Source organism: Neofelis nebulosa, chromosome 4, assembly GCF_028018385.1.
Source record: "Neofelis nebulosa isolate mNeoNeb1 chromosome 4, mNeoNeb1.pri, whole genome shotgun sequence".
Classification (NCBI taxonomy): Eukaryota; Metazoa; Chordata; class Mammalia; order Carnivora; family Felidae; genus Neofelis; species Neofelis nebulosa.
In genome coordinates this window covers 37,917,312-38,046,372 of record NC_080785.1, presented here as the reverse complement: position 1 = coordinate 38,046,372, position 129,061 = coordinate 37,917,312, and the positions used below count along the sequence as shown (strand labels likewise).

Below are 129,061 nucleotides of genomic sequence, written 5' to 3'. Positions count from 1 at the left end.
GTTACAGGCAGCGCTTTACAACAGCTGTGGACCCGACGGTTTGGGGATTTGGATCCTGGTTCCCCTTCTCTATGCGCAACCTCAGTTTCTCTGATTAAATAAATAGTAACTAAACCTTCGTTGCAAAGGTGTTGTGAATGTACAGGGAAACAATGTATTTTTTCTGGCAGAAGGTAGGCCCTTAAGTATGAATTACTCTTCCCTAAGAATAGCCCTTCCTGCCGGCCTTCTCTCCCTCCCATCATTTTCTACTCCTTGTAGCTCTTACTTAGGTCAGTTAATCTCTCTGAACCCCAGTTTTCTCATGTGTTAATGGGATACTAATAATATCCACCTTACAGGGTTGTCATAGGGATTAAATGAGAAGATACATGTAGAAAAATCCCTTACAATCTTTAGATGTTTTATATCCTTTAGGATAAAGCTCAGAATCCTTCAACAAGTTCTGTAGTCTGGCTCTTTTTTACCTCCGGCTTGACATCACAGAACACTCCCTCAGTTGTCTGCACCCCAGCATGCTTTCATTTCCTCTGGGACATGTCCAGTTTTACTCACCATTAAACCCACCCAATGTAGTAGTGCCTGATACATAGTTGGTACATAACTATTTGTAAAGTAATAGTACACAGTAGGACTTCAACAATCACTAGCTCTCTCCCACTTATTTTCTGTTAGTGTCGTCTGTTCCTATATCTGCTAATAGAATGTGAATTTCTTCATTTTTATTTAATAGATGTTGGGGGTCAAGGTGGGCAGCACATCTATAGTGATGAAGCACTCTCAGGCTCAGATTCCTCATATGCACATGAAAAGTGTGAGATTGTTTCCAGACTCCTGTGTAACTCTAAATGCAATCGCTAGCCATCTCTCAAATCTGTAACTCTGGCTCTCTGGAGAACAAGTGTTCTAATAGGGAAAGATACGATACAATAGGCAGTGAAGGAAAGGTTAGTACCCGAGGTCCCCGGGTGGCGAAAAACACGTATTTTGGAACAATACTGGGAGGGTCTGATTACAACAAACCGCCTCAGATGTTAAGGTCCCTCTTAAGAATGTAACAGACACCACCTGCTCCCACTCAGGTTTCCCTCAGGAACCTGACAAAAGACCTGACTAAAAATATCTAGGCAATAAAATGTGTGACCCACAAGGAAGCGTATGGCCATCGACCACACCTCATACAATGGAAACAAGCCAATTAGGTATGGACAACCCAGCACCTAGAGTTGTCTAGCTGTAAGAGTATGACCTGAGAAGGAATGAGGGGGAAGGGAAGGCGGCGATGACCAAAACCCTTGCCTATAGTCGCAGGTATTTACTTTCTAAGTCCCCCTCACTGCATAGAGCGTTTCCATACTATTCTTCCTTTCTGATCTTATACTCCAGTAAACTTTTGCCTGCTGGTCATTTTGTGTCCACCTCTACATTCTTCAAAGTAGCAAGACAAGGAACCCCCGCTCCATCTTGAGGTAAAAAAAAACTCCTGCCACAGTGTCCATATTGCCAACTACCTGCTAGATGTTTCTTCTTGAATACATTGCCATCACTTCTAACTCAGTTTACCTTTAGTGGACATTTATTTATACATAAGTATATTGTTTTTTTGTTTTGCATTCCCACCATCTGAACTCCCCACTTGAGGAGTCTAGTAGTAGCTGAAACTGAAATGCCACATACTTGTTCTACCAATCATGTGTACCAACTGGGAGCTATGGACTCAAAAAGGCAACCATGGCACACCTGGGTGGCTCAGTAGCTTGAGCATCAGACTCTTGATCTCCGCTCAGGTCATGATCTCACGGTTCATGAGTTTGAGCCCCACGTTGGGCTCTTGGCTGACAGCATGGAGCCTGCTTTGGGATTCTCTCTCTTGCTCTCTTTTTCTGCCTCTCCCCTGCTTGCATGTTCTCTCAAAACAAATAAATAATTAAAAAAAAAAAAAAAAAGCAAACAGAAAGCCTTGCTTCCGGGGTAACTGGAGGAGTGTGGCAAGGGAGGCTCCCGAGGCAGTAGGGAGAATGTTTCTGGTGGTTGACATCCAGTGTTCAGGATGAGTGGCATCAGTAATTCAAGATGCCTGTGTGCCTACAGCAACTCTAGAGCCCTCTCCCATCAGTTCAGTGCTCTGTTATTATTGGTTGTAGACTCTGACCATGCGGGTCCGAGGCTTCGTTTCTAGAAACCCTCTGAGCTACCCAGTATCCTCTAATAAATTTCTTTTCTGCTTAAATCAGCCACAGCTGTTTCCTGTTCCTTAGCACTAAGACTCCTCATTAAAACACTGCTTTTTCATTTTCCTCAAAGATGATCCACAGCCTTGTGACCTTGAAACTATCTTTGATGCTTGTTATCTTGTCGGTATACTTTAGAATACTTCAGTGAGATATGTATGTGTTTGAGAGTTAACTTTAATCTGCACACTCCAGGGTGGGTAATTAGCATTTGAAAGACTAATCAGGCATCTTCACTCTAACGCTGGCTGCACAAGTGCTTCCACCATCACTGTTAATCTGCACTAGAGGTATGTTAATGAACATAAAAGATTATAAATAATTTTTCATTGTGGAAAGAACAGGTGTTCAGGATATGTGGCTGGCTAGCATACTGAGCAGGTACTTCTGTTCCTACCTCAATGTAGCACGTGGAAGAGTCTTCTGAATATAGCACCCTAACAGCCTTCAGAATGGCTCCCTGGGTCTAGAACGCTGTTTAGTACTTTGGCACAAAATATTTTTTGTGTAGTGTTGTGTGTGTGTGTGTGTGTGTGTGCTTGCTTGTTGATGCATATTTATCTGTGTAGTTGCATGAAGTCTGAGACTTGCTTTCACTATAGGACACGACCTATTAGTAAACGAGAGGGTAGTAACTCTCATCAGTCTTCTGTTGTTGAAGGCTGCCAGTACTGACTAAAAAAGAACCTCACAATTGTGAAGGGCAAGTGTTTTTTGTTTTCATTCACTACATTTCTTGCATTTATCATTTCTTTTCAAAGTCCACTGCCACTACCATAGTTGAGGTCCTAACCCTGAATTACTTCAGTAACCTCTGTGGTTTGTCATCCTGACGTCAGCCTCATCCAGCCTCTAATCCATCACACTGACTGATATTCTCAGAGCACCGTTCTGTGTCACTTTTTAGATTAAAACCAATGATTTCTACAGGCTACAGAATAAAGTCCAAACTCCTTAGCCTGGCACCTGAGGCCCTCCAGAGCATGAACTAAACACCCCTTTGCCGGGTACTATTTGTCCCCAAATTATAAATATTAGGGTCAGTTCCTGACATCTAGCACATCCACAGCCAAACACCTGGATATAAAGCAGCCACCTGGGTACCATTTCAGTGACAGGAGATCTCAAGCTGCGGTTACTGATGGCAGTGTAATTATCCTAATAGCAGGAACATCCATTCTCCAACACTTGTTTCTATGCAGGCAAGGTCTGTGTGCTCCAGGACAAAGATTTCGCCCAGAGGAATTATTTCAGACTAGGAACAGCTGTTGAAAATATCTTTTAAAAATCAAGGGAAGGAGGGAAGGTGGCACCTGTGGCAGAGAAATGGATGGTTGTATCTTTCTCAGTCCTCTGTGGCAGAGAGTCACAGATAAGTCCTACATTATTTCTTCCTATGTTCTCTCTTGTTTTCCTCCTATTTCTTCCAATTCTTCAATTCTGTTCCAGAGTCGAATGAACTCAACATCTCCCTAGATGATCTGCTGGGTCTACTCCCTTGATATATCTCTGTAACACTTTGAGATTACAAAGTGCTTTCACCTCTATCATATAATTTGATTTCTATAAATCTAAATGAAGTAACCATCTTCATCATCATGTTATACGTAAAATAAACAAGGTCCAGAGAAACTACACCGACCCAGGGCAGGCACTTAAACTTCAGTCTTTTGGCTTCAAGTTCTAGGATATCAAATGCAGCTTTCTAAATATCATTTCCTTTTGTGGGTGAAGGCAGGTATTTCAGTCTCATTATTTCTGTAAAGAGCAGGAAAGGGTTACAGTGTTCAGCCTGGCATACACCTTAGAATCATCTTGAAGATATTTATTCATTTATTTATGTATTTATGTATTCATTTACTTACGTACTTTTTAATGTTTTATTTATTAATTTTTAAAAACATTTATTTTATTTTATTTTATTTTGTTTTTATTATTTTTTTAACATGAAATTTATTGTCAAATTGGATTCCATACAACACCCCGTGCTCATCCCCAACAGGTGCCCTCCTCAATACCCATCACCCACCCTCCCCTCCCTTCCCCCCCCCCCCCCCCCCGCATCAACCCTCAGTTCTCAGTTTTTAAGAGTCTCTTATGTTTTGGTTCCCTCCCTCTCTAACCTTTTTTCTTCCTTCCCCTCCCCTATGGTCTTCTGTTAAGTTTCTCAGGATCCACATAAGAGTGAAAACATATGGTATCTGTCTTTCTCTATATGGCTTATTTCAATTAGCATAACATTCTCCAGTTCCATCCACGTTGCGACAAAAGGACAGATTTCATTCTTTCTCATTGCCATGTAGTATTCTATTGTGTACATAACCACAACTTCTTTATCCATTTATCAGTTGATGGACATTTAGGCTCTTTCCATAATTTGGCTGTTGGTTGAAAGTGCTGCTATAAACATTGGGTACAAGTGCCCCTATGCATCAGCACTCCTGTATCCCTTGGGTAAATTCCTAGCAGTGCTATTGCTGGGTCATAGTGTAGATCTATTTTTAATTGTTTAAGGAACCTCCACACTGTTTTCCAGAGCGGCTGCACCAGTTTGCAATCCCACCAACAGTGCAAGAGGGTTCCCATTTCTCCACATCCTCTCCAGCATCTATAGTCTCCTGGTTTGTTCATTTTGGCCACTCTGACTGGCACGAGGTGGTATCTGAGTGTGGTTTTGATTTGTATTTCCCTGATGAGGAGTGACGTTGAGCATCTTCTCATGTGCCTGTTGGCCATCTGGATGTCTTCTTTAGGGAAGTGTCTATTCATGTCTTCTGCCCACTTCTTCACTTCATTATTTCTTTTATAGGTGTGGAGTTTGGTAAGTTCTTTATAGATTTTGGATACTAGCCCTTTGTCCGATATGTCATTTGCAAATACCTTTTCCCATTCCGTTGGTTGCCTTTTAGTTTTGTTGATTGCTTCCTTTGCAGTGCAGAAGTTTTTATCTTCATGAGGTCCCAATAGTTCATTTTTGCTTTTAATTCCCTTGCCTTTGGAGATGTGTCAAGTAAGAAATTGCTACGGCTGAGGTCAGAGAGGTTTTTTTTCCTGCTTTCTCCTCTAGGGTTTTGATGGTTTCCTGTCTCACATTCAGGTCCTTTATCCATTTTGAGTTTATTTTTGTGAATGGTGTAAGAAAGTGGTCTAGTTTTATTCTTCTTCATGTTGCTGTCCAGTTCTCCCAGCACCATTTGTTAGAGACTGTCTTTTTTCCATTGGATATTCTTTCCTGCTTTGTCAAAGATGAGTTGGCCATACTTTTGTGGGTCCAATTCTGGAGTCTCTGTTCTCTTCCATTGGTCTAAATGTCTGTTTTTGTGCCACTACCATGCTGTCTTTATGATTACAGCTTTGTAGTAGAGGCTAAAGTCTGGGATTGTGATGTCTCCCGCTTTGGTCTTCTTCAAAATTACCTTGGCTATTCGGGGTCTTTTGTGGTTCCATACAAATTTTAGGATTGCTTGTTCTAGCTTTGAGAAGAATGCTGGTGCAATTTTGATTGGGACTGAATTGAATGTGTAGATAGCTTTGGGTCATATTGCCATTTTAATAATATTTATTCTTCCAATCCATGAGCATGGAATGTTTTTCCATTTCTTTATATCTTCTTCAATTTCCTTCATAAGCTTTCTATAGTTTTCAGCATATAGATCTTTTACAGGTTTATTCCTAGGTATTTTATGCTTCTTGGTGCAATTGTGAATGGGATCAGTTTCTTTATTTGTCTTTATTTTACTTCATTATTAGAGTATAAGAATGCAACTGATTTCTGTACATTGATTTTGTATCCTGCGACTTTGCTGAATTCATGTAACAGTTCTAGCAGACTTTTGGTGGAGTCTATTGGGTTTTCCATGTATAATATCATGTCATCTGCAAAAATTGAAAGCTTGACTTCTTTGCCAATTTTGATGCCTTTTATTTCCTTTTGGTGTCTGATTATTGATGCTAGAACTTCCAACACTATGTTAAACAACAGCGGTGATAGTGGACATCTGTCGTGTTCCTGATCTCAGGGGGAAAGAGCTCAGTTTTTCCCCATTGAGGATGATACTAGCTGTAGGCTTTTCATAAATGGCTTTTATGATCTTTAAGTATGTTCCTTCTATCCTGACTTTCTCAAGGGTTTTTATTAAGAAAGGATGCTGAATTTTGTCAAATGCTTTTTCTGCATCGATTGACAGAATCATATGGTTCTTATCTTTTCTTTTAGTAATGTGATGTATCATGTTGATTGATTTGCGAATGTTGAACCTGCCCTGCAGCCCAGGAATGAATCCCACTTGATCATGGTGAATACTTCTTTTTATATGCTGTTGAATTGGATTTGCTAGTATCTTATTGAGAATTTTTGCATCCATATTTATCAGGGATATTGGCCTGTAGTTCTCTTTTTTTGCTGGGTCTCTGTCTGGTTTGGGAATCAATGTAATGTTGGCTTCATAGAATGAATCTGGAAGTTTTCTTTCCCTTTCTATTTTCTGGAACAGCTTGAGAAGGATAGGTATTATCTCTGCTTTAAACGTCTGGTAGAATTCCCCAGGGAAGCCATTTGGTCCTGGGCTCTTATTTGTTGGGAGATTTTTGATAACTGATTCAATTTCTTTGCTGGTTATGGGTCTGTTCAAGTTTTCTATTTCTTCCTATTTTTTTTTTAAAATTTTTTTTTTCAACGTTTTTTATTTTATTTTTGGGACAGAGAGAGACAGAGCATGAACGGGGGAGGGGCAGAGAGAGAGGGAGACACAGAATCGGAAGCAGGCTCCAGGCTCTGAGCCATCAGCCCAGAGCCCGACGCGGGGCTCGAACTCACGGACCGCGAGATCGTGACCTGGCTGAAGTCGGACGCTTAACCGACTGCGCCACCCAGGCGCCCCATCTATTTCTTCCTATTTGAGTTTGGGAAGTGTGTGGGTGCTTAGGAATTTGTCCATTTCTTCCAGGTTGTCCAGTTTGTAGGCATATAATTTTTCATCGTATTCCCTGATAATTGCTTGTATTTCTGAGGGATTGGTTGCAATAATTCCATTTTCATTCATGATTTGGATCTGAATATCTGTTTGGATCCTTTCCCTTTTCTTTTTGAGAAGCCTGGCTAGAGGTTTATCAATTTTGTTAACTTTTTTCAAAAAACCAACTCTTGCTTTCATTGATCTGTTCTATAGTTTTTTTAGATTCTATATTGTTTATTTCTGCTCTGATCTTTATTATTTATCTTCTTCTTCTAGGATTGGGGTGTCTTTGCTGTTCTGCTTCTAGTTCCTTTAGGTATGCTATTAGATTTTGTATTGGGGATTTTTCTTGTTTCTTGAGATAGGCCTGGATTACAATGTATTTTCCTCTCAGGACTGCCTTCGCTGCATCCCATAGAATTTGGATTGTTGTATTTTCATTTTCATTTGTTTCCATATATTTTTAATTTCTTCTCTAATTGCCTGGTTGACCCACTCATTCTTTAGTAGGGTATTCTTTAACCTCCATGCTTTTGGAGGTTTTCCAGACTTTTTCCTGTGGTTGATTTCAAGTTTCATAACATTGTGGTCTGAAAGTGTGCATGGTATGATCTGAATTCTTTTATACTTATGAAGGGCTGTTTTGTGACCCAGTATGTGATCTATCTTGGAGAATGTTCCATGTGCACTTGAGAAGAAAGTATATTCTGTTGCTTTGGGATGCAGAATTCTAAATATATCTGTCAAGTCCATCTGATCCAATGTATCATTCAGGGCCCTTGTGTCTTTATTGATCCCGTGTCTACATGATCTATCCATTGCTGTGAGTGGAGTATTAAGGTCCCCTGCAAGTACCACATTCTTATCAATAAGTTTGCTTATGTTTGTGATTAATTGTTTTATATATTTGGGGGCTTCCGTATTCAGTGCATAGACATTTATAATTGTTAGCTCTTCCTGATGGATAGACCCTGTAATTATTATACATTGCCTTTCTTCATCTCTTGTTACAGCCTTTAAAAAAAGTCTAGTTTGTCTGATGTAAGTATGGCTACTCCAGCTTTGTTTTGACATCCAGTAGCATGATAGATAGTTCTCCATCCCCTCACTTTCAATCTGAAGGTGTCCTCGGGTCTAAAATGAGTCTCTTGTAGACAGCAAATAGATGGGTCTTGCTTTTTTATCCATTCTGATACCCTATGTCTTTTGGTTGGAGCATTTAGTCCATTTACATTCGGTGTTATTGTTGAAAGATATGGGTTTAGCGTCATTGTGATGTATGTAGGTTTCATGCTTGTAGTGATGTCTCTGGTACTTTGTGGTCCTTGCAACATTTCACTCAGCGTCCCCTTTAGGATCTCTTGTAGGGCTGCTTTAGTTGTGATGAATTCCTTCAGTTTTTGTTTGGGAAAACCTTTGTCTCTCCTTCTATTCTGAATGAGAGACTTGCTTGATAAAGGATTCTCGGCTGCATGGTTTTTCTGTTCATCTCATTGAAGATTTCTTGCCATTCCTTTCTAGCTGCCAAGTTTCAGTAGATAGGTCTGCCACTAGTCTTATGGGTCTCCCTTTGTAAGTTACAGCCTGTCTATCCCTAGTTTCTTTCAGAATTTTCTCTTTATCCTTGTATTTTGCCAGTTTAACTATGATAGGTCATGCAGAAGATCGATTCAAGTTATGTCTGAAGGGAGTTCTCTGTGCCTCTTGGATTTCAATGCCTTTTTCCTTTCCCAGATCAGGGAAGTTCTCAGCTATGATTTGTTCAAGTACACCTTCAGCCCCTTTCTCTCTCTCTTCCCCGTCTGGAATTCCTATTATATGGATATTTTTCCATTTGATTGCATCACTTACTTCTCTAATTCTCCCCTCATACACCTGGATTTTTTTATCTCTCTTTTTCTCAGCTTCCTCTCCTTCCATAATTTTATCTTCTAATTCACCTATTCTCTCCTCTGTCTCTTCAATCCTTGCTGTGGTCAACCTCCATTTTATTTTGCACCTCATTTATAGCATTTGTTAGCTCCTCATGACTATTTTTCAGTCCCTTAGTCTCTGTAGCAATAGATTCTCTGCTGTCCTCTATGCTTTTTTCAAGGCCAGCGATTAATTTTATGACTATTATTCTAAATTCTTGTTCCGTTATGTTGCTTAAATCATTTTTGATCAATTTCTTAGCTGTCGCTACTTCCTGGAGTTTCTTTTGAGGAGAGTTCTTCTGCTTTGTCATTTTGGGTTGTCCCTGGGGTGGCGCCAAACTGCAGGGCACTTCAGGAAACCCTGTGCTATCTGGAGTAACTTGTGTCGGTGGGCGGGGCCGCAGTCAGACACGATGTCTGTCCCCAGCCCACCACTGGGGCCACAGTCAGACTGGTGTGTACCTTATCTTCCTCTCTCCCAGGGGTAGGACTCTGGGATACTTGCACACTTCCAGGCTTGTGGTGCTGCTTTGATGGAATCTGGCGTAATAGCCAGGGTGCATCTGCAAGGTGCACAGGGGCGGGAGGTGCAGGCCTAGCTAGCTTTGCTATTGGTGGTCCCCTGCAGCGGGGGTGGGGGGTGGGGGGAGTGGGGGGGTGGGGGCGTGGGGAGGAGGCCCTGCAACACTGGGAGGGAGGCAGGCCTGTCGGAATGATGGATCCACAGAAGCACAGTGTTGGGTGTTTGGGCGGTGCAAGCAAGTTTGGTGAGGGGAACTGGTTCCCTTTGGGATTATGGCTGGGGGATTGGAGAGGGAGAGGGTGCTTGCCAGGGCCTTTGTTCCCCGCCAAGCTGATCTCTGTCTTCCAGGGCTCAACACCTCTCCCACCCGGTGTCCTCTTGCCCTCCCACTCTGAGCAGAGCTGTTGACTTATAACATTCCAGATGTTAAGTCCCGCTAGCTGTCAGAACTCACGGAGTCTGGCCCCTCCACTTTTGCAAACCAGACTTCGGGGGGCTCTGCCTTGCCGGGCGGGCTGCTCCTCCACCACCCCGGCACCCTCCCGCCAGTCTGTGTATCGCACACCACCTCTCTGCCCTTCCTACCCTCTTCTGTGAGCTTCTTGTCTATACTTGGCTCCGGAGAGTCTGTTCTGCTAGTCTTCCAGCAGTTTTCTGGGTTATTTAGGCAGATGTGGGTGGAATCTAAGTGATCAGCAGGACAAGGTGAGCCCAACGTCCTCCTACACTGCCATCTTCCCTGGGCAGTCATGTCTTATTTATTTTTGAGAGACATAGAGACAGAGCGCCAGCAGAGGAGGAGTAGAGAGGGAGAGGGAGACACAGAAACCGAAGCAGGCACCAGATTTTGAGCTATCAGCACAGAGCCCGATGCAGGGCTCAAACTCAAGAACCGTGAGATCATGATCCCAGCCAACGTCAGACGCCCAACCGACTGAGCCACCCAGGTGCCCCAAACAGAGTTTTTTTTTTTAATTTAATTTTAAAATATTTGAGAGACAGAGAGAACCAGTGGGGGAGGGGCAGATAGAGGAGGACAGAGGATTCCAAGCAGGCTCTGTGCTGACAGCAGACAGCCTGATGCAGGGTTCAAGATCGTGACCCGAGCTGAAGTCTAACACTTAAGCAACTGAGCTACCCAGTTGAGCTACCCCGCATCATCTTGAAGATTTTTAATCTATACCAATACCCAGGCCCAACCCAGATCAATTAAGTCAGTCTCCTCTGGAGTGAGGGCCAGGTAGATGGTGTGTTTTATTAAAGACTTTCCCTGCCCTCCTCCTTGCCTCTCTCCCCAGTGATTCTAATGTAAAGCAAGGGTTGAGAACCACTGGGTTATTATCTCCATCTGTGTAGTGGTTCTACATGTGTGGTCCCTAGACCAGATGCATCAGCATCACCTGGGAACTAGTTAGAAATCCAAATTATCAGGCCCCACCCCAGATCTACAGAATCAGAAACTCTAAGGGTAGAGCCCAGATTTTAGGATGTATGTATTACAAAGCCGAATAACCATGGCTTAATACCAGTTTATTTCTCTCACATAAAAAGTCTAGAAGTAGGTGTTCTAGAGCAGATATGGTGCTTCTTGGTGTCAAAGATCCTAATTCCTTCTCTCTTGTTCCCCTTCCACTCAGAACATGGTTTTCTTTCTCACAGTGCAAGATGTCTGCTTAATTTCTGGCTGTCGCTTTGAATTCCAGTAACAGAAAGGAGGAAGTACAAGAGGCAAATGTACTCCCCTCACCCCTACACTAATGACACTTCTCGGAAGTTACATGAAACACTTCAGCTTATATCACACTGTCCAGTATTGAGTATTTATAGAATCTGGGAAAAGTAGTAAGTTTTGGGGTGGCCATATGCCTGTGTAAAAATCAGAGTTCTCTTTTTGAGAAGAAGAAAGAATGATGGATGACAACAAGCCATGTTTGCCAGAGCTTAACTACACTTTTTTCTTACATCCCAAATTCTTAAATCAGATAATAAATGTCATTATTATTGTCTGAACCCTTTTGCACTTATTGCATTAGCATTTACACTGTGTTAAGAATGGCAAATATTGCATCATATGGCTGAGCCATGATTTAGTTAACCTTTTCCTTAATCTGGAAAATTTATAATGTTTTTGATTTTTGTTATCAAATTCTATAACTTTGGCTCATTGCACTTGTGGTATATTACATTTCTGACCATCCTTTTGGAATAGATTCCTAGATAGGTTAACTAATATGAACATTTTTAAGACTCTTAAGTCATACCACTGATTTTCTTACCAGAAAGAAACATTTTGTGGTCCCACTGTCAGTTAGTTAACTACATTTTTGTCAGCAGAGAGCTTTGTCTTTAAATTTTTTTCTTGCTAGTATTTCTTCAAAGTTTTGAAAATAATGCATTTTCATTACATAGATTCTTGTAATCTAAAGATGATGATAAAAAGTCTAGCGCCAATTTGATTCCCATTCTTTTGTAGGTAAATTGTTTTCTCTCTTAGCTTTAGGAAACTATCTTTATCCTAAATCTGAAATTTTGTGTGCTGATGTTTAGGAAAACCCTACATGTTTATTTAGCAATCCTTTTTTTATTGAAGGATTCTAATCATTCTTAAATTCTGGAAAAAGTTCATTATTTTTTTCAGTGTTTCCTTTCTTTCATTTTTTTGTCTATTCTCTTATATGGAAACTCCTATTTCTAAGATACATTTGAGCTATATCTAATATTCATGTTTCTTTCATATTTTTTTACATCTTTATTTGTGCTCTTTTCTGGAAGAATTCTTCAGTTTAATTTTACAGCTACTAATTTACTTCTTAAGCGATTTTTAAAAAGTTTTCCTAGGCCTCTGTTTTTTCTTTTTCTTTCTTTCTTTTAAAAAAATCTTTCAAATAATCTGTTATCCTTTAATGATCTCTTTCTTATTTTATGGCATTTTTCTCCTTTGAGGATATTAAACAGACATGTTTTAACTTGTGTTCTGAATGCTCATTTTTCTTAAAAGCTTATTTATTTTGAGAGAGAGAGAGAGTGGAGAAGGGACAGAGAGAGAGGGAGAAAGAATCCCAAGCAGACTCCACACTGTCAGCACGGAGCCTGACACAGGGCTTGAACCCATGAACTGTGATCACGACCTGCACTGAAATCAAGAGTTGGACATTTAGCCGACTAAGCCGCCCAGGTGCCCCGAATGCTGTTTTTTTTTTTAAAGGTTGGCTCCACGCCCAATGTGAGGCTCTAACTCATGATCTGAGATCAAGAGTCAGATGCTCACACAGATTGAGCCAGTCGGGTGCCCCACAAATGCTTACTTTATTCCCTATCACCAGTTTCCAAGTTCTTCCATTTGTTAGGTTCATCATCCTTCATGGTGTTGACTTTCTCCAAGTCTTGCTTGGCCCCAGCAGCTTCTTGCTGTGGTTTCAGAGTCTTCCTGGCTTAGACTTTGAGGCTGAAAAAGTTTTCCTTATTTCCTGTACTTAAAGAGGGCTTATAGTTCTCGGGAGACCTTCTAATGTTCAGGGCAACTCTACTTATATTAATGATTTAAAACATATTTCCTACTATTTCTCTGGACTCAGTGTAGGAAGAGGCTATTATTACATATGCTGAATAGGCCTTCTTGAATTTTGTTTTATATTTTCTGAGTATTACTTTATAGGAGATATATTCCATTAAAAAATTGGCCATCTCACTACATTTTTTAATATTAACCACTTTTTTCTAAAAATAATGATCATTTATTTGCTTTCCATTTGTGATACTTTTTACTTTTGAATCCAGCTTTAAAGTATTGTGTAATAATTTTTGTTTAAGTAAGTGGTGAAAGTAGGTCTTGTTAGCATGTTCCTAACATTAATGGAAACAATTGTAGTATTTTCACTATTAAGCATAATCTTGATGGTTATTTTAAAGGGAATATTTAAAGAATATATTCTCTCATTCTTATTTAACATTGTGTGTTTTATTTCACATATTGGTTTTGAATTCAAATTCTTTTTAAGGGTCTTTTGAGATGTTCATATGGTTTTCCTTCATTGATGCACTATGCTATGTTAACCTCTGATGCACTCATATGTTAACCTCATATTGACTACTAGTATTTATCTATCTTTATAATTCTGGAATAAATCCTGATTGACCTTTTCGTGAACTATTAAATTCAATATTCAAGATTTTATTTTGGTTATTGATATATTTTTTAGTGAGAAGTGTACATGGTTTTGTTTTGTAGTATTATCTTTTTAGGTTTTGGTATAAGTGGTATATTTGTTCTATTTAACAAACTGGATAGCTTTCTCTCTCTCTCTCTTCTATTTTGTGTAGCAGGTTATTTGGTGTGGAAATCATCTTTTCTTTAAGTTTGAAGGAACTAAATCCTGAAGCATGTGGATCTGGAGGTGGTTTGTTTTTTGAAGGATAATTCTTTGATATCATAACATATTCTATGCTCATTGGTCTTTCAAATTTTTATTCTTTCTTGAGTTTCTTTTAGTAACTGATATGTTTTCAAAATAGGGACCCGTGAATCAAAATTTTCTGGTAGTTTAAAAAGTAGCCCCTATCAGTTCATATTTTTAACTTATGGATTTAATTTTTAAGAAGCTATTTGATATCTTTTATTTTTCTGTTCCCCATATACTTTTCCAAAATATCTCATCCGAAATGTTCCACTGGTTTATTCTCCTCTCTGCCTCACTCCTTGGCTTAGCTGTTTGATATTTTTTATGAGAAGCAGTAGAGGGTAGCGGGTAGGACTGAGAGTTCTGGGGCTAGACTGTCTGAGTTGGATTCTATCTGTAATTCTGTCCCATGTGTAAAATGGGAGTAGTATTCACAGGGCTGCTATGAGGATTAAATGAGTTAATATATGTCAAGTATTTGGAACAATGCCGGACACTTAGTAAGTTCTTGGTTGTTAGCCATTTTCATTTTTATACAGATCAGTATAGCCTCTCAGGGCTTCATTCAGTTTTCCCCTTCTCTAATTTTTCAGATCAGCTGCTTAATTAATACCCAGAGCTCAGCACAGTGCCAGAAACCTTGTTAGGAAACAGAGGGAAGGAAGGCTACAAATACTCAAAATATAATATCCTTTCTTTTACTTTGTCGCATCTAATTATAAAAACAAAGACAAAACAATAATTTTTGACTCTTATAAGTGAAAAATGTAGTTCAGCTTTGCCTTTCTCCTACTTATCCAATGGTTACTTTCCCACATATCCTAAGAATGTAATAGTTTTCTTTGAATTTTGTAGTACTTTTTATGAAAATTATTTATTCTGTACTTATGTGGATTTATTCCCTTTCAGTGTTCGCTACCTTTCCTTTCATTCCAGAACCCAAATTATATCTGGCTAAGAACTATATATATATACATGGATTTTGAGATGCCACATACAACCTACTGAATGTTAAGTTGCACGGTTACTGCTTACATACTAATATTCTTTAACGTCCTCGTTCCCAGATGATCCTGATTAACTGCTATGTTTGGGAACCACTTCTCTAGCCAATATAAAAATGAACTAAACATTTAAGACCAGTGTGGGTAGAGGTGGAGAGGTGGTGGTGTGGTTGACCCAGATCTCTTCTCCCTTGGTTTGAAAGACCAGTGTTCTATTTCTCATCCTATATCTCTTTGCTTTATTTGAATTGTTTTAACAACTAGTCTAGTTCCTCCTGAATAGATTTTTTTCTAAAGTTCACTTTGGTCCTCTTTTCCTCTGCACCCTTAGTTAGATCTTGATGTTAATTTTGACTTCTCTGCAGCTGATTCCCAAGCCTATCCTTAAAGCTCTCCTGAAATCTGGCCACGTTTTAAACTTGCCTGAATGCATTCCTCTCAGACCCAACTCCTCTCCTCACCCGTCCCTCATGTATTCTCTCCTCAATAGCCCTAGCTCCATTTTCCTCTGTTTCCATGTCTCTACCACAATTCATGCTGATTTCTTTTGGATAGGATAATAGCCTCCAGCTTCCAGTTTCTGCCCTTCAGTGCATCTGGGTATCCACTTAACCTTCATAGGCCGTCATTCTACCATTATACAATGCTTAGGCTTAAAACCTTTCACTGATTTTCACTATTTGCAGAGTCAAAATCTTTAGCCTGATAACCAAAATCGTCCAAAAACACTGCCTTAACTATGAAACTCTTAATTCCTAATAATTTCTCTTCAGTGCCCTAAACTCTATGAAAACGGAAATATTCCCTAATTGAAAGCCCTTATTTCCCCCTTGTGTGTTCCTGTATCATTCCTCTACCTAGAATACTTCTTCCTCAGTTTTACTTGTTCGAATTTTAACTTTTCCTTCCAAGCCCCTTTCAAATGCCACTCCCTCTGGGAACCTTCCTTGACTGCCCGAGTGACGATATTTTTTCCTTTAGATTTCTCTTACATTTTATGTTAGGTGACTAAAGATACCTCTCTTTTTTGTATTTTCCTGTCTTTGTTGTTGTTTTGCTTTAAAATGCACAAACTATACTAATTTGCACAATGCAAACAACTTACGCTTATACAGAGTAGTATAGTTCAGTAGTTCACTTTCAGTGAGGGCATTGCCAAAGCCACTACTGAGACTGCAAAAAAGCAGTATTACCCTTTGATACACTGTATCCTTCTGAGTCCTGATTTCTCAAGATTCTGGCCATAGATTCTCAAACTGAAATCGCTTAGGAGCTTGTTAAAGATGGCAGGTGCCTGGGCATCAGCCGGGACCTACTGAATCACAATCTCATGGAAGTATCTCCTAGGACGATGCCCTTTGGTCATTCTTTTTTTTTTTTTTTTCTTAGTACTTATTCATTTTTGAGAGAGAAAGAGAGAGAGCGAGAGCGAGCTCATGAGCAGGGCAGGGGCAAAGAGAGAAGGGCACACAGGATCCAAAGCAGGCTCTGAGCTGATAGCAGTGAGCCTGATCCCCAGCTCGAACGCACTCATGACCTGAGCAAAAGTTGCTCGCTCAACCGACTGAGCCATCCAGGCGCCTCTGGTCATTCTCCATCATACTAAATTTTGTGAATCATTGATCTTACCCTTTTTCCATGAGTATCAGTAGGAGTTCTTATACAAATGTATAATTTTGTCTTTTGGTTGTTATGTTACTTCTGCTGTTATTTGAATTGCTTTTGTGTTTTTAGCAATTATCTTGGCGCTCAAAGATGTGCTCAAGACAGGACACAGAGATTCCTGTGGAGTTTTTGGTTTGTTAAAAAAATTTTAAACAATTGTATGGGATGAATGTACTATGTTTCATGTTGGCTATTTTTCTATTGAAGGACTTTTAGACTTTCTGGTTTTTTGCTTTAGATTTATGCTTCAGTGCAAATGTAAAAATTGCAAACATGATGATATGCTTATGGATTAGAAAGTGCTGGATAAAGTGCATATTCAGAATGTTTATATTGGTAAATTGTTCACCAAAAGGGCTTTTTGAATTTGTAACAAATTTCTACCAGTAGTGGAAGAGAATATTCTTATCCCCATACCCATATCAATAGTTTATATTATCATTCTTCACTTGTCTTAAGCTGATGGATGAAAAATAGTACTTATTATTTTAATTTGTTCTTTTTACTCATTACTAGTAAGTTGAGCCCCTTGTCATTTTATTTTTTCCCTTATGTTAACTGTTCCTCTGTTTTGTTCATGTTATCATTTATTGAATTGTCTACTACCAGCACAATCGACTTGTCCATTGTTTCTCTGCTGATTTGAAATGTCACTTTTGTTCTGTACTGAATACCTATATGTACACTGGAGAGCTTCTGGACTTTATATTCTGCTCTATTAATCTTTTTTGCATCTATGCCATATTATTTATATTATTATATCTTGTATGTTTTTATATCAATATCTTCTCTATTCTTTTTCTAAAATTTTCTTGCCCGTTTTTCTTATGAAATTTTAATCAGCTTATCAAATCAATACAAAAATCTTACTTGGATTTTGGTTGAGATTGCATTGGATTATTGAGTAATTTGGGGGAGATTTGACATTTTCCAAATCTTGATGTCTCCCCAAATCACAGACTTATCTCTGATATTTAGTCTTCCCATCAGGAATCTGACAGTGTCTGTAGCTAGTTAGTCTTATGTTCTTTGGTAAAGTTTTAGTCTTTTCTTTGTATAGGTCTCAATATATATATTTTAAATATTTAGTTTATTGCTAGGTATTTTTCCTAGTTTTTTGTGTTGTTGCTTATTTTTGCAACCATGAATGGGATATTTTTTCCATGGTAATAGCTAATTGTTTTTTTGATCATGTATAGGAAAGCTAACACGCCAAACTTTCTAGTAGTTTTGTCATTTCTCTTACACATTTTAGTCAATGATATGTATAGACAATGGGTTTTATCTCTTCCTCCCCAGTATTAGACCTCACTTATTTATCTCATTTTACTACATTACGTCTGTACATCAAATAGTCATATTGCAACTATGCATCATTGTTATTCTTTTGCCTTTAATGAAAGGCTTCTAGTGTTTTTTCATTATGAAGTTTTCTATAGGTTTCCGGTAGATTGTTTTGTCATGTTAAGAAGGCTTTCTTTCAACTATTAATCTAAGAGTTTATTTATGAATAGGTGTTGGATTTAATAGACGCTTTTCTTGAGGCACCTGGGTGGCTCAGTCGGTTGAGCACCTGACTTCGGCTCAGGTCATGATCTCATGGTTCATGGGTTCAAGCCCCGTGTCTGGCTCTGTGCTGACAGCTCAGGGCCTGGAGCCTGTTTTGGATTCTGTGTCTTGTGTTCTCTCTCTCTCTCTACCCCTTCCCTGCTCATGCTCTGTCTCTCTCTCAAAAATAAATAAACACTAAAAAGATAATAATAGAAAAATAAAAGAAATGCTTTTCTTAGCATCCAGATAATCATTGGTTTTTCTCTTTAATTGGTGAATAGAGTGACTTACATTATTACTTGCCTGAATTCATCCTTGGAAGAAAAATAACTCTTTTTGGTATTACTGTATTGTGTCAATATATGATTTTTAGTTGTTTTTTCCCTCAGTATTTTATTTACTAGTTTTGCATTAATAGTTACAGCTGAAATTGCCTGTGAGGTTGGCAGAATACTGGCCTTCCAAAGATTTCCTGATTTATGAATCCTGTGAATAGACAACCTCACTTGGTAAAAGGAGTTTTGCACATGTGCTTTAAGTTAAAGACCTTCTGCTAGGGTGATAATCCTGGATTATTCTCATTGGCCCATTCTGATCACGAGTCCTTAAAAAGGGGAAAACCTTTTCCAGCTGCAGTTGGAGAGACAGAGGAGAGAGGCTCACTATCGAAGGAGATTCAGAGCTATGCTATGAGCAAGATTTGAGTTGGTTCTAAAGATGGAAGAAGGGAGCTATGAGTCAAGGAATTCAGGTAGTCTTTTGCTGGAAAAGGCAAGGAAATGGAATTTTCCTTCAAGCCTCCAGAGGGAATACAACACCTTGAGTTGAGCCCGGTGAGATCCATGTTAGACTTCTGGCCTACAAAACTGTAAGATAATGTTTTATTTTTTAAAACCAGTAAATTTGTGACAATTTGTTATAGCACCAGTAGAAAATTAGTATAACTTGTGATTTTGTGTGCTTTCCAAGTTTGAATCAGTTCTAGCTCGAAGTTCCCTTTTTCTTTTTCATTTTTTTTTTTCAATGCTTTGGAATAAATTGTAGGAAAAAACCTTCTCCCAGAAGTTGATAAAACTCACCTGTAATACTCTGGTTCTCGTGCCTTCTTGAAGGAGAAATTATTTGACTCCCTTTTCAATTTCTTTGTGACATCCCTTTTTTTACCATTACAATTTTCGTGTATCTGTTTTGTTTTTCTTACTAGATGGAAGCCTCCTGAAGGCATGATCTGATTTAGCTGGGGATCAGAACTCAATACATAAAAGAATACCTACAACAGTGTAATGCAAACACTTAACATAAGCATATTTTATTCAATTTTGTGCCCAGTTTTTGTGGAACTAGCTTCAAAAACATATACTGCTTCAGACATCCACATTGATTAGGCAACTCAGGTTATACATAATAGTTGCTTAATAAATGATGCTTGTTATCATGACTATTGAAAGGACTTTATTTAGAATAATGGTATTTTTTAAAAAATGTGTCTTTTCTGTTGCTATTGATAGTTTTCTAGACTATTATTGTCAAGTCTCCAATCTGTTCTTTTGTTCAAGGCCTCTGTAATGTCAAACTTTAGTGGATGGATTCAGAAAAGTATTCCCATGGAAGAGCTTCTATTCATAACTTGGAATGTGATAGAAGCAATAGGAGGTGTGCTTTTGTGGAGCTAGAGAAATCAGAATTTGAGAAACTGTACTATGTTTCAAGGGTTTTCTTCCCACTTGATGAAACAATCCTAATCTCTTCCTACGCTTAAGTAAAATGGGTTATATTCCTGTTGGAGAAGGTCATCAAAAAAATATGACTGCCAGTTGACCCATGAACAGGGTCTGGGTGATCAGAGACTCTTCCCACATTCCCCTGTCCTTGGAATGTGGGTTCTGCTTGACTTTCCCGCTCCCAGAGGCTGCTGCAAGGACGTAGCCTTGACATAAGGATGTGGTATTGAGAACACCTGAATGATACACATGACTGAACCCAGTTAAGGCCTTTTATAAGCTTTGAAGATGTAATGAGCCAGTGCAGGGATCCGTTTGTCTTTCTGCTGCCCACGACAAACCTTATATAGAAGCTCTCTTTGCTTATTAAAACTGCCACCTACCAGGCTGGAGTGGCCTCTTTCTCTGGTCTCTCCCTGCCCTTCCCATCCAGGGCCTGTTTCAGATTACATCCAGAAAGCTCTCAAGAGGGTTGTGAACCAATAACTACTTCATATTAACTGTTGTCCTTCATGGAAACTCTTTCATGATTAATAAGATAGCTGAATCAAACATACTGAAGCAGTGGTTACCCATCTGTATTCATCTTTTAGAGAGACAAGACAATCTTGTGTTGAGATTTCTTTTGTAGTTTCCAATGAAATCTTGCAGGGTAGGTTGTAATGGTTTGGGTACCTTTTATGTCCTTTCCTGGGAATTCGTTCGGGAGAAAATCAAAGCTGAGAAAATTGAACACTATTTAACTTAGTATGAGCTGAAGGAGTAGATAGCACGGATTTTCAATTGGTGGTGATGGTGGAGATGAAATGGTCAGTGTGCATGGAAAGCACAGTATAGTCAGGACGAAGAAAATAGAAACAGGGTTATTGATGGCTGTTTGCTAAAAAAAAAAAAATAATAATAATAGAAACTACGTGTTGTATTATCCTATGTGACAAGATTGTGTTGTTTTACAGATACTTTAGAAATCTATGAGTAACCCTGCAAATGAATTTTGTAGATTAAGAAACAGGTCCTGGGGCGCCTGGGTGGCGCAGTCGGCTAAGCGTCCGACTTCAGCCAGGTCACGATCTCGCGGTCCATGAGTTCGAGCCCCGCGTCAGGCTCTGGGCTGATGGCTCAGAGCCTGGAGCCTGTTTCCGATTCTGTCTCCCTCTCTCTCTGCCCCTCCCCCGTTCATGCTATGTCTCTCTCTGTCCCAAAAATAAATAAAAAACGTTGAAAAAAAAAATTAAAAAAAAAAAAAAAAAAAAAAAAAAAAAAAGAAACAGGTCCTGGGAAGAATTTGCCCAAAATCTCATAGTAGTTACTGGTAGGAACCTATCTGGAAAGCAGTTGGAATAATGTTTCCCTTACATGAATTAAGAAACAGCTGGAGTGCTACATTTCTTGGGGAACCAAAGAGATCAATAAATTCAATCTTCCTTAGATGTAGTAGCTAATGATTGTCTACAAACTTAAATTCTTTCATTGGCAATGAGAGGGAGGTAGGGATTGGATAGCACTGACAGGGGCATGGTAAGAAAGTATCTGAGGTTAAGATAGAACAAATTTAAATGGATAGAAGTAGAGGGGAGAAAAATTATATGGCTCCAAATCACTACGTATCGATGTAAGCAATATTTTATATAAGCCAATTCAGACTTCTCTAAAGTATAAATTGACCTACATCCTGATTTTGAGAATACATTAATAAAATAACCGAAACAAATCACCCCAGAAGCTTCATGAACTAACCATCAGCCATGGTCCCCTGTCCTCTCCGTTGCATTTTATAAGGTAAGATGAATTCGTTTACAAGTATTTATTGATCATCTGCTTTGTTGAAGGCACTTTGCTAGGCTGCAGATATAGGATAGATGAGGGACTTGCCCATATATACAGACAAGGAAAAAGATAACCTTCAGATAATTAGTTAGGCAGAGGCTTTACAGTGATGTGAAGAGACCACTTGATTATGTGGACTGGGAAGGACACCTTGAGGAGGTGATGTGTAAGCCAAGATCTTAATAACAAAAATGAACTAGTCCTACAAATCCAATATAAGAGGAAGAAATTCCAGGTAGAGGGACTAGCTGGTGCAAGGATGGGTACAGGATTGTTCTCCAAACCCCAACCCCTCTTCCCCTGGGGCTTTATCATAGAAGGTTAAGGAGAGCAATGTTGGAAGCTGACTTGGAGTGGCGGGAAGGGGCAACATTATTGCCATTTGGCACTTGCATGATGAGGGATATCCATATTTGAGTAAATTCCATCTAGATTGGTTATGAACATTGTGCCAAAAGGTCATGTGAACAGGTTTCATTGATAGGTACCACCAGATGCTGCCATGCAGTATGCTGTTGTGCAATTTTTTGTTGCCTCCTATTAAAGCTAATGCATTTACCTTTTTTTTTTTTTTTTTTTTTTTTTTTTTTTTTAAGTTACACTGTCAGCCCTGAAGAGCACAACAGGCATCTATTCCTTACAGTACCTAGTCCAGTGTAATAGTGCAGTAATTAGGCCTCAACTAATGAATCTGTATTTGAGTGAATGGTACAAAAAAAAAAAAAAAACTTGGCTTTTAATCACTGCTACAAACTATATTGCTAACTTGAACTAGCTATTTCACAAATAATCCTCATAGTTACTAAAAGGGACCATAAGGTCCAGTTGATCAGTGAAAATTCATTACTCAAAAACAACTCTATTTCCTAAGTAATACTGTATACAATCTAAAATGACCTTTTAGGGGCGCCTGGGTGGCTCAGTCGGTTAAGCGTCCGACTTCGGCTCAGGTCACGATCTCCCGGTCCGCGAGTTCGAGCCCCGCGTCAGGCTCTGGGCTGATGGCTCAGAGCCTGGAGCCTGCTTCTGATTCTGTGTTCCCCTCTCTCTCTGCCCCTCCTCCGTTCATGCTGTGTCTCTCTCTGTCTCAAAAATAAACGTTAAAAAAAAAAAAAGCCTTGCTATCTTTTAAAAATAAAAAAATAAAATGACCTTTTACAAGATCTGAGCTCGCTCTCTTCTAAATTTCACGTTCTTTGGGAAGTGAAATTATAGAAGTTATTATCATCCACCTATGTTTGTTCATAATACTATCTCTACACGAGTGATGTTAAAATGTTCCTTTTTTACACTTGAGAACTTTTAGGGAGAAAAACATTTGTTCATTAAAAAATATCTTTTGACTTTTTAAAGTATAAAATTGATGTTAGCAGTTTTTGTGTGTCCAGTCACTACCAAAGAGATGATTTATCACCTCCTAACTCCCATTCCATAGCTCCTCATTCCAGCCGGAACCATTCTCCAGGCCACTAGGGTCCCCCGTGTTGGTAATACTTGTGGTTAGACAAGCTCCAAAAGATCACCTTTCCTGTCGAAATGTTTTCTTCTAACTCTGAAATTCCCAGGTCCTTATTGTTTCCACAGTAATCTCTCTGGAATGTTAATCTGTGCTAATGCTTCAGTGAGTTTAGAAAACATAAGGGTCCGTTTTTATAGCCAAGCCATACAGAGCCCCGCTTTTGTCTCAGGTCTGTTTCCTTAAGCATCTTTTTTCTTGCAGGAAGGCTCCAGGAATTTGGTCTGCCTACCTCTCCTCTTCCCAGAAATCATCCATCTACCTTATTTCCAGGGAATGGTTCATCCATCCTTGCCTTTGACAAACACATTAATTCTTGGATTCCTAATGAAAAGGCCTATGGCAATTGGGAGACTGGTCCTTTTTGTTGACTCTAATTTTTACACTTAACCTGTCTCTGTAGACTCTGTCATCCAGTCATGTGTTACAGGAGTTCGAAGAACTAAATTAATACTGGCCTTGGCCACGTTTGTATCCTTCTTCCTGGGTACAACAGGCATAGCTAAAGCATAGCATTAGCTGTAGAAAAGATTCGTAGATATAGGTGTAGGGAACAAATATAAAGGACTTAAATGTGGATTCTACAATAGCTTTATAAAAAATGTGTCCACAAATCATTTTAGTCTTCTAGATACCTGATTTCTCCACACCAGCTGAGAGAACTATAGAATATTAGGCACTACTAAAGGATTTACTTGTTTGTGACTGCCTTCAGTAATTAAGACCTATACACAATTAAAGTATGCAAGTATATTCGCCTGGCTTTTCTCCCTAAAGAGCTGCATATAGGCCTGGGTTTAGGAAATACTATTGGCATTGTCTTTTGAGCAAGGCTCAGTACCATTTTTTATGGTTTACATGGGCATTCTAATCTAGTAATAGTAACAAATTTGTTTTATAGCCCTCTAATTATTTATAACAAATTCAAGAAACAAATCTGCAGCCAGTATCTATGACCGAATTCTTTGGATTTTACTTTAATTTAGGAAACACACAAATATGTATGATCTTGGTACTACCAAAGGATCCAATCTTAGATATAGTTAAAATCTATGACAAAATAGTTGTCAATGTTTCTGATTACTATAAACATCAGTGACATTAATAACCAGTGTTTTATATTGCAAAAAGCAGAATAGCTTTCTATTCATTGAACAAGTGTTACGGAAATACAAAGTAAGTCGAACACTGCTGATGTTGACCAAAAGTTACCACTCAACAGTGCCAGATGTAACTAGATTTCTAGTTGAAAAAATGCATACAAAACTACTGAACTCATTGTTAAATTTAGGATGATAAAACATTCGAGTCAAAGTTTAGGATAAAGTCTTCTCAATTATGTAGTTATGAATTCCTCCAATAAGAAAAATAGGACTTAGAAAACCCAATATTTCCTTCCTTCTATAATATTTAGAGTTCCTTAATGAAATTGTTAGCTATTGTAGCTTTTTTATGGAGTATTGTGTAACATAGGCCACCACTAATAATCTTGGGGAAATTTTCATTGGTAGTGGATTGTGGATATGAAATTTTTATTGTGAACCATCATGGAGGTTACTGAAGTTAAATATCAAATTTTCATAATATGAACATTCTTTGTAAAAACATTGTTTTGGACTAGTAATTAGGAAAATTTTGTCTCCACCTTTGCTATCATTTAACAATTTGTAACACCTAAAAGGAACCAAATGTTAGTGTGTGGGCCCTTGAAGAGGAATACCATTGCAGCACTGTGCTCAGAAAAATGTGGGGAAATGAAGTAAAAGCTTGATTCCCCCCCCCCCCTTTTTTTTACCTGCCTTTTACCATCAGAGAATTGGTTTGTAGCTTGCACTTTTCTAGAGAGATGAACAATATAGCCCTCTTATCTGCATTGTGTTTGTAATTTGTTATACAGTTGTGTTTAAAACTTTCTTGTATTTTGTTCCATTTTTGGTAAACAAATTAAGGGACTTGAGCAGGGTCAAAGATCTATCAAGTAGGCTATCATTCCTAGATGGAGGTATTAACCCCATGTAGAATGCTTTTCTTCTCCATTAGATCATAAATTCCACAGAAACAGGGGACTGTGACCACCCCAATCCTGATGTTTCCTCAGCATACTGTGTAGTAGATTTCAAACATTTGTTCCATAAAGAACTGTTTGATCTCATGAGAAAGCCATTTGCTGCACTAAAATACCTAATACACTTCTCTCTCATATAATCATTAATTTTCAAGGAAAGTAGACATAAAATGAACTAGAATTTATGCTTGTTAATACTTGTTTGTCACGTATTGTCATGCTGCTTATCAATCTGGTAGTCAATTAACTTTCTGGATCTTGGTAAATGAATTTATGGAATTAAGAAATTTGGGTAGATGAATGCAGCTGGAAAATTCCAGATGTGATTCAGATTCTAAACTGCATCCCAATTCCAAAATCATTTAGTAAGATGGGTCAAAGACCACAAAATTTTCCGGTTACAAGCAGTACACAATGAATATTAGAAAATTTAAAATTTTTAATAAATGTGCTTTGTTCACAAAAAGTGAAAAAATACAACAAACACAAACATACATTTTTCAGGTATGCCACCTCCCACTGTTTGGCAACTATGATATAAACCACTTTTGATCTAGTCATGATCCTGAAGAATCTAACCAAATGATCATTTATTTTTGAAACTCCAAATTCTTTTGGAGACTCCTGTTGTGAGACAGGAGACCCCTTAAAACTTGGATCCAAATGAAATCATTCTTGGGAGTACCAATACAGTATTAGAAGGCTCTGTTAACGTCTCCTCTCATTACATATACAATCTGGCAGCAAGCCGCAGGACTGCTTATATTTTAACACTTAAACGTTAATTGGCTTTGGTGGAAAATGTATTAGTTTAAATTCTGTACTAACCTAATTTGAAGCTGAATTTACAGTAACAAATGATATTTATAAATCCAAACAAATTTATACTAAGTGGGAGTAGGTTTTATAAACAGACTTTTCTTTAAAGTACTACTTAAAATACATCATGCACACTTTGGAGCATAAGCAGAATCAACATCTGTAAACAATCAGAGGAATTTATAGCACCAACATTTTAGCTGTAACACAAAGGCTGACTCCAAGGTCATACTTACACCAGCCTCTCAAAACCAATGTTGTCATTTACTTTCAAAGCACTTTAATGAGATGCATTGTTTTCTTTGCCCTTAAGATAGTATTTAGCCAAACCAAAGGAAATGGGCAGTAAGGTAAAAGAGGTACTACCAAAACACAGTTTTGTGTTACCTTAACGCTTTTTTTTTTTTTCCTTCTTTTGTGGGAGCTACAAGATGTGACTCATAGTGCTTAATTGGAAAGAAAAGTCAATCCTAATTATTGACTCTTAAGCTATTGAAAGTAAATGAAACATTTCATGTTATTTCTCGCATATTTGAGTAATCGATATTACATTTAGTCAACTGACCTTTGTAGGTTAATTACAATCCTGTAACTTTCATTAATTTAGAATGTGAAATTTAATTTGAAATATTGGGCATATATACGCAATCATTTATATCTTAAAGGGTAAATTTTGTATTTCTAAATAAAGCTTGACATTCAAAGTTAACTACGGCAACTCACAATAAGCACAAAACGTCAGTTTTACCAAAGAAGTGCAGTTTATGAAATTTAGGATCAACTATTGAAAATGCAAGTTTCCTTTAAAAATACATACACACACACACACACACACACACACACACACATACACACACACAACATTAACCATGAATTCTGAAACTGTGATATTTCAGTGCAAAAACCTCAGTATGAGGTAATTTTAATGTATCAACCACTTGAAAAAAAATCCACACAGTGGCACTCTTAAAAATGATAGTTTACATGACAATTGCTGGCTGACAAGACAATGTGGACTAAATGTTCTCAGCTATTTAAACTAATCTTGTCTTGTTTGGACATAATTTTCTCCTTAATCACTTGCTTCTGATTCAGAAACACAGAAAGTCACTTATTGTGGAAAGGGAAAATTCCCACAGCCAACTAATGGTTTATGTATTCAAAGAAAATTTTCTGCTAGAATTCTGATAGAAATTAGAATACCGAAAGGTCAAAACCATGTTATGAGCTCACTAGCAGAGGGTTAATTTAAAATTTTTCTATGTAATTCCAGACTAGTAGTGCAGCCACCTCCTTAATGGAAAGGTGAGGACCCTAACATGGTTGGTCTAGACAGAACATAAACTCTGACAAGTGCAAACCCTTTCACCAAGGTGTTTCAGGTCAGGATTGAGTATTGCCCCTTGCTTAAATAGAAAATTCTGGAAATGAAATCTAAATTTAAAAAAGAGTGAATTCTCACAGTTAGATACACTTAACACCAAGGCCTAAATCAATATGAAAGATATGAACATATCATTCTACTTTGGCAATGGTGTTTATTGTCTTGTACTGATGGAATTAGAATACTTGGGGGATTAGAAATACTTGGGGGACTAGAAAGATTAGAAATCTTTCCCCAAGTGTCTGCTGCCAAATGAGCAAAAGAGAGGGAGAAAAAAAAAAAGATGAATTCTAAAAAGTTGAAGAAATGCTGGTCATCAGACAAAACTGAACAGAAAATGGCTTTCTGTAACAGATAACAATTTAGCTAGAAAAGAGAGTAAGTGCATCACAAAACAACTAAACCAATCTATCTGTGTCACATTTAACTTGTGAGTCATCAAAGTGCAAGCTACAGCTTTCTACATATCTTTTCTCATTGCAATGGTTTAAAGTCAACACTGAGAAGATTAAAAAAGGGAAAATACATAGCAAGTTATGCTTCATTTTTCACAATAGCACTAAAGAAAAAAAGGTACCTTTCTATGATATCTTAGTGCTAAATGCTAAAGTAACAGTGGTTTCTGCTATGACAGGAGTCACTCTGCATGAAACTTTAAGCTTTCTATATAAGAATAAATTTTAAAATCCAGAAGTAGAAAAAAATAGCAAACTCTGTAAACCTTTGCATTTTTTCTATGCAAACCAGGTTTTAAGTACTGAGTTCATGTTAGTATTTCTGATTAGTGTAAGCAATTAGTTTAGGAGTCTGGACTGAAAGGGCCTTTTACTTTGATATTAACTTAAAAGTAATATGGGATCTTCTAGCTCATAGAAAGGAATAGAGCTGGCTTGACTTTCTCCAGAATCTGAGTCATATGGAGCATCAGGGAGCTCTGTGAAACCATATGCTAGTTGTTCATCTTCTATATCTGATCGAACGTAGCAGGAAGGGTTAGAATATTCCTCCTCTTCTATACTGTTGAAATCTTGAGGAATATATAACATCCCTGGGTAGTTCCTACTAACCAAGTCACTTGTGGTCTTTAGGGAGATTTTTCTAAATGCCATCAAATGCATATGTGAAAACTTTGAATACTTGAAACGTTTAAAGCCCAGGGACTCTATAGCAATCTTCCAGCTTTTCATCATCATAGCATGACGGTTCTGATGGGAGGAATCAGGTGTGATGATAAGCAATAAACCATTTAACACTAACAGTTCATGGGCTTTCTTGCAGCAAATCCATCGTTGGTAAGGTGATGGAAAATAAGAAAGAAGGAGAGAGAAAACAACCACATGGAAAAGTTCTCCAGGAAGAGAATCAATAGGGTTTTTCAGCTGCTTTAAAAAGGCATCTATAGCATCCTGTGCAAGCTGGAGTGGCTGCTGAAGCTGCAAGTTCAGGAAGTCACATTTATATACACTCTGCAGAAAGGGAAAAAAGGACTCATTAAGAATTTGAAAATTACTTCCATCCTATTACACAGATTTTACACCGAACTATTTCACAGCATTTCTACATAATCCAACCTTTACTTTTGAACCTTTCCCTTCTAAATTATTCCACTTGTACAGACACTGAACCTAAACTTTTACTCACAATAATCTTGAAGAGTAATCAAGCCTGGAGAACTTGTATTCATCATTAAAAAACTAAATATTTCTGTTGAACAATTTGAAATTTAATTTGCCTAAGAGTTTACAGGAATGATTTATCTAAACTTAATCATATTTACATTCACTTCAACATTTACAGTTATCAAAAACAGGTCAATGTAAAAACTTTAAACAAGAAATACCATGAAATAAAGATGAATCAAGGACATCAAAGAGGATAATAAAAGAAAGGGGCATTATAAATTGGTAAAAGAAGAACACCAAAACTTTTGAAATAATGAAAAATGTCTTTGAAACCATTAACTATCTTAAAAGCAATTTTAATTATTACACTTATTCTATCAAAAAGTTAATACCTGGTTTAAAACAACACATTAAAACTAACTTCAATGACCATGGGAAACACCACAACTAAGGGAATAAACAGCACTGCATAATTTGCTGAATACTACAACTCCATGAAAATGACCCAGAATAAAAATTTAAAATTAGATAAAAATTAGTTGCCCTTTTCATAGAATAGTTTAGTGCCTTATTCTTGCTAGTAGCTGGACAAGCCGGTCATGTATGTGCACTACAGATTAGGCAAAGTGAGATGTAAAGTTCTATTACATAGAAAAAGATGTATGTTTTTCTTCGATTTGCTATTTACTGAAGTATAACTGATGTACAAACAAGTATTAACTGATGCACAAGCATATTTAAAAGGTACTCGTTGATAAGTTTTTGACATTTAAACATTCATGAAACCATTCCACAATTAAGTTAATGAATAGACCTAACACCTCCTGAAAGCTTCCTCATAAGCCTTTATAATCCCTGCCTTGTACCCTTCCTGTTCTTCTTCACCACTAGGCAATCATTCATGTGATTTCTATCACTATAGTTTGTATTTCATAGAATTTTATATAAATGGAATAAGACACAATAATGTATTGTTGATTTGTCTCGCTTCTTTCACCTAGTACGATTTTCTTGAGATTCATCCACTGTTTTACATGTATTGACAGTTCCTTTTTAATTGCTGTAAGGTATGCTACTGCATCAAGAATATATCACAGTTTCTTCACATACTGTTTATGTACATCTGGGCTATTTCTAACTTTTGGCTATTCTAACTTAAGCTGCTATGAATATTCCTGTTTGACTTTCAATGGACATGCTTTCATTTCTCTGGAGTAAATATCCAGGAAAGGCGTGGCTGGATCATATACTAGTAGGTGTATGTTTAACTTTTAAAGAAACTCCAAAACTGTTTTCAAAAGTAGTTAAACAGTTTTTCATTCCCCCCAGGAGTGTATGGGAATTCCAGTTCCTCCAAATACTCATCAACACCTGGGATAGCTAGCCTTTTACACTTTAAAATCATTGTAACAGAGGTGTGTAGTGGTATACTGTGGTTTTAACTTGCATTTTCTTAATAGGTAGTGATATTTATCTTCTTTACACGTACTTATTTGCCATCTGGATATCTTCTTTGGTCAAGTGTTTATTTAAATCTTTTGCTCACTTAATAATTGGGTTGCTTTACATTTAAAAAAAACAAACAAACCTGTTTTATTAGCTCTGAGAGTTCGTTATTCTGGACACGAGTTCTTAATCAGATGTAGGACTTGAAAATACTCTCAGGTAAATTCCTAGCAGTGCTATTGCTGGTTCACAGGGTAGATCTATTTTTAATTTTTTGATGAACCTCCACACTGTTTTCCACAGTGACTGCACCAGTCTGCATTCCCACTAACAGTGCAAGAGGGTTCCCGTTTCTCCACATCCTCTCCAGCATCTACAGTCTCCTCACTTGTTCATTTTAGCCACTCTGACTGGCATGAGGTGATATCTGAGTGTGGTTTTGATTTGTATTTCCCTGATGAGGAGCGATGTTGAGCATCTTCTCATGTGCCTGTTGGCCATCTGGATGTCTTCTTTAGAGAAGTGTCTCTTCGTGTCTTCTGCCCATTTCTTCACTGGATTATTTGTTTTTCAGGTGTGGAGTTTGGTAAGTTCTTTATAGATTTTGGATACTAGCCCTTTGTCCGATATGTCATTTGCAAATATCTTTTCCCATTCCGTTGTTTGCCTTTTAGTTTTGTTGATTGTCGTATGGAAACCAATTTGACAATAAATTTCATATTTAAAAAAAAATACTCTCAGATTGTGGCTGTCTTTTATTCTTTTAACAATGTCTTTGAAGAGGAAACATTTTACATTGTGATGAAGACCAATTTATAATTTATTCCTTAATAATGGACTATTTTTGGTGTCATATCTAAGAAATTTTTCCTGACCCAATGTTAGGAAGTTTTGTTTTTCAATGTTTTCTTCTGAAAGTTCTATAGCTGTATGTTTCACATTGAAGTACATAATCTGAGTTTATTTTTGTATATGGTGTGAGGTATGGACTAAAGTTTTTTTTCTTTTGTATATGGATATTCAGTTGTTCCAACCATTTGTTGAAGAGGCTATCTTTTCCATCTAGGTTGAAAATTAGTAGTCCATAAATTTGGTCTTATTTGTGGGCCCTCTCTTATACTTCATTGATACTCTCGACACCAATACTGCAGTGTTTTGATTACTGTACCTTTAAAATTCTGAAGTCAGGTAGTGTTACTCTCAAACACTGTCCTTTTAAAAAGTTGTTTTAGCTATTCTAGGTTCTTTGAATTTCCTCACAAATTTTAGAGTTTTTCAACTTTTACAAAAAAGCCTGCTAGGATTTTGATCAAGATTGCCCTGAATCTATGAATAGGTATTGAGAAAACTGACATATTTATAATATTGAGTTCTTCCATGAATAAACATGGTATATTTCTCTACTTACTTAGGTCTTCTTTAATTTCTCTCAATAATGAACAGTTTTTGGGGTGCTTGGGTGCCTCAGTCAGTTAAGCATCCCACTTTGGCTCAGGTCATGATCTCATAGTTCATGAGTTCGAGCCCCAGGGCTGGCTCTGTGCTGACAGCTTGGAGCCTGCTTCATATTCTGTGTGTCTCTCTCTCTGCCCCTCCCCCAATCGTTTTCTCTCTCTCTCCCAAAATTAAACATTAAAAACATTAAAATAACTTACAGTTTGCAATATATGTTTTCTCCCATCTTTTATCAGCTTTATGTGAAATATTTTATATAAATATGTTAAGTATTTCATATTTTTGATGCTATTGTAGATGGTATTATGTTTAATTTCTAATTGATTGTGGCTAGTGTGTGTAGGTGAGTTTGCGTGTGTATACACACAGTTGACTCTTGTATATTGATCTTTTATCTTGCAACTCTGCTAAACTCATTTATTCTATTGGCTTCTCTCTAGATTCCACAGAATAATATATGTTCAATGTCATGCATGAATAAATAGTTTTAGTTCTTTCCAATCTTGATGCCTATTACTGCTTTTTTTTTTTTTTCTGTCTCTATTGCACTGGATAGAATTTACAGAGAATGCTATATAGAAGTGGCGAAGGTACATATTCTTTCCTTGTTCTAGTGGGGAAAGCATTTTTATTAAGTATGATGTTAGCTGTAGGTTTTTCAGACAGCCTTTACCAGGGTGACGGAATTCAGCTGAATTCCTTCTGAGAGTTTTCATAAGGAAAGAATGTTTGGATTTTTATCAAATGTTTTTCCTATGTCTATTGAGATCTATATTAGTGTGCTAAGGTGAAAAAATAGTTTTTTGAAGTTAAACCAATCTTGCAAACAAAACTTGGTCATGATACATTACCTGCTTTGAAATACAGTTGCATTCAACATGCTATAACTTTGTATAGAACACTTTGCATGTATGTTCATAAAGTCTCTGGCCTTTTAGAAGACGTTGGGTAATATACCATCCATTTCAATTTTATGAAAGAGTTTGTGTAGAATTGGTATTTCTTCCTTACTGTTAGTTGATTTTACCAGTGAAGCCATGTAGGCCTGAAATTTTCTTTTTTGGACAAGTTTTTAACTGTCTATTTAAATTTCTTTAATGCATTCAGGGCCATTCAGGTTATTTATTTCTTCATGAATAAACTTTGGTAGTATGTCTTGCAGGGAATTTTTCCATTTCATTTAAGTTGTGGAATTTATTGGCATAAAATTGTTAACAATATCTCCTTTTTATCCTCTTATTATTGGTAAAATCAGTAATGATATAACTTCTTTTTCTTATTAAGGCTAGTGGTTTATCAATTTTGTTTAACTTCTCAAAGAACTAGCTTTTCCTTTTATCAATTTTCCAAGGTGTTTATCTCCAAGTTTTCTATCTCCTTGATTTCTGGTCTGATAACTTGTTTTCTTTCTTATACTTGGAATTTAGTGTGCCTTTTTTGTCTGTTTCTGGTTGGAAATTTGTTGTCATTGCTTTGAAACCTTTGCTATTTTCTAATAAAGGTGTACAGGGCTATAATTTTCCCCTAGGTAGTGCTTCAGTGATTTAGTGACATCATATGCATTCTGATCTCTTAAGTTTTTATTTCTCTTCATTCCAAAATATACTCTAATTTCCCTGATGGGTTCTTCTTTGATGCTGTAATTTTTATATCCATTATTGAGACAGGGGTATTAATATCTCACTATAATTTTATAAATGTCTATTTCTCCTTGCTATTTTATCAGTTTTTGGTTTATGTATTTAAGCTGTTTTTAGGTACATGAATGTTTAGGATTATTCTGTACTCTTGATGAGTTGACCTTTTTATTATTCTGAAATAACCTCTTTATTGCTGGTAATATTCTTTGCTCTGTCATTTGCTTTGTCGGATTATAATGTAGCCACATGAACTTTCTTTTTGTTTAGCCTCTCAATCTATTTGTATGTTTATAAGTACATTTTTTTAAAGTTTTATTTATTTTGAGATAGAGCTCAGGGGGAAAGGCAGAGAGAGAGAGAGAGAGAGAGAGAGAGAGAGAGAGAAAGGGAGAGAATCCCAAAAAGACTCTGTACTGCCAGAGCAGAGCCCAATGCAGGGCTTGAACTCACAAACCATGAGATCATGACCTAAGTGGAAATCAAAAGCTGGAGGCTTAAGCAAATGAGCCACCCACGCACCCCTGAAGTGCATTTCTTACAGACAGAATATATTTGGCCATTGTTTTTGTTTGTTGTTTCATTTTCTTACTCAATTTGACAGTCTCTGCCTTTTATTGGAGTGTTTTTTTTTTTTTAATCCATTCAGCCAATCTGTCTTTTTACTAGAGAAGTTGGTACATTTACATTTGAAGTAATTATTGATAGGTGTGTGCTTATTTCCATTTTGATAATTATTTTATGGTTTTCTGTAGTTCTACTCTGTTGGTTTCTTCTCTTGCTCTCTTCCTTTGTGGTTTGATGACTTTCTTAGTGGTATGCTTACTTTCCTTTCTCTTTCTCTTTAGTATATTTAGTATAAATTTTTGCTTTGTGGTTACTATGAGATTACATACAGCAACTCAGATCTCTAAGAGTCTATTTTAAGTTGACAACTTAAGGTTGATCCCATTGTGAAGCTTAACATGATTACTCATCCCCATGTTTTACATTTTCATACCACATTTTGTATCTTTAAATCTTGTGTGCCCTTTAACTATTATAATCACACTTTTTTTTTTTTTTTTTTTTACCATTTTTGTCTTTTAATCTTCATACTTTATAAGTGACTAAACTATTATGTTTACTATATGTTAAACTTTCCAGTGAGCCTTATTCTTTCATATTTTTAAAATACTAATTAGTGCTCTTTATTTTCAGTTTAAAGAAGTTTTATTTATTTATTTTATTTATTTATTTATTTATTTATTTATTTTTGAGACAGGGAGAGACAGCATGAACGGGGAGGGTCAGAGAGAGAGAGAGGGAGACACAGAATCAGAAACAGGCTCCAGGCTCTGAGCTGTCAGCACAGAGCCTGATGCGGGGCTCGAACTCACAAACCGCGAGATCATGACCTGAGCCGAAGTCGGATGCTTAACCAACTGAGCCACCCAGGCGCCCGCCCCTAAAGAAGTTCTTTTAACATAACTTCAAGGGCCAGGTAAGTGGTGATGAACTCCTCTAGCTTTGTTGGTCTGGAAAACTCCCTTTCTCTTTTTTTTTTTTCTATTCACACCTAGACATTTACTGTTGATTTTAAATATGCAGTACATACCCAAATGTCCTCAATTATCCCCAAAATGATTTATTTTTTTCATAAGTGGCTCTTTAATCCCCATCACCTATTTTGCCTATCTATCCACCTCCTCTCTGACAACTGTCAGTTCTCTATGGTTAAGAGTCTGTTTCTAGGTTTGTTGCTTTCTCTCTCTTTTTTTCCTCCTTTGCTCATTTGTTTCTTATTCCACATAAGAGTGAGATCATATGGTACTTGTCTTTCTCTGACTGGTTTATTTTGCATTAGCACTTTCTCTGACTAGTTCCATGCACACTGTTGCAAGTGGCAAGATTTCATTTTTTATGGCTAATATTCTATTGTATGTATGTATGTATGTGTGTGTGTGTATGTATACACACAAACATACACCACTTTGACCATTCACCTATTGATGGACACTTGGGCTGCTTCCACAATTTATTCTGACAGGTGTGAGGTGATAGCTCATTGTAGTTTTGATTTGCATTTGCCTTGTAAGTGATGTTGAGCATCTTTTGATGTGTCTGTTGGTCATCTGTGTGTCTTCTTGGAGAAGTGTTTGTTCATACCTTTTGCACATTTTTTGATTGGATTATTTTTTGGGTGTTGAGTTGTATAAGTTTTATATTTTGAGTACTAACCATTAATGGAATTTGTCTGTTGCAAAATATCTTCTCCCATTCAGTAGGTTGTCTTTTAGTTTTGTTGATTGTTTCCTTCACTGTGCAGAAGCTTTATATTTTGATGTAGTCCTAATGGTTTACCTTTGCTTTTGTTTCTCTTGCCTTAGGAGACCAATCTAGAAAAATGTTATTATGGCTGATGTCATAAGAGAAATTACTGCTTATAGTCTTTTCTAGAACTTAATTATGGTTTCAGGTATCACATTTTGGTTTTTAATCCATTTCGAGTTTATTTTTGTGTATAATGAGAAAGTTGTCTAGTTTTATTCTTTTGCATGTAATTTTCCAATTTTCCAAATGTTATTTGCTGAAGAGACTTTTTTTCCCATTGGATGTTCATTCCTTCTTTGTCAAAGATTAATTGACATAATTGTGGGTTTATTTCTAGTTTTTCTATTGTATTCTGTTGATCTGAGTATCTATGTTTATATGCCAGTACATCACTGTTTGGATTACTACAGCTTTCAACTATAACCTGAAGTTGGAATTGTGATACTTGCAGTTTTATTTTTATTTTTCAAGACTGCTTTAGCTATTCAGGTCTTTTGTGGTTCTGTACAATTTTAGGGGTCTTTGTTCTAGTTCCATGAAAAAATGCTGTTGGTATTTTGACAGGGATTACGTTAAATGTGTAGATTGCTCTCGGTAGTGTAGATGTTTAAACAATATTTGCTCTCCCAACATATGTGTCGTCTCCAATTTTTTTCATCAGTGTTGTAATGGCTTCTCCACTTCTGAGTGGTAACTTTGCCAGGTAAAGTCCTTGGGTGGCAATATTTTTTCTTTCAGTCCTGTGAATATAAAATGCTACACTCATCTGGCCTGCAAAGTTCCTGCTGGAAAATCTGCTTATAGACTTGACTTAAGGGAGTTCATTTGTATGTAGTAAGTTGTTTTTCTCTTGCTGCTTTTAATATTATCTCCTTTTTTTCATTCTTTTTCTTTATGCTGCTCTGAATGTGTGAGTTCCACTGCCTTGTCTTCAAGTTGATTGATGCTTCTGCTACTTCTAGTCTCATGTTGAATGCCTCTGGTGTATTTTTTAATTCAGTATTTATATTCTAAAGCTCTGTGACTTCTACTTGGTATCTTCTAATATTTTCCGTCTCTTTGTTGAAGTTCTCACTGTGTTAATTCATTCTTCTCCCCAGTTTGGTGAGCATCTTCATGACCATTACTTTACCTGACAATGAATCTAAATTACTTATCTCCATTTCATTAATATTTTCCTCCTGTACTTGTAACTTGTTTTTTTCCATTTGGAATGTATTCCTCTCTTTCTTCATTTTACTTGACTCTGTTGGTTTCTATATAGCAGATGACACCATAGCCTCTTGAAGCCAGTCTTGAAGGGGTGGTCTTGTTAGGAGATGAAACTTGTTATTCAACCCTGCCTCAGATCTTGGTTGTCTTTCAAACCTTTATGCTTGTCCAAGCAGCCTATTACATTTTTAATAGCTCCCAGTAGTTGAGGATGTGTTAAGACCTGTCAGTGTCTTGGTGGGGGATGATCTCAGCACCTAGATTCAGGCTGACTAGAAGCCAGACCTTCAGGCATCAGGTTTTAAAAATATGCAAATATATACAGTCCTGTGGGACCACAAATGTAAGCCCCCTCCGGCCTTGAGAACCAGGCAATCTGGAGGCATCCCCTGGGTGGCAAAGAGATCAGGGCTCCAGATGAGTGTGTAAGGTCTTTTCTGGGTGACAGTAGTGAGGTGGAGCAAGGCAGAGGGGGGAATGCAAGATGGCATCCTCAGTCTATGTTTCTTGAGAGCACGTCTGTTTGACATTAAATGTGTGCCAAACCTGAAACAGGTCTCCAGGCTAAAGCCCCAGAAGAAGCAAAGAGGTCTCCTTCACAGAAATATTGGGGAATGTGCTTCAGTCTGCTGTCTGTGCAGTGCTCTCGGGGTGGGAGCCTGCTAACCTGCCAAGAACAATCTCTCCAACTGCCAGGGTCTCATGGGACCCAAGAATGCAAGTCCTCTACCCCCATCCCAGAGCCAGGTGACCAAGGGGTGTTCCCCAGGAGGCAGCTGCAAAAACTGGCACAATAGATGTGTGTATAGCTCCCCTCCAGGAGACCATGGCACTTAGCACAGCAGAGACTGAGCTCAAAGACAGTGCCCACCCTCAGAAATCTCTGGAAAGGATTATAGTCAGCCACATGACTTGTGTTTAATTAGAAGTCTGCCACTCAGGCTGCAGTCATGGTGATTAGCTAATAATCTTCCTTCACAGTAAAACTGAGCTCCTGGGTCTGATGCCTCTTGCTGTGTCCTAGGGGTGACAGCTGTTTAGGAACTTTCCTCATTGATAACAGTTCTGTGGGACCCATGAGTGTTAAGTTTCACTGGCCACCAGAGCCAGGTGATACAGAGATTTACTCTGACAGTGGTCACAAAAACTGAGGTGCCAGAGAGGGAGTATGAGCTCCTTTCTGGGTGATATGGACTATACTATTACATTGCCATGGTACAAGGAACACATGATCCTTTAGCCTACAGAGCCAGGAGATCAAGAGGGCAGAGTATGATAGTATCTATCTCTAGAAGTTACATTTGGTATTTAAAGTATGTTCTGTGTCTCTAAACTTTTTGTACATATAGGATACAGGCATACTGAGCCTATTTTAATGTCCTTGTTTCCTAATTTTAACATCTCTGTCAGTTTAGGGTTGGTTTCTGTTGATTTATCTCCTCGCCATGGGTCCTATGGCTGCCTATTTCTTTTTTGGATGTCCAACATGGTGGATTTTTACCTTTCTGGGTGCTGGATGGCATTGTACTGCTATAAATATTCTTGAGCTTTGTTCTGGGATGCAGTTAAATTACCTGGAAACACTTTGATCCTTTGGGGTCTTCTATGATTTGTTAGGTGGGACTAGACCATTATTCAGTCTGAAGCTAATTATTTTCCGGTACTCAGGCAAGATTCTTTGTACTTGACCCAATGCACTGTGATTTTTTAGGTTTCCAGTGTGGCTGATGGAAACAGGTACTATTTCCACCCTATGTGAGTACCAGGCACTAAAACCTCTACCCTTTCCGAGTGGTACTTAAAGTCTCTTGTAGTTTTCTCATTCATGTCATAAACTGATGAGTACTCTGCTGAGAACTCAAGGAGGACTCTTGGCCCTCCAGGTCTCTGTGCAGCTCTCATATAATTGGTACTCTTTCCTAGGAACCCTAGCTGCCTTATTCTCCCCAGGACTCTCAGCTCTGTCCCCACAACTCAGGGAAACATTTGGGCCCTGCTTGGGATTCCTTCTCTGGGTCATGTCCTAGACACTCTAAAGGCCGAATGATGGTACAATAGTAGGGCTCAAATCATTTATTTTTGTCTCTCACTGATCATTGTCCTTTATTACCTGATATCAAATGACTTGTAAATTATTGCATGTATTTTGCCCACTTTGTGTTGTTTGAGGTAGGTTACTCCATCTTGACTGGAAGTAAAAGGCCCTTCATCTTAAAATTAGTTACAGCATCCTGGAACTGTGGAAGCCTGATGCTACTACTGAACTTCTGTATAGTTAGTTCTTTTGCCTACCCCAGTGACTTTACAGTTGAAAGTTTATAGCTCTATCTACAAACAAATTTAATATTTAAGCCCAAGGTTTAGAGCAAATGGGTCCCTAAAGGACATCTCTAATGTGTGTCTTAAGGAAAGAAGAAAATCCATGTACAAAGCCCAATATATTTTAACAGTATAGCTCCTGAAGGCACAGGAATTCTCTGCAGTCATAAGCTAAGGACAGCTGTTTTACCATAAAGCAAACATTTGTCCACCTTTCAGAAGTAGAGATAATGGTAAGTTTTATTAGCATTTCTTCATTAAAAATTCAAGAAAAAATTCAAATGAAAGTTGAATCTCCATGCAGGAACTTTTCAATAATAATGGCAACCATCTAGCACTCACTTAAGTAACAGGCACTGTGCTAGGTGTTTTAAATACTTCTTCTCAAGTACATATTACAATGGTGCTATGAAATGTGCTCCATCACTAACTCCACCATACAGATGAGGAAAGAGGCTCAGAGATGGAATCCCAGGTTGAACATAAGATTCCATTATTTTGTTCAAGAAGTGTTTAATGAGTACTTCATGTACTAGGCATTCCTAGGTGCGAGGCATATAGCAGACTGAAAACCAATCCCTAACCCAGTTTACACTGTAACACATACTCTCTTTAAAACATTAAAAATGCAATTTGTGGGGCACGTGGGTGGCTCAGTTGGTTAAGCTTCCGAGTTTGGCTCAGGGCATGATCTTATAGTCTGTGAGTTTGAGCCCCAGGTCGGGTGCTATGTTGACAGCTCAGAGCTGGGAGCCTATTTCAGATTCTGTATCTCTCTCTGTCAAAAATAAACATTAAGACATTTTTTTTTTAAATTCAATTTGTCAATTTTTGGTGTGTAATGCTTTATCAAAAGTAAAATGGCAAACAAATTATGTCATGACGAAAAAAAACTATTTTAAAAGTAGAGAAAACAATTTAACTAGTTTCATCTATGTACAAATAGCTGCGATTTAATAAAGTTTTGATGGTCTCCAAAGTCCTTGCTCTGGACATTATTCCATAATGGCTCCATTTCACAGTACACTTCAAAAAAGGATAAATACAACAAACAAAAAGCCCAAACCTTATAGCTACCTGGAAATCTTTGCAATTTATTAGTCTCTTGATTACAAAAATAGACCACCAGGAACAAAATAAAAGCCAGTATTATTTTAACCAGTACCATATTTGTCAACTAAATGCTCAACAATTTTCATGGAATACGAATTTGCTTTTGACTAAAAATTTATCAACTTGTGCATAGGAAACATACTTGCTATTTCAGTAATGTAAAGACAATGCTTTTTTCTTGGTAAGTATATGCGTAAGATCTTCAAGTCTCAAAACAAAATAGAACTATGCATACCTCTACAGCAGGTACAATATCTATGCCAACAGTTAGAAATTCTTCAAACTTCAGAAATGGGTTAAAGCAGCTGCCAACATCAAGTAATCTGATCTTTCCTGAGGTCTGTAGCAACCTAAAAATAGATTATTTTCAGTTTGCCTTTTATAGGATAAAACCAAATATAAGAAAAAAATTCAAACATTTGAGAAAAAAAAAAGGTAAATCATTGATTAAGTTTTTGGTCTCAAGATCCTTTTACACATTTAAACATAACTGAGGACCTACAGACCTTTCATACATGTGGGATGTAGGTACCAATAATACCATATGAAAACTGAATAGTGAAAAAACAATTTAACATAAGCAATGGGATTTTAAAAATGTATATCATACTCCTTAAATGAAAAATCTAGATTAGAAAGATAATAAAAAATGAACAGATGTTTCACATTTTTTCAAGTCTCTTTAATGCCTGGCATAATAGAAGACAGATGAATTCTCATATGGGCTTTTGTGTTCAGGCTGTTGTAACATCACACACCCTATAGTCTGGAAAACTCTACTTTATACTCATGAGAGAAAGAATAAATAAAGTTAGTATTATTGTAAAAATAATTTTTCACCCACAGAAATCCTCAAGTGTCTAAAATCCCGAGACCACTCTTTGAAAATTTTCCTTACAGATAAAGAATGCCTTCACCAATCAAATCTCATTAGTCAATAATATCATCTTTGGACTTCAGTTTAATTTGTCTCTGTAAATTACAAGAGATCAAAGAGGAAATCACAAATCATATTTTTGAAGGAAAAATTTTAATTGTGTGCTCATGCCCAAAAAATGGTAGAAAAAGAAGGTAAACGAAATCAGAAATAACTATGATACTCAATGCAGGCAACCAACTTTATAACAATCTATGTAGCAGCAATTAAGAATAAAGAAAACAGTGGATTTTTTATTGGACCCAAGCCCACACTCCCAGTGTTCAGACAGTAAAGCAATAATAAAATTAAGCGGGAGACAATATGCCATTTCCAGTGATAATACAATTTCCTTTACAAGATTTATGAGAACATACTGGAAAAATAAAATATAGGAGAATAATTGGGTAAAAATAGAATCTTGGTTTGAAATGTAAGGGTAGAGAAAACCTGTACAGGTTCTCTTCCTGACATCTTGGCTACCATTTTCCTTTAGATCCACTGGGAGACATTAAACTATTGACAGAAGGTTAAGCTGAAAAAGGTACCAGAAGTTAAAGTAACAAGGTTGATTTTTTTTTTTTCCCAGAAAAGGAATGCAAGAACTAGGGATTACATTTTTTACCAAGAGCTTCATGTCCTAACATTTTATAGAAATGGCCATACTCACCATTTCACAGAGTACATGGCAGTGTATTGCAACATAAAAACAATATGAACTAATTAAAATATTTTTGTCAATAAATTTTAAAAACTCATGTGAAGAAGAGCTTTAAGGGTCTACGGTTATAATAGGAAGTTAACTAAGAGGCCCTTCATTTTCTGTATCTGTAGAAAAACTCAATACTTCTGACAATGACCTCCAGATGAATGTTAGTTCTTGAAAGGAATAGCTAGCAACTCCACCAGTGAAAAGAGCTGCTCATAGGGCTCAAGACATAATTTCATGTACTACAGCCACTCAGAAACAAATTAGTATGTAGTTTGGGTGATGCATAGAACACAAAAAATGTGTAAAGTTGAGAATTCAGTTTGGTAATACTTGAAATAGTGCAATACATTAGGTTCAAGGAAGTAAGGCCAGTAAACTCCTGTGGCACAGGTTCCAAGCTGCTAAACAGAGCAAAAGATCCAGTAGATAGTGGCCACAGAAATACCTGGTATTTAGCTGACGTTTGTTGCTAAATTGATAAAAACTTGAATACCCAAATCATAACAAGTTAGAATAAATGAAAATCTAGAACAATAGTAACATTATATATACAGTATTAGATAACCCTAGCCTCAAGATTATAGGGACTAAGAACAAGAGTTCTGGAATCAGAGATTAAGATCAAAACCAGATTCTGCCCTTGACACGTGTAATATGGGGACACACTAATGGGGTACCCACACTAATGAGTTATTTCCAAGATTAAATGAGATCACACATTTGTAATACTTGACCATTATCTGCCACATGGCAAGTGCTCAAAAAGTGGTAAATATTGTTAGCTGTTAATGCCACAGATGGAATTTTTTGTGGCTTATCCACTAGTGATCTTCCTGAACATAGTAAAAGTAGAATTTTTCTCATATTAAATTATATAATAGTTGGTTTTGGTAAACTGGATAGCAAAACATTTCTGATAGTCTCTTAAAAAGTGCTTCTTGTAAATTAAATTTTCTATCTGGATGGAGTATTCTAAATCATTCAAGTTAATTCAACATTATGATAACAACCACCAATAGCAGTACCATGGACTTATTAATAATCAGTATGCTCTAAGTTCATTTCAAATTCTTTGGTTTAGCTCCTTAATTTTTTATTTGCATCAAGCATATTTACAGTTTAAATAATTACAGAGTCAACATCCAAGTAATTACCATCCAGGTCAAGAAATAAAACATTGCCTACACCCTGGAAGCATGACACTCCCTGATGACATCCCTCAGCCCTTCATGTAATGGTAGCCACTATGTTGATTTTCATGGTAATCATACTCTTCATTTCCTTTTACAGTCTTAACCTATGGCCACATGCCTAAATAATATAGTTTTGTACTACACATTTGCTTATGTGACATTCTTCTTTCTTGCATAAATGTTTTTAAAAGTTTCATGCTTCATTGCTGGTTACATAAAGGAGGTCCATACTGTGACATGTGGTAATTAAAATGTTAGAGGTTAAAGACTGAGAAAAGAAGCAAGAGAGAAACAAAAAGTTATATATAATGGAAACCCCATAAGGCAATCCTTATATTCAAAGAACTGAAAGGAAAAAACCTGCAATGAAGAATACTCTTTCCAGCATGATTATCATTCAGAATTGAAGGAGAAAGAAAGTCTCCCAAACAAAAGTTAAAGGAGTTTATCACCACTGAACTAGCCTTATAGGAAATGTTAAAGGGAATACTTTAAGTGGAAAAGAAGAGGCCATAAGAAGAAAATTATCAATAAAAATATGTAAAATATGGCAACATATATATAAAATGTGGTGGGGGGTAGTAAAAAGTTCTTTTAAAATGTGTTCTAACTTAAGTGACCATTAACTTAAGACTGTTAAACACTTAGGATGCTTTATATGAACCTTACGGTAACCACAAACCTAAAATCTATGATAGTTACACAAAAAATGGAAAAAAATCAAGAATACTACAGAAAGTCTTCAGTCACAAACAGACCAAGAGAAGAAGAAGGGAAGAGAGAGAACTAGAAATACCAGGAAAAAATTAACTAAATGACATTAAGGAGACACCTATCAATAATAATTACTTTAAATGTAAATGGTCTAAATGCATCAACTGAAAGATAAAGGATGGTGGAATGGATAAAAAACAAGATGTATCTATACGCTGCCCTCAGGAGACTCACTTTAGATTTACACACAGACTGAAAGTGAAAGGATGAGAAGAGAAATTCCATGCAAATGGAAGCAAGGGGGGGGAGGGGGAGGGGAAGGCCATGGTACCAATACTTGTATTAGACAAAGTAGACCTTAAAACAGAGACTAACAAAACACAAAGGTACTATCTAATGATAAAGGGGTCAATCCAACAACTGGATTTAGCAATTGTAATTATCTATGCTCTCAACATTGGAGGACCTAAAGACATAAAGCAAATATGAATATATAAATGGAAAAACTGAGAATAACATAGTAACAATAGGACTTTAACACCCTACCTACACCAATGGATACATCAACCAGGCAGAAAATCAACAAAAAAAACCTTAGAGTAACACATGAGACCAGATGAACTTAACAGATAAACACAGAACACTTCATCTAAAAACAACAGAATAATCATTCTTTTCAAGTATACAGGAAACATTCTCCAGGACAGATCATGTGTTGGGCCACAATGCAAGTCTCAATAAATTTAACATTGAAATCATATCATGCATCTTTTCTGACCACAAAGGTATGAAACTAGAAATCAATCACAAGAAAAAAACTGGAAAAAACCCAAGTGGAGATTAAACAACATGCTACTAAACAGCCAATGAGTTGATAAAGAAATCAAAGGTATATGGAGCAAAATGAAAACAAGAATACAATGGTTCATAATCTGGATACAGGGAAAGCAGTTCTAAAAGGACATTTAGAGTGACACAGGTATACCACAAGAAACAATCTAACCTTATACCTAAAGAAACTAGAAAAAGAACAAAGGCCAACGTTAGTAAAAGGAAGGAAATAATAAAGATTGGAGCAGAAATAAATTAAAGAGACCCAACAAAAGAAAACATCAATAAAACCAAGAGGTGATTCTTTGAAAAGATAAATGAAGTTGATAAACCTTCAGACAGACTTACCAGGAAAAAGAGGATTCAAATAAATCAGAAATGAAAGAGAAACAAAAGACAATATTAGGAAAATTATATGTCAAAAATTGGACAACTTACAAAAAAATGGATAAATTCCTAGAAATACACAATCTTCCAAAACTGAATCAGCAAGACATAGAAAATCTGAATACATTGATTGTTAGTAACAAAATTCAGTCAGCAATAAAAAAAAAAAACTCCCAATAAACATAAGTCAAGGACTATGTGGATTCACAAGTGAAGTCTACCATTATTTGAAGAAAAATTAATATCTATTCCTCTTCAAGTAGTCCAAAAACCTGATGAGGAAGAAAGATTCCCAAATTCATTCTACAAGGCCAGAATTACTAAAGACACTACAAAAACAGAAAACTATGGGCCAACATTCTTGATAAACAGCTGCAAATATCCTTAACAGAATATTAGCAAATCTTTGCATTCAACAATCCAAAAGGATCATTCACCATGATCAAGTGGGAAGTACTCCAGGGTTGCAAGGATGCTCCAATATCAGCAAATCAACATGATACAGAGCATCAACAAAAAGGATAAAAATCTTATCTCAATAGATGCAGAAAAAGCATCTGACAAAATTCAACATCTGTTAGTGATAAAAACTCTCAAAAAAGTCAGTTTAGAGGGAAAAACCTCAACATAATAAAGGTCACATATGAAAAACCCAGAGCTAACATCATATTCAATGGTAGAAAAAATGAAAGCCTTTCCTCTAAGATCAAGAAGGAGACAAGGATGTCCACTCTCACCACTTTTATTCAACATAGTACTGGAAGTCCCAGCCATGGCAATCACACAGGGAAAAGAAATAAAAAGCATCCAAACTGGTAAGGAAGAAGCAAAACTCTCATTATTTGCAGATGACATGACAGTATAAATAAAAAAAAACCCTGAATACTATACCAAAGAACTACTAGAATAAATGAATTCAGTAAAGTTTTAGGATACAAAATTAATACACAGAAAATGGTTATGTTTCTTACACACTATTAATAAAATAGCAGAAAAACTATCCCATTTACCATCACAACAAAAACTATAAAATACCTAGAAATAAACTTAACCAAGGAGGGGAAAGACCTGTCCTCTGAAAACTATAAAACAATGATGAAAGAAACTGAAGATAAAACAGACCAATGGAAAGATACTCCATAACCATGGAAGAATACTGCTAAAACATCCATACTACCCAAAGCAATCCCAAATTCAGTGCAACCCCTATCAAAATACTAAAAGCATTTTTCAAACTAGAACAAAAAATACTAAATTTGTATGGAACCGCAGAAGACCCTGAATCACCAAAACAATCTTGAGAAGGAAGAAAAAGCTGAAGGTATCATAATCCCAGATTTCAAGATATACTACAAAGCTGTAGTAATCAAACAGTATGTTACTGGCACAAAATCAGACAATAGATCACTGTAAGAAAAAAGAGTTCAGAAATCAACCCAAGCTTAAATGGTCAATTAATCTATAACAAAGAAGCAAAAAATATACAATGGAAAAAGACCATCTCATTAAGAATTATTTGGAAAACTAGACAGCTACATGCAGAAGAATAGAACTGGACAACTTTCTTACACCATACACAAAAATAAACTCAAAATTAATTAAAGACTAAAATGTGAGACATGAAACCATAAAACTCTCCAAAGGAAACCTGGGCAGTAAACCCTTTAACATTGGTCCAAGCAATATTTTTGTAGATACATCTCCTCAAGCATACAACTCAACACCAAAAAACAAATAATCCAATTAAAAAATGGGCAGAGGATCTGAAGAGACATTTTTCCAAAGAAGACATACAGATGACCAAAAGACATCTGGAAGATGCTCAACATCACTAATTAGAGAAATGCAAATCAAAACCACAGTGAGCTATTATTAACACCTGTCAAAATGGCTAGAATAAAAAAAACAAGAAATAACAAGTGTTGGCAAGGATGTGGAGAAAAAAGGAACCCTTGTGCACTGCTGGTGGGAATGCAGACTGGTGTAGCCTTGTGGAAAACAGTAAGGAAATTCCTCAAAAAATTAAAAATAGAGCTACCATATGATCCAGTAGTTCCACTGCTGAGTATTTACCCAAATATGAAAATAATTTTTTGAAAAGAAAAATGCACCCCTATGTTTACTGCAGCATTATGTACAGTAGCCAAAATATGGAAGCAACCTGTTTCCCGTTTCCATTGGTAGATAAATGGATAAAGATGTGGCGTGCGCACACACACACACACACACACACACACACAGGAATATTACTCAGCCATAAAAAAGATTGAAACCTTGCCATTTGTGACACTATGGAAGGACCTAGAGGGTATTAAGCTAAGTGAAGTAAGTCAGACAGAGAAGGATGAATTCCACATGATTTCACTTATATGTGGAATCTAAAAAGCAAATGAATAAACAAAAACAGAAATGGACCCATAAATACAGAGAGCAAACTGATGGTTGCCAGAGAAGGCAGGGGGAATGGGTAAAATGAGTGAAATGGCAGTGGGGATACAGAGGCTTCCAGTTATGGAATGAATAAGTCACAGGGATAAAAGGTATAGCATGGGGAATACAGTCAATGGTATTGTGATAGCATTGCATGGTGACAGATGGTAGGCATATTTGTGATCACAGCATAAGGTATAAAGTTGTCAAATCACTATGCTATACACCTGAAACTAAAGTAACACTGTGTGTCAGGTATATTTAAAAAAAAATGAATATACTCTGAAATTTCCAACATTTTGAAAAATTTATTTTATTTTTTTTATTTCACACAGAGAGAGAGCCCAAGAGTGGGGGACAGGGCAGAGGGGAGAGGGAGAGAGGGAGAGAGAGAGACAGAGAGAGGGAGAGAGAGAATTTTTTTTTTTTTTTTTAAGTTTATTCTCAAGTTAGTTAACATACAGTGTAGTCTTGGCTTCAGGAGTAGAATCCAGTGATTCATCACTTACATATAACACCCAGGGCTCATCCCAAAAAGTGTCCTCCTTAATGCCTATCACCCATTTTCCCCACCCCCCCATTCCCATCAACCCTCAGTTTATTCTTTGTATTTAACAGTCTCTTATTGCCTCCAGAGAGAGAGAGAGAGAGAGAGAGAGAGCGGGAGAGAGAGGGAGAGAGACAGAGGGAGAGAGAGGGAGAGAAAGGGAGAATATCTTAAAGCAGGCTCCACACTCAGTGCAGAGTCTGAGGCAGGGCTCAATCCCATGACCCTGGGATCATGATCCAAGCAGAAATCGAGTCAGACACTCAACCCACTGAGCCACCGAGGCACCCCTCAACATTTGTTTTTAAAGTTTATTTTGAGAGTGTGCAGGTATGTATGAGCAGGGGAGGGGCAGAGAGAGAGAGGGAGAGAGAGAATCCCAAGCAGGCTTGGAACTGACACTTGGCTCAATCCCATAAACTGTGAGACCATGACCTGAGCTGAAGTCAGACGCATAACCGACTGAGCCACCTAGGCGCCCCTCAGAGATCTGAATCTTACTGACATCTGTTTTATAAATTTTTATAAAATATTTTTACAAAAGTTACATGTACAGTTGAAATATTGCTTTGCAGTTCTGGGGTATACTTTCTATATTTGGCCATTAGGGCAAGTTTGTTAATCATGTTGTTCAAATATTCTGTAGTCTTACTGCTTCTGAGTGCTTGCTCTCTCAGTTCTTGAGAAGGTGTGTCAAAAGTCATCCATTTGTGGGACACCTGGGTGGCTCAGTCGGTTAAGCTTCTGACCTCGGCCCAGGTCATGATCTTGCAGTTTGTGAATTCCAGCCCCGCTAACAGCTCAGAGCCTGGAGCCTGCTTCAGATTATGTGTCTTTTCCTCTCTCTGCCCCGCACCCCCCCCCCCCCCCATGCTCATGCTTTTGTCTCTGTCAATAATATATAAACATTAAAACAACAAAAAGTCATCCATTTGTTTTTAGAGAAGCAGAAAAGAAAGATCTCTGTAAACTGATTTGAAAGGATATTATTCCTTTCGTTTTTGCAAGAAGAAACTCAGAATGGAAAACCAGAATTAACAAAACCTCAGAGGATCTGGAAACTAGGTGGATGTTTTAAGCAAAGTATGGGACATCTAAGTATACCTTCCTTTGTGTACCTACTTTGTAGTTCAGACTTTTAAAGTCAATGTTTTACATATTCAAAAAGTAAAATTAAATCACAGGGGTAGTTAAAAACACAGAAAGAGGAAAAACTAAGGAACTTAGCTATATATTAAGTAACAGGGAGGGGAAAAAAAATCAGTAGCTTCTTAACATAACATTCTGACTATAATAATTTCAATAGGTAATGTTTTAAGGACAGAAAGAAATGCAAAGAAATCCTGAATTTATTTAGGATGTTGCTGTCGTACTGACACAGCCAAAAGGAAAGTTGTTCTTTACAGAAGAATGTGAACCAATAAATGTTTAAGCTAGTTAGATACTGAAAATTACCATTTTCTAAAAACTACAGTAAAACAAAAACAAACTTGACGCAGGCAAAATCATTAACAGATGCTAAAGCTACTGGTGAAAATTGTCAAGAAACAGGAAATTCACTCAGTCTTCATGTATAGCCCTACAGAATACAGAAACCTCTACAGTGAAGAAATCTGATAGACACCACATTAGTCAAATAATCAAATTTAACATCACTGAGAATGGGACAAACTGACATGTGCCCTCTTACTGATACATTTGAGAACACAGTATCATCTGTGTACCATATATGTTTAATATGAAGCTATGCCACAGGTAACTTTCTAGATTAATGAAGCCTAAGAGATAATTCAATTAACTATGTAAACTTTGATTGGTTCTTGGATCAAACAACCTACCTACAGTTATAAATACTATTACAACAATCTGGAAAATTTGAATATGACCTGTTTTTTACATAACTATATTAACCAATGTTAAATTTCCAGAGCGTGATGACAATTGTATTGTGGCTATGTAGGCAAATGTCCCCTGATCTCTGGTGACACATGCTCAAGTATTTAGTGATGAAGTAACTCAAATGAGTTCAGGGGGAAAAAAAAAGGAAAAATGTGTCTACATACATAGATATGAAACAAATGTAGCAAAATATTTACTATTAATGAATCTTAAGTAATGAATATAAAGGTATTGGTTGTAATACTCATAATTTTCCTTAGAGGTTTGAAATTTATCAAACTATAATAATGGGAAAAATAAATCTGTCCGAAAACAACTGTAGATTTGTCTGTCAATTTTTGTTTTATGTATATTAAAGTTGCACTCTTAGGCACATATAAACTAAACATTATTCTATTTTCCTATAAATTCACACCTTCTATCATTTTGGGAAAAATCTCCTTTACCTATAAAAATAATATTTATTAAGTCTCATGATTTGGACCTGTCTCTCAAAAGCAGTATAAATTGAATTTTTAAATCCAGTCTGACAATCTACTTTTAACTAGAGTATTTAGATCATTTACTTTTAAAGTGATTTACTGACATTTGTTGCTGTTATCTTCGTTTACACTTTTCCATCTCCTCTATCTGTTCTATTTCTTTTCTCCCATTCCTTACTTTGCTTAGAATCACCCTGGGAGCTTCTAAAATCACTCAGACATCCTGATTTAATTGGTGTAAGATGAAGTCTGAACATTAGGATTTTTAACAGTTCCTCAAGTGGATGTATTGTATAGCCAAGGTTGAGAACTGGTTTTAGATTTTTCCTTTACAATTTTAACAATTATATATATATTTTTTCATTTGGCTGATTTGAAAATTTCAGTTTCTACTCTTTCAAGAAAATGTATATTTATTGATAACCTTAGCCTTCTCTAAGACCAATAAAGGCTTTCAGGACACAACTTATGTTAGTCTTTCTGTGTATCCTATTGTAAAAATGTCTAGATTTACCAACATATTTACCAGTTTTTTGTGTGTGTGTGTGTGTGTGTTTTTTTTTTTTTTTTTTACTTCTTAATTCCTTCTTTGACCTCAGATTTTCCATCTGGGATCATTTTCCTTCTGCCTGAAATACATCTTTAGATTTCTTTTATTAAGGGTTTGCTTTCCCATTCTCTCCTCTCCTGCAACACTAGTAACAAGTTAGACCTTCTCATCATTTTATCTTCTGCATCTTCAACCATTTTAATTCTATTTTTTGAATACTGTATTATCAGGATGTGGCATTATGGATAATTTCACAATCTGTATCAACCAATTCAATAATTTACTCTTCAATTCATGCTATACACTAAGTTATTTAATTATTTTATTATTTCCAGAAGTCCTATGTTTTTATTTTTTTTTTTTTTTATTTTTTTTTTTCAACGTTTTTTATTTATTTTTGGGACAGAGAGAGAGAGCATGAACGGGGGAGGGGCAGAGAGAGAGGGAGACACAGAATCGGAAACAGGCTCCAGGCTCCGAGCCATCAGCCCAGAGCCTGACGCGGGGCTCGAACTCACGGACTGCGAGATCGTGACCTGGCCAAAGTCGGACGCTTAACCGACTGCGCCACCCAGGCGCCCCAGAAGTCCTATGTTTTTAATTATGACTTTGCAAATGGCTGACAAGATCATGAAATTTCTAGTCCCTATAGAAATTTTCAAGTAATTCTTTTCTTCTTAAAATGTAGTTTATGTTATAAAAAATCTTATAAATTTTATAAATTCTAGTATCTGAGGCCTTTATAGATCTGTTCTTGCTATCTGCTGGCTTTAGATCTTTGCACTTTGTTTCCATACATGCTTAGTTTTTGTTTGTTTGTTTTTTTAATGTTTTTATTTATTTTTGAAGGAGAGAGAGAGACAGAGCATGAGCGGGGGAGGAACAGAGACAGAGGGAGACACAGAATCCGAAGCAGGCTCCAGGCTCCGAGCTGTCAGCATAGAGCCTGATGTGGGGCTCAAACTCACGAACTGCGAGATCATGACCTGAGCTGAAGTCGGACGCTTAACTGGCTGAGCCACTCAGGCTCTCCTACTTAGTTTTTACTCTGAACTGTTTATTTTTCTTATATTACAGATGAAGATTTTTGAGCAAAGGTATTTATTTTTGCTTCTGTCCAGCAACCAGGTGTACCACCAGTGTAGGGCCACTTTCAATTAAATAAATTTAGGGTCTGAAGATTTTTGGATTACCCTAGGGATGTAAATTTGGACTATGAGTATGCTTCAGAGGGATGTCCTGTAGTTTCAACTTGCTGGGGCCTGTCACACTCTGGGCGAATGGGGTAGATTTACTCTGGATCACCCTTAAACTGAGAAAGCAGCTATTTGGAGCTTCAACTGTATCATTGGAGCATGAAAACCAAAGTTTAAGTTTGCCAGTTTGGACAAACACTCTCAGGACAAAGGCAACGTTGAGCTCTGATAACTTTTCTGGGTTCCTGTCAGAATTTGCATTTTGGCTTTATCAGTTCTTTGACATTTTTAAGATTTACCCAACATGTAAAAAAAAAATGTTTTCAAGGTTGAGAGATTAATTACAATATCCAGGTAGCCATACTCTATAACTTTTAAAGTAGAATATACAAACAGATAAAATTAGTGTAAGTGGTTGGCATAAAATCAGCTTGTGAGAGCCAACAGTTATAAAAGATATTTCAATAAACACAAGTAGTATTTCATTATTATTAATGGATATGACAGTACTATAATATGTGAAACCATCAGGTGTGCTAAGGGCAAAAGTAGGCTCTGAATAATCTATTAAATGACTGAAGTTTCTTCACCAAAAAAGGCTAGACAGCCAACCTTAAGTGATCTTAACTGACAGACTTTACTTACTTATATGTTAGTATGTACAATACATATAATATGGGAACTTCAGAATCAATTGTTCCTTAAATAATTAAAATACATTAAACAAAAAAACTACAGTATTGTGCTAGCTGTAATAACACAAGTTCTAAGAACTCCCTGGAAATGCATGCTTATTGTTACTAAATAATGTTTTCAAATAACTATTAACTTCTCTACAAAAAATATTTATGACTTTAACATTATTTATGTTGAATTTCAGTGACTATTCAAATAATCCAATTATTGAATAAATATGAGTTTTGAAAGGAAGAATCTAACCTCACACAACCCCTGTGTAGTTTCTTTCTCTAAGTCAGAGATTCTAAAATACTTTCTGGATCATAAATCCCTTTAGCCATTTGGTGAAGTATATGGATACCTTTTCAAAATAATGCTTTAAATAAATAAACTGAAATACAAAGGAATACAATAAAATTACACACTGAAACATGTTTATCAAAATACTTAAAACACTGATATAGTAACATGTTTCTTAAGTAAAAAATTAAATAATGAGGATGTAGCAGTGAATCTAATAACTATGGTAATTTTAAAGTAATGAGAATCAATATTCTGAGGTATAGATGGTAACTGTAACACCCAAATCTTTAATTTTTATGAGTGAAAATGTCATATGGGTTTAGCTGCCCATATTAATAGAAGAAAACTACTAAATTTTAATTATAAGTGACTGAAAATAAAGACGAATTTTTTTCTCATTCAAGTCCAATTATCCTTGTGAATTCTACTTAGGGACTAAATAAACCCACCTAAGGGTTAAGTGTGAAATAAACTAAGCCTGGAAAGGTTCATTTCATTTATCAGATGACACACTGAAAGAAAATATTTTGAAGGAGTGGAGTACTTCCTTTCTAGAAAATTCATGGTGATTATGAGCTAAATTTGTAACTCCCATCTAACAAGTATACAGGAATTCTCAGTAGGTTAACCTCGCCTATACTTCCACATTATTCCTTATTCATTTTATTTACCTCAATCATTCTTTCATATTTTAAAAACTATCTGTTGTACATTTTTGTAAGGCACTATCCTTTTTGGATTATGGGCATTCTAGAAATGTCCTGCAAACACAATAGTTAAAACACGAAAAACAGATAAATGACAGATTGCAGTTTTCTCTTAAATCACTAATTAAAATTTTACCACAAGAGAAACAGACAATTCTTCCATGTTAATAGTATGTACAGCTACCCCTGTTCTAAGAATTACCCTTCATAAATTCTTATGGGATCACTAATCACATGGTCCAAAATAAATCAATCTTTTAAGCACTACTTTTACATCAGGTAATTTTTATTGATAAAGACTAAATACTGATACCACTATTTCTGATACCACTATATCTGAAGCACCAATACTTCCAAATTCAACAACAAGCATTATTACTAGGTTGGCAAATTTTCATAGTATAAATTTATTTGGAGGAAAGCCCCTTTTATTTCCAAGTTAAGTGGTGGGTGGTTAATGTGGTGGTTAAATATCTAGAATTTGAAAAATTGGCCTAACCAAAGAAAGAATAAGTCACTTAACAAAAGAAATACTTAAAGAGTATAACAAGATAATAAGATTTTATTTTATTTTTTTCTGTATTTACCAATGGAACTACTCTCCCTCACTGAAGCTGAAGGATCTGGAAATTCCAGTATCTTAGCATCCAAACAATACTTCAGGGTACCTTTTACTCAAAGAATATAAAAAATAAAACAGAACAATTTTGCCAGATGATTATGTTCTAATTTTTGATGTGAAAATATGGGGACTGTCAACCTAAAACCTCAAGTTTTAAAATCAGACAGAATAAATTTTGGAAGGCAGTTTAAAAAAGTTTATATTAAACAGCCATAATCATAAATACATTGTGAAGACCATTTAATATTAATTTAAAAGTCATTTAAAATTACTTAAGAGATTGTAAAACTTTCACACACACACACAAAAAGCCGAGGACCTTTGGTTTCATTTAAAAAACAGCTTTAAATGTTTACACATCTATAATATGACAAACTTTTAATAAATACCTATTGTACCAGTGTGCCTCTGGTTAAGAACATGAGATAACAAGCTGAGTAAGAGCCAAGGAATTCAGTGCAATGAAGAAGACACATGCAAATATATAGCAAAATATAATGCAATGACTGCATTCTAGAGGAGTGTACAAATGTTATAAAAGTAAAAGAACACTGGTGAAAAAGAAGGGGAAACCCTGCTGGGACCTGCAGGATCAACACACTTTTCTCAGGAGAAAATGGGGAGAGAGTAGAGAATAAGTAAAAGGATGGGTGACTGTCATCCTACTCAGAAAGTATGGCAAACACAAAGGTTTTTTGTTTGTTTGTTTGTTTGTTTTTTTGAGAGAGAGAGTGCACAAGCAGTGGAGGGGCAGAGCGAGAGAGGGGAACACAGAATCTGAAGCAGGCTCCAGATTCTGAGCGACAGTGCAGAGCCTGACATGGACCTTGAACCCACGAACTGTAAGATCATGACCTGAGCCAAAGGCAGACACTTAACTGACTGAGCCACCCAAGCACCCCTGGTATGTTTCTAAGTAAGTACAGATTTTCCACAGAATCTCAAGTTCAAAGTGCCTATAGAAATGTCTTCTTATTTCATCGTATTTAGTTCTCTTTTTAAGTCCACAGTGTTAACTTTTGTTTCTTATGCTTTTAACATTGTTTTAAAACTCACTTTGATTTTTAAAAATAAGCAAACAAAAAAAATAAGCCTCTTATCACATTTCATAGAAAAAGATAAGAAATATCTGAAATGGCTCTTTCCTAGATTTATCCAAGACTTAAAAATTAAATACCACCTCCATGAATAAGCACATATATGTATATGGCAGTATTTTTCAAACTGATATATGTTTTAATATAGCAATCACTGTATTGTTTACCCAAACAGAGAAGTTACTAATAACAGCACATTCCATATTGTGTCGTATAAAAATTAAATGAATTAACTACACGTCATAGATGAAGACAAAGACTAAAGAGATAACAGTATCACTAGAGGAACAAATGGTAGACTAGAGGAAACACAAGAAGGAATCAGCAACTTGGAGAAAAGAGTCATGGAAAACAAGCTGAAAAGGACAGAGAAAAAAATAATAAAAAAATGAGAAAGACTCAGGGAACTAAGCAACACCATCAAACATAATAACATTTGCATTACAGGGATCCCAGAAGGAGAAAAAAAAGAGAAAAGGGGGCAGAAAATTTATTTGAAACACTAGTAACTAAAAACTTCCTGAAACTGGTTAAAGGAAACAGAAATCCAGTCTAGGAGGCACAGAAAGCCCCCAATAAAATCAACTCAGGGAGGTGGTCCATATCAAGACACATGGTAATTAAAATGGAAAAAAGCAGTGATAAAGAGAGAATTTTAAAAGCAGCAAGAGAAAAAAAAAACAAAAACAAACCAAACAGCTACATACAAGGGAAACCGCATAAGGCTGTCAGCTCATTTTTCAGCAGAAACTTTGAAGGCCCGAAGGAGCAATGATATACTCAGAGTGCTGAAAGGAAAAAAAACCTGCAGCCAACAATACTCTAATATTCTATCCAGCAAGACTTTCATTCAGAATGGAAGGAGAGATGGAGTTTCCTAGACAGACAAATATTTAAGGAGTTCATGACCACTACACCAGCCCTACAAGTGTTAAAAAGGACTTTTTGAGTGGAAAGGAAACACTATAAGTAGAAGTAAGAAAAGTTAAGAAGCATGAAAGCAACACAAATAAGTATATTTTTAAAAGTGTTTTTTCTTTTCTTTTTTAATAGTTTTATTTATTTTTGAGAGAGAGCACGAGCGGGGAGTGGTAGAGAGGGAGACACAGAATCCAAGCAGGCTCCAGGCTCCAAGCTGTCAGCACAGAGCCCAACACAGGGGTCAAACTCGTGAACCGTGAGATGAAGACCTGAGCCAAAGTCAGATGCTTACTGACTGAGCCACAGGCACCCCTAAAGTGTTTATTCCTTAAGTTTATTTATTGAAAGTGAGTGAACAAACACATGCAAGTGGGGAAGGGCAGAAAGAGAGAGAAACAGAATCGTAAGCAGGCTCTGCACTGACAGTGATGTGAGGCTCGAACTCATGAATCATGAGATCATGACCTGAGCAGAGATCAAGAGTCAGACTCTTAACTGACTAAGCCATCCAGGTGCCCCCCCCTCCAATAAGTTATTATTTATAAAAATCAGTCAAGGAATTCACAAAGTAAAAGGATACAAAGTAGGGCACCATATACTTAAAACATATGTGTGAGGGGGTAAGGAATAGGTTCAAATTTAAGTGACCAACAACTTAATATAGACTGCTATATGCAGATATTATATATTAACATAATGTTAAACACAAATCAAAAACAAGTAATAGACAAGGAAGGAATACAAGTATATCACTAAAGAAAAGCATAAAAAAAACAGAAAAGAGCAAGAAGCGGAGAACTACAAAAACAATCATAAAATAGGTAACGAAATGGCAATAAGTACATACCTATCAATAATTACTCTGAATGTAAATGGACTAAATGCTCCAATCAAAAGACAGAGGGTGACAGAATGGATAAAAAAGCAAGACCAATCTATTGCTGCCTATAAGAGACTCACTTCAGACCTTAAGACACATGTAGACGAAAACAAAGGGATGGAAAAGCATTTATCATGCAAATGGAAGTGAAAGAAAGCCAGGGTAGCAATATCTATATTGGACAAAATAGACTTTAAAACAAAGGCTATAACAAGAGATTACAAAAAAAAAAAAAAAGAAGAAGAAGAAGAAGAAGAAAGAAAAGACACTATATAACCAAAGGGAATGATCCAATAAGAAGACATAACAATTGTATATATTTACGCACCCAACATTAAAGCACCCAAATAAATAAAAGCATCTAATAACAAATATAAAGAAAGTAATAAAAAGTAATACAATAATAGTAGGGTACTTTAACACCCCACTTACATCAATGGACAGATCATCCAAACAGAAAATCAACAAGGAAACACTGGCTTTGAATGATACATTGGACTAGAAGGATCTAACAGATATACTCAAAACATTCCATCCTAAAACAGAATACACACTTCAACTGCACATGGAATATTCTCCAGAACAGAGCACACGTTAGGCCACAAAACAAGTCTCAACAAATTCAAAAAGAAGTGAAGTCATACCATGTATCTTTTCTGACCACAAGCCGTGAAACTAGATATCACAACAAAAAACTCAAGAAAGAACACAAATAGAGAAGTTAAATACCATGCTACTGAACAATGAATGGATTAACCAAAAATTCAAAGAAGAAATAAAAAAATACACGGATACAAATGAAAATGAAAACACAACACTCCAAAATCTTTGGGATGTAGCAAAAGCTCTCCTGAAAGGGAAATGTATAGCAATACAGGCTTACCTCAAAAAGCAAGAAAAATATCAAATAAACAGTCTACCCTTACACCTAAAGGGGCTAGACAAGAACAAAACCCAAAACCAGTGAAAGAAAGGAAATAATAAAGATTAGAGCAGAAATAAATAAAATATGAACGAAAAAAAGAATAGATCAATGAAATCAGGAGCTGGTTCTTTGGAAACATAAACCTCTGGCCAGATTCATTAAAAAAAAAAAAAAAAAGACTCAAAATCAGAAATAAAAAAGAAGAAAGAACTACTGACATCACAGAAATACAAACAATTTTAAGATTATAAAAAATTATATGCCGGGGCGCCTGGGTGGCGCAGTCGGTTAAGCCTCCGACTTCAGCCAGGTCACGATCTCGCGGTCCGTGAGTTCGAGCCCCGCGTCAGGCTCTGGGCTGACGGCTCGGAGCCTGGAGCCTGTTTCCGATTCTGTGTCTCCCTCTCTCTCTGCCCCTCCCCCGTTCATGCTCTGTCTCTCTCTGTCCCAAAAATAAATAAAAAACGTTGAAAAAAAAAAATATATGCCAACAAATTGGACAACCTAGAAGAAATGGATCAATTCCTAGAAACATATAACCTCCTAAAACTGAATCACAAAGAAATAGAAAATTTGAACTGATTATCAATAATAAAATTGAATCAGTAAATCAAAAAACACCCAACAAACTAAAGTCCAGGATCAGATGGCTTCACAGGTGAATTCTATAAAAGAGGAGTTAATACCTATTATTCTTCTCAAACTACTACAAAAAAAATTGAAGAGAAGGAAGCTTCCAAATTCATTCTATGAAGCCATCATTACCCTGATGCCAAAACCAGATAGAGACATTACAAAAAAAGAAAACTATAGGCCAGTATCTCTGATGAACACAGACACAAAAATCCTTGACAAAATATTAACAAAATGAATCCAACAAAACATTGAAAATCATTCACTATGATCAAGTGGGATTTATTCCTGTGATGCAAGAGTGGTTCAATATTCACAAATCAATCAATAAGATATATCACATCAACAAGAGAAGGGTAAAAAACATATGATCATTTCAATAGATACAGAAAAAACATCTGACAAAGTATAATACTGATTCATGATAAAAACCCTGAACAAAGGGGGATTGGAGGCAACATACCTACACATAATAAAGGCCACCTATGAAAAACCCACAGCAAACACCATACTGAATGGTATGTTCACTTTTATTCAACATACTACTGGAAGTTCTAGCCACAACAATCACACAAGAAAAGGGAATAAAAGGCATCCAAATTGATAAGGAAGAAGTAGAACTTTCACTATTTGCAGATGACATACTATATACAAAAAACCATAAAGACTCCACTAAAAAAACTATTAGAACTGATAAATATAAGGTTGCAGGATATAAAGTCAATGTATAGAAATCTGTTGCATTTCTATACACTAATAAAGAAGTAGGAGAAAGAGAAATTAAGAAAACAATCCCACTTATAATTGCACCAAAGATAATACCTAGAGATAAACCTAACCAAGGAGGGGAAAGACCTGTACTATGAAAATTATAAAACATGGATGAAAGAAAATTGAAGATGACTCAAAGGGAATTCCATGCTCATGGATTAGAAGAGCAAATGTTGTTTAGATGTCCAACTATCCAAAGCAATCTACATATTTAATGCAATCTCTATTAAAATACCACAGCATTTTTCACAGAACTAGAACAAAGCACCTTAAAATTAAATGAAACCACAAAGACCACAAATAGCCAAAATAATCTTGAAAAAAACAGGGGCAAAGCTGGAAGTATCACAATTCCAGACTTCACGTTACATTACAAAGTTGACTAATCAAAACTGTATGGTACTGGCACAAGCAGATTAATGGAACAGAATAGAAAATCTACAAACAAGCCCACAATTATATGGTTAATTAATGTTTGACAAAGCAGGAAAGAATATCCCATGGGAAAAAGACAGTCTCTTCAGCAAATGGTGTTGGGAAAACTGGACAGCTACACGCAAAAGAATGAAACCAGATCACTTTCTGGTTTCACCATACACTAGATCTGAAACCATAAAAATCCTAGAAAAGAGCACAGGCAGTAATTTCTCTGACATTAGCCATAACAACTTTTTTCTAGATAGGTCCTCTAAAGCAAGGGAAATAAAAGCGAAAATAAAGTATTAGAACTACATCAAAATAAAAAGCTTCTGCACAGCAAAGGAAACAAACAACAAAGCTAAAAGGCAATCTATGGAATGGGAGAAGATATTTGCAAATGACATATCCAATAAAGGGTTAGTATCCAAAATATATAAAGAATTTATACAACCCAACACCCAAAAATCAAATAGCCCATTTAAAAATGGGCAGAAGACATGAACAGATGTTTCTCCAAAGAAGACAAAGAAGATGGCCAACAGATACATACAAAGATGCTCAACATCACTTATCATCAGGAAAATGCAAATCAAAACTACAATGAGATACTACCTCACACCTGTCAGAATGGCTAAAATAAAAAATACAAATGTATTGTCAACTTAAGTGTTGACAAGGATGTGGAGAAAAAAGAACCCTTGTCACACTGCTGGTAGGAATGCAAACGGAACAGCCACTGTGGAAAATAGTAGGGAAGTTCTTTAAAAATTAAAAAGCAGAACTACCATATGATCCAGTAATTCCACTGAATATGAAACACTAATTTGAAAAGACCCCTATTTTTATTGCAGCTTTACAACAGCCAACATATGAAAGCAACCAAAGTGTCCATAATAGATAAATGGATAAAGAAGATGTGGTGTATACATACAATATTTCACAGGCAAAAACCAAAAACAATGAAATCTTGCCATTAGTGACAAGATGCATGGATCTGGAGTATAGTGCTCAACAAAGTAAGTCAGAGAAATACCATATGATTTCACTTCTATGTGGATTTTAAGTAACAAAATGAACAAAGAAAAAAGAAAGCAACACATTCTTTTAACTATACAGAATAAGTTGATGGTTGCCAGCAGGGAGGTGGGTGGGAAGATGAGTGAAATAAGTGAAGGGAATTAAGAGTACACATCATGATGAGCACTGAGTAATGTATCCAAGTGTTGAATTACTACACTATACATCTGAAACTAATTTAACACAGTATGTTAACTGTACTTGAGTTAAAAGCAAAAAAAAAAAAAAAAAAAAAAAAAAAAAAAAAAAAAAAAAAGAAAGAAAGAAGAAAGAAAAAAGAAAAAAGAACAGTATCAAAAGTCTGGTATAGTAAAAAAGAATCTGCAAACAGATAACGAACAGACCACGTTTACTCATGTTTAACTAACAAATGACCTTAGAAATTTTAGTTATTATTTTTGCATCTCAGTTTTCTTATGTATAAAATGAAAGGGTTGTAGTAGATGACCTTCAAAGGCCATTCTAAACTTCAGATCAGTTCTTGAGAGAATATAGTACCATTCTCTTGCCTGAATAAAATTGTCTATATCAACCTCCAGCTGGAAGTAATTAAATGAACAAAAATTAAGACTCATTAGAAAAAAAAAATTACTACCTAGTGAATTTTATTTAAGGGCCAAATTTTATAAACATCTATCAGATTATATATCTAATGGCAGCAAAGCTCTAAGGAGCTGCCTTTTCAATATGCCAGATACAGGATATAAACTGGCATAACTATGGCACTGTTAGATCCAAAGATAATAAACCAAAGGCTGTTACTGCGTCAACATGGAGACAGAACAGAAAGGGACTCTCACTTAGGCGGCAAGGGCCTCCATGCTCTCTACCAGTAGTTTCTTATCTTTTTGAGTAATGGATTTGTCTGAGTATCTGATGAAATCCATGGCTCCCCACCCCTCTACAAACAACACACATATGATACTCAAAGCACATTTTGATACAATTCAGTGTAGTTCATAGGCTCCACTTGGATCATCTGAGTTTCCATACACAGGCAGTGATAATGAAGACAAGGGTTTATAGAATCACTACCTTGATCTGGTATAGTTTAGTTGCAAGGAACAGAAAACCATTAAACTAAGTAAAATGCAGATTTACTTTAAATATGAAAAGATATCTTATGGAATTCCATTTTAAGGAGCACGGGTGGTCTTCATGAGAGAGAAAAGTTACCAAACACATACTTTCCTGCCTCCTTTCTTTCCAGAAAGCTGCCTCAGTTGCCTATAAAAAAATTTCTGGACTCCCAACAGCTCAAGTACACAGTCCTATATCCCTGGATCATATTATTAAACTATAAGTAGTTCTTACTTCTATGTAACAGGTCAAGAGGTTATTAGGAATCAAAGGGCTTCTTAAAGGACAACTTATTTTCAACAACTGAAATACTGTTAGACTGGTTTCTATTTTCAGCATATCTATACTACCTCTTTTCATTTACATTCTGTCAGGCAATAAAACACTGATTAGAAAACAAAATCTGGCTAAAAAACTTACCTGTTACACATCCTCTACATCTTAATGCTGCTTTGAAATGTTCATTTACATTCCTCAGTAAATTACCATTTTTTGGTTTCTTTATAAAAATGTATATAGGGAATCTAAAAATGTCATTATTTGAAAACATTTTTAGAACTCAAGAATACATAGTTTAACTTTATTTGATAGTTTTTCCTTCTTTACACAATAGAAAAGTGTTAAGAAAAAAATATATGCAGAATGGTATAGCATGTTCAAATAACTTTCTATTTAAATTACCTGTGTTTTTTATTCAATATGGTCTTTGTTCTCTTTTCCAAAAACAGTTACAGTACAAGATCATATTTCTTTACTCCTTCCCCCTCAAGTCCCACCTTGCTTGGTTAAGTAGTTTAATAAGGAAATACAGGATTTTATTTCCTACATAATTTTCTCTCTGGCATGCTGCCTGTGTCAATAACAGCATCTTAAACTTCTCAAGACATATTAAGAGGGAGATGTAAACTCTTAAGTAAAATTTTTTATTCATTACCTAAGAGAACCTGGCAATATTTACCCAAGTGTGTAGTTTACAACAGTGGTTTTTACAAAGTGCCTTCTACAGAGCTGCAGGTTTTTCTAGAGTCAAATCAAAGGACAACAAAGGCAGACATGGGAGAAACTGGGAGGCTACAACTTTGATAAGACCATGAAATGTTTCTTCTAAAAAAAGTTTCTATGGTTAAAATGGTTGAAGTCAATGATCGAGGCATTATTCACCCTGCTGGTTTGAAGTAGGGGAAGGGGAAAAATAGATTTCTATCTCCTATCTTTTTGAGGGAAAAACACAAGATGAAAATGACTTAGAGTTAATGTATAAATAACTATCATGCCTTGAATTCATGAGTCAAAAATATATGAAGTTTTCTAAAGCCAACTTTTAGAGCTTATAGTTGACAAATAAATACTAAATACCCTGGATCACATGAGAACCATTAATTCCAACTGTCTTTTGTCTCAATCATTTCAAGAAACAGCAGAAAAAGTAGATAAAATAGACAACTTCTGACTCTGATCAGAAAATCATTTATTTAGTGACACATTCTTACCACTTAGTATTAAAAAATGTATTGGAGGGAGATTAAGTGTGGTGAGTAAAAGTTGTTTATGGTCTAAATAATCTGCACTAAATAGATGAAGTTGAGCATTAACAAGGAAAAGAGAAGACAAGTGTCATTGGCTCATGGAGTTAATAATTAAAGGGATGGTTTTTCCCAAAGTATAATTCATGAAATAGTCTTCCACAGTGTGCCTTTGTCAATATGTTAGTGAATGGGGGAAATATATTCTTTTTAGAGTACAGGCATTTAACTGTATAGTAACTCTATAATTAACAAAGTCAATTTAATTTATTTCAATGTTTTCCCAAATTAATTTTGTTGACAAACTCCCTTTTGAATTATGTATTACCTATTTTACAGAACTTCTCTGGGAAACTTTTGAGCCTGGAGACAGGAGTATAGAATTTTCATGGGAATGACATGCAGATCTAGTTTCTAAGCAAAACATCTAAAAAAACCTGAACAGATAACCCAGAAACTCCTTATACAGAGATCAGAGAGGGGTAGAAAGACTGACGTGAAAAGCTCTAAGCCATGGCTTCACAGGAATGTCCAGATTCCTGCTCTTACTGACAACTTTGTGTTGCCATCATGGTGATCATTGTAATCGTGTAACAATGGCCACTACACATCAGTGAAGTTCTTATGAGTAGGTACTTTTACATATAAATGAAAAAATGATATAAATGAGGGAAATGCTAAAAGTAAACTAAAAGTCAATTAATATTAACCCACACTAGCAAAAAAAAAAAAAAAAAAAACATGCACAAACAAATAATACACCTAAAGTTGTAGACTGTGGGGTGCTGGGGTGATGTGGTTGATTGGGCTTCTGACTTGATTTCGGCTCATGTGATGATGTCACAGTTGTGTGACTGAGCCCCATGTTGGGCTCCCCCATGCTGGGCATGCAGCCTGCTTAATATTCTCTCTCTCTCCCTCTCCCCCACTCTTTCTTTCTAAAAAACAAAGTTGCAGACTGCAAAAATTATAAAAAATATTATTTTGTACTTAATGAGATCAAAATAAAGTTTATATACATGACTGTCACACTAATGACAAAGGAAAATGATAAAATTTCTGAGCTGTGCTGGTCTATATATGGTGTCTTTTGTGATTTAGAGAAAAGGTAACCTTCAAATAAAAAAATATTAAGATAATATATTCACAAATTAAACAACTGAATGCAGTGGCCCAGCCTGACTGCCCAGAGACACTTTCCAGAGCCCAAGAGAAGAAACTAGGCTGAGAAAATATGTGCAAACACCTGCACACACTGCTAGTAACCTATTCTAACCTCTATGGCACCTCTAATGAGATGAGCTGCTCAGTGTCAGAGTGGGAGGTGAGCAAACACTGGGCCTCCAGAGCAAGTGGGAAAGGGAGGTTACCCCTGGGATGCCTGGTATGGATGCCTGATAAAACAGGCAATGCTCTCTATAAGTGTGTGGGTACTATAAATTTTAAGGATAATATGACAGAAGGTATCAAGCAAGAATTTGATGAATTATAATACAACTCTTAAAAACAAAGACCATAGCAGATACTATATTTACCCTGCCAGTGAATGTGCTGAATATATATATATATACACACACACGCACGCACACACACACTTGCGAGCACCAATGTAAAAACATACATGCAAATGAAAGGTAACAGTAATTTTGAGATGGTAAAATCATTAAAGAACTGCAGACTTAAAAATTATTGTAGACATTTAAAACAAAGCCTGAAGTTCCCATTTTTAATTTTTTTTTTTTTTTTACATTTATTTATTTTTGAGAGACAGAGCACAAGTGGGGGAGGGGCAGAGGGTGAATGAGACACAGAATAGGAAGCAGGCTCCAGGCTCTGAGCTGTCAGCACAGAGCCCGATGCAGGCCTCAAACTCACCAACAGTGAGATTACGACCTGAGCCGAAGTCAGACGCTTAACTGATTGAGCCACCCAGGCACCCCTGAAGTTCCCATTTTTAAATGTTTAAAACTGTAATACTTCTTACATTATTTATTTGTTTAAAAATCATTTTTCCAGTTATAGCAAAGATAAATTTTTGATGAGATGTTAATAACCATGAATTTCAAATTAATGAGGTTTTATTATATGTTAGGGATTTACTTCTGAAAGCTCATACACTTTAATGAAACATTCATAAGTATTTTCTTTGAGCATTAACAAGTAAGGCTATTTGTAAAGGACATCCATTACAGTGTTCCTAAAACTGGAGAAAATATAAAATCATCTGTCCGTAGAAGAAGCCAGTATAAGAATTTCTATTGATCTGTGATTTTTATTTCTATAATAACAAATTAAACTTTACTGATACATGAACTGGCATGGACACTCTGTGATGATTATTTTTATGTGTTACCTTGACTAGGCCATGGTACCCAGGTATTTGGTTAAACACTAGTCTAGAGATCACTGGAAGTTATTTTTACAGATGGCATTATCATTTAAATTGGCAGACTGAGTAAAGCAAATTACTCTCTATACAGTAAGCTGAAGGCTTTAATAGAAAAAGACCCAGGGGCACCTGGGTGGCTCAGTCGGTTGGGCGTCCTGGGCGTCCAGGTCTAGATTTTTTCGCCTCAGGTCATGATCTACTGGTTGATGAGATCGAGCCCTGCATCAGCCTCTATGCTGGCAGTGCGGAGCCTGCTTGGGATTCTCTCCTTCTCTCTCTGCCCACCCCCCCCCCCACCCCAGCCTTCCCTGCACACTTACATGCTCTCTCATAGTAAATAAACTTAAAGAAAAAAAAAAAAAAAAGACCGAGGTTACCTGAAGAAGAGGAAATTCTGCCTCTAGATTGCCTGTAGACTCAAGCTGCAACATCACCTCTTACATGGACTATCCTATAGGTTTTGGACTTGCTAGCCCCCACAACCACAGAAGCCAATTCCTTAAATTCTCTCTCTCTATATACACACCCACACACTCTGTTCCTCTGGAAAACTCTAATACACAGCCCCTCAGAGTCTGTGTTTAGTGATCAAGTTTCCTATGGTTGTGTAGGATTGAGGGATGAAAAGGAGTTCCACAACATGGAAGAATTACAGTAGCACATCTCTACTATTTGTTGGCTAGCAGCATACCACAACACACACAGTTTCCTTGCTCCCAGGTAAGTGAATAGACAGACTGAATTACTACTTTTAAACTAAGCCCCATGGAAGAGTGCCTTATTAAAATTCCTGGCAAAGAAACTAAAGATTGAAGATAATGTAAAAATGCAAATACAAGGGAATTACAAAAAAAATCCCAACAGGTCTGATATTTGTACCTTAATAAAAATACTTTTTAGCTATACTAAAGCAAAAAATGACTATATCAGTTCTGGCAAAAAGTTGGAAAAATTCAAAATTATAAAGTTAACTGAAATGCAGATTTATATTAACTAATGACTCTGTTCTAAGTGATTGTGTCTTGAGATATCAGTTAACATCACAGGGAAGCTATTATAATTAAGATATTTTTAAATACTGTTTATTTCAACTATTTCATCTGTTATTATTTATGACAAACAACTTATTGACAGTCTCCACTTCAGTACTTTTTAATGACTCACAACTCTGTGATTCTTTAAGGGCAAGGATCTAGTGCCTGAGTAAGAATGTGTTTTTTATGTAATGGAAATCTTTTGAGAGTTATTATAGATTTATCTATCTTCTTAAAAATGACTTAATGAACACAGTCTTTTCTTGACAATAGGGTCACTCATCATGATTATTAATAATTGTTATAGATGTGTAAGACTGCCCCTACAATAAATATGCCTATGTTTCTGGAATTAGTGATTGTTTTTTACTTGGTCTTTTCTCTCACTATAACATTTTGTTATTATCTGATTCTTCTTCTGTCTTCTTATTTAAGGTCGCTAATCTGTTAAGCTTTAAAAATTCTCCACTTCCTTTTTTGTTTCTTCCTCTTCACTGTTGTGTATGAGGCCCTAGTTATATGGCAATTACTTAAACCGACCTCATCCTTATTCAAGGTGTTTAAATACAAGTTGGCTAAAACTGGATATATTTTCTTATATTAACAAAGGTAAGAAGTCAAGTGGTATAAAGATATTAGATTACTGATGTTTTCTGAAGGTATGAAGCCCTCCCTCCCATCTCCTTTTTAAAAAAATTTTTTTAATGTTTATTCACTTTTGAGAGACAGAGAGAGACAGAGCATGAACAGAGGAGGGGCAGAGAGAGAGGTGGGGACACAGAATCCAAAGCAGGCTCCAGGTTCTGAATGCTCAGCACAGAGCCAGAGACGGGGCTCGAACCCACAAACCGTGAGATCATGACCTGAGCCGAAGCTGGACGCTCAACTGACTGAGCCACCCGACTGAGCCACCCAGGTGCCTCCCTCCCACCTCCTTTTTAAAACCTCTGTCTACTTCTAACATCTTATTTGTTTTTCTTCTTGGGATCATCTATAATCTGTTGCATTTATGGCTCCATCCTACTTTAAATACTTTGGGCCAACATTATCTTAATGATACAGAGAAGTGAAAAGATATTCTAGGGATAAAAAGAAAACAAAGGAAACAGAATACTGTTAACACCTGAGTAACACAGGTGTTAGGAGTACTAACCCCCCTGGAAGTTGGAAATCCACATATAACTTTGGACTCTCCCTAAACTTAACTACTAATAGCCTACTGTTGACCAGAATCCTTAATTATAAAATCAACAGAAGATTAACACATACTTTGCATATGTATTAGATACTGTATTCTTATAATAAAGTAAGCTATAGAAAATGTAATTAAGGAAAATCATAAAGAAAATACATTTATCATACTGTAAGTATTTATCAAAAGCAAATCTGCATATAAGTGGACCAATGCAGTGCAAACTTACATTGTTCAAGGGTCAACTGTACTATTAATTTTCCATTTCTAACTTCCATTCTCCATTTCAGTTAAGTCACTTCTATGTTCTAAAGTCAGAGTTTAATTAATCTTTGGATTGGTACTATTGGAGGGTTTGGTTAAAATTAATTCTACAGTCCATTCTAACAGAGAATTCATTCATTGACTGATTTACTAAGCTCTTTATATGTAAGGTCACTGTGCTAGGCCCCAGAATTACAGCAGAGAATGAAAGAGTTGCAATATCTGTGCTCATGAAGTTTGTGTACACTCGTACAACCGTTTGCAAAAATTACAGCGGTGAGAAAAATTATGATGCCCCTTGGGCCAGTAACTAAGTAAACAATTTAATGCTTTTAGAATTCTCTGACACTTTAAGTTCTCAACCACAGTCCAACCTGGCCTTAGACACAGGTTCTCTTGTGACTTTATGACAGAGTGGATTAATTTACTTGAATTCTGTGAATCCTGTCAAACTAAAGACTTTCCCAGGTTTTCATGTTTGTTTCTACCTTTGAGAATATGTATTCGGATCAACCTAGAGTTAATCTATAATGGTACTGAGATCTTGGGAGAAATAGGCTTTTCCTCTTAGTGGTTCTTATTAAAAAAATTTTTTTTAATATTTATTTTTGAGAGCGAGAGAGACAGAGTGCAAGTGGGCGAGGGGCAGAGAGCAAGGGAGTCACAATCTGAAGCAGGCTCCAGGCTCTGAGCTGTCAGCACAGAGTCCGAAGTGGGGCTCAAACTCATGGACCATGAGACCATGACCTGAGCCAAAGTCGGACACTTAACAGTCTGAGCCACCCAGGCGCCCCAAATGGTTCTTAAAGTAAATAAACATTGCCTAGAAACGCTTAGTGACTGAATGAGGTAGAAAATGTAATTTTGAAATACCTGACTACTCTATACTCACATTTATAGCTTAAAAGTTCTGTGCGGTGACCTTTATCACTGCTACTTCAGACAAAAATTAACACATGTAACTATATCTTTCAAGTCTAAAAACTACTTTGGAAAACTGAGGTGGGCAAGAATCCAAGGTTCTTTGATAACTTACATATTTCAAACAGGTTTCCTTCCACCTGAAGTTCACATTTTCTCTCTCAAGTTCTTAAGGCCATGCTCTTAATTTTAAAATATTCTCCAAAAGTAAAGCAATTACCCTCAAATATTCTACATTAGATTATTCAATAGTTTCCACATTTTTTCTTTCATTTATTCAAATATATACTGAGTATTTATGTGCCAGGTATTTCATGGGTGTCAATGACAAACAAGCCAAAGTTATTATCCTTAAATTTACACAGCTGGAATATAATTTTGGTAATAGCTATATAATGAAAATGTTTTACGAATTATTTTCACATATCTTCCTATAAGTACTGCTGAACTGAAGAATGGTAAACATACCCGATAGAATATATAGTACTACATGAAGAATACCACTTCAACAAGGAAATCATTCAGAATTCTGTGCAACACTGTGGCTAATCGAAAAGAGAAGCCAGCTCTGACCGGCAGATCCACAGGTAGGTAGTCTCCCAAGGCCAAGTGAAGCAGAGAATGGAGAGAGCCAGAGAAGGAAGGGAATGAGCTCAAATGGTCAGCCACCTGTGGCTACAACAGCTGCTGCCTGGTGAAACAGAAGAGGTCAAGAAAGGAATGGGCTGAAACCTAAGAAGAAACAGGCTTTCATACTGATTATAGAATTTCAGCTCTTATTGTATCTCTTTAAATAGCAGCTTCCCCATAAACTTCATGGTAGAAGGTTTAGGAAGCCAAAAGACACTAACCCTATTCTTTCTTCTAGGTCTCAAACAAGAGATCCTGCCCAGACATGAGTACTAGCTATCAGAAGAGTTGTAAAATTCCTTTCTTTGTTTTACAGTTAACAGCAACCTTCAAATTTATCCATACATTTTTTCCCCCTCCAAACCATGGCTTTCAAACAATGTTACAATTATACTTTCTCAAAAGAATGAAATTATAAGTAGGGAGACTGTTAATAACACTAAATGAAGGTATATAAAATCTGGAATTCATGTTTCCCCCCACATATGCCATTGTCAATTAAATCCAATTTATTGCACGTCCATTATTTTAAACATAGAGGGAAAATTAAAATGCCAGTGATAAGGAACTAAGTTATCAGTCTTAGTACAACTCAGACAAAGATAAAATTCATTAAGCCTGCTTAGTGAATTTTTAACCTCTCAATTTTATATCAACTGGATATATAATTGAGAAGTTAAAATTAAACTGTATACTCAATTTTATAATTATTAAAGAACATGTGTAACATACTAGAAATATATTGTCACTAATTCTGCTTAAAGCATGAGGTATAATTAAGAATTTTCTTTTTTAAGAGAACAGGAATAAAAACCCTCTTCTAACTGTCCAACTCTTACATGATTTCATTTGACTCATTTTTCAGGAATTCTATATGGATTAAAAAGAACTACCTGTATAAAAGAGGTTATAGGTCTATAGGCATAATGCCACTTAGTACACTGGGAGTCTAAGTAAAATTAATCTGTTCCACACATTTTTCCTTGCTACTGTAATGTGATTTCCATGTGTCAAAACTTTTTTTGAATAATACTCCTGGATGGGAAAATGATAAAACATGGCACAATGATTCTCAAAAGCACAAGATCTTTTTTTCCTGCACTCAGCAAAAAAGAACTGTTTAAATTGAAATGCAAACAAATCCATTAGTTTGATTATTATTAATATTTATAAGCAAAACTTTGAAAATTATGATTTTGCTTTAAGAACACCTTACACTTGCAAACTAATGCATTTACTATTAAGCAACCATGAGTAACAAATACAAACGTATGCAGTTGAAGAATTAAATGTAAACTAAACCACCTAGTACTTTTACATATTTATCGCCTTTAGTATTATGCTATGTTTTTTTTAAAAAATCTTACCTTTATTCTTCTATTTTCCATGTTACCTGGCACAAAGAACTAGAAATACAGTAACACTCAGCATATATTTTTTTGAATGACTAGAAATATACCTGCTCAGGTGTTCTGATTGCTGAGGCCACATGATGTGTCACTCCACTGTATTTCTTTCACTTTCACTTATAGATTTTCAGACTGAATGTCTGTGTTCAATTCCAATAGTCTCTCTCTTTTCTGTTTGCTTGTTCTTCTAAGCCATGAAAAAAAATTACCCAATTCTCTCACTTCTTGGGAGAAGTGAAGTCATCAGCTAAGTCATGATGTCCATTTACTTATCTTTTTTGTCTACTCTCTAAATCTATCCCTTCTTACTGTATATTTCTAATGAAGCTATGGTTATATGGTGGGCTCTGTGTTTAATAGGTAGGATCATCATATAGTATATAGTCCAAACTTGGACACTTCTGAAATAAAAGGCAGCACTATTAATAAGCATAAACCAGCACTGTACAAGACAAACCAGGGCATAAGGTCACCCTACTGATAGGCAGGGTAACAAAGTAAAATTTATAGTACAAATTAATGGTCAAACATTCCACCAGTTAAACTATGTCTTAACTGACTTTCCCTTTTATTTAAAAGCATTTTTTAAATAATTATTATTTTTTTGTGAGACAGACAGAGTGTGAGCAGGGGAGGGGCACAGACAGAGGGAGACACAGAATTGGAAGCAGACTCCAGGCTCTGAACTGGGGCTTGAATACACGATCTGTGAGATAATGATCTGAGCTGAAGTCGGAAGCTCAACTGACTGAGCCACCCAGGCACCCCTGACTTTCTCTTTTAATAACTGAGTATGATTCTTCATTGTCTTGGTTAGATGTATCCATCTATGTTCAGTATACTCTAGCATGAAATATATCTAGATTTATCTAAAATCTCTGAAAACTGGTATTATATGTATTGCATCCCTACCAAAAATCTGCACAGGACTATCCTTAATCATGACAGTTACTACAGCAATATTTTGACACTTCCATATCAAAATCCTGTGATGAAGGAGTTATATTTATCAAAATGCAAGTGATTTAATTTTTTAAAAAAGGCAAAACATAAATAGTATCACTCTCCAACACTCCATATAAAATTAGTAAATGTTCTCTGAAGTTTAATACCAAGAAACCAAGTTATTCTAATTAACTAGACAGGATGGCAATAACTAAAGGAAAATCTATTCTCTGAGTATGATTAGTAATTTTAAGAAATTAAAGGAAAAAATTATGGACCAGAAAGACTTATATACAAATGATGGGAAATAAGAGCAGAGCCTTTAAGAAAAGTATTTCTTTTGGAGAAGTACTAAACAGGAGGTTATTTATTAAGAAAGTGATCCTTCTAAAGATAAGAAGGAGGTGATGATTAAAGTTGTAGCACTAAAAACATGATTTATTCTTCAACCCACCCAACTACACACACACACACACACCCAAACACACACACTTCTCTTCCTTGGCTTTAGCCAAGTGCTACTCTTCTCCATTCCCCAATTTTGTTAATGCTGTTGTATTCACATTAAAAATAAATGCAGTTGAGTTCTTATTTCAGTGATCCAAGATAATAAAAAATTTACTCTGTAGACTTAAGGTACAAAATAAAATGTGTATTGTAGTCACTTGGGTAGAAATGATCTGAATTTCCCTAAAGATACCCTATTTTAACCCTTCTACTTGCTTTCACGCTTCTCTTAGAGTATCATTACTCTATAAACTTCCAATGAACAATCCTCTTAATCAGCATCCTATTGATGATTATCCTTCTCAATTCTTATGTTCACTGGAGCTTCCTTTTCATTCCTGTTATATGTGAGCATTCCCTAAAGTTCCATAATTAAGGTTTTCCTCTCTTCTCTTTTTACTCTACCATCTTTCTCCAGACTGATTCTGGTGATATTCTGTATACCCAAATGGCACTGTGTCATTCCACCAATCAAAAAAATCCCAACTGCAGATTAGACTTCTACATCTATTTCCTGATTTCTGAACTCCTTTCTTACCTTTAGATTCACATTTTCAACAATATGCAAGATAATAATAATCAACACGCGCTTGTTGAATTCATTAATTTAATGGAATACTTATTGGGGGCCTAATGTGTGTTTGACACTATGCTAGGAGCTGAGTTATCCACAAAGCAGTGTGGATGTTATCTTCAGAGTTTACAGTGTGGTCTAAGAGGAAAGAAACCATGAACAGAATCAGGGAAATACAATGTGTTAGAGCAGGGGTTTCAAAGTTTTAGTCTCAGAACCCCTTTGCACTCTTAAAATTACTGAAGACCCCAAAGAATCATTGTTAATGTGTGTTATAATTATTGATATTAACCATATTAGAAACTATAGCTGACAATTTTAAAAATTATTCATAAAAATAGCAACAATAAAATCATATATACTTATTTTTAAAAAAACAACCAATTTCCTAAAAAAATTAGTGAGAAGAAGTGTTTTCCTTTCCTTTTTTTACAAATTTCTAATGTTTGGCTGGAAAGAAAATAGCTGGATCATCATCATGACATCATGGTTTTATTTTAGTATGCAGCAAAAGCACTTTTTGTTTACTTCTCATCACATGGCATGTTAAACAGACGATTTGCGACGACTGCTCAGAAGTTGTTTCATAAAATTTATAACTTTTACTGCTGCATCAATGACAATCTTTTTTTTTTCCTTAAAGTTTATTTATTTATTTTTGGGAGAGAGGGTGCAAGCAGGGGAGGGGCATAGAGAATCCCAAGCAGGCTCTGTACTTTTCAGAACAGAGCCCGATGTGGGGCTCAATCTCAGGAACCATGAGATCAGGACTTGAGCTGAAGTAGAGTCTGACTCTTAACTGACTGAGCCACCCAGGTGCACCCACCCCTCCATGACAGTCTTAAGTGAAAGTGGCCTTTTTTGAAATTGTGAGTGCACAGTAAAGAATACAGTGACTATTAATATAGTTTGGTGCCAATGCTTTGATTTGTGCTAAGGTGTCAGCAGTTTTATCCACCATTGCTTTTGGACTGTCAGTACAAATGACCACAGGAAAAAAAGCAAGTATATTAATGTGGAAATACTTTGAATTCACAGCTCTTCCCAAAAAGTCTCAGAGACTCCTAGAGATCCATGGACTGACCATACTTTCAGACCTGCTATATTAGAGGACTACATGGCTTTGCTGACGATATCAAGTCAGTCTAGGAGTAAAGGAAGTTCTTCCTGAGAAAGCTGGATGTTTAAGATTGTAAGGGGTGCCTGGGTGGCTCAGTCGGTTAATCATCCGACTTTGGCTCAGGTCATATCTCGTGGTTTTTGAGATTGAGCACCATGTCAATCTCTGTGCTGACAGCTCAGAGCCTGGAGCCTGCTTTGGATTCTGTGTGTGTGTCCCTCTCTCAGCCCCTCCCCCCTTGTGCTCTGTATCTGTCTCTCAAAAAATAAAATAAAATAAAATAAAATAAAATAAAATAAAATAAAATAAAATAAATGTTAAAAAAAATTAAGAAAAAAATACGATAAGAATAAACAGTAAATTATTCAGGTGATAGGCATGAATGAAGGGTTGTGAGACAATTTCTAGGCGGAAGGAATAACAACAGGGCAGGAGCTGGAACTCTACATGAATAAAAGGGAGATTGCTATTATTTAGTTGTAGAGTTAAAAAGAAAAAAGTACTGAGAAATGAGGGAGATACAAGTCAATCAAGAAGGATTTTTTTATGTCACAATAGCAGTTTGAACTTTATCTCAAGGGAAAAGGGAAATCATTGAAAAATTTTAAGTAAGAGAGTTGGTATTATCACATTTGTGTTTTTCAACACAATTCTCATATTGTACTGTGGAGAATGGATTGGAATAAAACTGCAAGTAGGAGACTACTGCAATAACCCTGCTAAGAGATGACGGTAGAGATAAGAGGCCGACATAATATTGACAGCTTAGATACTGAGAGTATCTAAGATACTTAGAACTGAGAGTAAGACTTGGTGACTAACTACAGGTGGGAAGTCAGAGAAGGGAAGGAGTCAAGAACACATCTTAAAGTTTCTGGCTTGGGCATACAGATACGTTTAATGAAACAGTGGGCACTGGAAGAGGAACAGATTTTGGTGGTTCAGAGAGCAGGAAAGGGGAGAAAACTAGCTCAGTCATGATATCTCACAGGCACAAACACAGAGATGTCTAGTATGTAACTAGATATATGAAGTTCAGGTAAGAGATCTGAAGTGGAGATACAGATTTGGAATCATCGGCATACATATGTTAACCAAAGCTATGGGAGTAAATTAAGCTTTCATGGCAGGATATGCTAAGTGTGGAGAGCCCCAGGACCAGCACTTAAGAGACAGGCAGAGAAAGGGAATGTATTGCTTGCTAAGAGAAAGGCACAAGTAAATGGACTGATAAGACGACATGTTCTTACAGCACATGAATTAAGATGAAAACTAAGTTTATTTATTTTGAAAGAGACAGAGAGAGAGAATCGTAAGTAGGCTCCATGCTGTCAGCCCAGAGCCTGATGCAGAGCTCAAACTCACAAACTGTGAGATCATGACCTTAGTCAAAATCAAGAGTTGGACACCACCTCCTGAGCAACCCAGGCACCCCATGAAGACTTCATTTTTGAAAGATAACATTGCAGTGATAAGGAGAAGTTATATGGAAGAAGTTGATTGTCAATAACCACCAAATTACCATTAAGACTCCTAAGTACATAATGACAGCACATGCCTCTGACACTCCCATAAAATGAATAACATTCATTGATATTTGTTCAGGAAGGGGTTTTAGGTAATTCATTAGAAAATAGTAATTTGCTAGTTAAAAAATGAAAACTCCATTTCCTAAATTATCTTTCTTAAATTTCACATGTAAATCTCATTAGCTTTATATATTTTTATTAGATCACATTAGATTCAATTCCAGTTACTAAAATAATAACTTGTTTTAGATAGATGCTAAATGTTTAATAGCTGAAAACACACAGTATACAGAACTACATTAAGAATCTTATAAACTAAGGTTAACAGAAAAAATTTGTTTTGAATGCTATATGTTTTAGTAAGGAAGGAAGCACATTTACTTTAAGAATCTCTCCAGACAGAATTTATTTTGATAGAAAACATTTTGTAGTCATCATTTTCTTTTACATACAGTCAAGTTATAGAATTCTAGATCATGGTATTCTCATGATGATTTGTCAACTCAACTATTATCCAAATTATGTTTTGAATTGATATAATCCTCACTACTTTCATTCTCAACATCTAGTACTTTGGATCATTATCTGAAAGCTCAGAGCTTTGGGGATTTTATACATAGCTCTTCCCACTTTTTTTTCAAATAGCTATAAGATTATAGAGTATTATTTTTATAAAGAAAAGGAGACCCAGGATTGTTAGATATTTTCTCAAGTTTATTCTCTGAGCCAGTGCTAAAATTGGGAAAGGAGCTATCTTTCTGACTTTTTAGAAAGGAGCAACTGATAAGCATGGGTTATTTACAGTCAGCTTATTCATAATCTTCAAGATACATTATTTTAAACCAAGAAAATCTATGGAGGAAAACTTTATAATTTGGAATTGGTAATACACATTGTTTCCATAGAAACAGCTCAGAAACACTATAATATACATGGCTTTAAATGGGACTTGATAATATTACTAAAACTCCAGATCTGATATGTATAATCATAATTTTGCTCTATTAATATTTCAGTAAAATAATGAATTTTATTTTCAGGTTCAAATTTGTAATTGTATACGTACTTTGATATGTAATACATTTCAAACTAAAAGCAAAACACTATTAAAAACCACAAATGAAACACTTAAAATTTTTAATTTATGTACTGAATTACATTCAGAAGACATTTAACTTCCTCCTTTACCACTATAAAACCTTTTACTTACTAAAATAACCTTCAATATTAAAAAGCCCAGGGATACCTGGGTGGCACCATTGGTTAACTGTCCAGCTCTTGATTTTGGCTCAGGTCTTGGTCTCATGGTTTGTGAGATGGAGCCTCACATCAGGCTCCGTGCTGACAGTGTGGAGCCTGATTGTGATGCTCTCTCTCACTCTCTCTCTGCCCCTCCCTGCTCTCTCTCTCATTCTCAAAATAAATAAACATTTAAAAAAATTAAAAATAAAAAGCTCAAGAAAATAAACTAAGTGAATGGAAAAACTGAGTAGAAACTAAACTAACACTTAAGGGAAAAAAAAGAATATCAAAATGGTATTCAAAATCACTATTTGTGATAAACTGAACTCCCCAAACCAGTATTAATAGATCTAATTAGGTCTTCTTTAGTATTATATTCCCTCTGTCACAAACCTTTTAAGAATATGTCCAGTTTCTTACCTCCTAAGGCAGAATAGAGATAAGGCCTATAGTAAGATTCTTGGTTTTGGAGCAATCATTTAATAGTCTTTACAGTCTTTCCTTTCACTCAGTGACACCACCTTTTCCATCCCGCTTTCCACCAGTTAACAAAGTTCCAAGTAGATAATTATAAAAACGTGATTGTACTGTTCTAAATATGTCCTTTCTTCCTTCTTTTCCTTCCACCCATAAAACATGTTAAGTCCCTACCCCAATAACTAAATATCAAGTTACTGAGTAGTGAAAAGAGATCATACAAATTGCTAAATACTTCAGATATACTTGAGCAAGCAAATGACATAAACAGTAATTCTCAAAAAAAGAAACAAAGACATGGTCCTACAGATGGCCCCAGCTGCTAAGAAACACAGAGTCAAAACTATGGTCCTATGTACAGCAAGGGTAATGGACATAAATGGCAGAGGAGTTTCTTCTCTCATACTGACTAGTTGGTAATGGCTTTTTAAGTACTGTGTGAAAAAGATTCTGAGGCCAAGTACAAGATCTGTAGGAAAGATCCACTTAGCTTCATCTATCATGGATTTTGGAAAGTATAATGGCAGCATGTGTGCCATGTTTCTGCTATGTCAAATACTAGAATGTCATGGAGTGAATGTTATTTTCCTGATTTAATAGACTTTCTTTTATTTTATAAATTTCCTTTCCCTGGTGTTTTATTTTATGTATCTGTTAGAAATGCATATTAACACAATGGGATGTCATTTTATTCCATCACATTAATAGAGAATTAAAAAAATAAAAATACTCCATGCCCATAAGTCTTGGCAACACAGACACTCATACTGCCAGAAGTAATGGATTTAGTATTATTTTTCTGGAAAGTCATTCAGTAATATGTACAACCACCTTGAGTCACTTGTACTCTTAACCCAGCAATTCATTCCTGGGAATTCATCCCCAAAGCATAACAATTTAAGCACAAAAAGATGCTTAATTCTGAGATAAAATGTAAGAAAGAAAACCTAAATGTTCAACAAAAGAATAATGTATATAAAGCAAGATTCTTTATACCATATTAGCCTTCAAAAAAGGGCATTTGAGTTCTTACAAAGTCTACATTATTGAGCCCTCTCGGTTTCTTTCCTTTGAGCAATAAAGTAGTACTGAAGAAAAACCATCTCAAAACGACTTCACACAATGTAACTTCACATAAAACCAAGCTACATTGGGGGGGGGGAGGGGGCAAAAAATTTAGTACAGATTTCATAATTATACACCGAAGTACAGTTTTACAATTTTAATTGGTAGATGTTTTCTTATAAAGATCATATTAAAAAGCAACATCATCAACTAGAGGAGTTCTCCAGTTTCCTTCTCACCTTAGGTTTGTTTCCATTACAAGCCAACTAAGGCATAACTTAGCCCCCAAATACAGATAATAATACAGTCATTATTTAATCATGTTTTATACAGTCAGTCAGGAACACGTCAGTTTCACTTCAGAACGGATAATAGGAAATTCGGTTCAACACCTTAAACTACATTCTGCCAGCCTCACAGGACGAATTAGGAAGTGTTCCTTCTGATTCTACCTTCTGGAACAGACAGCAGAGAAGTGTTACCAGTTTTTTCCTTAAATGTTTGGTAGATTTCACCAGTGAAACTAACTGGGCCTTGTGCTTTGTGTTTTGGAAGGCTGTTCATTATTGATTCAACTTCTTTGATACATATACAGACTTATTCCGATTATCTATTTCCCCTTGTGTGAGTTTTGGTAGACTGTGTCTTTCAAGGAATTGGTCCATTTTATCTAAATTATCGAATCTGTGGGCACAGGTTATTCATAATATTCCTAATATTATCCTTTCTGTCCATGAGATCAGTAGTGATGGCTGCTCTTTTATTTCTGATATTAGTAATTTGTGTTTCTCCTTCTTGTTTTTCTTGGTTAGCTTGGTCTGAGGTTTATCAATTTTATTAATGTTCAAAGAAACCAGCTTTCAGTTTCACTGATTTTCTCAACCACTTTCCTATTCTCAATTTCACTGACTTCTGCTGTAATTTTCTTTACCTCTGCTTACTTTGGATCTATTTTGTTCTTGTTTTGCTAGTTTCCTGAGGTAGAAACTTAGAGAACTGATTTTAATCTTTTTAAAAAAAATATATGTACTCAATACTATAAATTTCCCTCCAAGCCCCGCTTTCACCACATGCCATGAATTTGCTAGGATGCATTTTCATTTTCATTTGGTGTACAATATTTTGAAATTTTCTAATTTCTAATTAGAAATGTGTTATTTATCAATGTTTTGGTATTTTCTGGCTCTCTTTCTGCTACTACAGTCTGAGAAAATACTTTCCATGATGGTCTACCTTTTAAAATTTGTTAAGGTGTTTTATGGCCCAGAATATGGTCTATTTGATGAATGTTCTCAAAAAATATAAATACTTTTAAAAGGCAGCAAAGTAAGTACTTATTTTGTATCAATTACAAGTATATATGTACAAGATAAAAGACAGTTGGGACATAGCTACCTTAGGAGGAATGGGTGTTAATTGGGACTTGGGATAAAATTTCCAGCAATCACATTATATCCAGATTAAAAAAGTATCACATCTCAAATTTGAGATATAGAGGACTTAAGACAGGGCTCTAGCAGTAACAAACATTTGGTTTTCATGAAATATAAGTACAAAAAAGCAGGTATTTTTGCTACGTTAGTCCTTGTTATCTGCACCTAGAAATCACAATGATCTGAATACATATTTTGAGATGAGACTGAGAAAAAGATAACCCTTGCTATCTAAACTTGCTTTCCAAAGTCAGAAGCCAAATAGATTTGGATGGTAAAGGATGTGTATCTTTCCATATAGTAATAACTATAAATAAATAAACATTTGACTTTTGAATATTTCATCTACCTGTCTGAGAGAAAAAAAGAAAAAGAGAGAGGAGAGGAAAGGAGATGAGACGAGACTATGATTCACTCGGGGAAAACAGAGTATTATTTTGTATTCAGAATCACTTTATATTTGGACATATACAGTGGTAGATTTTTGTGTGAAACATAATGCAGAATGAGTGTTTTAATAGCATGGGAAGAGCAGTTTGCAAAATTCTTTATACTACATGGTCTCTATTGTGTAAAAAACAATGTCTATGAAAAAGACTGGAAAGAAATGTGCCTAAATGTAACTGGGATTGAGCAATAATTTTTCTACATCTATAACATTCATTACATGCAAATTTACATGTGATCTTATTTCATTTGCAGTTAAGAGAAATATTAAATAGGGACTTTAATATAATAAGTACTTTAATAGAGTTATTTATAAAGAAGGTTTAATATTAGTACCAAAGAGTATCAATTCTGGGAAGTTCAAGTTAAATTCAGGAAGGGGAGATGCTTCAAATATAGCCTAATATAATAGAGGAATAGTTTATCAGAAAGAGGATACACTGTACTTGCAACCAGAAATTGAGACCAAGCATGTACCACGAGGGGAATTCAAACAGTTCCATATGACTAGAATAAAGGCTGCAAAAATGGTAAGACAAGCAGGAAGAGTAATGTCTACATACACATATTGGGGCCAGATGGTATATAACAGAGTTCAGAGTTTTTAGAATAAAGAAAGTCTAAGCCTAGCCATGCTAGTTAATTCATTTCAATGTTTAATTTCAATACTAAGTAAATCCTGACCTGTAACAATCATATTTGGATACTTTCTTTAAAATACTTAAAGCCAAACTAATTTCTCTCCATTAAAATTAAACCAGAGACAGGAATTTCTGGACTTTGCCAGGGTAGAGCTGGCAAATCTACTCCTCAAGAAACAACTATAAAACTGGACACAATCATCAAAAACAACCATTTTGGGACTCAAACAAAGGCAAACAAGTTGGAGAATGTTTATTCGTGAGAACCAGCTGATCCCAGGTTAAGAACAATGAGGATTTGTGGTGCTCTTGCCTGAAACCACTCTTCTCACCCTCACCCCTTGCTCAGCTGGTGTGGAAGTTCTTCAAGAATAGGGCTGGCTGTGAAAAAGAGCAGCTTCACAGCTGGAAGGAGCTAACTTTATTGGAACAAAGGGTAAAAAACCCACACAGAGCACCATCAGTAAAAGTAGAAAACAAACAGAAAGTCAGCAGGTATGCTAGCCTCAGGTTGCAGTTTGGGTTGGGCTGAGCTGCAGACTGGAGAACTTGTCAGAAATTTAACCCAAAAAATCCTGGAAATGAGAAAGGCATAGAGGTGCTAGGTAAGGTCTCCACATAGTCTTGACTGACCTGGAGGCTAAGTGAACATGCACAGGAGACCCAAGAGGGTCTGATGGAAAATAAATGGTGAGGCACACTTGAAAACTGCCTAAGTGTTAAAAGCACTCCCCAATCAACACACATCCACTGGGAGAGGGTGGAGGAGGCCTAACTGGCTTAAGGCACTGGAGTATAACCTGTGCTAATACTGATCACTAAGCTAAGCAGACAGACTCTAGGAAACCAGCCTAAAAAATAAAAATAACAATACTAGGCAAACTGCAAGGAAAGCAGATCCCACAGATTCAGCCCAGGCAAACTAGTAAAAAACTACCACCACCACCACCACTGCCCCCTCCTTGAGGGAAAATCCAAACCAAGAGTTTCCACAATATATTATCAAAAATATATTGGGTGGTTTTTAACAAAAAATTACGAGATATACAAAGAAAAACAGGAAAGTGTGGTCCATGCTCAAGAAAAACAGCATTAAATAAAAAATGACTGAGTGAGCTCAAATGCTGGAGCAAAGTCTTCAAATTGGCTATTATAAAAATGTTCCAAGAATTAAAAGAAAACATGTTAAAAGAGTTAAAGGAAAACATGCTGACAGTGACTCAACAAATAAGGAAATCTCAACAGTAAAATAGAGACTATAAAAAAGAACCATATAGTGGGGTGGCTGGGTAGCTCAGTCAGTAAAGCATCCAACTCTTAATCTCAGGATCATGAGGTCAAGCCCCACATTGGGCATGGAGCCTACTTATTTAAAAAAAAAAAAAAAAAAAGAACCATACAGAAATTCTAGGATTGATATGTTCTATATGTACCTGTCTTTGATAGCGGTATAACTATATATTTTTTTACAATGTCATCATTTTAAAAATATTCAAGAATGTTCATAACACCTGAGTTGCAAGATGTTTAGTAAGTCACTATGCTTTGTAAGCTTTATAGTAATCTTTGAAAAGAATTTGCTTCATCCTTTCCTTTCCTTTTGAACTAATCAAAAGTATGTTAAATTTTAAATAAAACTGCTTATAGTATTTTCAACATTATGTAAAATCAAAGTAACCAGCGGTAATGCTATGTTTGATATCTATTACATATTTAAATGGTTAAGAGGTTGATATAATTTTATTTTCATGGTTAGCTTTCAGTGTCTATCAAAAATGTTTCTAGAATTATTCAAGTTCAGTATTTTCAAGAAATTAATAAAGTATTACTTGATACTACAAATCTGTTCTGGTACTAAGGTGTATAAATAATTTTAATACTACTAATAATTAATTGGATTATAATACTTGTGTGTGTGTATATTATATATACATATATATATATTTAATCATAAAAAAGAATGAAATTCTGCCATTTGTTATAACATGGATGGACCTTGAGGCCATTTGGCTAAGTGAAATAAGTCAGAGACAGAAAGACAAATACTGTATGATCTGATTTATATGTGGAATCTAAGAAAAACCAAACCCATAGAAACAAGGGATGTGACTGGTAGTCAGAAATGGCAGTGGGGTGGAGAAATTGAGTTAAAGATACAAACTTCCAGTTATAAGAAGTTAAGGGGATGTAAGGTACAACATGATGATTATAGTTAACAACACTGTACTATATATTTCAAAGGTGCCAAGAGAATGAATCTTAAAAGTTCTCATCACAGTCAGAGAAAGACAAAAATCATATGACTTCATTCATATGAGGACTTTAAGAGATAAAACAGATGAACATAAGGGAAGGGAAACAAAAATAATATAAACACAGGGAGGGGAACAAAACAGAAGAGACTCATAAATATGGAGAACAAACTGAGGGTTATGGGAGGGATTGTGGGAGGGGGGATGGGCTAAATGGGGAAGGGGCACTAAGGAATCTACTCCTGAAATCATTGTTGCACTATATGCTAATTTGGATGTAAATTTTAAAAAATAAAAAATAAAACAAGTAAAAAAAAAAGAATTTAAAAAGTTCTCATCACAAGAAAAAAAATTGTAACTGTGAGGTGATGGATGTTAACCAAACTTGTAATCATTTCAAAATATTTACACATATCAAATCATGTTGTATACCTTAAACTTACACAATGTTATAGCTCAATTAAACTGGAAATATATTCATGTATTTATTAAATAAAATTTGTACCTATGCACACATAAACTACTGGTAGGCAAATTTTCACATCAACAAGAGAATAATGGCAATTGGTTCCATTAATAATCTTCCATTATTCCTTGTGATTTTTCAGTTAAGAGACAGCCACTTTAAATTAAACATAGTTTAAAATGGATTTTGCTGTTTTGATTCTTTTATTACCATAAGAATAATTATTACAACATTTAAGAAACAATTCTTTCTTATGTTTCCTGAACACAATCTGCTATAGAACCATTAGTTTTCCTGATATCCCTTAAAATTTTATGCTAGTTTTCTACCTACTAATATTATAAATCTGCATTTTTCAGCCTAATCTATTATCAGGGGAGCAAGCAAACAGCCCACTACTTTTTGTAAATCATTACACTATTTTACATTAATAGAGCTATCCAGGATGACGTTAGTAATTGAAATAGAAAAACTGTACTTACTCAGTTATAAATTCAGGGTTTGTAAAGCTGAGGTTGGTTAAATGACCTTCAAGTTTAGAAGACTCATGTGTACTTAAGGCTGGAGTGGTCTTAGTGGCGAGTACAGCTCTTTTTTCATCCTTTTCAAGTGCTTTTCTCTTTCCACCATTTTGGAAATATTCTCTGCATACACTACGAAGCAAAATGTAGTTATATTTTAAAATACTAGGCAGGAATATAAAATAAAATGGAAAAACATTAGCCTTTATTATTCAAAACGGGAAACTTTCAATTACAAATTCTTACTGTGAAAACGTCACACAGAGGTTAAGTTTGAGTACCTGTAGCACTGCACATACAATAAAGCATAATCACAGATTATATTTAACAAGTAAAAAGTATGTTTTCAAGGGTACAGATGTGCCTATATGTTTTGCTGAACTGCATTCTTAACTAAAACTTAAGTTCCTCTAGAAAATCTTAGGTAACTCTGCTATTCAGTGACAGCATACAAAAAGACCAGTCGTTACAGTTAATTCTGAGCCAGGTCTGCTGGTAGCAGACAGATACCCCAATAGTTGTTTCTTAGATCCCTGTTGGTTTATGAAAACTAAGTGAGGATGTCAACATATTAAGACATTGATATTCTTATTTGCTCTGAGGGAAGGGAATACAAATCTAGTTCAGGTAAAAATGGTACTGTATCATATAGGTAAACATTTACAGAACAGAAGTTTGAACATTACGGTGGTTTTTGTAACACCTGGAAATTATTCTTATCCATCAAGAGACCGTTCCTGTTTGTCTGAATTCTTACATTAGTAAAATGCAGATTTTTTGAAGATGTTTCATTTTAAGCTCATATAGTTTAGAACAGATCAGGTTGCCATCCAGCACCAGAAACTGATGGCTGACATAATCTTATAAACAATTTTCTTCAAACCGAATACAATTTTAGAGTAGTAGGACACCATGCCTGGGTATATAACAGGAAAAACAAACATAAACCACAGAATCAACTCAAATATTTATTAGCTATTAAAGCCAGGAATCTTAAGGTAAAGAAAGGCTAACAAGACCTAGTTCAGGCCCTTGAGCTTACAATGTGATAGCTTACATGTGAAAACCAAGCTACTTGAAGGAGAAGGGAATCTAAACAAATTTTCTTTTTAGATTCTTACAACACATTATTAGTACATATAGCTCATACTTTGAACAAAGCTAAACTATTTTTCTCCATAGACTCTGCTTGGTGAATTTCCAGAAACATATGGCAAGAGAAGAATTGAAGAATTAATTTAAAACTGAATTCTGTGGGGCGCCTGGGTGGCTCAGTCGGTTAAGCGTACGACTTCGGCTCAGGTCATGATCTCGCGGTCCGTGAGTTTGAGCCCCGCGTCGCGCTCTGTGCTGACAGCTCAGAGCCTGGAGCCTGTTTCAGATTCTGTGTCTCCCTCTTTCTAACCGTCCCCTGTTCATGCTCTGTCTCTCTCTGTCTCAAAAATAAATAGACGTTAAAAAAAAAAGTTTAAAACTGATTTCTGCAAGTAGAACTATGATCTAAGGGAACAATGCCCATCTCTCCTCATACTTACAGTATGCTTATTAGTTCAACTTCACTTTTTCTTAGTAATTACTATTAAGACTTTTTTAAAAAAAGATTTCTTTAATTTTCCTATGTAGATTTAGTTTTAATTCTTATATATAGGAGTTGAAACCCATTCTTCATAAATCAAATATTTATTAAGTATTAAGAATATAGAGCCCCCATGTGCCAGGCACATCTGTGATGAGAAAACAAATTGGAGAAGGGATTGCTGCTCTCAAGGAGCTCAGATTAGTGAATAAGACAACAATTATACAATAATAAAGAAAATACAACTGATAAAGATAATATACAACTGATAACCCAATCAATCCAGAGTCAGTAATATATGCTGACTTTAGAAATATAAGTAGGAATAATCAAGGAAGAATGCTAGGTGGGAGGTGAGTGCTTTTCTGGCAGAATAGCATGAGCAAAGGCACAGTAGATAAACACAGCAAGGATCCTGCAGAGATGGACATCCATTCAAGATATGTAAAATGTAAGGTGCCGAGAAGAAAACAGATGGATGGACTCACAGGTAAAAAGATCCTGAGGCCAACACAAATATAGTGGGGAAAGGTGGCTAGGTGACACTGGAGTGATAAGCAAGCCTCAGATCCCACAAGACTCCAAGGCCAATGTAAAGATGTGGTATTTAGAAATCTAATGACAGTAGTTTAGTGATTTACTGGAGCTGGGGCTAATTGCAAAAGTGTACAAAAAGTAAATGCCACCAAAAAGGAGAGCCTTGAAAAGATATTGCTTCTGGGGGAGAAAGGAGGCACTTTGAAAAAATGGAGGTATCTCTGGAGGTTTGGTGATAAAAGGAAAAAATTAAGCAATTAAGGATAATGAGCCTACTGAGATGTTATAAACCATATATTAAAAAATGTTAAGTCAGACCAAAAGAGGACAATATATATTAAAGGTACTTTACTTTTGTATTTGTGGCAATCAAACAAGGTTCTTCAGAATTAAAGAACCAAGTAAGCCACCCAAACCCCTACAGACACTCCAACAGAATAGACAAACCCATAAAATAAATGCTCAATGAATACAGAAACCAAACAAGGTCCTAATAGAAGGGAAGAGAAAAACAATTAAAACCAGTGGATGAAAATTATCAAAAACATAGACTCAAAAACAGCTATAAAAGAGAAAAAAACTGTAACATTTTGGTATTAATTATATATAATAAAGCAACTGCAGATATGAAAGAACATTTCAAATTTGAAATTAAAAAGCTGAGAACAAAAAGGAATGAATAATGGAGAGATATTCCATGAAAATAGATAGGAAGATGCAATATTGCCACAATGTCAGTTCTTCCCAAATTGATCTATAGAGTCTGTACAATCCCAATGAAAATCAAGTCAAATTATTTGGTGGAGACCAACAAACTAATTCTAAAGTTTATATGGAGAGGCAAAAGACCCAAATAGCCAACACATTTTTGAAGAAGAACAAAATTGGAGGACTGGCCACTATTGGACTTACTTTATATAGTGGATCAGAACAGGGTGGTGCTGGTGACAGAATAGACAACTAGACACATGGAACAAAACATCCCAGTAGACCCACACAGATATACTCAAATGATTTTTCAATAAAAGAGCAAAGGCAATATAATGGAGTAAAGATGGTCTTTTCACCAAATGGTGCTGGAACGACAACTACATACCAGAAAAATGAACCTAAACAGATATCACACCTTTCACAACACTTAAAATGGATTATAGACATAAATGTAAAACACAAAACTATAAAACTCTTGGAGAGTTTTATAAACTTCCTAGGAGAAAATCTAGGTGACCTTGGACTTGGCAATGACTTTTTGGATGCAACACCAAAGTCAAGATCCATCAAAGAAAGAATTGAGAAGCTGGACTTAATTACAATAAAAAAAATGCTCTGCAAAAGAGAATGGGAGAGAATGAGGAGAGAATGAGAAGAGAATGAGAAGACAGACATGGACTGGGAGAAATATTTGCAAAAGACTTATCTGATGAAGGAACCGTTATCTGAAATATACAAAGAATTCTGAAAACTTAATGGAAAACAAACAACCCAGTTTAAAAATGGGCAAAAGAAATGGATAACTCACCAAAGAAGATATACAGACAGCAAATAAGCTTATGGAATATGCTCCAGGTAATATATCATTAGGGAAATGCAAATTAAAATAGCAACACGACACTACTACACACTAATAACATCAACACTACCAACTGCTGGTGAACATGTGGAGCAACAAGACCTCTTCATTGTTGGTGGGAATACAAAATGATAAAATCACTTTGGAGACAATTTGGCCGTTTCCTACAAAATTAACTCTACTTTTACCATACAATCCAGCAATCACACTCCTTGGTATTTGCACGTGCGCGCGCGCGCACACACACACACACACACACACACACAAATGAAAACTCACTTCAACACAAAAGCCTGCACATGGATGCTTACAGCAGTTTTAGTCATAACTGCCAAAATTTGGAAGCAATAAGTTGTCCTGTAGCAGGTGAATAAAGAAAAAAATTGTGGTACATCCAGACAATAGATTCTTACTCAGTGCTAAAAAGAAATGAGCTACCGAGCCATGAAAAGACATGGAGGAAACTTAAATGCCTATTAAGTGAAAGATGTCAATATAAAAAGATTATATACTATGATTCCAACTCTATGACATTCTAGAAAAGGCAAAACTATGGAAAGAGTAAAAGAGTCTGTGACTGGGGAAAGAAGGGATGTGCAAGCAAAGCAGAGGATTTTTAGGGCAAGGAAGCCATCTGTATGATACTATAATGGTGAATATTTGTCATTATATATTTGTCAAAACCCACAGAATATACACCACCAAAAACAAATCCTAATGTAAGCTATGGACTTTAAATGATAATGATGTGTCAAAGAAGTTCATCAATTACAATATAATGTACCATTCTGGGTGGATGTTGACAGGGAGCATACTGGGCATGTGTGTGGGCAGTGTGTTTATGGGAACTGTACTTTCTGCTCAATATTACTATGAACCTAAAACTGCACCAAAAAAATGAATCTACTTGAAAGGGAAAAAAAACCCAGGTCAGAACAGTTATCATGTGTCTCCTGATGTGATACACTGAGAAGGACACAATATCACCTAAGTAATATTCTTGCTAATATGCTTCACTTAAATCTAATCAGAGGGGTGCCTGGGTGGCTCAGTCTTTTGGGCAACCGACATTGGCTCAGGTCATGACCTCACGGTTTGTGAGTTTGAGCCTCATGTCGGGCTCTGTGCTGACAGTTCAGAGCCTGGAGCCTGCTTCTGATTCTGTCTTCCTCTCTCTCTGTCCCTCCCCCACTCGTGCTCTGTCTCTCTCTGTCTCAGAAATAAATAAAAAACATTTAAAAAAATCTAATCAGAAAAAAACCATACAAATCCAAATTGAGAGTCTATAAACCTTTATAAAATGTCTGTGTCATAAAAGAAAAAAAAAAGGAGAGAGAGAGAGATTCACATGAGTCAAATCATATTTGTCTTTCTCTGACCAACTTGTTTCACTTAACTACAGAGAACAACTGTGGGTAGCCGGAGGGGAGGTGAGCAGGGTAATGGGCTAAATGGGTTATAGGCATTAAGGAGGGCAGTTGTGATGAGCACTGTGTGTTACATGTAAGTGATGCATCAGTAAATTCTAAACTAACATTACACTCTATGTTAACTAACTAGAATTTAAATAAAAACTTCAAATAAAGAGAAAGCTAGAGAATTTACCTCAACTAAGTGCAATGATACACCTTGAAATATTTAGGAATGAAAGTCTTGTGATTTCTGCAACTGACTACCAAATGGTTCAGTAGAGAGGGAAAGGGGAGAGAAAGGGTGCAGGGGGTGGGGGGGAGGGAGAAAATGGAAAGAAGATACAAAATAAGACTAAAATAGAGAAACATTTTTTTTCAGAAGCTGAAGGAAAGAAAGTGTGAGTCAACGATTTTTATCCAGCCAAGCTGCACATTTTGTAACAAAACTATAGAAAAACAGCTTTTTGTATGTAAGAACTTAGGGAACATCATAGTTGCAAGCTGGTTTTAAAGGATTTACTAGAAGATGAAGTTCATCCATGAGATGGCTGAGAAATGTTGATGAAGAGGCTAGTTAGTAATGAATGAAAAGCATTAAATGAATAAAAAAAGGAAAACTTTATAATGCTGAAGACCACAATTTCCAAAGATATAACAGTTATGAATATTTATGTGCCATTTATCATAGCAGCCATCTTCACTAAGCAGAAACTCCATGGGATTCATGGAGAAACAGACACAACTAACAATACAGAACTTTAATACATGACTCAATCAAGTGAATGAATATTAGGTAAGGTTAGAGAAGCCAAAAAGAGTATAATGAGGTTTATCTTATCTACATAACAAACTCTGCTCTCTAAAGAGAGTATAAATTCTTTTCAAGTGCACATGGAATATTCACAAAACTACCATATACATATACTATGTCATGAAGAAAACCACAGTAAAAGACAGAAACAGATAAAAATCATCCTATTACAACACAATAAAAGTGTAACAGAATAAAACAAAAAAAATCCCTTTCACCTGGAAATTTAAATCCATTAATATATTCACATATATATTCATAAATTTAAGGAGGAAACTCATATACACTTCCACAGATGCTGAAAGGACATTCAACACAATTCAACACCTATTCCTAAAAAAACAAACAAAACAATACACTGAGTAAAACAGGAATCGGTGAACACTTCCTAAAAGTAAAATTATATATATATATCAGCCAAAAAGCCAGCCACATTTTTAACAGGGACACAATGCACACATTGCTAAATGAATAAGACACAGCTATGTAGCAGACAAAAGAAAAAGTATTAGTCAAAAAAAAAAAAAAAAAAAAGAAAAAAAAACTGGAAAGAAAGAAAAATGTATATTCACAGATGAGTTAACCTAGACAACCCAAAAGAATCAATCATAAACCAATACCAATAGATGTAAAAATACAAAAATCAAAAGCCTCCATATATATGTGCATATATAAACAATAGCCTATCTGAATATATAACAGAAGTGAAGGTTACATTTACAACAGCTCAAAATGATAAAACACCTAGGAATAAATGTAACAAGAAAATGCACATATTCAGAAAACCAGTATTCAGAAAACCTTAAAACACTACTGAACAACTCAAAAGCAGACTGGAACAAACAGAAAAATACATATCTTTTTCATGGGCATGATGATTCAACATTACAAAGATGTCAGTTTTCTCCACTTATTAAAAAATTTAATGAAATCCCAATAAAAATACAAAGTTTTGCAAGTTTAGTTAGACCAGTTGGTTCTAAAATACACATGAGGGGCGCCTGGGTGGCGCAGTTGGTTAAGCGTCCGACTTCAGCCAGGTCATGATCTCGCGGTCCGTGAGTTCGAGCCCCGCATCGGGCTCTGGGCTGATGGCTCGGAGCCTGGAGCCTGTTTCCGATTCTGTGTCTCCCTCTCTCTCTGATCCTCCCCCGTTCATGCTCTGTCTCTCTCTGTCCCAAAAATAAAATAAAAAAAAAAAAAAAAAAACAAAAAACCCACAAAAAACAAACAAAAAAAAAAAGTTGGAAAAAAAAAAGTTTAAAAAAAATAAAATACACATGAAAAAAAAAAAAAAAAGGAAAGAACCAAGAAAACCCTGATAAAGAAGAGCAGTGGTGGAGCAGGGGAAGATGTTACAGAATAACATAGATTAAATGACATAGACAATGAAACATAACAAAGTCCTAAAAAAGAACCAACCATAGCATATAGTTGGCTAACATGGCATATAAGTGTCATGCCAAATCACTGTAGAAAAGGTGGTGCTTTTCATAAATGATGTTGGAGAAACGGGAATTATATTGGGGGAAAAGTTAGATCTATACTTCCCAACAAACACTAGACTGAATTCCAAATAGGTCAGAGATCTAAATGTAGAAAATGATATCATTCAAGTACTATAAGAAAACTAGTGAGTAAATGAGTGAATTACTATTAGGAATTCTTATAGTCTGGGAATCAGGAAAGCTTTTCTAAGGTAAGAGAAATCTGGAAGCAATAAAAGAGATACATATGTGATCACGTAAAAACAAAGATTTCTACATGGCAAACCAAAAACCTGCATGGCAAAAGGTATTAATGAAGACAAAGGGCACATATCTGTAAGTCATAAAAAGCTATGAAAAAATCAAGATAAAAGGGACCAAAACCAATGGAAATAAAGTGTCAAAAACATGAACATAATTCACAAGGGGCAAATAATTTTTAAATATATAAAAACATACTCAACCTCACTCACAAGAGAAACATAAATTAAAACCACACAGAGATATCAGTTCCCACCTTATCAAACTGGCAAAACTTCTAAAGGTAGATGAGACTGTGAAGAGATAGGTATTGTTTTTTGTTGACGGAACTACAAAATGATAAAACCTCTAAAGAGGGTGATTTGACAAAATCTAACAAAATCACATATACGTTTACTCTTCTACTCTGCAATTGCACATCCAGGAATCTACAAAGATACAATGCCAAATGTACAAAATGAATATGCACAAGGTTATCCGTTACAGCACTATTTTTAACAGGAAAAACTTGTAAATAACTTACGAAAATGAAGAGGGTATCTATTTACTTGCAGTTGGTCAATTCATGTCGTCAACTTGACTGGGCCAAGGGGTACCTAGATATCTGGTCAAACATTCTGAGTGATTCTGTGAGGATGGTTCTGAATGAGAGTAACATTTAAATAAGTAAACTGAGTAAAGCAGACTGTCCTTCATAATAGGGGTGGGCCTCATCCAATCACTTGAAGGTCTATGCAGACCTAAGGCTGACCCTCCTCCCCAGAGTATGAAAGACTCCTCCTGCTTGACTGCCTTTGAACAGGGACACTGATTTTTTTCTTGCCTTCAGACAAACTGAAACATCAGCTCTTCCTAGGCCTCAAGCCTGCCAGTTTTAGGACTGGAACTACACCACTGATTCTCTAGCATGTCAACTCACCACTGCATATCTTAAGATTTATCAGCCTCCACATACACAGGAACCCATTCTGTGAAGAACCCTGACTAATACAACAGTGATCTCCATGACATATTAAGTAAAAAAGAAGGGTATAAAACAGCATATACCATATCCCATTTGAATATAGATAATGGGTGGTTATGTGTGTGTATGTGAATTTGGTTAATTCTGCAAAAAACAAACAAACAAACAAAAAAACAACAACAAAATAATGTTACCTGAAAATAATTTGTTACTTGGATAAAACAAGTAACAAATGAGGAAATTGGAAGGGAACCTTTTTTGAATACACCTTTTTATAAAGTCTTGACTTCTGAACCATGCAAATGTTTTATATTCTTACAAAATAAAATGGGGGGGGGGAACCCATAAAACTGAAAGTGAACATAACCATATACAAAAGAACTATTTCAAGTAACTTTTAAACACAGTATCCCGACACTTAGTGGTTTATGTTCTAAAGACAGAAGAACTACAGAGATACTTTAAACTTCATCCAGTCAGTTTTACTGCTAGGTAAAGTTTAGAAGTAAAATTGACATTGTAGTTTTCAAACTATTTTATGTGAACTGTAGGACAAAGCAAATGTATTAATGTTATTCAGAACTAAGTCCTTTAGCAGCACATCTAGTGCCCAGATCTTAATTTAATTTCTAAATGCCATTTCTCACTAAAAGAAACAGGCCCTATGAAGCAATAGTTTGATTCTAAGTCTTGGGTGGCAAAACCAAAGGGTTATTTTGTACTACATAGTAACAAAGTGCTCAAAAGTGATTTCAGAACACAGAAGCCAGCTATATATGGAATATGGAATAATTTGAATATACTCCCCCTCAAAAAAACAAAGACTGATGGAAAGAATGCATAAATAACAATGCAGGAGGCTACTGTGATATAAAAACCCCCAAACCAAAAAACATACTTATCACAATTGGAATTACTACACCAATTCCTTATTGTAAGAATTGATGACTAAACAGAAAGAATCAAGGATACGTATATGTTTATTTCTACCCAGCCTTTCTGGAGAACACGTAATCATTCCCTGTTCATAAAGAAAAGGTTTTATTTACAGAAGCTAATAAATAAAAAGAATGATACAAGTTGAAAAAATCATTCTGTGGGGCACCTGGGTGGCTCAGTCGATTTAAGCGCCAGACTTCGGCTCTGCTCTTGATCTCACGGTTTGTGAGCCCTGCGTCAGGCTCTGGGCTGACAGCTCAGAGCCTGGAGCCTGCTTCAGATTCTGTGTCTCACTTTCTCTCCGTCCCTCCCTGACTCGCACCCTGTGTCTGTCTGTCTCTCTCTCTCTCTCTCTCTCTCTCTCAAAAATAAGTAAACATTAAAAAAAATTTTTAAAAATCACTCTGCAATCCCAAACGAAATAGTTTATTTAATAAACAGAAGTAAACCTGTTAGCTGACAGACTGTCAGGAGACAGGATTGATCCACAAGCCAAAATGTCCCTCTACATATTACTTGCTAATTGCAAAGGGAAAATATAAGTTTACAATGGAAGGACCACCTACACCAAATGGCAAAATTTAGCAGGTAACCCGACGATAAGCACTTGCTAATGTAATGCAGTAAGTGTGCAGTTTCACCTAACAGATATTCTGTCAAAAATAATGTTACCTGATTCAACACTTTAGATCAGTTTATAAGAAATAAAGGACACTGGAAAAGTAGTTAAATGGCTCCATGAGAAAACAATCAAATAAATCCAAAATACAGGACACAAAACTAGTTTTGGATTAGGATACAGAAAATCACAAAGGGCCCCTGGTTATGCTGTAGCTATGGGGGAAAAAGAACTATACACTCTAAAAAAACAATGTATTAAAAAGAAATCAAGAGAGCTGAGGATACAAAAGGTATAAAGGAACTAAAGAAAGGCCTAGATGAGAAGAGATCACAGGCACTTTGTACATTTGTTGAAAAGGTGTATAGGCAGCAAAGGATCATGTCTTCCAGGGTAGAAGGATTTTGTTTGATTAAAGGGAAACCAGCAGAGCTTTTAATGGTTGCTTAGAACGGTGTGACAGACTGGAATCTTTAAGAAACCCAAATGCAAAGATTGTTCTCCCTGTTCTATTCCTGCATCCCACCCCCACCCTCCTCCATAGGTCTTGATTTTCAAATATGAAAAAGGCAAGGGAAGTACTAGAGGCTTGGAGTGGGACTAAAAAGCAGAGAAAATTCTTTGCAGTCTTCTGTGGACCTAGGTCCCAGAGTCTTGTTAGAGGACTGTGCCTATAATATACATAAAACAGGACTCACCCTCAAAGCATTTGAAGACACAAGTGAAATGCAACTATGTAATCCAACTTCAACTCAGTTTAACCCCTGATGGATCAAAGTGTGTCCCTGTCTCACTGGCTGCCTGTTAGAGGGGAAAAAACAAAACAAAACAAAAAGCATGCCCTTTCTAGGAAAAACTAATATTATGCCAGTCTCTTCTAAACATAATGCTAGTATATATTTTTAAAAATTACCAGACATATAATGAAGCAGGAAAAAAAAATGATCCGTAATCAAAAGAAAAAAGAGCCAAAAGAAACAGATCTTGATAAACTATATATTGGAATAAGCAAACAAGGACTTTATAATAATTACCATAAGTTTTTTTTTTTTTTTTTTAAGTTTATTTGAGAGAGTGTGCACAAGGGTGAGGAGCAGAGAAGGAGAGAGAACATCCCAAGCAGGTTCCACGCGCAGGCCTCAGTCTCATGAACCGTGAGATCCTGACCTAAGTAGAAATCAAGAGTTGGATGTCTAACCTACTGACCATCCAGGCAACCCTATAAATCTTTCTAATTCAGAAAAAGATGAAATTTAAGAGAACTTTAAGAGAAAAATTAAACAATCTAAAGATGAGCCAAGTAATTATACAAAAATTGAGAAAAATGGTATCTTGAAATCTCTCTTGGTAACTGACAGAACAAAAAGCCAAAAAGAAAAATCAGTAAGGACATACAGATTATTTGAACAGTGCTATTAACCACCTTGAATCAAAAACCACAAAATATAGAATGTGGGATATTTTTCAAATAAACTGTCATTTCTCAAAAAAAACTAAATGTTGTGGAAAACAAAATCAAGAACCTAAAGAAATGCAACCACCAAATGCAATGCATGAGCCCTAATTTGATTTAAAAGAAAAAAATTACAAGCACATTTTGGGGACAATAAAAAAATCTGAATTTTTGAACTAAGTATTTTAGGAAATGAGGAAATTACTGTTAATTATCTTAATGTGATGATGGTATTATGCTTATGCTGAAGAATGTCCTTACTCTTAGGAGATGTGTGGGAATGAAATATCATGTTACCTGCAATTTACTTGCAAATCCAGGAAACTGTGTTTGTTTCTCTGTGTGTACAAAGAGTTAGAAAAAGCAAATATTTTTATTAATCATACAGCTATGCCTTTGTGTTATGTTTTTAGTATTTCATGCTATAAATCAAATTTAATTATCTTTTGAAGGAAATCATACGTGGAATTCTTCAAGCTAAACAGCCAACAAAATCTTAGCAGGGTAATGTCAGTAAGCCTTACCTTACATACCAAATTCTTATGAAGTTTTAAGTATAACTAACTGAACAGAAACTTCTGTCAAACTCTTTTAAAAGCCCACTTTAGCTCTCAAAGTACTACTGCTTTCTTAGAATTGTCAATAGAGAAAGGAATTATATAAACTCAAGTTAAAATTATAGATATATCAAGTTTCAAAATTCAAAACTGTTTTGTAGCCTTTTCTCTCAAGCTAGTTTTAAGTTTAAAGTAAAGACATTATAAAACTCCTCATGGGATTACTTTCCATAGTAAATTTATTTTACAATATTTGCCACTGTTCTTTTCCTGCAGTTTGACCTAAATTCTTATGAATGTTCCCTTTCAGCAGTTTGACTTAAAAATGACCTTTTTCAAACACATGTAGATACAATAACTATTGATAACAACCACACATCTAAGGAAAAAGAAGAGAGAAGTGTGAGCACAGATTATTTAAGGAAGGTATAAGCAAATGCTCCTATGAGAATATCACACATCAAAGTCCATTTAAGAAGCAGTCTGAGAGCTTGCCTGATATACCCGAATACTAATTTTAAAGCAGTGCTGCTAAAAGCCAAGAATGATGGTCTTAAATAGAGATGGTGCTGATTTCCTGATTGGATTATGTCATTACTCCATGTTACAAGGGAAATAACTGGTTCAGTAATACATTTCATTTTGCATTTCTTAGCTTGAGGGAGAAAATGTATATTTTCTAAAAGAGAGATTTTCTCTCTAGAGCCAAGCAGAAAACACCAAACATTTAAGTTTCAAGAATCTTATTTCCTATTATTCTGGCTCCTTTCTTTCTCCAACTCCACAATTCTTGGGGTCCGCAATCTACTGATAACACCTTTTCACTCCTCCTCATTCACCTCATATTTTCAACTCCCTACTTATGTATCACTATAATCAATACAACATACATACCATTTCCCTTCCCCTTCTCTTGAGTCATTATACTCACTTGAGCATTAATTTTATTATACTGTTCTGTCCATTCACTTTCTCACTCTCTAAGAAAACTGCCTCACTATAACTTTGCACCTTGATTATCACATTAGCTTCCTAACTGATTTCCTGATTTACATACTCCCCTTCCTATAGTCTATCTTAACACAGTAATTAATTCTTAAGAATTCTTGACACACTTTAAAGGTTAATAAAATCCTGTTACTCTTCTTCTTAAAACATCCAGTGACTCATCTCACACAGAATAAAAGCCAATGTCTTTAACCATGGTTTACAAGACCCTACGAAATCTAGCTGGTCAGTATCTTATTTTCTACCACTCTTCTTATGTTTCGCTCTAGCACATTAGTCTCCTTGCTGTTTCAAAAACATGTCAGCACAGTCCTACCTCAAGGCCCCTGGACTTGCTAGGGCTTGTTGTCTCACTTCTTTAATGTTTTTTACACGCATCATTTCTGGGAGGCCTACCCTGTCTACCATACTTAAAATTGTTTTATTTTTCCTTGCTTTGTTTTTCTCATGGGACTTACCATTATCTGACCCAGCATATCTTTAATTTATGTATTGTTTCTTGCCTCTAACCCTCATGAGCATGTAACCTCCATGAAAGCATGGATTTTGTTTGGCTGACTGTTGTACTCCCAGTGCCTGTGATGTGACTAGTACACTGTGGACAATCATTAAAAATTATTAAATGAATAAATAAAATAACTAAATTAAATATGCATTTTTCTCTGGACTATTTGTTGAATGAATGAAATATGCATTATAATATAACTTTTAAATGAGATTAAAACAGAAATTTTGGATAAAAAATAACTGCAATGAAATATAAACCAGAAATTATCATAAATTCATTGTCCATGCAGAAAGATAATGCTTTGTTTTTGAGAATTCATTTATAAATTCAATCAATACATATATCCGTTCTAATAATTTTACTACCTTGAGAGAAATGACCAAGAGTATTTCATTTTGATGTCTTAAATTTATACAATGAGAAAATAAGCATTATCCAAAGTAAATTTAAGTGCTGGAATACTCTGACTTATATATCCAAAATTCAGGATTTTGACACTTTTAAGAGGTTTTCAAATTTTAAAATACAGAAAATCACGTTTACTTGAATCCAAATATGGAGAATTATAAAAAGAAATTTCTATACTATGACTTATCAATGAAGTTAAGTGTTAAAACTCATATTTTAAATGTATCGACGTTTAAGTATATTTGATGCATTTAAAGCTATACTTTTTATTTTTTAAAGCTACAATTTTGAAAGGCTGAAACAAAACTTCAAGTTATGTCAAAGAAAAACATTTTGATTAAAAAGGGATGAATGACATAAACTTAGAGAAAGTGTGGCAAGAGGGAGAAGTTATTTAAAAAAATAATCTGTTTTAAAACAGTCCTATTTTGGTACAGTAAATTATACAAAGCATTACTTGGATTTCAGACTTTAAACGATATAGTAGAAACCAAAAATGTTAGTTCATAAAAACACTCACCTACAACACCATTCAATACGACCTTCGCCCTCACAAGTTTTTGCCCAATGGTTATCTGCCAAATTTTTCATTGCAACAGCATATTCACAAAGTGTTTCCTCATCCTCACAATGTTCTCGCCAGATCTTATCAAAATCTCCCACTAAAAACAAGGGAAAAGACGAATTAAGTTAACTTCACTTACAAATGTCTCGGGCTTTTAAAAGTTTCTGCGTAATCTAAAATTACTTAAAGATGAATATAAGCAAAATTATAAAGTCAGGTTGCATCAAGTTTAAACTAGAATTTTAAAAGCTCCTTTATGCAAATAGATGTATCACTTTAACTATGATGATTTGATAATCAAATAAATTTTCACCAATTTAAACAGATGGATTTGTGAAGCTGAATGAAACTAACACACATAAGTAGGAGTTATCAGTTTATAAACCAAAAACACACTGGTAGGGGACAATTATGGCTGGGTATTCAAACATTAATTATCCTGGTACCCTTGGGCAATTTGACCTTGCGGCACAAAGTTACTTCAGCCTGCTTCTTGCCTGTTATTTTCTTGGATCTCTACATACTGATCAGTTCCCTATATTAAAAAGGAGTATGGGTGCCTGGGTGGCTCAGTCGGTTGGGCCGAGTTAAACTCAGGTCATAATCTAACAGCTCGTGGGTTCAAGCCCTGCGTCAGGCTCTGTGCAGACAGCTCAGAACCTGAGACTGCTTTGGATTCTGTGTCTTCCTCTTTCTCTTCACCTCCCTCATTCATACTCTGTCTCTTTCTCTCTCAAAAATAAGCAAATCAATCAATCAATAAAAAAAGGGTTGATAGGTGAGATGGCACCATAAATTACCAAGCAAGATAAATATTTTTATTTACTCACTTGGATGTGTTCTAGGCATATTGTATTTTAAAAAATTATAATTATAGGGCAAAAATGTTGCTAGAGAAACTACCTTAGAAGCCTCTCTGAAGTTTTAAGTCTTTACAAAATGTTCTGAATAAACATTATAAGCTGACTATATATATATTTTAAGTTTATTTATTTATTTTGAGAGAGAGCGAGAGCAAGCATGAGCAGGGGAGGGGCAGAGAGAGAGAGGGAGAGAATCCCAAGCAGGCTCCATGCTGTCAGCACAGAGCCCAATGTGGAGCTTGAACTCACAAACTGTGAGATTGTGACCTGAGCCAAAACCAAGAGATGGATGCTTAGCCGACTGAACCACCCAGGCACCTCATAAGCTGAGTATATTACTGAGCCTCGATATTACTTCTGGCTACTATGGGTTTTTTTTGTTTTTGTTTTGTTTTTTGAGAGAGAGAAAGACAGCAAGCAGAGGTGGGGCTCGATTTCACAACTGTGATATCATGACCTGAGTCATCATCCATCAAGAGTTGGATGCTTAACCTACTGAGCCATCTAAGCACCCCTTGCTACTATCGTTTTAAAAACATTAAATAAGTTCTCACTTTTAATATGAAATCTGAAACAACAATGTGAGTTCCAATAAAGAATGGTATGAGGATGCTATGCCAAATAGATGACATTAACATAATTTTAAGGGTAAAAGAGTAAACAAAAATTATCAAAGTAGCTTCACTCAATGTCCTTAGTGGTAAGATTTAGGTTCTCTTGCTTCATGTTCAAATGTAGGCAATTGTTTGGCAGAATAGGCTGAAAAATATAAATAAAACAACCAAATTTGAAGATAATCATTCTACCCAAATTCTCTCCAGAGGTGAGACTATGAGATTCTAGTATTTAAAAAGTGTTTTTTTTTAACAAAGAAAAAATAATTATAAGTTTAAATATATCAAGACTTAGTCAAAATTTGAAACACTATATTTTAAGCACAGTCCAACAAGGACTGAGTTGAAAATCAAACTATTAGCCCTCTAGTTTGACCAAATTAAGAAACAGCAAGAAAGGTACAAACATGCCCTCACACACACTGTTAAAAAGGAGTATATATCACAGTCTCCTTCTAGGTCTGAATACCAACTGTAAACCCCAAAGGAATGAAAAGTTCTCTTCTTGGGGGTTATGTTCTTATAGAACAATATTTTCATTAACTGGTAATATTTGTGAGGTGATGAGAGCTTTCAATTTGTTATATAGTAGATTGGCAACAACTGTCCACTAAAAACAAGCAGGCAAATTTATTTCCCAAATTCTCAAAGAAAAACTCCTCAGTATTAGCAACATCTTTCAGATGTAGTTATTTATCAACTCTCTAAATAGAACTACAGGAAGTAAAACCTTTAAAACAAATATTTTGATTAATGATACATTAAAAAAACTTTTCTTTGATGTTTATTTATTTCGGGTGGGGAGGGGGACAGAACATGAGCAGGGGAAGGGCAGAGAGACAGAGGGAGACCCAGAATCTGAAGCAGGCTCCAGGCTCTGAGCTGTCAGCACAGAGCCTGACACGGGGCTCAAACCCATGAACTGTGAGATCATGACCTGAGCCCAAGTCGGACGCTTAACCGACTGAGCCACCCAGACACCCCATTTAATGATACCTTTTAATTTAAATTAAAAAAAATTTTTAATTTATTTTTGAGAAAAAGTGAGAGAGATAGCGCAAGCAGGGGAGGGGCAGAGAGAGAGAGAGGGAGACACAGAATCCCAAGACAGGGTCCCGGCTCTGAGCTGTCAGCACAGAGCCCGTCGCAGGGCTCGAACTCACAAACCGCAAACCGCAAAATCACGACCCAAGCCAAAATTGGACGCTCAACGAGCCACCCAGGTGCCCCCAGATTTCCTTTCTGTACAACTTTTCAGTTTAGATTCTACAGAAGATACAATGTAGGGAAAAGACCTGGGTTTTTGGGAAAGCAGTTTATTTGGGAGAGAATCCTAGGAAACAGGAGTGGAGGGAATAGGGAGAATGAACCTAGGAAGGAAAAAGTGGTAATACAGAGGGCATTATTGAGTTTGCTCCTAGGGATAAGAGAAGCATACAGAAAGCCTCTGGAATTGGGCACCTAAAAGACAGGAGGCAAGGATGTTTCATGCATCAGCTACAATCCCCAATTAACTGAGAGTTGTTAAGAACCTGCACTTTTAGTTTTCATTTAGGCACTGAATAAGGGGATATCCTTAGTGGGTTCCAGCAGTGTTGGAGAAAGGTGCAGAGCAGAAAAGAAAGCAGCACTCATTTAAAGTGGGACTTTGTAAGGGCTGGGTTCCTCTGAGCTCACAGGGTTTGCCCACCACAGCTGAAGACCAAGGTAAGGTATATGGGACACCAAAGGCACCTACTACAAATCTGTCACTGTACACTGTGAAATTCAATTTACTTTACAATTATTTTATTAGCTATGAGATGCAAAGATAACTGTTTATATACAGAAACCTACTGCCCTTCAGCTTTTAAGAAGACCTGTAGTTTTGCACATTTAACAAAATTTTGTTCCAATATTATCAATTTCTTGTAGAATTTTAAACCTTACTATCTGCTCCAATGAAGTTTAGAGGAAGGATTCAAATTTTGTCTGCAAGCCTATTGAACTCAAACTGTCTGCAGAACACTTTCAACTTGATGTCTTCATTAACATTTAAGTCTCTAAACTCTCCCCAAGTATGCTGATACTCAAACAGATGTGTTTAGTAAAGTGTAGTAGTACACGTATATATAACTGAGATTAAACAACACAATTGTATATATTCTATATTCTTCATTCTTTCATTGGATTTGCTGGAAAACAAAACAAAACAAAACAAAACCTATTTCAAATGCTACCCAGAATAACAAAGCTAATGAGCTAGCACAGGCATCAAAGAAAGGAAAGAAGATATGTAACAAGATGCTCTAAGATAAGAATGTGCTATGTTCCCCATATCCTATGTAAGGTATCCTGGACCCAGAACTTTTAAATCATGTATTTATTCAACAAGAATGTATAAAACCCTGTCTATTAGGAATACACTATGTTAAATGGTGGTTGCAAAGTTGAACAAAAACATAGCCTCCAGTTATGAGAAAATTCTACTTTCTAGAATACCCTTGAAAGCTTATTATTGTTTAAATAAAGTCATCAAACAAAAATAGAAGGGGTAAATTTAGTTCTTTTTTTTTTTCATAATAGCCCATTCTTTGTTTTTAGAATATTAAAATAATGGTATTTTTCCTTTAAGCAAAATATTTTCAAAATAATTTATGATTTGGATCCTAAAAGCCAAAACCAATTAAGGGTGACCAGTGCCCAGTAAACATATTCAGAATTCTTCTGCTAACTTGGTCAAATTGCATACATAAAAAATACGTTAAAACTTGATTCTAAGAATTTTCGGTTATCATTTAGTTATTAGGTCAACCAATATTTAAAAGACTATCTTATTTAAAAGAATAATATTTTTTCATTACCAAAAGGCAAATCAGGAACTACGAACTTCCTGAGGTCTACATCAAAGATCTAGTCAACAGAACCAGAAATGCTTAAGTATTTAAGCTCAATCAGAGCTCTCAATGAATAGTCTTTTTTAAATTTTTTGTTTTTTAATATAATTTATTGTCAAATTGGCTTACATACAACACCCAGCGCTCATCCCAACAATGTGTCTTCATTTTAAGTTTATTTATTTATTTTTGAGAGAGACAGGGACAACGTGAGCAGGGGAGGGGCAGAGAGAGAAAGGAAGAGAGAGAATCCCAGATTCCACACTGTCAGCAAAGACCCCAACACAGTGCTCGAACTCATGAAACCATGAGATCATGACCTGAGCCAATCCCGAAAGTCCAGCCCTCAACCTACCGAGCCACCCAGGCACCCCTAATAATTAATCTTATAATGATTTTACAATGATATTGGCATTTGTGATGACTCAAAATCACTGTGATTAATATCTATTTTTTTGCCTACTTGTTACAGACATCCTACGAAAATGTGAATGTATCTTTAAAAAAAAGGAAGGGAGTGAAGGAGAGGTAAATCTACAATAAACATACACATTTCATTTTGCCCGAATACAGAGAAATTAAAAATTATTTTTAGAAAGCACAATTAAAAATATATATGTCCTCCAGTTTAACTTGAAATTAATAGTTAATGAACATTTTATGGTCAAACTAAAATAATAAATTTAGAGAACAAATCAGTAATCATTTGTTCAAATACATAGTTTTAAAGATCAACTTAAAACTCTGCTTTGTCTAAAAGATAAAGTCATCAATTTGTCTTACAAGATTCTAGAACAAAGTTCATATTAACATGACATCTATTTATTATATTCTCCTTATATTTAAAATTTTTAAACATTAATTTTAAAAAACTAACTAAAAAGGGTGCCTGGGTGGCTGAGTCAGTTAAGCGTCAGATTTGGGCTCAGTCATGATCTCACAGTTTCCTTGAGTTGGAGCCTGCATCCCACTCTGTGCTGACAGCCCATAGCCTGCTTCAGATCCTCCGTCTCTCTGCCCTTCCCCGACTTGGACGTGTGTGTGTGTGTGTGTGTGTGTGTGTGTGTGTGTGTTCTCTCAAAAATAAATAAATAAACTTAAAAAAACTAATTAATAATTTAAAACACAAGTGATGCCAACTTAGGTTGCCAAACCAAGTTCAATAATAGAAATCAGTGAGCCAAGTTATTTTGAAGACTGGTTCTAATATCAAGACAATATCCTAATTATTGACTAAATTCACCTCCACAAACATTATATGTCACAACTAAAGAAAAACACAAGCTACTACTTCCTATGAGAAGCCAGTAACAACTAAATAGGAAAAAAATTAATAGCACATTAATTCATTAGTTCAAAAGACATTTTGATTTAGAACTTTTATAAACTATCAAGGTTAGTCATGGTGCCCCATTAATGGGAGAGAAAATGTTTGAATTTTCACCATGCTCAAAAGATACAGGAAACCCCAAAATTACAAATTAAATTATGCACAGAGTAAAATTCAAACTACAGTTGACAACTGTCAACAGATAGTAGTGATGAAAAAGAAGTACAATTTGAATACTTCAAAAGAGCGTTCTCAAAAATAAGTTATAAGAGGCTTAGAAAAACAATAGATTCAAAGTCAATTTTCCAGAAATTTTAACCACTGTTTTAAGCAGATACAGATCTACGTGTATGTGTGTGTATATATGTATACATACATATATATGTATATATACATACACACATGATTTATTTATATATATATTTTTTACACTATTGTCTAAAGCAAAATTGCAGCTTAAAGTGCAGTCAACTCCATTAAATTCTTTGATAACAGTCCATCTATCTTTTAGGAAAAGTCCTAGCTTTTTTAGGAAAAGTTCCTGGGTGGCTCAGTTGGTTGAGCATCCGACTTCAGCTCAGGTCATGATCATACAGTTCGTGGGTTAGAGCCCCGCGTCGGGCTCTGTGCTGACAGCTCAAAGCCTGGAGCCTGCTTCGAATTCTGTGTCTCCCTCTCTCTCTGTTCCTCTTCTGCTCACTCTCTCTCTCTCTCTCAAAAATAAATAAGCATTAAAACATTTTTTAAAAAAAGGCAAAGCCCTAAACTTAAGGAGAAATTACTGGTAACAACACTAAATAGATGAGTTATTTTTATGTGAAAAAAAATGACTAGATGGTGCTAAAGTGAATGCATTTTTACATGCCACAACCATCTGATATTTACAACTACGTTAGAAATAATATTATTTTCTCAATAACTCCTAATTTCACTTTAAAAAGATAAGAAGCACAGAAGAACTTTAGTTAGGTATAAATCTGAGGCCAATTTAAAACAAGAATAGCTTGTCATTATTCTTAGTGGTTCACCCTTGTGAGCCATGATACCAAAGATTCACATTGCATTATTGCGGTTCTCACATGGCATACAAAAGAGAAGACATCACATGATTCCATGTACATAAAACTCTAAAAAAAAAAAGCAGACAAATTTACAATGAGAAAAGATCAGTGGACCTGGAAGAGAGAGAGAGAGAGAGGAAGAGAGAGAGAGAGAGAGAGAGAGAGAGAGATGTGACTACAAAGAAGCATGAGGAAATTTGGGAGACAACAAAAACATCCTAAATGTTGATTACAGTAATGTTTCATAGGTGTACACATCTGTCAAAATCCACTGAATTACACACTTCAAATGTGTGCAGTTTATTGTGCATAAATTGTACCTCAGTAAGTTTCATCTAAAAAAATTATGTGCCATGAACACAGTAAAAGTTACAAAATTAAAAAAAATGCATTTTATTAAACCTGAGGGCCATCAAATTCTTTAAAAAAATCAAAACCAATTTACTTTGAGTATCAAAACTAATCTTGAACTTTTAGAAATTCGGAACTAAAAATTTATTTGATTTTTACTTAGGTATATTACCAAATATGGGCAGTAAGACACATTACCTATAAATGATCAGATTACCAAATTCATGTTCGACGAACCTTTCAAGATCATTTCCTCTAACATGAGGTAAACAGATAAAGTCATGACCAAATGGAAACAAGTTCAACAGCCATTCTAAGGCTAACAAAGTGTTTAGGACCAGACTGTTTCACAAATAGAATTAAAGGAGCTTCTCAGCATTCTTGAGCACCTGATATACTGACACACCCAAAGTGGAACAAAACATCCACAGTGTGTGGTGTTGAAGCAGTTCTTGAGATTCAAACACAGGAACCACCTGAAAACCTGCATCTTACACCCAATATGCTATGACTAGTCATTTCTCTGTTAAGGGAAATGATTTTTATTTTTTTATTTTTTTATTTTCACATAAAAATAGAAATATAAGAAGCAAGGGGGGCCCAAAAAAACCTTTGTTTTTACAGCCATTCTGACTGAACAAGAAAGAGACTACAGAGCAATCTAGGTAGAAATTCCAGGAACCAGCCAATCTTCAATGTTATGGCTGTTAAATGCACCCAGGCAGTGTAGCTAATGATACACCTCTAGTATTTCTTAAATGATGTATTTAACAAATTTAATGTTTCCTATGTTGCACAGACTGTTTTAAGTACTTTACAAATATTAACTCATTTAATTCTAATACCAACCCATTGAGGAAGATATTTTACTTTACCAGATAAGGAAACTGAGGTACAGAGAGATTAAGTAAACTTCTCAAGGGTATACATCAAACCTAGCAGTCAAGTGCCAAAGGCCATGCTTATAACCACCATACCGCCTTGCCTCTCTTTACAAATTTTTGATTTATGAACTTTCACAGATATGAACAAAGCTTTGACACCAGAGCAAAGTACACTGACTCTACTTGCCACAAACAAATGGTCTTCTCTCAGTCAAATGCAGTTACTTAGTCTCTACAACCGCATTGTTAGATTTCTGGCAGTGGCTTCAACTCTGGCTGCACACTGGAATCAACCAGAAGTTTCATTTAAATGACCTGGAGTGGGAACTGGTCATGTATTTTAATGCTCCCCAAGCAAAGTCACTGTACAGCGATGGCTCAAAACCACAGGTCTGTGCAAGACTGTAAACTCAAATGTCCGGTGAAATAATATACAGGTCAGCAAGGCTTGGGGCAACCTGAAGAGTCAAATTTCATTAAAAAACAAAATATTGCATGGATAAAACTCAGTACCTAAAAATACAACTTAGCCAACAGTGTATCCTGTGTTTGGGGCACTCTCTTTTTATAAACATATTTATGATAAAAGTAGTTAATTCAAAATGTAAAACTCTTTCAATACATCCCCACACACGAGATGAAAAGAATTAAGAAGAGTCAGAATCAATGGAATCAACATCTACTATTTCCTTGTAAAAAAACTTTACTGGTATGGGTACAGAGTTTACTTATTTAGTGTAAACAAAGGACTTACGAACAACCTTCTGAGAACTAATTTCTGTATAAATGAGACTAGGAATTTCTGTATTAATTAGAGGAATTTATGTATAAATGAGAACAGGGTGTACTCAGATGCCCCTTTAAAGGTATGGTGATTAGCCATCTATTCTAAAATAACCCTTGCAATAGGCATCAATATACCTACACTTAAAGCACATTAAATTAGTACTGTCTATCAGTGGTTCTCAGATGTTTGGATTTTGCAACTTGTACAAATTTCACCCCCAGAATTTATGAGATTGGTACTGGGGTTGCAAAATTTTTAACTATGAAGTAAGAGTATATAAGTAAATATACACTAATACACAAAATTATTACCATCTTCTAATACTAACACAAACAGACACACATTAAAATATCCTTATTAGTTCTCATATTTCTGTGGGCAAAACTTTTTTTTTTAATCTCTGGTTAACACTGGTATGTGAGAATCAGTGGGTAGGGAAAGGGGAGTAGCAAATAAGAAGAGAAAAAGAATTCACAGCATATAGTAAAATAAGGCAAGTTGATGCAACAAATACTTAACACATGTTAAGGGCAAGGCCCTTTACAATATCTATATTCTCTGCTATTTCCAGTTTGACTTATAGAAAAATAAGATGTTCATAATGATAGTCTGAACAATTTTTTTAAAAAAATCTCATTTCTATTAAGAGGAAGTGAGTACGCACATGAACGAGGAAGGGGCAGAGAGAGGACAGATAATCTCAGGCAGGCTCTGCACTGCCAGTGTAGAGCCTGATGCAGGGCTCAAACTGTGAGATCATGACCTGAGCCTTGACACTTAACTGACTGCGCCACGCAGGCACCCCTAAAAGGGTAAAATTAATCTAACTACTTAATATAAGAAGACAATAAATTCATTACAAAAAATTGTACCCAAAATTTACAATTTAAAAATATGAATGAATATAAAAGATTGAACTCAACTATCTGGAAATATCTATATTAGCTTCTTTCTTTTTGAGTGTGTCTTAAATTTATAAGGCAGGGTGCTTGGGACGCAAAGACAAAAGGCAGAGTCCTACTCAAAGAACGAAGTTTAATGGAAAGACAGGTTAGTGAACTGATAAGTGACAAATACAATAAAGGCAAGCACAACTGTGGTATTGGAGCTTAAGGTAGAAAGAGGAGCATTTACTTACATAAAATTGGACACACCTGGTTGTTTTTTAAGATCTGTCCTCATTTATAAATTATCATCACTCTCCTGGGCAGTTCATCTGCCCTCAAACTTCAATTTCCACAAAGAGGGCTTCCAATCCTACACTTGCAAAGGATATATTCCAAACTAAACCCTTACACCATCTCTCTCAACTTGCCTGTCTACTCTGTTCTCTCTGCCCCATCCCAACATACATACATTTCTAAAATGGATGAAAATGGGTACTTATATTTTCCCAGACAACAAACCTTGACATCATCTCTGACTCTTCCCTTTTACTTTCACTAAAACTGCTCACTCAGACCTTCAAAAAGTCTTTGATATAACTTTCTCTGTTTTCATGATTACTGTTGTTATTTATGCTATTAGTAATTCTAAATCAGATTAGTTTAAGAGTCTCCTAGGTGAAGTCCTTTCTTCCAGATTCCTTCCTACTCTAATCTATAGTACTTTATACTTTAGATCAGCATTCCTTCACTGCTCTGTCCATGATATAACCTATGGATTTTTTTTTTTTTAACGTTTATTTATTTTTGAGACAGAGAGAGACAGAGCATGAACGGGGAAGGGTCAGAGAGAGAGGGAGACACAGAATCGGAAACAGGCTCCAGGCTCTGAGCTGTCAGCACAGAGCCCGACGCGGAGCTGGAACTCACGGACCGCAAGATGGTGACCTGAGCCGAAGTCGGACGCTTAACCAACTGAGCCACCCAGGCGCCCCACCTATGGAGCTTTTAAATAATACAGATGCCTATGTTCCACGAAGTTCCACAGATGATACCAATGCAGAACCAAGGCTAAGATCCACTGCATATGTTATTGTAGTTTTTTTCCACAAAACAATCAAAAGGATCTACACCAACCAAAAGGATCTACTTAATTTTTACTGTACCTTTTGAAATGTAAAAAACAAAAACAAAAACAAAACCCCTAAAAACATACCTTACTACAAAGATGAATAAAAATAACAAAACTAAATAGCTAATCTACTATGTGCATCTCAGTGAGCTGTTTATCAGTCAATATTCTCTTAATCTTTTAGTGTTACTACTCATTAAACTCTTTTCATTTTTTTCTCCCTGCTAGAATGGCAGTTCAAACTCTCCTAGGACAAAGTTAACAAGCCCTTCTGTGGACAGTGTTCACCTTATTTTGCTGACTGAACAAAGATTCTATCACAAAGCAGCACTTTCTAACTCTATATCAGAATGAGAGACTGAAAAAAAATGTAAAGAAAATAGAGTAAAACGTCACTTAAAAAAAGTAAAACAAAGAAAACCTGTTCAAAGTTTCTTGGGGTTAAGGAGTTGGTCAGTATTTTAAAAAAATGTTGAAGGCCATAGAAGAAAAAAAATTGGGAAATTTCAATTAAAAAGTCTATTATCCCAATTTTAAAAACAATTTCAAAACTTTGTTTCAGGAAAAACACTAACATTACATTCATTCTTTCATTTTTAGACCTTTTAGTATTAGTTTAAAATTATTTCTAATTCAAAGGTTTTTTCCTCCGTGCCAATTCTCTCGTTTGAGGGGTTTGCTAAAGAATAACAATCACAATGTACTTTTCAGCCTATTGTAAACTTATTCTAGCTCACCCTTTGTCTCCAACTATGAAGAATTTGAGTAATCAATAAGAATTAAACATGTAATTTAGACAATTTAGCTGTTCACTCTTAATATGCTGCTCACAACTGTTAATCTTTGTTAATAACGTTTATTTATTTTTGAGACAGAGAGAGACAGAGCATGAGCAGGGGAGGGGCAGAGAGAGAGGGAGACACAGAATCTGAAGCGGGCTCCAGGCTCTGAGCCCTCAGCCCAGAGCCCGACGAAGGGCTCGAACTCACAGACCGCGAGATCGTGACCTGACCCGAAGTCGGACGCTTAACCGACTGAGCCACCCAGGCGCCCCATCGATCTTTGAAACAAAATTTTTTCTGGACTTAGTCAACAGAACCTTATCTGTGTTCTTTTCTGTTTCAGTGTCAGTAAGAATCTGTCTTGTTTTAACTAGTTTTATAATATCATCATTGCTACTAATAACACTGATTTTTTTTAATATAGGAAACTATAATAAAGATCATCCATAACCCCATGACCTTGAGAATACCACTGTTAACAGGTTAATATGTATTTTTACTTTTCTCTGATTGACTTGTAAGCTTCATGGGGTTTATGTAATTAACTATTTAACTTGTTTTGGCATAAAGAATAAGTAAATTCAGAGAGTGAATAAATTGATGAAATTTGCTAAAAGCATTCACAGATGGGTTAAAAAATCAAAACTAAATGGAACGGAAATGACACTTTTATTTCTAACAACTGCATTCTCTCAGAATGTTTACAAAAATACCTTAAGTTTTGAAAAAGATGCCAAGCATAATAATAATCATCGTAAGAATAGGATTATGGAAAAAAAAATACAAAGACAACTGAAAATATACATGCCTCTACTTCACTTCTCAATTAGATATGTACTCACCAGGCACATCTGATTAAACAATGAAGTCCTTGTTTGGAAAGCAAAACTAGTTGTTTCTCATTAAGAAGCTGTCCACAACTGTTATGATACATTTAAAATATTTCTAGTTTACATGGATGTCAATTTTTAAAATTCTGTACAGCAAAGACAGAAAACACCTATATCTGCAAGCATGTTTCCATTTATATAAAGTCAGTCTAAAAGACTGTCCCTATCTGTAAGGCTGAGGAGACCAGAAACACCCCTTCTCATCACCACTACTGGACATTTCCCTAACATTTCCTCTTGGTAACTACTTAAGACATCAACATGGCCTAGAACACTGACAATTATCCCCAATTCTCAATGTGTAAAAAACTGCAAAGGATCTCTAAGTGGTGACCAAGGACAAGCAGTAAACGGAGTAGAGAGGGAAAAGCGGTAAAAGAAAGAGTACACTAAATCCACCTGCTAGTCTTTATCATTTTATCCACTACCCCCTCAAACCCCAAGCCTGCTCATCCCCATCAACAAGCATCAGGTAGATAAATGGATTGGGAAGGATGGAGAGAAATCTTTTTCTACCACAGCAGGAAAATCTTACTTTCATTGTTATTCCTGCTTCATTTTCAATTCGAGTATCAGATATAAGGGAAGTGAAAACTACATTTTCCAACCTTACGCTTGGTATCCAGTGCTCACTCCTGTCCTTACTGTGAATGTTTTGCCTCCTTCTTCATTCTACCCCCACTTATTTTCTTCCCTGACATCTCTCCCCCTAAAGCCCCATACATCATGTAGTTCCAACTCAGCTAATCATACCCATCCCCTGGATTACTCCATTATCATCAATTTACATCTTTTTTACCTAACACAAATTCTAGGGCTACTTCCTGCTTTCCATTTTCTCTCCCATTCCACCAACATCTGGGGTCACCATTAGGTGTGCAACTGGGAAGAAAAAACTATTATTCCTATAAAATATGTACAGTACTAATGATGAACTATCCAAACTTCAAGCAAGTTGTTTTAATATTTTTGGGATTTGGCACACTCAAGTGTAAAAGGAAGGAACTAGTTTAAATCACCACTTCAAAATCTGGCTGACAAATTTCCAGGCCTCAGTGATAAGGACTGTGAAACTATATATCCAAGATGAAGACAGGAATTTTCCAAAAGGCACCCCCGATGAATCTACTGATCAGTCATATTTGGGAATCCATGATAAATGCTAAGGTTTCTTCTAGTCTAACATTCCAATATTCTAAGCTGGAATTATCACTCCATTTTCTGATAGGAATATTGTTATAAAAGGAGTATAGTTTCCATAGTTATTGGTATTACAGTTACTGATTAAATAAGCCTTTGTAACCTAACCTAGCACCTAAGCACTATTTATTATTTCATTACCACAGGTGACCTGCAGATCAACTTGCAAAATATGTTTACAGACTGTGGACTACCAGTGTTGTAACAATACTAAAACCTCAAAGGCAAACACTAAAAATTATTTCCTTGGGATTATGTGCATAATTAGACTTTCCCAAAGATGGCGTTTTCACAGATTTTTGTTCAATCACAACTAAGATTTGACCTACATGTCAGAAATTAAAGAAGAAAGGGCATGCTTGTTAGGATCTTTTACTTTGCTAGTTCACTGATGGGCCTTTGTGTATCAATGGAATAAAGCCTAGAGAATTCTGGATCACTGATGGAATTCAGGGCATTAAAATGCTAAAAGAACAGTATCACTCAAATATCTACAGCCCATCAGGGCTTCACCTGCCCAGAAGCACACTAGATCATTCATTTATGAACTACATATATCTATTCTAGCTCTGGTAACTTCCAACTACCAATTCTCATTATGAACAAATATTCCCTTGGTTAATATTCATGTTTAAAGACATGTTTAAACATGTGGGAACTAATCAAGTATAAACAGCACTTAAAGACATGACGACAAACTAGTAGTGTATTGATTTAAGTGAAACCTATTCATTTATAAATAAATGAATATTATAAAAAGGTAAATATGGAAACAATTATATGCTAGTCATTTTTTCTTTAAAAAGACTTATTTGCTTAAAGTCATACAAAATAGCATGATAAAAGTGTGTCCATTTATTTCATTTCTCCAGTGGATTTTTCCAATCTACAGTGAATGCCATTATGTAAGTGCATTCTCTGAAAATCAAGAATGATGCAATGGTTGCCATGACAACTACACATTTTATTGAATAAATTGTGGGTTGGGGGTTAAAACATTCTTTTAAAAAACAAATTTCAACGTCTTAACTATGTCTGATAAATCTCTTTCTATTGCTAGCTACTGAACAATAACTATAGGCCATCTTTGAGGATGACTATTCAAGCAGTTATTTTAAAAGCTAGGCTTGAGTTGCCAAGGGAGGAAAACTTTGAACTTAAAGTTTGAAAAATGAAACACATTAACTACATCCAAAGGTACAAAAGACACTTTTTAATCTTCTCGAGTAACTGAAAAGTGTTTGTAAATCAAAAGTAACATGATGTTACATGCCAGTTCCTTCGCCGTCATAATTTTGCGTCTAATCCTAAATTTAAAGAAGTATAAAACACCAGAAGACTGCAGGTTTTCCAGTTTGCAATTCAGCTAAAGTGAGGGCAAGTAGCTTATCCCTCATTTTGATATTCAGAAGAAATTTCTCCTGAGCGTGTGAAAAACCAGAATTTTCAATGCCGATCTTATAAAACAGCTCTGTAAAAAAGCCTGTATTTAAAAACACCAAGGCTAACCGTACACTCCAACTATAAACACCCCTCAGGCAGAAGCAAGAGCTATTAAAGGCTTCTTCTGCTTAAGATCTTCCATAGGGCTAGGTCCCCAGCGATGGCCAGCTTCACTGGCATCTGTGTCCTTAGGAGGCTTGGCGGTTACATAGACTATTCAAAGCCAAATAGTATTTTGAGAACCTGTCCCAGATCTCTTTCTACCTCACCGAAAAAAAAAACACTAAGATCAAGCTTTTGAAGAATGGCGGGAGCGGGGGGCGGGGGTTGAAGGGGATGGATGGCGCCCCTCCCCCTTCTAACAAGGCGAAGTCCAGTCAGCTAGAAAGGCCTGCTGACTTCGCAGCCCTGGAAACCGATGCGAGGAAGCTCCCTCACCGCCTGGCTAAACCCACAGGAGAGGGGTCTTTGAGGGCAGCAAATCGAACGGGCTGGTTAAGCGCGAGGGTGCGAGTGGCAACTCAGGCTTCTTTCAATCTGTCTTCACAAACAGATTTTACCTGCCTTCGTGTTTTACCTTCACCTCTCTCGTGCCTAGCGGCCACCTCTCCTGGGGGTGTGCGCGTCTGTGTGTGTAATGACAACAACCTCAGCACCCCGACTGGGGGCAAGGGATTGGAAGGGGTGGGGATTCAGTTCCTGCACAGCCCTGGAACTCTCCTGAAGGGCCCTAAAAGAAAAAGGGGCGGGAGGAGCGCTCCAGACGCCACTGAAGACTCGACCGAGAAGGGGGCGTCCGGGCCTGGGAGAGCTGCACTGGCAGGGGCTGACGTGCGGCTCCTTCAGGTTGTAATGGTGGCCCCTTGGAGGAGGGGATAGGGGACAAGGGGCTGGGGGCGATGAGGCCTCCCCTCCCCCCTCGCTCAAGCTCGCTGTTTACCTTCCCGGTACTTCTTGCGAAGCCTCCGGTGGACGCTCTTCACCACCCCGGAGAGCTTCTCTTGCTCCAGCTTCCGCTCCTGCTCCCGGGGCGGCGGAGTGCTCGGGGGCCCGGCCCTGTGCCTGCCAGCACTGCTTCGGTCGCCGGCCTCCGGCTCCATGTCGCTGCCGCCGCTGCCGCCGCCGCCCCTCGGGCCCCCGCAGACGCCCGCCTGACGGAGGAGGTGGGGAAGGAGGAGGCAGCAGCGGAGGCAGCAGCCGGAGGAGGCAGAGGAACCGAAGCGTCGGCCTCGGAGGTGGCCCCTTACCCAAACGCACAAGCTGATTGGTGGACTGTGGAGGGCTGGGCGGAAACGGAAAAAGCCAAGGGCCAATTGACGGAGAGCGCTGGCGGCGCACCCGGTTGTTTGGGACCGCAAGCAGCTGGAGGAGGCAGGGCTTGTGGGCTAAGGGAAGCCGAGGCAGTGGGAGCGCTGGGCCCAAAAGCCCCCCTCTGCTCCCCGCCCCTCGCCGGGTTCTGTGCGCAGGCGCTCTCAGCCACGCGCTTGCGCGTCTGAGTTGTAGTTTGGGCTACGTTCTGCTGCCCAGCCTTCTCACGTCTTCCAGCTGTTCATCACAAGTGAATTGCGTTCTAGCGAGAAGCGGTTAGGGTCCTCTACCTGAACCCCTGCTGTACTTTGTCGCTTGTAGATTGTCTTTGGCTCTGGGAAGTGCTTTTGAGATGACTCGACCGCACAGGAATTTTACACTTCGAGGGACCCAAGCAGAGATGCTTTCATTGGCATGAGAAGTCTACCAAGTGGTGACTTAATTCACGGGCCGGCAGTAGTTAATGCCTCTAGTGCCAGAGCTGGGCGAAGGAAATAGAAAACGAGGAAAGGAGAGGCCCAAGAAAATCAATAGAAGATAATAGGGTAAAGGGAAAGAAAGATGGAGAACCCACAGCACATGCCCTCAAGAACTTATGTGGGGACCCCAGGTGTCACAGGAAGCCTGCCCTGATTTAATTTGCATCAGGGCTGAGTGCTTTTAAAACCGGCTTGGGTGTTCTCCTGTCCTTTAAGTGGGTGGGTTAGTCTGTGGGGAGTGTGCCTAAGTGGGGTTGGCAACCTATACCTGCATAGGGAGTGTGGTTGCTGATCTCTGTCCCAGAAAGGTGAAATGCTGCTCTCCAGGGAGTGGTAGACTGTATTCGTTCTCGAGGTGGTACTGAGGCTGCTGCTCAACAGGCTGAGAGCTCTTATTGGATTGTGTTAGGCTGTAGGGTACCCCTGAACTGAAGTTGTTGGTTACATGATGTTTCTCATAAACTGTTGCAAAAACTTTTTGACCAGTGATTTTACGAATACAAATAAAGCTTGCGTTATGTAACTTTTATATGCCACCTCTGAATAACGAAGACCCTGAAGAGCAAAGCATTGTACACATTCTCCAGAACATAGGAAGAACAGGAAGGGGGTAAATGAACGGAGAAGATTGGTGGAATATAAAGATGGAAGGTGTGTCCCTACCTGCACAGTGAAGAGGCAGATCAAAAACAGATGAACTTCAAAATAACTAATTATAATTATGAAATTACACACACATGCCTAATAACTTGAGGATGTGGTGGTCTTATCTGAAGTGTTTTCATTTGGGAAGAAAGGGAGCTTTAAATGACACACTGTTTTGGCTCTTTCCATAATTTAACATATATATAAGAGGCAAAAAGAGGTGGAAATATTTAGAAGTTACAACCATAGTGAAGAGGGCATTAAATTTCATTTGTTCTGAATTGTCCTTAAGGAATAAAAAACTCTCCTCCCTGCTACTAGTAGCAAATGAATTTTAAGGTCCTTTTTAAAAGTAAATATGTACACTGAAGGATAATTGGAAAACACAGAAGGGAGTAAAGTAAAATTGCTAAGAGAAAAGATCGTAAATGTTCTCTTCACAAAGAAGAAATGGTCACTATGTAATGGGATGGAAATGGTAGTTGATTTGGTAGTGGTAATCATTTGCAACCTATAAACATATGAAGTCAAGATCTTGTACACCTGATACTTACATAATATTATGTGTCAATTATATCTCAAAAAAGCTGGGGGGGGGGAGGGGAGAGTAAAAGCCACCTGGAAACACATCGCTGAGAGATAAAACAACTGTTAACATTTTTTTTCTTTGCTTGTGTATCTTTATTTCAAATGGGATATTTCTTGATAGATGTAAGGTAATTTAGTATATGAATAGCCTCTCACTTTAGTAACCAATTACTAGCTATAGTATGTTTGTGTTGTTTTTCTGTGTTCCTAATAATGCTGTGATGAACACCCTGGTACACAAATGTTTGTCCATTTCTTTAATTGTACATTTCACTAGGCTAAATTTCTAAAAGTCAAATTTTTGAATCAAAGGGTCAAATATGTTGAAGTTTTTAATGTATATTGTCAAATCGCCTTTTCTGAAAGATAGTAGCACTTTATTGTCACCTCCAACAGTATGTATGTCTATTTCACTCCACCCTTACCAAATATAAGTATTACAATTTACAAAATCATTAATGAGCTTTTTTAGAGGTCTTTGTTTTTAAGAAACGTGGTACTTTTCTGCTGTTTTTTTTTTTTTTTATTTTTACCTAGCTATTCTGGTTGGCATAATATTAACATTAAATATTAATATAAGAGCAAGTAAAGGAACTTATTCAAGACTCTTGTCACTTTTTAAGCAAATTAAAGAGCTCCATATTTTAAGTTTGTTTTTGGTTTCATGCTTTTTTTTTTTTAAATGTTTATTTATTTTTGAAAGAGAGAGAGAGAGACAGAGTGTGAGTAGGGGAGGGGCAGAGAGAGAGGGAGACATAGAATCCAAAGCAGGCTCCAGGCTCTGGGCTGTCAAGCACAGAGCCCGACATGGGGCTTGAACCCATGAACCATGAGATCATGACCTGAACAGAAGTCCAGTGCTTAACCAACGGGGCCACCCAGGCATCTCAGTTTGATGCTTTCTTGAGAAGCAACTCAAGAAATAGGAATTGGAAAGCTGGCTTTTATTCTGAATTTTCATGAGTTCAAATAGGGCTAAGGCCAATATGACCAATACTGACTTTTCTTAAGAGGACTAACCACAGTACGTAAAAGGAGGCTTGAAACTTTCCTCTGGTGTGATTAGTAATATTGGAAAAAGTTTTCTATCTGTTAAGGTAGCAGAAGGATGGTAATGGGATTTTCCATGTAAATAAAATATCTGTCCTAATTGCTGGTAAAGGGATTCTTTGCAGGAAGTATGTTTGGTGCCATACTCAACAAACATATCCTATGTGCAGGAAAATATCAGTACCTCCTTTCCCATGTGATGACAGGATTTCACTTACTGTAAACACCTTATTTTTTTAATTCTCTCATTTTTTTTAATGCTTTTTTTTTTTATTTTTAAGAGAGAACGTGCACATGTGCGAGGGAAAAGGGGCAGAGAGAGGGAGAGAGAATCCCAAGCAGGCTCCACACTCAGTGCAAGGCCTGAGGCACTGACCTGAGCAGAAATCAAGAGTATGATGCTTAACCGACTGAACCACCCAGGCACCCCTCTCATGAATATTTTAAATGACCGTTGGAAAAAGGGATATTGGAATAAAACAGTATTCACTGAGCAGGACGAACCAGTCTGGGAGGGAGAGGCATTTCTAATGACTGCACTAAACCCCTAATAACTAAATTTCTCATCCTCATTCTTTGCTTTACCAGACCAACTTTTGTACTCTTCCCCATGCACATTTGGTGCATCATAGTAAGCTTCCTATGTCAAAGAACCACTCAGTATAGGAAAAATGTCTTTGGAAAGAAAAATACCTGTCTTGTTTGTTTGCAGTTATAGTCTTTATAAGGGAAACAAATTCCTATAGGCAGTAAGAGTCAACATGTAAAAATACATTCTATTTTCAGTGAGAATTTAAAAAATATTAATTGGTAATGAAAAGTAAAATTTTAAAATCCATATCAAAATCTGGGTGATGGCCCCAAGTTACTGAATAAAAGATTCTGGGTATATTTTACATAGTGTAGTTTTCATTATTTACTGAATATTCCTGTAAGTGGGAGGAGACTACACAGAAGAAACTGAGAGTCTTTAAATTATCTAAAGCATTGATCATTTATTTTTATTCTGTACCCTGTTATTATTTACTCCTCTTTGACCTTCTTTGTTACCAAATCTTAAAAACAATTAGGTTTGATTTTTCCAGTCTTCATTTTAACTGAATTTGTAAAAATTCTATTTCTAGGGGTGCCTGGGTGGTTCAGTGCATTGAGCATCTGACTCTTGATTTCAGCTCAGATCATGATCCAAAGGTTGTGGGATGGAGCCCAATGTCCATCCATGCTCAGCCTGGAGGCTGTTTAAGATTCTCTGTCTCCCTCGGCCCCTTTCTCCCGCTTGTATTCCTTCTCTCTCTAAAATAAAAAAACATATAACTATAAATATAAATAAAAAATAAAAATTCTATTTCTAAATAGCCATGAGCCAAAGATTTGGCCAGCTTGGAGTGTATCTCTATCTTCCAAAAAGATACATCAAAAAGATACATCAAGTCTCTTTGCACTATTGATGTATACCATTGTACATTTATAAATGTTAGTTTAATATTAATACTTCTATTAATTAAAGTAATAGTAGAACTAGCAAGCAAAGAAATATTTTCAGTGATAGATTTCATTCAGTATGGTGGATTACAACTTTAAAATTCCTTCAATTTATTTTATATAGAATTACTTTCTTAAAGAATTTGTTTATAGCTACTAGTCCAATGTCTCCACTGCGTTGTTAACATATCTGCCAACATAAAAATCTTTAAAATAATACAGATTACCCTCTCTTTCTAGAGTCAATATGCAGAATCCTGTTAAAACTAGTATTAACTACAGCAAGTGAAAAACATTAATGCCTAACTCCAAAGGCAATGGTAAAATTTACAATATTTTTGTGATATACTAATTAATTAAATTCATTTAATTTTCACAGCAGGACTAATGTAGGAAGATATCTACATAGAAAATGAGAAGTATTTTTCCAGGTGATAGATGTTGTTCTTATAATGAAGCATAAGACTAAGAGATTTTCTACATCCTGATTTCAACTTTTCATTAAACATCAGAACATTAATCACTTGATTTCTCTAAACTTTATTTTTTCTTCTTCATATGTAAAATGTGATGTTAGATTTGACTAGTGTTTTTCAATTATTTTTTTACCATGACACACATTAAGAAATAATTTTTTTAAGTAATACATTTTACATTGGGGCTCAGGATACTTAAACATATACTATACATATAAATTTATACATATAGACACTTACATATCAGGGTAAAATTTCCACCAGACAACACTTCATTGAATGAATACCTTCATTTGCTAAGTGCAATAATACGTGGTGATATTTTCAATTCTATTTTAGTTTTTAAAAATGTGGAGCGTACTACATTGATTTTTATGGTCCACTCTTGAGTATTGGCCTAAAATTTGGAAAACACCAGCAATTTAAAAGATCCCTTCCAGCCCCCAAACCACTGTAATTCTGTGACTCACTTTACTTTTGAGAACACTTTGTGAGATGTATCTTGCCACACAGAGACTACTCAGCTCCTTTTGAGCATCATGTTTACATCTGGGAGATTTCCCCCAGTATATATGCAGGCTCAGATAAAAGACTTAGACTCTGCTAATTATATTCCCTGGAGTGAAAAGTGCACTCAGAAAAGTGCAAAACAATGAAGCAGAAGCTACAAGGAATCTTTTGGTCTGTTGAGGGTGACTGTGGAGGTGTGGGTCTTTTGGTATTACAGCGACTGAAATTCCATCTTTCAATGTCCAACATTTGCCCTGAAAGCCAAGAAACAGAGTCAGTGGGGTTGGACCAGGTAGAGTAGTCGCTGGGTCTGACTTAGGTGTTGATCTAGACTGGATAGTCTCCAAGTGTGCCCTTTGGTCTTTCTGGAAATTGGCAGCCACCTAATATCCTTTAATAATATTATAGTTTTGATTTTCATTTTTCTGATGATTAGTGATGTTAAGAAGCTTTTCATATATCTGTTGTCCATTTGCATGTCTTCTTAGAGTTTATTTATTTTGAGGGTGGTGGGGGGACAAGTAGGGGAGGGGCTGAGAGAAGGAGAAACAGAATCTCAAGCAGGCTTCATGCAATCAGCACAGAGCCCGAGCTCACAAACTGTGAGATTATGACCCGAGCCAAGATAAAGAGTGGGAGGCTTAACAGACTGAGCCACCCAGGCGCACCTCTGCCCATTTCTTAATGGCATGTTAGTTTTGGTTGTTTTTTTTTTTTTTTCATTGGATGTTACTTTTTGTTTTTGTTCTGTTTTGCTATTGAATTAGGAGTTCCTTATGTATTTGGATATTAACCCCTCAGCAGATGTATGATTTGCAAATATTTTCTCCCATTCCGTCAGTTGTTTTTCAGTTTGTTGATGCTTTCTTTTCTTGTGCAGAACTTAGTTTTGATGTGGTTTGCTTTTGTTCCTTGTGCTTTTGATGCCATATCAAAAGCACTCAGCAGACATCACTGCTGAGACCGAGGTCAAGGAACTTTTTCTTTCTATTTTCTTCCAGGAGTTCTATGGTTTGGGATCTTAAATTTAGGTCTTTGCATTTTGAGTTATTTTCGTGAGGGGTCCAATTTTATTCTTTAGCACGTGCTTATCCAGCTTTCCCCATACCATTTATTGAAGAGACTCTTCTATTGACTCTTCTTGGCTCCATTGTCAAATATTAGTTGACTATATGTGTGGAAATTTATTACTTGACTCTCAATTCTGTTCCATTGGTATATGTATCTATTTTTATGCCAGCACCATACTGTTTTGATTACTAAAACTTTGTAATATAGCTTGAAAATAAGAAGTGTGATGTCTCTGGTTTTGTTCTTCTTTTTTCAGGATTGCTTTGGCTATTTAAGGTCTTTTGTGGGTCTATTCACATTTAGGCTTGTTGTTTTTTTTCTATTTCCGTGAAAAGTGTCATTAGAATTTTAATAGAGATTACATTGAAATTCTAGATGTCTTTGGGTAGTATGGATATTTTAACAATATTAATACTTCTGATCCCAAAACACAGGATATCTTCCCATTTGTTTGTGTCTTCTTCAGTTTCTTTCATCAAAGTCTTGTAGTTTTTAGTGTACAGATCTTTCACCTCCTTGGTAAAAGTTCCTCCTAAATATTTTATTGTTTTGATGCTATTGTGAATGGAATTGATTATCTCTTTTTCAAATGTTTTGTTGTTAGTGTATGGAAACACAACTGCTTTTCTGTATGTTGATTTTGTATCCTTCAAATGTACTGCATTCATTGTTTAGTTGTAGCAGTTTTTTGGTGGGGTCTTTAGAACTTTTTCTGTGTGAAATCATATCATCTGCATTACCATAAAATTGTAATAAATTCAGTATTTCCAATTTATCTAAAGCTTTTGAAAATTACTCAGAATTGAACTTCCAACCTGTTTTCTTTTATTCACTAAAAATGTGCTCAGCCACAGGTCAGAAGACTCAATATTGTTAAGATGTGAGTTCTTGGGGCGCCTGGGTGGCGCAGTCAGTTAAGCGTCCGACTTCAGCCAGGTCACGATCCCGCGGTCCGTGAGTTCGAGCCCCGCGTCAGGCTCTGGGCTGATGGCTCGGAGCCTGGAGCCTGTTTCCAATTCTGTGTCTCCCTCTCTCTCTGCCCCTCCCCCGTTCATGCTCTGTCTCTCTCTGTCCCAAAAATAAATAAAAAACGTTGAAAAAAAAAATTAAAAAAAAAAAAAAAGATGTGAGTTCTTCCCACATTGAACCTAAAGACTCAAAGCAATCCCAGTCAAAATTGGAACAAGATACTGTTGGTAGAAATTGACAAGCTGATTCTAAAGCTCATATGACGATACAAAGAAACCAAAAGATCCAAAACAATTTTAAAAATGCAGAACAAAGTTGGAGATTTCAAGATTTAGTATATAGCCACAGTAATCAAGATGGTGTGGTACTGACATAAAAATAAACAAGTAGATCAATGGAAGAGGAGAGAACATTCAGAAATAGCCCCACACATGTACCGACAACTGATTTTTTCACAAAACTGCAAAGACATTTAATGGAGAAAAGATAGTCTTCTCAACAAATGATGCTGGAACAATTGGACATCTTTATGCCAAAAAACAAAACAAAACCCTTCAGCCCATGTCTCACGCCATATATGAAAATTAACCCACAATGAACCATAGACCTAAATATAAAACTTAAAACTGTAAAAGTCCTGGAAGAAAACCTTTATGACCTTGGGTTAGGCACATATTTTTTAGATATGACATAAAGTACAGTCCACAATAGAAAAAATTAGTAACTTGGAATTCACAAAAATTAAAATTGCCTGCTCTTTGAAAGACACTGCTAAGGGAATCAAAAAGACAAGCCACTGAGTGGGAGAAAATATTTGAAATCATATGTCTCATAAAGGGCTTGTATCCAGAATATATAAAGAATTCTCAAAACTGAATAATAAGAAAACAAACAACTTTCCTCCTTCACCAAGGGGAACAAGATGTGAAACACTTCCTTAAAAATGATGTGCAGATGGCAAAAAAGCACATGAAAAAGTGCTTAATATCATTAGCCATTAGAGAAAAACAAATTAAAAGTACATGAAATACAACTACACACCCATGCCAATGTCTAAAATTTTAAACATTGGCCATACCAAGTATTTGCTGGAACACAGAGGTAGGAGAACTCCCATACAATGCAGGTACAAATGTTAAGTGGTACAACCACTTTGGAAAACAGTTTGGCAGTTGCTTAAAAAGTTAGACTTATGCCTACCATATGATTCAGCCATCCCACTCCTAAATATTACCCAAGAATTGGGGCGCCTGGGTGGCGCAGTCAGTTAAGCGTCCGACTTCGGCTTAGGTCATGGTCTCACTGTCCTTGAGTTCGAGCCCCGCATCGGTCTCTGTGCTGACAGCTCAGAGCCTGGAGCCTGTTGCAGATTCTGTGTCTCCTTCTCTCTCTGACCCTCCCCTGTTCATGCTCTGTCTCCCCCCGTCTCAAAAATAAATAAATGTTAAAAAAAATTTTTAAAAACTACACAAGAATAATGAAAGAATATATGTATGTGTATATAAAAAAAACTTCAGTAAGTGACATCATACTGTAAGCAGAGAAATTAAGCAAACAAAATTTGTGAACTAGGTAACCTGAAGCAATATAGCTTAAATGGGATGTTTTGGGCTCCTGTATAGTGATTTTACACATTTTTTTTTGTTTCTTCTTTATCACATACCTGCCCCTACCCTCCATCCTTTTCAGCACTTGCATCTTAAAGATATTCCTATCTTTCTTTATTAAAAGATAAATAACATCCAAAGGCACACTTTGAACTTAAAAAATTAATTAACCAGTTATCGTATGACAAGGATTTCAAGATAAACATTTATGGGGAAGTGGAAGAGAAGACAAGGTTGGTAATGTGAATAATAGTGAAGCAAGAGGTCCTCACGGGTAAACTTTGCTTATATCATGCTATTAACCTATTTCAAGAAAAAAGGAAGTTATTCTGATAGGAAAAAATTATAAGATGGCCGACAGGACTGATAGGGGAGTTCAAGGCCCCGCCTGAAGACTCCCCTTCCGGGTTCTTGTTCCTACCCCGCTTGCCCGGCGGCGTGCCAAATTACTACTAATGCGGAAGTCACAGACTATAAATTGTCCCCCGTGCTTGCGCTGGGGATCAGACCTCTGGAGAATGTTCTCCTCTGAGCCCGCCGGTGTGAAATAAACCTCCTCCTGCCTTCCAAGATCTCCGAGTGCCGCTTGGTTCTTCCACCAGGTGATACAGATGAGGTTCTGTAACATTTGGTTCCCTGAACGGGAAACTGCGCCGGCCCATTGTTGTCGCCGGTTTGGAAAAACGGCAAGGTGGTGACCGAATGAGGAATCGCAACGGAGAAGGCGCGAGCTGTCTGATATTCGGCAGTCTCCTGCTCGGTCGTCTCAGGCCAGCCTTGCTGTGCCGTTCCCACCGGACTCAGGAGACTTGGTAGGTGAGGATATAGACCCGACCTCAGATACTGGTAAGGCCTGGCCCCTGACCCGGTCAGACCCACCCGTCGGGGTGAAAGGGGAGCCTGAGCCTGATCACCTCCTGGAGACCTTTTAGAGGTCTCACAGGTAGATTCCTAGGGAGGGAACGTATTAACATCTGGTCTGAATGCGTGAGTGAATGTGCAGCCCAACCTTGTCCTCCAGTTGGGACTGAGTCTGCGGCTTCACGGGCGGGCGCCCTTATGGTCCCCAAAAGCCCATAGAGTCTGAGTGGGCCCATCTGTGATTCCGTGGTGAACAGCACACAGTCTATGGCGGCATCAGAATAGTTTCTGATCATAAGTCACAAGGCTGAGACTGCCATGGCTAAGCGTCACCAAAGTTCCTTCAGGACACGGCCAGACGCACATCTGACTGGTCGCCTCATTAGAGGGTGCTCCCCTACCCCTCTGTCTGTTTTTGCCACTCCGTCTCACGGGAACATTATGGTCAGGACAGAGCAAACCCACAGCTCTCGAAACTATGATCAAGAACTTCAAAAAGGGATTTTCAGGAGACTATGGAATTAAGATGAGCCCAGGCAGGTTAAGGACGCTATGTGAGTTGGAATGGCCCACTTTTGGTGTAGGATGGCCCTCTGAGGGAACCTTAGATGTCCCAACGGTCCACCGCTTCTGGTGTGTTGTCACCGTAGACCCAGGTCACCCTGATCCGTTCCCATATATCAACTCCTGGTTAGAGATTGCCCAAACCCTTCCCCCTTGGGTGCGATTTACTTGCAATGAACAGGGACAGGCTAGCGTCTTAGTCGCCTTGACAAAGTGGCCCAAGGACAAGTCCACATTCGCCAGTACCAAGAGGCTCTCCTCTGGGGGATCTGAGCAGGGGCTAAGAAGCCCATGAATATTATCATGAGAGGCTATGCGAGGCTTACCGCATTTACACCCCATTTGATCCCAAGGCACAAGAAAGCCAACAGATGGTAAACACCTCTTTTGTGGCCCAAGCCACTTGGATATCAGAAGGAAGCTCCAAAAACTTGAAGGTTTTGCTGGAATGAACACCACCCAGTTGATTGAGGTTGCTAACAAGGTCTGCATGAACAGGGAGATCACTGCCCAGAGGGAAGCCGAAAAAAGATGAGAAAAAAGGCCAGCCTCCTCACCGCTGCTCTGAAGGAAAAGGATGACAAAAGGATGGGGAAGGTCCAGCCGCCAAAAGGGAGGAAGCCCGCAGCCTCCTTAGCAAGGGACTGCAAGGACAATAGAAAGGACATTGGAAGAATGAATGTCCCAACTGGGGAAAGTCTCAGAAACCCAGATATGCAGAAGATATGCAGAAGAACCCTATGAGGAAAAGACCTTATAGACCTAGCAGGAATAGATTCAGATTGAGGGGGACTGGGCTCACTTCTTCTTGGCCCCCATGAGCCCATGGTCAAAATGAAAGTAGGGGGCCCAAACCATGACTTTTATGGTCAACACTGGGGCTGAACATTCTGTGGTCACCTCCTCTGTGGTCCCCTTTAACGAGAAGACTGTAACCATCCTCAGGGCCACAGGGAAACAGGCAATGCAACAGCCCTTCTGCCAAGCCCTTCTGCCAAGCCCTTCAATGTGAACTCGGGGGCCACATGGTATGACATGAGTTCCTCTATCTTCCTGAGTGCATTATCTCTCTCTGCAGCCAGGATATACTCTCAAAGCTGGGGGCCCAAATAACCTTTGAACTAACGGGATGCACCAGCCTCCAATTGGATCCAAGACAAGAAGAATGGAGTCTATTCTGCGCCCAGGCCCAATTGAGCCACCCGCTCGAATTCAGGACTGCCTTTCCCACTGTATGGGCCAAGGACAACACCCCCGGACTTGCCCACAATCAGGACTCTGTCATTGTAGAGTTAATCCCAGGGATTCAGCTGCAGAGACAGCAGCAATACCCCCTCCCACAATCAGGCAACACCCTTCTCTTGCCAGTCAAGAAGCCGGGAGGAGGGTACCGACCAGTTTAAGACATACGAGCTGTCGACAAAGTGACTGTCTCCTTGCACCCAGTGGTCCCAAACCTGTACACCATCCTCAGCCAGATCCCAGGTTCTGCCAGCTGGTTTACCTGCCGAGACTTAAAGGATGCCTTCTTCTGCCTCTACTTGGCCCCCCAGAGCCGACCCTTGTTTGCCTTTGCATGGACTGAACCAGGCCCAGGGCATCAGACTAGGGCCAGAGAGAAGGATGGTCATCCCCTCCTTATCCCAGCCCAAAACTAAGAGGGGTCTACAAGAATACCTGGGGGCTGAGGGATTCTACTGAATCTGGATTCCTGGATTCTCGGCAATAGCAAGACCCCTCTATAATTTCTTGCTAGGGCTGGATCAAGAACCCCCTGTCTGGACAGAAGAGACAAAGGCCGCCTTCCTAGCAATAAATGATATCCTCGGGCAGGCACCAACCCTTGGCCTGCCAGATATAGAGATACTAACCTCTTTGTGCACGAGAAGGGAAAGGTTCTCACACAGATTGTTGGCCCCTGGCAGCAGCCAGTGGCATACCTGTCAAAAAAACTGGACCCAGTTGCAGCAGGATGGCTGCCATGTCTTAGGGCATTAGCGGCAACAATTCTACTCATTAAAGAGGCAGATAAGCTCTTCCCTGGGACAAGAACTGCATGTTAAAGTCCCCCATGCCCTCATAAGAATAATGCCTGATCCACATCACAACCCCCACCAGGAGTCCAAAGAATAGGAGCTATCCCCTTTGAGGACCTCGAAATAGACTTCACAGATATCCAGCCAAGCTGAGGACTTACATACCTCCAAGTGATAGTCTGTACAAACTCTGGATGGGTTGAAGCCTTCCCAACTAGGAAGGAATGGAGTCAAGAAGTAGCTAAAGTCCTCCTGAAAGAAATTGTCCCCTGGTTTGGCTTACCGGCCACAATCCACAGCGATAATGGACCTGCATTTGTGGTGACCAGCCTCAGCGCTCAAAGAAAGTTAGAGTGGATGAATCGCACCCTCAAGGGAACCTTAGCCAAGTTCTGTCAGG

At 36.6% G+C, this 129,061-nt stretch overlaps 1 protein-coding gene and 1 long non-coding RNA gene across 2 annotated transcripts; one reads left to right on the top strand and one right to left on the bottom strand.

Moving 5' to 3' along the window:
• Positions 1-25,790: 25,790 nt before the first annotated feature.
• On the bottom strand, positions 25,791-116,239 carry BMT2 (base methyltransferase of 25S rRNA 2 homolog). Its single transcript, XM_058724551.1, has 5 exons — positions 115,956-116,239; positions 99,874-100,015; positions 85,205-85,375; positions 40,927-41,041; positions 25,791-29,040 (listed from the first exon to the last, which is right to left on the bottom strand). Exons 1-5 carry the CDS (start codon positions 116,113-116,115, stop codon positions 28,411-28,413), a joined length of 1,218 nt encoding a protein of 405 aa, XP_058580534.1. The 5' UTR covers positions 116,116-116,239; the 3' UTR covers positions 25,791-28,410.
• Positions 115,689-117,550, top strand: LOC131509118 (uncharacterized). The gene is made up of 2 exons (XR_009260299.1): positions 115,689-115,861; positions 116,645-117,550. It is a non-coding gene; the product is annotated as an uncharacterized LOC131509118 (long non-coding RNA).
• The last annotated feature ends 11,511 nt before the right edge of the window (positions 117,551-129,061 follow it).

Excerpts from the sequence above, each read along its gene's own strand:
- BMT2 (XM_058724551.1), bottom strand. The coding sequence starts at position 116,115 with ATGGAGCCGGAGGCCGGCGACCGAAGCAGTGCTGGCAGGCACAGGGCC. Across the intron at positions 100,016-115,955 it reads TCGCAAGAAGTACCGGGAAG|TGGGAGATTTTGATAAGATC; the intron begins GTAAACAGCGAG and ends CCTTGTTTTTAG. Across the intron at positions 41,042-85,204 it reads AACCCTGAATTTATAACTGA|GTTGCTACAGACCTCAGGAA; the intron begins GTAAGTACAGTT and ends ATCTATTTTTAG.